Source organism: Erpetoichthys calabaricus, chromosome 3 (assembly GCF_900747795.2).
Source record: "Erpetoichthys calabaricus chromosome 3, fErpCal1.3, whole genome shotgun sequence".
Lineage (NCBI taxonomy): Eukaryota > Metazoa > Chordata > Cladistia > Polypteriformes > Polypteridae > Erpetoichthys > Erpetoichthys calabaricus.
The window spans coordinates 185,833,615-185,977,793 of record NC_041396.2 but is presented as its reverse complement, the minus strand read 5'-3'; the positions used below and the strand labels follow the sequence as shown (position 1 = coordinate 185,977,793).

The 144,179-nt window shown below is 38.3% G+C and overlaps 1 protein-coding gene across 3 annotated transcripts; it reads left to right on the top strand.

Annotated features, from left to right (window-relative positions):
• The first annotated feature begins 84,953 nt into the window (after positions 1-84,953).
• slc22a16 (solute carrier family 22 member 16) lies at positions 84,954-122,880 on the top strand. Of its 3 annotated transcripts, XR_007934528.1 has the most exons (9): positions 84,954-85,206; positions 90,443-90,919; positions 91,236-91,353; positions 95,069-95,621; positions 107,447-107,589; positions 109,935-110,044; positions 111,141-111,240; positions 116,351-121,063; positions 121,164-122,880. XR_007934528.1 is itself a non-coding variant. In XM_051925240.1 (8 exons), the coding sequence occupies exons 1-8, from the start codon at positions 85,160-85,162 to the stop codon at positions 116,537-116,539; spliced, it is 1,737 nt and encodes a 578-aa protein (XP_051781200.1). In that variant the 5' UTR covers positions 84,954-85,159; the 3' UTR covers positions 116,540-122,880. The 3 variants fall into 3 exon arrangements, 2 of the variants coding, with proteins under 2 accessions (XP_051781200.1, XP_028653432.1); XM_051925240.1 differs by having other exon boundaries at positions 116,351-122,880; XM_028797599.2 differs by having other exon boundaries at positions 84,956-85,206; positions 107,462-107,589; positions 116,351-122,880.
• Positions 122,881-144,179: the final 21,299 nt, after the last annotated feature.

The window sequence follows — 144,179 nt, the reverse complement described above, 5'->3', positions numbered from 1 at the left end:
GCTTGGTACAGCACCCTTTCTAAAAGATCTCGGGCCTGTTGTTTTGGTTCACACATGAGTGCGATTGGTGAATAGACTGAACTTTCGGGGAAGTGAAATTGAAAGGACCTCACCAAACGAACTAGGTGTGAAAATGCCTTAAGACAAGGGTCTCTTTAGTCTGACTGGAACTTTTCCATCATTGACTTTGCAGTCTATACGTATTTTTTATTACTTTGGGGGGAATGTGTAGTTTAGTAAACCACCATTCTTGTGCTTCTTTCGTGCCTGTTAATAAAGAATGTTGATTTTGTACTACTGAATGCATGCTTATAATTCTGCATAATAATGTAGCATGCTGCAGAAAGAGGGAAATAACACCAAGGTTTTAGGTAAGTCTAAGGATGGTTCTATACACCATTTATTTTTTTTACCCTGCAGCACTTAACAGTCCATCCCACTCAAGCTGTTAGGGCCACAGGAGATACCATCAAAGCAACAAAATACAATGTATTGTACTTAAAACCTGCATTAGCTCTTCTCTCGCCCTGAGAAGCTGAATAAAGCCAATCACAATATCTCTCTCACATTCCATCAAAATTTCCCAACTAAAACTGACAATGCTGCCCTCATTTATCAGTTTTCTGATGTCATCCGCTGACACTAGCATGAAGAAAAACTCGGCTGTTTAGGGGGATTAGAGCTCCCAGAAAATACTAACACATTTGGCTTTTGGTATAAATATTATGGGAGACATTACAATATAAAGATGAACTTACACACTGATGAGCAGTACACACAAACTGTAGGTAGAATTCATGAAAAGCATGCCACACTGAACTTGAACACTTGCTTGACTGCCTACTGGAGTGGCCTTTGTGATGGTGTCTGCATGTTCTCTTCATTATGAAAAGTCTGATCATCACATTTTCAGGGGGATGCAGGATAGCAGGGAGTCTCTGACCAGAGGTTTCATTTTAAGTCTGTTCTGTCCTCAGCTTGGAAGTGCAGTCATTGTGTAACACTAAGCACTAAACTTTGCACCATCTTAACCCACTGATCCAACCACTGATCCCCAAATGGAACAGTCTGGCCCAGTGGTTCAAAAGTCATCAGGGCCCACATAACAATTAAACCAATTAGACATTTGATATCAATTTATCTAATGCAGTGGTTCTCATCCTTTATTCCCCCAAGGCCCATAGATAGATAGATAGATAGATAGATAGATACTTTATTAATCCCAATGGGAAATACATACAAAGAACCTCAAGAATATGTTAGCACTCCCCTAAACAGGCCATGACTTTTACCCTCTTGTCCTTTTGCTGTAGTCTTGTCAAAGGTGTTTTTATAAGTTACATTTATTAATAAAACATATTTGCTGCTATGCTATTGCACTGCCTGTGTTTTCAAAAGCATAATGCAAAATTAGGAAGCCTTTCCAACAACACCCTGTACATTTTTATTAAATGAAAGTTATTTTAGCTAGTGCCTGAATTTCTTCATTCTAACACAAAATGAGTTGGCATGTTTAAGGATTAATAATAACTGGTAATTACCAAAATACAGAATTTGTCACTGTGTATATTTTTGATAACAAAAGCTATTTACTTGGCATAAGTATTACTTTACTAAATTACTAAATTATACATAAAATGATGACATATTTTTGAAAATAAAAAAAGTTATTTTGTAATGCAGAATTAATTGCTACAGACATTTTTTTTTCATAACCCAATTAGAGAAGCTACTTTGTTATTTTCTGGATTCAGCACAAAGTTGGCAAAAAAGATAACAGAATTGGTAGTGCAGTGGCAGCAGTTAGGTAAGCCATGAAAGGACAGCTTTAAAAAGTAAGCAGAGTGGCGTCAGCAGTGTGTCTAAGGTCAACCTACCATATCCTTTGTGAGACTGTCACATGTTTGGCATCATGCTAAAACACCACATTTGTGTATGACAGTATGGAGTGTCACCATCTTTTCACTTTTTCTGGTTGGATAAATGCGAGCAGGCAGCTTGCATTCTAACTACAGGCTAGTAGTGGCGGAGTGCTGTTCTTTCATAGATTATAGCGAGTGAGACAAGAAATGCATTTTAATGGCAGATTTAAATGTATTCCAGCTCAATTACATATTCATGCACCCTATGAAACAAGTGTTAATCGGGGTCTTGGAAAATCATACAGTCATTTCACACCATATATAACATATTTTGTATAATGATGAAGCAATGTTCTTTAAAAACATAAGTTTGACACCCCTGCTGGAGGTTTATTTTTAAAAATCTGTGTATTTTTCTGCAATATTATAATTTTTTATCAGTCATCTTACAGCTCACCTTCTACTTTCCTGAGGCCTCTTAGTGTGCCATGATCTCCTAATTGAGAGCCACTGTTTTAAATGACCTAGAGAGTGAACTGACTAATAACTTGAATTTCTGGAGAAAAAAGACTGAATCCTCTGTAAGGAAGGAAAAGTGATGTTCTGTTTATTATTTCATATTTCTCTTCTAGTTAAGATTTGTACTGCATTGAGACCTGTTGATAGGTGTTTCCCTGTATTGTCGGTTGAGTTAAGAAATAATGTAATGGCTGTAACGTGATTGTTTGTAGACCTACCAAATCAATCAAACACACCGCAGTACTGACTGCAGTGCTGGGTGTTTAAAGCACATCTTGTTAGTGTCAACAAAATCCAGCCCTGCACTGTTTGCTTGACTAAATTGACTATGATTTTTGCAGCACTCAGACAAATGATTGCATCATTTCCTAAGTCATGTTATTCCATGTTATTGTGGTATTTGTATTTTATTATTGAATGTAAAGCATGCTTATGCTATTGTGTTTTTCCCCACTTTTCAGCTCTTCATGTAGAGTATACTAATCTCAACACAAATAATTGTTGTGTAAATTATGAAGTATGTGCTGTTTCTCCTGCTAGTATAATGAAGATATTGGGTTGTGCTTAATGTTCTATAAATACAATCAGGCATCAGTATTTAGTTGAATAACACATTTTTATTCAAAACAGATAACTTAGCATGCTGTATTATTCTGAGACCTTCATAATCCAGATGAAAGTCCCAGGACTGGATATATGGAAGGAAGCAGGAATGCATGCAATGCTAGTATATCACAAGGACCACTTTTGTACACAGTCACTTACAGAGGACCAACTGGGAATCAATGATTAAGCTGACCTGCACATCTTTGAGAATGTGGGAGGAAAACTGGAGTAGCATGCTGTAATAAGCATAAGTTTAATATGTCACTGTGCACAGTGGTGTAGCTTGAGTTCGCGCCACTTGGGGCGGGGTGGGGTGGGGCTTCAATTTGCCGCCCTCCAACGTATCTGAATATGTTAACCTATTTAAATAGAAAATTAAAATGACGTATGGAGAAAAATTAAGATACATTTTGCATATATTTATTTATATATAGAGAAACAGCAATATTTTTTCACATATAATTATTTATAAGCATCAACTAGACAAGAATATAGTATAGACGCACTGATAAGCCGTGTTCTGATTATTAGTTTTGTAACAGATTACGGGTCCACGTGACCCCTTGAACCCTCAGACCAGACGTCAGACACCAGATAAAAGTCCAATATGACTTTATTTTATAATAATAATGTACACCAAGCACTCTACTCTCCACTATACTCATATAATACACAATAATACAATCAATAATTAATCCTCCATTCCCGACGCATTGCCACCCTTCCACCCAGCTCAGCTCAACGTCTGGGATTTCCCACAATCCTTTTATAGTCCTTGACCCAGAAGTGGTTCTGTCCCTCAGTCCATGTGACTTTCTATCACTTCTGGGTCAGGTAGAAACTTTTCCTTTTCTTCAGCCCAGAAGTATATCATTTCTTCCATTCCCGTGATTTGGAAATACTTCCGGGCTATACGGAAAGCATAAATCCCTGGGCCTCCCTGCAGCGACTCCTGGTGGCCCCCATGGTATCCAGCAGGGCTGTGAAGAAAAACTCCAAGGTCCATGATTCCCTGCTGGCATTCGGGGCACCTCCATGCTGCAAGGAGGGCTCCATCTGGCGGCTTGGAGGTGTTGGCCGGAATATATGGCCGGCAATCCCTCACAGTTTAATATAATTACGCTGCGAAAACCAGAACCGGTGTAGTGTACAAGCGATAGGTGGGGATGAGCAAGAACGCAGTCGGATTGTTAACAAAACGAAATTATACATTGTGAATTAGTTGTTTATCCTCCTTGAAATTATTATCGGTGTAATGTTTCTGTTTATTTTTGTTATTGCCTCATAAATATCAACTGCCGTGTCTGATGCCATCACAGAAGGACCGTCTGAAAATGATTTTTGAAGCATTTGTGGATGAAAATCAGAGAATTTGACTTTTTTCATTCATGAGTGATATTTTTCTGAACCCTGATGCTTACACGTGAAGTGTTCTGAGCCTTTTGGCCAATAATGCCGCCCCCAAAAATGTACCGCCCGGGGCGGACTGCCCGCCCCTAGCTACACCACTGATTGTGCAAATATATCTTATAAATCTGTCTTTTTCTATTCACATTGGATGCAATGTTTTGCAATGATTGGTGCAATGCAGAAGATAAGGAGGGATCACAGAGAAGGACACAGCATGGCACAGTGGAAGACAATCAGGACACTGGAAGTATGAACATGGCTTCAGAAACAGAGCAAGAATAGCTGTGGCTAGTTACAGTAAAATCGTTGTTTTACAAGAAATTTTCTGTGGGCATAACAGCGAGCGGGTGATTCATCTGAAAGTATGGCTGCCTATCCCACCAATCATAGAGCACAAGACAGGAACAATCTCTGGAGCATTCATGTTAAATAAGCATGCCCATTATCAGTCAGTCTTTACTCTCATTTGGTGTATGTCTCGGTTTTTTCATTTCAGTGCTCATTACAGTAAGATCATTTATATTGTTGCAAAATAGCAACAAATATGTGCAGCTTAGAGAAATATCTTATTATGTATTCTAGTTTCCTCTTCCTCTTCATGTTCTGTGACTAATTATTATTATTATTATTATTATTATTATTCTGCGGAGGGCTGGCGCCCTGCAAGGGGTTTGTTTCCTGCCTTGCGCCCTGTGTTGGCTGAGATTGGCTCCAACAAACCCCCGTGACCCTGTAGTTAGGATATACCGGGTTGGATAATGGATGGATTATTATTATTATTATTATTATTATTCTACAGCTTTAGCATTAGTATCATAAAACTGCAAAATATCATCATGAGCTCTGATTTGCGGCTCAGAGTGTTGAGAAGTCATGATGACGCTCATTCTTTAACATGAAATGTTACTCCTATCTGGGAGTAGTTGTAGGACACATCTTAAATACTGCTTATGTCCTACATTGAGGTACGAAAAATTCTTATCCTAGTGTGACTTTTAGTGCTGTTCCTAGGAGTAATTTTGAGTCACTTGATAAATACAGGCACAGGTCTTTTGGGCAATAATCGTTCCAGTTGAAGACCCTGTGCTACCACCTAACAGACTACTCCTGTTTTTCATTACCTTGGATAATGTGCAGCCTACATACATCCAAGTGATGTTCTAACCATCTGCAGGCCCTGTCATCTGTTCAATCCATCTCTCTCACTGTCTGTACTTGCAGAGGTGCCCCCTTTTTATTACCATAGTTATGCACAATGGACATTCAGATGCCTTATAGACTTCTGATGGCCCTATTACTCCCAAAATGTTTTGCAAAACTGTTTTCTTGCTGCAAGTGAGAAAGTCTGCTTCATGGAGGTATAAACTGAAAGGAAGCAATCTCTCATTTGAGGGCTGATAATGGCTCCATGAATTAAGAAAAACAAATCAGGTAGAAACTGAACTAGAAGCACCAGATATGTGACATGTATACAAGTGTAGGGGTATTATGCAGTTTGACAGTGATAAAAGAAGTACCCAGATGGCATGTTAAAGGGAAGTGCTCCACAAAGAGTAGGCCTGATGCAATAGAAAAATACTGTATATTTGGAATCAGTAAAGACTAGTTTACAAACATTATGGTCAAATGAGGGGTGTCCATTCATCTTGTCAAACTCACTTCGGTGTAATGAGGTGCTAAGACTGACCCATTTTACATTGGGAAAAAGGCAAGAACCAATCATGAGTGGAAAAACGTCCAAGGCAGGGTACACTTGTGCACACACCTATGGTCATTCATACAGGGCAAATAAATTCTTAGTCACCAATAAGACTAAACTGCATATCTTGGAGATATGGATGAAACCAAACAAAAAACAATGCGATGTTATGGTGACTATGCAAACTCCACACTGACAGTGACCAGGCCAGGACTCAAATAAAAGGACTTGATCTGTGAGGCAACAGTGCTATCCATTGTGCCAAAAAGCTGCTAAAAATCATTCTAACCAGTACACATGTAAAAATTATACTCATACGTTGTACAACAATTTTGATGAATTCTATTCTAGACCTGGGAACAATCTGTATGGATCTTATGCTTTCTTTCCACATGTCTGTTGGTTTCCTTCCACATCCCAAAGACATGGAGCTTAGATTGAAAGGCATCTCTAAAGTTGTCCACCCTGGATGCATGTTGGATTGTGAATGAATAGTTCCTGCTTTGTGTCCAATGCTATCTGTATGCGATGTAGCTTCATTTGGAGGATATCTATGCAAGATTTTCTACTGAGAGGAAGCACTACTGTGCATAATGAAATGAAATGAAAACCAATCCACACCATGAAAGGAATCATTTCAATAGTAATTCAATAAAGCAAAAAATTAAATTAAAACTTCATTCATAGATCACTTTATGTACTGTAAATATTGCCAGCAGCTATTGTGAAGTGTTTTCTTAAAATCTGCTTACCATCTATAATAACTACATGTAATAAAAACAGGAGAGTAAATTAATGTAAAGACCTGAGCAGAGGACATTACCAAACACAAAGGGAAAATGGGGCCCTGTTTTACTTAAAAGTTAAATAAATAAATACATTTATTTTAGGGTATTGATTCCGCATCTGTCAGGCATTTCTTACTATTGTCCTGAATTAGTTAAGCCTGATGAACTATTACTAATCTTTCCCATCTATTCCTTTAAGCAACAGTTTTACTGGGTAGATAAATAAGTATTCAAGACAATTCCATATCAATTAGATACTGCAAATGTCAGTTGTGGTCTCTAGAGACTGATATTGATCAAAACTTAAATATTGCCTGGGAGGCAAAAATAAAATGAAAAATCTATTTCTTTATACTGAGTTTTGCTGTGTCATTAAGTATAGTATGTCCAGTCCCTCTGTATGAATCAGATTCTACATACATTTCATGGTATAGTTTACTACTGGCTTACTACTGCTTGGAGTCAGGAGTGTTGAAAGCCAGTGCTGGCTCTGAGGAAAAGACCTCAGACCTACTTCGTTGTTTACCAACAATTGTGGGAGTGTGCATGTTCTAGCTGAAGAGAGTTGTGTGTTTACTGTGAAGTTTAGCACCTGTCAAAAAAGGGGGTCCCCCATTGGTATATTAAAATAAAGAACAATATGTTGGGGCCCTGCCTAGACACCTAGAAATTAAGGGCACTGGGAACCTCCTCCACTCATCGAACCTGCTTGGTGTGCATTATTCGTAATGCATTTTGAATAATACCTCAATGTATAAATTCATGTGCAGAATGCTCTGTAGAAGTGAGTATGTTATAGATGTGCGTGCACAAGTTAACATCAGCACAGAAAAATGAATTGTCATAACATCAACTTGGTTGCTGCAGTCAGTCACTATTCAGTAGCAATAACACCAGAACAATATATTCTAAAAGCAGCAATAGTTTTTTCAAAATATTACCTCCTCTATGATAAGTATGCATTGCTCACTCTGGAAATTAGCTAATGCCTGTGCAATAAAGGCTGTATAATCAGCAAGTTTTATGTTTTATGCATGCTAAGGGCTTGACCAGTATTTCATTATCAGGGTTATCTAATTTGAATGAGATGTAGTACTGAATGTCCTACTGGTCTTTAATTTACTTATTGTATTGCAGTCCTTAAAAGCAATAAAACATTAAATTTAATAATGCAAAGGCTTGACAGCCTCACAAGTGCATTCAAGTTCAGTTTATACTGTTTCAGGTCACAGACTTGTGGCTTTCATTTCATTCTGACAATACATTTAGAAATATATAATGACTTCAACCATGTAAATTTGGATGGAACTAATACCAATTTCTATCAGTTTGTATCTTGTTCCACTCAAGGAAATATCAAGCTGTACTCAAATATTAAAAATGCCTTTGTGTAAACTTATGGCACCTCTAACCACAACCTGATTTATCTTATTCCCAGCTACACAGCCTATTATTAGACAGCAACTTGTTTGTGTTGACATTGTGGTACCCTTAAAGAGAATGCATTGCTTTCCCAACAATAAGACCTGGATTACTACGTAGTTAAAAAAATCTGAATGAGAAAAAGACAGCGTTCAAATCCAGTGAGAAAGAGGCCCTGAAGGATGCACAGCGAATGCTAAAGAAAAAGCTGAGTGAAGTAAAGGAAGTTTACAAAGCTAAAACAGAAAACAAACTCATTCAAAATAACATAAAAGATGTCTGGAATTGACTGGGTATAAATACTGGACTCAGGCAATCAAGGGCTAAGGTTCTAGAAGAGAATATGGATAAAGCTAACACCCTGAACCAATTATTTAATTGATTTTTCCTCTCACTGGCACCTCCTTCCCATGACCAGTCTCACCCCGTCATCCCTACTACATCAACAACCAACTCCCTCTGGTCATCAGTATGGGCTGTCCATAACTGAAGAGGAAGTAGACAATTGAAGAAGCTACACACAGGAAAAGCCACGGACCAGAATGAGCCAGTCCTTGAGTTCTTAAGGCCTGTGCTGACCAACTTTGTGGTGTCCTCTGTCACCTGTTCAATTTGTCCTAAAACCTCAGAAAGGGCAAATGCTGTGGAAAACATTCTGCATTTTTCCTGTTCCTAAGAAGGCAGGTGCCTTGACTACAAACCAGTGGCACATATATCTCTCACCTTTGAGAGGCTGGTCCTGGATTATAGGAGTCCTCTTGTGGTAGACCACCTGGACCCACTACAGTTTGCCTATCGGACAAAGATTGGAGTGAAGGGTGCAATTACTGCATCTCTCTGCTCCACAAGGCTTATTCTCACCTGGACAAAGCTGGAAGCACTGTGAGGATTAGGTTTTGATTTCTCAAGTGCCTTCAATACCATCTAGCCATTAAGGGGTAATCTCAGAGATATGCAGTTGGATGAGCCTATGGTGTCCTGGATAATGGAGTATGTGTTGGGTAGACCTCAGCTTATGAGACTCAAGGACTGTGTTTCTGATACAAATGTGAGCCACAGTGGAGCACCACAAAGAAAAGTCCTGTCTCCTTCTCTCTTCACTCTGTACATCTCAGACTATAAACATAACACACCAGATCATGTCACTTGCAGAAATTCTCAGATCATTCTGCACTTATGGAGTGTATTGATAAAGAGAACGAGACAGAGTACAAGAGTCAGGTGGAAAATATTGTTTCATGGTGTAAAGAGAATTATCTGCATTTTAACATCAGCAAATCTAAGGAACTAGTTATTAACTTTTGCCTTTGTGTCCAGTTGCTATTCAGGGAGTAGATGTAGAGGTGGTCCACTTCTACTAGTACTTAGAGGTCCACATTAATAATTGGATGAACTGGTCTCAGAACACAGAGGAACTATATAAAAAAGAGTAAAATAGGCTCTTTTTCCTTAGGAGACTGTGTTCCTATAATGTCCTTTTACCCGGTGTGGGCTGTGCTGTCTTTTAGCCTTGGAAATCCTTCAGATTTACATCATGACACTCTATATAAGGATGCTACTCTTCTAATAGATATTTATCTGTTTTTAAGATTGTTTAGATTCATTTTTTTTCTTTGTTACTTATTCTTTAATATTGTCGCCTAATCTTATTAGTTTCTCTTTTCTTGTTACTTTCTCTTTCACATCTTGTAAAGCACTTTAAGCTACATTGTTTGTATGAAAATGTGCTATATAAATAATACAGCTGTTGTTGTTGTTGGAAATGACATCCTTCATATCTTCTGTAACTCTGTGATGGCCAATGCAATTTTCTATGCTGTGGCATGCTGGACTGATAAAATTACTTCAAGAGAGGCCCACTGAATCAACAAGCTAATTGAAAGGACAGGCTCAGTTATAGGATGCACTCTGGACCCCCTGGAGAATTAAAACAAAACTGAGTACCATTATGAACTATACTGCACATCCTCACTCTGACACACACACAATGAGCACTTTCTGCCAATGAATTGTTCAGCAGAAGTGTGTCAGGAAACACTACTGGGGGCTCCTTTATACCAACAGCAATATGACAGTTTAATGCCTATCTATCTATCTATCTATCTATCTATCTATCTATCTATCTATCTATCTATCTATCTATCTATCTATCTATCTATCTATCTATCTATCTATCTATCTATCTATCTATCTATCTATCTATCTATCTATCTATCTATCTATCTATCTATCTGGCTAAAGTCAACAATTCTTTCAAATCACTGCATAAGGACCTGTAGTATGTCAGTTGTCTACCAAGAAAGTGGCCACATTTAAAAAATAATAGACTTTAGTGTGAGCCTGTGTGGCACAATTTGGCAAACTACTAGCATAAGTACTGTATTAGCTGGTAAGGTAACAATCAACCACTTAGTAAGTAACATTTTAAACTACTTATAGTTATTCAACAAAACACATACACATAAATAATCTGAACAGATATGTAATTATCTATAACAAGAGCACAAGGGTCTCAGACACATTACCTACCTGGAAAGGAGTCTCTTTTTGAACTGCCTTTCCCAAGGTTTCTTCCATTTTTTCACTACAACGGTTTTTTTGGGAGTTTTTCCTTGTCTTCTTAGAGAGTCAAGGCTGGGGGGCTGTCAAGAGACAGGGCCTGTTAAAGTCCATTGTGGCACTTCTTGTGTGATTTTGGTCTATACAAAAATAAATTGTATTGAATTGTATTGTATTGCATTGTCTGCTTCTTACAGATATGTGCCACAGTAGCTACTGATATCATTGCACCTTAATCCATAAATATCAAATAATCACATAATATCATTAAAAATCCTATTTTCTTCAATTGACTGGTGGACTGTGTGGTGCTATTCCTTGCCTTGTGCCCAGTGCTGCCGGAATTGTCTCCAGCTACCCACAACTCTAAAATGGATTAAGTGGGCTTGTAAATCAATGAATGGCCAAGGGGTACTTTATTGGCACAATATGTAGTTCTGCCAACTATTTGTCCACTGGTTTGAAACCAGGTTCCTCTTACTAGGCCAATGTACATTGGCCAATTAAACTAACACAGAAAAAAATGAAACTGGCAGCCTTCCCAGTACTAATAGATAATCAGTACAGAATGAACAACAGGTCCTACAATTCATACAGCATTGCATCAGACCACCGAAGTACATTACTTTCCTGAAAGACCAGATGACATTCAGTCTTCTAGACGAATGTATTTGCTGGTAACCTCAGCGCGCCAGTCCCACAGTTTCCCTGTGAACAGCTGTACCCCATTTCTCTTCAGCTTATCAGCAAGATTGATTAAAGTTTCACATGAGAAGCTAATTGTAAATATTTAAAAGGTTATGATGAATCTGAAGAATTTATTTCAATTAAAATGAGGCATAAATGATTTAAAGCAGGGGAGTTGTAGATAATCTATCAACCAGCTGCTGGGTTAAGCCATGAAGGAACCTCATTCCTAATTCCATTCCCTGTCAACTCATTACTGCATTTAAAAAAAAGTGTAAATTTTGTCTGTCTCCAAAATTTCAGCACAAATGTGTGTTGCTTTTGAGATATCAGAATGGTGTTTGTTCTGCTCACTTATAAGCAGATCACTTATTTGCTAAAAGATTCAACACTTCGGAGAAGCAGCCACTGGCATGAGTGACAGATACAAAGTAATTCACAGCGGTGTCTGCTCATCGGAAATTTGCATCTTATTAGCAAGATTTTCAGAAACTTGTGACCACAAAAATAGCAGACATTTTTTTCATTAGAAAAGTAAACCAAAAAATGAACAAGGATTCCAATTAAGCGAGAAGATTGCATACAGTGGTAATGTGGTTTTGGATTGTTAGGCTGGTGGAAACAAAGCCTTGCAGAGAGCAAAGAGTCCAAAATTTCTTCATTTTAAATAGTGTACACTGCAAGAAACAAATTCTGAAAAAGTTTTATATATAAAGTCATTCAATCTTACTTTTCCCATTGTAGGATTTATTGACTTATCAAGAAATTTGTATTTAAAATTATTTAGCTTATTGTATGAAATCCATCCATCCATCCATCCATTTTCCAACCCGCTGAATCCGAACACAGGGTCACGGGGGTCTGCTGGAGCCAATCCCAGCCAACACAGGGCACAAGGCAGGAACCAATCCCGGGTAGGGTGCCAACCCACCGCAGGACACACACAAACACACCCATACACCAAGCACACACTAGGGCCAATTCAGAATCACCAATCCACCTAACCTGCATGTCTTTGGACTGTGGGAGGAAACCGGAGCACCTGGAGGAAACCCACGCAGACACGGGGAGAACATGCAAACTCCACACAGGACCCGGGAAGCGAACCCGGGTCCCCAGGCCTCCCAACTGCGAGGCAGCAGCGCTACCCACTGCGTCACTGTGCCGCCCTTGTATGAAATCTTGTGAAGTAAATTTTGGTTACATCATTGGCACATTTTTTGTTAAAGAAAAGCTAAACAACTTCTGTTTTTAGTTTTTGCATATTCACTTTTTGCAGTGGAACTTATACCCTTATACTGCCTGTGGGTTCATTTCCTAAGCCTGCTTCTTCCACACAGACATGGGGAAAATATGCAAAAAGCACAACAGCAGTGACCTAGCATGAGGTTAGAACTCATTCTCCTGGAGCTTTGAAGCAGTAGCACTGATCACTAAGTCACCACACTCCGCTATAATTCCTGTTTATGATAATTGTCTGTCCAGTAATAATGATTTCAAACAACTTGGGGCTTTCACATGTACAGTACATCAACTGCCAACTCTATTATATAAGAAAACAAACTGCATAGATTAGATAATGACATATTTGTCTCTTTTTGTAATATTTTCATTGAAATGGTATGATTAAAGTATAATTATAAAGCACAGAAAGAAATGTAAAACAGATCATAAAGATAATAAATGCAGGAGGCAATGCAGAATCCAGCTGACAACTAAATTGGAAGATGTGGGTAGTTTTTTTAAATCTCCCTTGTGCCTCACTCCTCACTCCTCGTGGCCTCACTGACAGCAGCAGCTCAAGTTTGTTCATGCTAAGTGGCTGACAGATAAGTCATCTGGGATTGATTTAGCAATTGTCATCTTGGGCTCATTGTAAAGTGCATCATTAAAAGGTAATAAACATAAAAATAGAAGGGAATGGGAGAGAGGAGGTAGCAAATCAATGGGCCAGTTATACACAATATTTAATGCACATTCTCACATTTCTCAGCTAAAAGACATGTTGGAATATTGAAAACGAAAAGATTTTGGAAGGAGGCTGCTGTTAATGTACACTGCATGGAAACTGAAAGCCAACATAATTATTCCCTGACTGTTTCTTTTATGGAGATATTTTAGTGCAATGAAGAGGAACAGCAAGAGGTTTTTCATTTTTTGGCTTGATAGCAGACCACATAGTTTGATATGCAGAATGATCACAGATTTTAAACTAGAATTGCACATTACCAGTTAATTGCTTAAAAATAAGATAACAAATGACAATTTTACCCAATAGAATATTGAAATGGCATAATACTGTACATGTGATGGTGCCACTGCATTTTGTATCAGAAACTATTTAAAGTCAAGCCCCACTTTTCTCTTTACATTTTCATGCTGCCTTTGCCTGTTGTCCCATACTAAGGCTTGTGTTACATGTTTTCACTTTTTATGTTTATTGCTTTTAAAAGCACTTTATGCACACATCCAACTAGCATCCTTCAAGACCCACTTCGTTCAAGTAACAAAAGTGGTACAGAATTGTTGCATGGTCATGGAGATTAACATTAGCAAGACTAGCAAGACATACAATGAGAAAGATCTAGCTGCAGACCTGAAGAGCTCTGTAATTTAGGAGCTCCATTGAAAAGCCAATCAGATTGCATGTATATGTCACATGATTTGCACAGCGGGCACTCTGAGAAGAGTCTGGTTGCAGCCCACTGCACTACACAACAGTCCTACTACACAAAAAGCCTACTACAAGACAGACATATGCACTCAATACTTGTTATTACTCCTGAATACAGCAACCCACCCACAATCCTAGTCTTAACCACAGTGTAAGGATGTTTTATGTGAATGACACGCAAAGTTTGTCTTGAAATGGGTATGTTGAGAAATACAAATACGACTGGTCATATCACATAACATTATCGTTATGTAATGCAAAGGCTGCTAAATGTCATCAGATTAGTGCAATTTGATTGGCTCATCAATGGAGCAGAGCACTGGATGTCTACAACTTGAGTCTGTTCCATAAAATACAAGCAAGGAAAGACTTTCATGTTTCAGCAACAATGGCAAAAAGCCAGGCACAAAGGATTGGGTCAAACTCATACTAAACAAGAACAAATAAACCTAGAAAAAAATCAGACCTGGAATTTCCTTTAAATAACTCCTGAGATCACCACCACAATGTTTTCAATAGACATCCTGTGTCACAACAGATCTGATAAAGCATCTGACATATATGAACAACCAGGGTTTACAATGGTGAATGCTAATAAATATGGAATTGTCTGAACTTGTAAAGGCTAAGGTAATTTGCTTATCATAGCTGTAAAATGCGTACTTTACATCGATCATAATAAACACAATAGTAAAACCCATCCAACTCCATACATTTTGTACAGATAGAAAGGCACCAAACTATCTGGATAGATCAAAGGTCTTTGGTAAAACATGTTATCTTTGAATAGCAACTTCTTATATATATATAAATATTACAGTCAATGAGAGAGTTATATGGTCTCACCATCTCCATGGTAGATGTGATAGAAGTGACAGGCATCTGAAGTCTTGGTCACACAGAAAAGAACACAATACATTTCTCTTATAACTGAATATTTTTTGGGGACAGACAAAATTTACCTTCTTGTTTTCTAGATATTTACCTTTTTCTTTTTTCTAATATTTTTCTTCTCTGTTTGTTAGAACAGCCTCAAACAGTAAGCCAGTGCTGTCGTTCGTTTTTTATAGTGCAAGTAACAATGACATCTGAAGTCACATGAAAGACAATGTTGCTAAATAGCCAGAAGTTGAGACCATCCAATGATTTTTGAATCTACTATTTCCAGTACAAAGCAAACCAAGATTCTAAGTGTTTCAAGGGAGTAGGCAGGGCCGTCTTAACGTATGGGTACAATGGGCATTGATTGGCGGCCCACATTGTTTCTGATGCCTATGTATGTTTCTATTTTGCTATTAAAACAGGGGCCCAGCGCACTACTTTGCTCGGGGGCCTGTGATCTATGATGCTGTTAAGATGGGCCTGAGTTGCGACGACCACTCTGGGGTTTCTTCCTTGACTTTTGCTTTGTTTTATTTTCTGTGTTTTTCCCAGTGTAAGCAGGAGTTCATGTCAGGAAGTTGTAATAAAGTTAATTGATGGATTATTAAAGGGAGGAGAAATTTCGGGGTGGAGTAGAGAGAAAAAAAGACAAGTGTTCTTGGGTAGCTCAGTGCTGTATCTCCATCGTTGTATTATAAAAGAAATAAAATATAATTAGCAAATAGTCCACAAACTGGGGTGACCATCTCTGTGTGCCTTTCCACACATCAAAGACTCAGTCTGCTATGCTACTGAGGCTGCTCGCAAGCCAATAAGAACCGACACCGAATTCTGGTAAGGAGAGTGGCGGACTCTCAACATCCGCTCTTACACCTGTTTGCATTGCTTTTCATGTTATTATTGTATAATTATTCTTTTTTAGTTCATTATTTCTAATTGCCTTTTCACTATTTAACAAGCTAATTTAATTATTTTTATGTATGTTTATTTTTTTTTTTTGTATAGAGAGGCCAAGCAAGTTAGGGCCACCTAATTATATGGGTTTGCTGTTATTAGGTTATTAGCTACCCTGTTGAAAGGTTTTCATGGCCAAAGTCTTATCACTGGGGTACTGAGTAATTCTCATAGTAGGCTCCCCTTCTCCGTTTAGCTACTGTCATTAATAATGTAAGTTCTGAATTGGCTTTTATATTTATTTCCTTCTATCATTTGTTTATCAATTATGTGATTTTTTTTTTCAGAAACTAGACTTTCCTTTCGTTTTGTTTTTTTTCCTAGATTTAATTTTTGGTAAAACATTTGTGCTAATTTTTAAATAATATTAATACTTCTTCAGGCTTATTGTTTTGAGGTAATTTTGGATAATTTAATAGGCGTTCTATGTAGTACAAGAACTCTGTATATAGAAATGTTCTAAATTTGAACTTAAGTTTAATATTTCTATAATTGTTTAATTCTTATTGTAATTTAGCATTTTGTTCTTTTAGTAATTAGTCTTCTCAATGACAACAACAGTTCAAAGGTATTTTCATCATTTTCAATGGTAATTTTCTTCCTTTAAATGACAAAAAATTAATATAATCAAACCCACACACCCAGACATGTACAAGCGAATTAACCTTACATTTTTTTTAAGATGTGGAAGGAAGTTAGTACAATGAAAACCCACGTATACTCAATGGACATTCCTGAATCTGTGAAGCAGCAGAGCTAACCACAGAACCTTCATAATGTCTCTTTGTCATTTCATTTTTAGATATGCTTAATCCAGTTTATATGGTACAAAATGTAAAAAGGTTAAGTCCATATATTAAAAAAAACACTAGAAACAAGATGTTTGCCTGTTTACAATGTCCCCCACCTCACACTGCTAAACTGTGGATTCAAAGAGATGCCAGAACAACCCTGTCCTCCAGACCGACCCTATGTGACTACCAGCTGTTCCCAAGGCTAAAGGGTTGTCTCCATGGAGCATACTATGCCAATGGTGAAGCCTTTATGTAAGCTGAAAAAGAGTATTTGCATAAGGTAGACAAAATGTTTTTTTGAGTGGTATAGAAAAGCTTTCTGAATGTTATATGAAATGGATTAGTATTCATGGCCTTTCCATAGTGCATTTGCTGAAATTCTTTCCATAGCACATTTGCTAATATTGAGCCTGGTCCATTTATGCAGCTAACATCCTCAGCTGAACATGAGACATAGTTCAGTCTCACCACTCATGACAGATTGTGAATTATGCAAAAACTGCAAATTAGTGCTGATGGCATTTTTTCAAGATGACAAGTTAGAAATTAAATTGGTAGAATGATGAAGTCTGGCTGTCTAACTGTCATGTTTGGGATAAGTGATTTAAAGGTTTAAGTATAACTGGTCAGGGTTGAAGTCTAGGCTGGAGAATTCAAGAAATTCACAACATATTTGAACATTGTGGCAGATTGAATCAGCTACAAAGTGCTCTAATGGAAAAAAAAAGTTGAACAATTTATGTTTTGACATTAGATTTGCGGTAAGATTCAGCAAGATGAACTTGCATTGCTCTACAGTAACGTCATCTTCAAGTGAGAATACATTAAGTTTAGCCAATACATAAGCACGACTATGTATTACCGTACTGAAAGACCATTGTATACTACATGCAAAATGGGAAACATTTAGGAAATATTTGATACAAGACATAGGATCATTGCTTCCCTCGATATATATGAATTACAATACAGATCTTTGCCTTTTCTGCCACTGGTTATAAGTAGACCACACTTTCAAAGAGACATTTAAATCAAATTGTCCAGTCTTCAGTCAGATCAGAAATTATGTCTGTTTGATACCCCTTGCAAACACAAGTACAATGCCAATTTCTAGCTCCATATTATAAGTATTCAGCATAGTTTACCTCTGTAAAAAAGAAGTGTAAAGTACAATCACTATTTTTGAAAGATGTTTCATCACCTATTTGGTCCTGATTAAATAAACAAATTCCAAAATGCATCAGAAGACCTGATTGAATATCTCTTTCTAATTCAGTTCCTTGTTAATATCAAGTTTCAAATGTTCAATGCATCTGGAAGATTGACTTACATTTGTGCGAACCCCGAGTGTTCAGTGTTGGAAGCTTTGTCCTAAAATGTGTTGTTTGTTTTAGTAGTTATTTAAAATATATTTGTATTCCTTTTTAAAATGCTGTTGTTCCAATTCTGCACTAAGCATAACAAAACAGACTTACATGACCAAGCCATTGAACAGGTTACATTTCCCTATACCAACTCTCACTTTTCAATACTTAATAAATCTTGATTAGATTCAGTAAAGTATTCTTTAAACATAACTTGAGTTTTCTAGTGAGAAAAATACCATCTGTAAGCATTTGGTTAGTATACTCAAGAGCCTTGTGAATTGCCAGGTTGCTTCTGTTGTCCATCTGCTGCCTGTTTGCTTTGTGTGTGTTTCTCACCTGTTATTTTTAGATGTATGTACACTGCCTAGCTGCCAAAGGGTTACAAGCAAAACAACAGTATAAGGCAACAGAAGTGCCCAAGTGAGGCTGTGTAAGGAAAGCAACCACACTGGGGATAGAAAAGCCCCTTCAAAAACCATTACAGGCAAACAGGTGCCACCAAGGAGTGAAAAATCAAGGAAAGTAATAATCATTTTTCAGGGCATCAGTGAAATGAAAAATGCTGACAGGATACACTAATTTAATTTGTTGAAGCCACTAGGCGATTAGATTCTCTAGAGAACAAAAACACTATAGAACACTCTACGGTTGTGATATCTAGGAATTTACAAGGAATGTCAGCAAATTTAGAGATGCAAGAGGGTATTATGGTCTAAAACTAGACCTACTGAGGGCTCTGCTGACCCTTAAAAGAGGTTCCAGAATTGAAAATGATGCTGGGGTATAAATAGCCAATGGATTCTAGGAGTGAAGTCATGTAACTGTGGGTTACACATCATACTGGACAGAGAAAGAGAGAGAGAGAGAAAGGGAGAGAATAGTTGTGTTTTTAGGTGGAGTGCTCTAAATTAGTCCAGTAATGACAAACCAGGAGGAAACTACTGGGTCTCCATTAGTTACTAGAATATCCATCGAGTCTCATCCTTTAAAAAGATGTCTGGGATCAAAGATCCTATAATGTCAGTGATACAAGAAAGCTGTTCTGCCAGGAGGTGAAAATGTTGGTAGATCACCAGAGCAATTAATAAGAACCAGAAGATGAACGTAGGCCAGAAAATGTGGCCATGAAAAAAAATTGAGATAAATAACAGTGATGTCTAAAAAAAATTACAAAAAAAAAAGAAAATGTCAAAAATGAGATCTAAATTATTGTTAACCAGAACTGTTTAACAAAGGCAAAAAGGTTATCAAAGTATGTCCACAACCTTGGATTCTGCATAACACATTATGCCAGTTTCTAAAGCATTCTAAACCATTGTTGGGCTGAATGGCCTGTTCTTGAATAGAATGTTCTAATGTTCTAATGTAATCACATGTGACATCATGGTCTACATCCTCAACAACCATTGCCCCAGCAACACAGCATGGCAAAGGCAACCACAGTTTACAAAATGGCATAAGATGTAATAACAAAAATAACATTAATAAAAAGTTACTTTATTCCAGAATGAACAAGAAAATTAGATTCCCTGTAGTCCAAAACTTCTACAATTTCTTTCAGGCAAAATAATTTTTTAAAGTTAACACAGTCCTAACAAAAACACTCTTTACTTTGTACATCCAAATGTGGATCTAACAAGGGAGTAAGAAAAAAATTACAAAATTTACAACAAAAATTGAATTATCTTGTCTGTGTGACTGTCCACTTTTCATGAGAGAACTATCTATCTATCTATCTATCTATCTATCTACTTAACGGATTTAGATCGGGGATTTTTCTATAATTTACTTGAACATTCTGGTTGATTTTGCAAATTCTTTCATCACACTAAGAATCATAGTTCGCTTGAATATATTTGTCCTAATCTGAGACAGAGGCTGCGGGCTGAGAGGAGGGGGAAGCGTGATGTCAGGAGTGTGGAGCTGGGAAGGGTCCTCCTGACTGTCCTGTTTCACTAATATGGAGCCGTGGGGCATGGCTAGTATTAAATACGTAAACAAAAAGTTTTAATTTTATGTTGCACCGTTCAGGAAACTCAAAAGTACAGAGCTGCAATGCCTTGCTACCACTCCACTACTTGGCCATTACACTTCTTATTAGAACTCAGTACTGGACGCACATTCCAGTGTGTTCTCAACTGTACTGTTCTCCCTTATCATTTACATTCAAGAATATCAAGAGAGGCAGCTGTTTGGATTTAATTCAAGTTGTCTTGTCAATATATGAAAATTCATCTCAGGTGTAAGCACAAGACAGATGGTTCTCTACAATTCAAAGATTATACTAACCACTCATTCAGTAAACTAACCTTTTGGTGCAGTAGGTATGATTCCTGACCAGCATTAGTCTGCACATATCCTGGATTATATTTTCAGTTGCCTGACCATCTTTTCTAAAAGCTGTTTACTATTATCATGTTTATAGCCAAGTTGAAATATGTATGTGTAATTTGAAAACCTAAAATATGAATAATGAAAAAGAATGGTAAAATAATATAAATAATGTTTTGGGGTATGGCTGCTAGTCCAAAACCTATAGCAAACTGATGCTATTTTTTCATTAATGTCTTGTTTTTGTGACGTTAAATGTCATTTTTACTCAATATTAACCCATTTCACAAACTGATATTGGCATTGCCTCATTTTCTTTTTGGTTATTCAAAATCCCGAAGGCATTAGTGACATCTAATATCTTCTGTAGGCATATGAATATAAAGTGATGTTTTTACTGCTTTTCAAACATAAGGGGACAGATTTTACTTTATCCAGAGCTTTGTTTGCCTGTGTGATAGTTCTCTGGAGACATCTACTGGTACTACTGTTCAAAATCGTTTACTGAGGTTTATTGCATTCTAAGGTTTTTAATGTGTTACTTGTGTAGCAGAATGCCCTTGTGCATCAGAACTTTGTTAAATTATGTAATAAAAGTGGTGTATTTAAAATCTGAAGAAGAATATTAACATACATTTAGTTTGTTACTAGCAACAGATTTTATACATAAGAACATAGGAAGTTTAGAAGACCTTTTAGTTTACCAAGTTTGTTTGGTTAGCTATCTGTTATGTTGTCCCAATACTGCTGCAATGACGTGATTCAGTAGCTATTTCTAGATTTCAACAACTGAGAGAGGTATACAGTACACATATATGACATCACATTATCAAACCCAGTTATTATTATAGGATTAATGGGTACATAACTGTAATAATTTAAAATATCCTGTGTGAAATCTGGTATATCTTCACGAAAGAGGAATGACATAAAGCAGAAGTTACTTTAAAATTTCAAACTGATTAAATAGGTCATTTTAAATTGTGTTCCTCTTGACTTAAATTCCATAGTGAACTGTTCCTTCCACTGGTTAAGAATCAGATCTTTCATATAGTCTTAAATGTTCTTCCTTTTCAGAAAGCATTAGAGTATTCAGTACTGTTCCTGTCTTTTCAAGGTCCTACAAATTAATTCACACAAAGCAATATTCATTGATATTTAATTATTTGGTTGACTCCTTCATCTAAGACGATGTACAACATTAATGACACAATTGGTTGCATTTTTTTTGTATTTCCAATTGGAGCACAGACAGGTCAAGTGACTTGCTCATGGTCACACAGTGTAAGTAGAGGGATTTGAACTCACAACCCGACGGTTTGGAGCCCATGACTTATCCAGTACACCACACTGCCTATTCAGTCCTACTAACAGATGAGTTTTCCATATTGCCTTGCTAATCAAACAATTACCACCCACGGAAAAAACTTCTGTTTTTTTTTCTGAATTTAAACACACATTATTAACATTCATCTTTTGGATTACCAGACTTAATTAATTATATAACTGAAGAGGCATCATTTGGATTAACTCTGTAACAAAACAGAGAGCTGTCTGTGTACCATATAAATGACAGTTATTATTAACATAACATAACCCACTTATCAAATTCTGTGCCATATTGGGCCACAGCCCATCCTGCAAACAAAATGTCTTGCTGTTTATCCACTTGTTTTATGCATTGATCACTTTGAGATTTCTTTCATTATAGAGGACCCATTTCCATTTAAATATATGCAAATATCACTTCATTCTTTAATTAAAATACCTTAAGGTTGATTGAAAAAAATGAAATAAGTGGTGAAATTTTCCCATCCAAATTTAATAAACCAGCTGTACTTGGTTAGTGAAACTTATAACACCAACTCCAAATGCTGCCCTTCCTTGGAAAATAAAAAAAAATTAAAAAATAACAGAAAACGTCCAAGCACACTTATTTAATTAAGGAGTGCCATGAATGTGCGTGTATGGATCACCCTGCAGGCTCACCTATACCAGGTAATACCACGTCGGGTCGAGAGGGGATGCTTCTTCTAACATTCTCTTCTTTTTTCCTTGACAACACAAAGAAGACACCCAGTGAGGGCAACTGACTCCACCCCTTCTGCTCTCCCACCTTTAAAGCCCACTGTTGCTAGAAGGAGGCAGTCAGGTCTATACCAACTGACCTAACAGCAGTCAGTCAGTCATTCTCCATCCCGCTATATCCTAAAACAGGGTCACGGGGGTTGACCTAACAGCAGAGCTCCCCAAAACCTAACAAAGATGACTGCTAAAGAGAAATGGCTTTCTTGCCTTAGTATTTTTGTTCAGTTGTATAACAATTTCTTTTGTTTTTGTAACTGAATTTAACGGGGACAACCAGGTTGGCATCCCAACATTTTCCTGTGAGAACCTGCAGTGCCTTATTGAACCACAGGAGTTTATCAATCACATTTCTTATCTTTATAAGTCTGCTTTTGCTTTAGTATTCATTAACATATTTTCTCTAATACCTAATGGGAGACATTTTTCTAACTTGTGTTTTTAAACTAATCAATTTCCGCATGTAAATGTATATAGTTAGCCATTTGTATCTTTATATTCTGTACAAACATTATTCATTCACATGCATAAAACATATGCTGAAATGTCACCTATCGGTTTTATAGATGCAGCTGTTATGTTTTTATTCCCTCATGCCAGTAGCCGAATGAATTAATAGATTTCTAATAATTTCTCCATGGTTAATGGAAATAAAAGAGAACTGTCTAGTAATTTCAGAAAATAGATTACATAGATGCATTCAGGCAAACAAAAATGATGATGATTATTATTATTATTTAATTGGAATATGGTGCTTGCTGTCATAGGGCAGAGCAAGAAATGCCAGAATAATTTACAGCAGTGATATTTCTCAGTGTGTCTGCTGATCCGTGTAGAGAGGAGCTGTGAATCAGTGTCCTGGAGATCAATGCAAGAGCCAAATAAGATAAGGAGAAGTGTATTACAAGGGCTGGCTTGAAATGCTAATGCCATTCGGATTTCATTTACTATACGTGCTGAAAAAACATCAAACTAGAAACTTGCAGCCAGCTTTAAACAAGGGCAGAGTGGCTTTTGGAAACATCTATCCACTTGTTTTCTGAGCTCACTTTATCCAAAGTCTATTGTGGTAAGGAGCTTGAAGTCTACCGTAACAACTTCTGAAACATGGTTAAAGCAGGTGCAGAAATATCAACATATATATTACGTAATGGTGCTGGAAATATGAGACAAACCATCTAGTCCTCTGTTTATTATCATGTGCAGATTAGAATCCAATATAAACACTCACATGCTGATCTCCTAAGTAGTCCCTGTCACTGTTTCTATATAGTCTGTCGCTTCAATCTCTCAGGGTCCAGGTCACTAATAGATAGATAGATAGGTAGATATTTAATGGGGATCTCTTTAAAGGTTTTGTCAGGGGTTCATGGCCAAAGCAGACTTTAAGAATACACCTTCAACATTGCAGGGTAGCAGAATCCCCCAGCTTTTCTCCCAACATTTTTTCTTTGCTTTTTATATATCGATCTCACAGATATTTCCATTTCTGCCTGTACAAACATTCAACTTTGCACAGGGTCAGGGTGATTTCTTGCCATGAATTTGTGCGAATTTGTCTATCACTCTGTGCTTTTTATGTTGTATTGTATAGGTGTGAGTAGCAATGCTTCACACAACTGTTCCTCGAAAGAGCTCATGTTTTCTAATCTAGCACATGTGTATTGGCGTACACAGGGTCACTCAGTTACAGACGTTTTGGACCACGCGGCTCGCACACAAGGACTGATGCTGAAAATTATGTCATGTGCTCTGTAGTGAACCCTTGTGGCGATACCAACACACTACGTTTAAATGGGTGATTAGTCTTTCTTTAAAGTCTTTCTTTAAAGGTCATACTCTACAGTCCTATAAAATGTCTAACTGTTCTTCTTTGGACCTTCTATCAGGTTAAAGCATCTAATAGCCACCGGAGGACAGAAAATGCCACTTTCAGCACAATCGCCACAAGTCCTCAACCCTCAACCTCCTGGTAGTGAGCATTCAATATAAAACCGGCTTTAGAAGAGGACCGACAAAGGTTGAGCCTTCAAATTGAGGCTGACGTCGTTATTTCTAACCTTTTTTTCACACTTCAGGATAAGACATTAAATGGGGCCTCCAGACAGAGCCCCAATTCTTTTCTTCATCATTAACAGCACTTTGCCCATTAAACAGAAATAGGAAATTTATACATATTCATTTGCATTTTTGCTATTGGTGCTGAGTATTTGGTGTTGATGCTAAAATATATTTTAAGTAGCCATGCCTCATGTTGTGACCAACGTGCACTTTCTGCACCATTTGTCTGTATTTGTGTGTCTGAACCTCCCTTCAACGGCGTTCCCTATCCCATGTCAGTTATGGTAAAGCCTGCTTCTCAGACTCTGTCATTATCAGGATAAAGAGCTGGTCCACCATTCCACAGCCTGGATGAAATCCACATTGCTCCTCCTGGATCTGAGGTTCTCCTTTCTAGTATCCTGGCCATTGTTCCCCCATCATCTTCTGGCTCTGCCTCCTCCTACCAACAGACATAAAAATCATGCTTTGCACATCAAATCTGTAATGGAATGAACTAAGTTTGTCAGGGAGAGATAGATAGATAGATAGATAGATAGATAGATAGATAGATAGATAGATAGATAGATAGATAGATAGATAGATAGATAGATAGATAGATAGATAGATCGATCGATCGATCGATCGATCGATCGATAGATCGATAGATAGATAGATAGATAGATACTTTATTAATCGCAAGGGGAAATTCACATACTCCAGCAGCAGCATACTGATACAAAAAAACAATATTAAATTAAAGATTGATAATAATGCAGGTAAAAACAGACAATAACTTTGTATGATGTTAACGTTGACCCCCCCGGGTGGAATTGAAGAGTCGCATAGTTTGGGGGAGGAACGATATCCTCAGTCTGTCAGTGGAGCAGGACAGTGACAGCAGTCTGTCGCTGAAGCTGCTCTTCTGTCTGGAGATGACACTGTTTAGTGGATGCAGTGGATTCTCCATAATTGATAAGAGCCTGTTTAGCACCCATTCGCTCTGCCACAGATGTCAAACTGTCCAGCTCCATGCCAACAATAGAGCCTGCCTTCCTCACCAGTTTGTCCAGGCGTGAGGCGTCTTTCTTCTTAATGCAGCCTCCCCAGAACACCACCGCGTAGAAGAGGGCGCTCGCCACAACCGTCTGATAGAACATCTGCAGCATCTTATTGCAGATGTTGAAGGACGCCAGCCTTCTAAGGAAGTATAACCAGCTCTGTCCTTTCTTACACAGAGCATCAGTATTGGCAGTCCAGTCTAATTTATCATCCAGCTGCACTCCCAGGTATTTATAGGTCTGCACCATCTGCACACAGTCACCTCTGATGATCACGGGGTCCATGAGGGGTCTGGGCCTCCTAAAATCCACCACCAGCTCCTTGGTTTTGCTGGTTTTCAGGTGTAGGTGGTTTGAGTCGCACCATTTAACAAAGTCATTGATTAGGTCCCTATACTCCTCCTCCTGCCCACTCCTGATGCACCCCATGATAGCAGTGTTGTCAGCGAACTTTTGCACGTGGCAGGACTCCGAGTTGTATTGGAAGTCCGATGTATATAGGCTGAACAGGACCGGAGAAAGTACAGTCCCCTGTGGCGCTCCTGTGTTGCTGACCACAATGTCAGACGTGCAGTTCCCAAGACGCACATACTGAGGTCTGTCTGTAAGATAGTCCATGATCCATGCCACCAGGTATGAATCTACTCCCATCTCTGTCAGCTTGTCCCTAAGGAGCAGAGGTTGGACTGTGTTGAAGGCACTCAATATTGAACTATTGGCAATCAATATTGAACTTAAGGCCTTCCTAGACATCTCTGCTGTTAGGTGATACTTATTTTATTTCTAAACTGTTCTTATATTCTGGTCTTAACTATCTTTACTGCATGGAATCCACCTTTACTGGCTAAAAATTTAACAAAAGAAGAAGTGTGAAATGAAGTCAAAGAACACATTTCCAGATGCAAACCAGTGCCACAGCGATGTGGCACCTGAGAGTCCTAATTGACTAAAGAAGAAGGGATAAAAAGACAACACAGAGAAAAACATAAACAAATCAAACTTAATGGAGCACGAAAACATGATACTAAACAAATAAAAATGTTATAAAGAATAAATACAGTTGAAATCCTAAGAACTACAAGGGACAGTTTATACTTCACACTCAGAATGCTTATGCACACACATCATGGCTGCCATGCATTCCCAACATTCTTTTGATACATCTTCTGAGCACATCATCAGAAATTAACACAATGTGTGTGCGATTTGTAGTATAAGAAAAAATATGGGTGGTGTGTGTGTTCAGGTTTTGGTATGTGACGTCAGCATTATTGTTTACTATCAACACGTGACAGCAAACCGCATTGCAGATCCTACAGTATCAATGTGCGTGCTTTGATGTTTGATAAATGGCTCGATGTGGTGAAGCAAATCATCAAACATAAATGCTGACATGTGAATGTATTCTCTTTATCCATTTCTCGCATAGGCAATGTAAGTGCCACATATTCCCCATCGTAATGATGCAATGCATTTAAAGGCCTCACATACTATCTTCTGTGTTGCTGTCTTTTTTTTTTTTTGAACCTTTGCAACAGCATCAGAATGCAAAGAATTTACATTGTTAACAGTTTTCTTCAGTTCACAGCACAGCAAAACCAGACACTGATTTCTCACATTGCAACCTCATGGAATCCAATAGATTTACTTATAGTACATGTGCAAGTATAGTCAGTAAACTGCTTGCGTAGCAGCAGCGTCCTCAAGCGTGTGCATCATGTAGTGTTAAGTATATTCCTGGCCTGTTACTCAGCTCATTAACACAGCAAGCAGAACTCTTTAACTATATTTTACATGTTTCAGTTGTTCACTGCCTCACAGTTATCATAAAAGATGTGCACTTTCACCCTCTGCATATACTTTAAGTGGAGAAACACAACATTATGACCCGAGGGGGATTAGGCATTATGACTAGAGGAGGAAAGATATACACCTGATAAACTTCTGCAAAATATAACAGGGATCATCATTCACCATGTTATACTCCAGCCTGAGATATAAATCTTTTAAATCAGCCCTTGGTCTTATTTAATACAGTATCTGTCAAACTTCCCTATACTTTTCTGAATCACAGAGAGGGCCTTATATTTTAATTTCAAAAAATATATAGATGTTAGTTTGTAGATACTGTCTGTATAGCTTTTTCAAGGACATGGAAATAAAATGTTTCTTGTAAAATCCTCAAGAAGCATAGCACAAGCATGAAAATGTTTGAGCATAGAACAGTTGGAAACAGAAATGATTGAACATAGAACAGAAATGAACTAGTCCTTTAAATGATACTGTATTTGACACAGAACCTAGCAATGATTTCAAATTACTTCAATAAGGTGGCACAATATAAATTATATTACATTACAATTACTGATTACATTAGAAGTTTGTTGCTCACATTACACATATGTTTATAAACACAATCAACACAAAACTGAAGACTTCTAGCAGCACTGGATCCCGACATGCATTTTGAATGCTTTCCTTGCATCTCTTTAACATTCCGATGAAAATAAGGGAGAAGTCTGATGAACAACTGAGTTAAATCAATGTTTTCCTTGCTACTGAATGTAAACAAAAGCTCATCACAAAATGTAAATGCTGTCTTTTTTATCACTTTTTGCTTTTTTGACAGTTTACACAAGAGAGACGCAGATACATGAACAGATTTATTGTGTTATACCATAAACACTGCATGCAGCCTGACTCCACCACATCACCCAAGTGCTCTCATCTTCTGGCCACTACACTAGCAATAAATTTACAATTTAGTGACTCCATGTTTCCAAGAAATATTTTTTTATTAAAAATTGTTTTTGTGTACTGAAGGCTGGTTCATATATTTGAAATAGCAAATAGCTAATGTAAGTCACATTGTTTAACTGTTAATTTTATGCTCCCTGTGTGGCCAGTAGGGGGCTCTCCAGCTCCCCAAACCCAACACAGACAGACACAAGTCACAGGTCCAGCACAGCACACAAGTTTTATTTTCTGGGAAATGCTTCCCAATCGTTTCCCACCACAAAAACACAACTCTCTCCATCTCCTCCTTCCTCGAGCAAGCTTGATCTTCTCCCTCCTGATGTTGGCTCCTGTGACGGTGGCAGCAGGCTTCTTTTATGTGACACCTGGGAGTATATTTTGTGGCACATTAGCATGTTCTGGAAGCACTTCTGGGTGGAGCAGGAGCCCGGCAAAGTAGGCCTCCATGGGACCCAACAGGGCTGAGTAGCAAACAGGAATCCATCTCCCATGAAGCCCCGAGGGAACCTGTGGGCCTGCAGCAACCCAGGGAGGTTACTATCTAGATAATGAGATAATGCCCTATGCATGGTCTCTTTCCCAGTGCTTTCAGTATACAGATGTCCCCACCAGGTAAGGGTGCTGGCCTTCTGCCACAACTGTTATTGGTTATGTCCACATTAAATTACTGAAAGGACAATTGGGAGTTATTAGTGAACTTTTCAAGTTGGTACATATTTGCATGGGTTTAGAGAGTAAAGTTAACAGTTAAATAATTAGAAATTTGATTACTTTTTCCAGGAAGTAATGAGCAAACCAATTACAATTTGAGAGAAGTAATTAGTAATCTGTAATGGATTGCTTTCTGTGAGTATCTACTCAAACTATATCTCAGAGAAAAACAAATTGAACATATAATGCCAAAGAATCAAATATTTCCTTATGAAGAGACTAATTTGCTGTCATCTTGCTATAAAGTATAACATAATGTAACACAGGATAAACACATACTGTCACATGTGTGCACATGGGAGAGAAGGGCTCTGGTGAAACCTCGAACCAGGGGTTAGCGCTGTGTTCTAACGCCTTCTCTCTTTCTCCCTCTGCAGAATGGAAGATTGCATTATCTTGCCCTCCTGAACCCACCCCTTCCTGCTTGGAACAAATAAGACTGAAAGTTCGGCCATTTTGAGTTCAGTTCTGAGCTCCTGTCTGAAAGGATGTTATCCACAACTGGTCGTATGTTTTTCAATGTTCCCTTATTTCAGTTATATGGCATCATCATTGTGGTGCCCCCACATTTTGATGATGTTTTGTCTCCATTTACAATAAAAAAAGTGTGTCTAATGTTAAATTTAAGCAAAGTTAACAGAATGTTAAGTAAATGGGTGTAGTGTATGACTATCAAACATTGATTTTTTTGTGGTATTGTGGTTAAATTTTGTAACAAATAGAAAAAAATAACCAACATATACTCAAAGTATACTTGCTCTGCTTTACTCAGTCACAATATATGTGGTGCTCTTAATTTGCTTTGCTTATAATGAATTCAAATACTGAATAATGTGATTATGATTTGGGAAATGGCAGCATGTTGCATTTTGATTCAGCATGCAAGCAAGAATTTCACAGTACTCTGGAAAGTGTGTTAATGAACATAAACTAAACTTAATAATGTGTGCATCACCACAGATGCTATGGTTCATTCTTTATTTTATTCAATACAAAACAGCAAAAAAGAGGTAACCAAACTTTAATTTGTGAATGAAAGTCCTGCAGAGTATGGCAACTGTAAAAACAAGGACCATAGCCAGCAATCACAGGTGAAATAAACACTTTTTTGTTTCACAACTTTTTTATTTTCTTGAGACTCTTTGCCTGTGCCAGTCTTTTGCTTGTTTTTAATCAGTGATATTCTCTGCCATTGTTTTGTGTCAGGTGTAACTGATCCCTCAAAGACATCAAGCCCCACAGGCGACTTGCAAGCATTATACGCTTGGCCCATGAAAAGATATCTCCATTAGATTTGAGAAACAGCCTGTCAATTTGTCTTTACTTAATAAAAAGTTGACCTAAAAAAAAAAAAATTCTGTTGTAGTGCTATGTTTAGTATTAAATTAAACTGTCAAACTAAATATGGAAAAATGTTATTAATGATCCTTGTAGCCACTGTTATCTAATGGTTATCTCACTAAAAATGGGAAATTTTCACTGCCTGTCGGCTGTGTCAATATACCCTTCTTTGCTGCATTTCTGCATTGCTTTGCTGCTACACTACAAAAAATGCTGCTCACATTTTAGAGTTGGAATAGAGAGAAAATCTCGTAGGAAATAAAGGGTGTCAGAATAATGTCTGTAGCCATAAACAACATGCTTTTTTCACACTGGTTAAGGGTCTAATATTTTGAATATCCATCCATCCATCCATCCATCCTCTTTTGCTTATCCGAGATCGGGTCGCGGGGGCAGCAGCTTGAGCAGAGATGCCCAGACTTCCCTCTCCCCGGCCACTTCTTCTAGCTCTTCCGGGAGAATCCTAAGGCGTTCCCAGAGACATAGTCCCTCCAGCGTGTCCTGGGTCTTCCCCGGGGCCTCCTCCCAGTTAGACGTGCCCCGAACACCTCACCAGGGAGGCGTCCTGGAGTCATCCTGATTAGATGCCCGAGCCACCTCATCTGACTCCTCCACTCTGAGTCCCTTCCGGATGACTGAGCTTCTCACCCTATCTTTAAGGGAAAGCCCAGACACCCTGCGGAGGAAACTCATTTCAGCCACTTGTATTCGTGATCTCGTTCTTTCGGTCAATACCCATAGCTCATGACCATAGGTGAGGGTAGGAATGTCGATCGACTGGTAAATTGGGAGCTTTGCCTTGCGGCTCAGCTCCTTTTTCACCACAACAGACTGATGCAGAGCCCGCATCACTGCGGATGCCACACCGATCCGCCTGTCGATCTCCCGCTCTATTCTTCCCTCACTATAGAGCTGAAGATCACGGCCTGATGAAGCAAACAGGACAACATCATCTGCAAAAAGCAGTGACCCAATCCTGAGTCCACCAAACCAGACCCCCTCAACGCCATGGCTGCGCCTAGAAATTCTGTCCATAAAAGTCATGAACAGAATCAGTGACAAAGGGCAGCCCTGGTGGAGTCCAACTCTCACTGGAAATGGGTTCGACTTACTGCTGGGAATGCGGACCAAGCTCTGACACCGGTTTTTATAGGGACCAATCAGCCCTTATCAGGGGGTCCGGTACCCCATACTCTCAGAGTACCCCCCACAGGATTCCCCAAGGGACACGTTCGAACGCCTTTTCCAAGTCCACAAAACACATGTAGACTGGTTGGGCAAACTCCCATGCACCCTCCAAGACCCTGCTAAGGGTATAGAGCTGGTCCCACTGTTCCACGACCAGGACGAAAACCACACTGTTCCTCCTGAATCCGAGGTTTAACTATCTGACGGACCCTCCTCTCCAGGACCCCCGAATAGACTTTTCCAGGGAGGCTGAGGAGTGTGATCCCTCTGTAGTTGGAACACACCCTCCGGTCCCCCTTCTTAAAGAGTGGGACCACCACCCCAGTCTGCCAATCCAGAGGCACTGTCCCTGATGTCCATGCAATGTTGCAGAGGCGTGTCAACCAGGACAGTCCTACAACATCCAGAGCTTTGAGGAATTCTGGGTGTATCTCATCCACCCCCGGGGCCCTGCCACCAAGGAGTTTTTTGACCACCTCGGTGACCTCAGTCTCAGAGATGGGGGAGCCCACCTCTGAGTCCCCAGGCTCTGCTTCCTCATTGGAAGGCATGTTAGTGGGATTGAGGAGGTCTTCGAAGTACTCCCCCCACCGACCCACAACATCCAGAGTCAAGGTCATCCCCACCATATACAGTGTTGACACTGCATTGCTTCCCCCTCCTGAGACGCCGGACGGTGGACCAGAATCTCCTCGAAGCCGTCCGAAAGTCGTTCTCCATGGCCTCCCCAAACTCCTCCCATGCCTGAGTTTTTGCCTCAGCAACCATCAAAGCCGCATTCCACTTGGCCTGCCGGTACCTATCAGTTGCCTCCAGAGTCCCACAGGACAAAAAGGTCCTGTAGGACTCCTTCTTCAGCTTGACGGCATCCCTCACCACCGGTGTCCACCAACAGGTTCGGGAATTGCCACCACGACAGGCACCGACCACCTTACGGCCACAGCTCAAGTCAGCCACCTCAACAATAGAGGCACAGAACATGGCCCATTCGGACTCAATGTCCCCCACCTCCCTCGGGATGTGGTCGAAGTTCTGCAGGAGGTGGGAGTTGAAGCTACTTCTGACAGGGGACTCTGCCAGACATTCTCAGCAGACCCTCACAACACGTTTGGGCCTACCAGGCCTGACCGGCATCCTCCCCCACCATTGAAGCCCACTCACCACCAGGTGGTGATCAGTTGACAGCTCCGCCCCTCTCTTCACCCGAGTGTCCAAGACATGTGGCCGCAGGTCCGATGACACGACCACAAAGTCGATCATCGAACTGAGGCCTAGGGTGTCCTGGTGCCAAGTGCACATATGAACACCCCTATGCTTGAACATGGTGTTCGTTATGGACAATCCGTGACAAGCACAGAAGTCCAATAACAAAACACCACTCAGGTTCAGATCGGGGGGGGGGGGGGTCATTCCTCCCAATCATGCCCTTCCAGGTCTCACTGTCATTGCCCACGTGAGCATTGAAGTCTCCCAGCAGAACGAGGGAGTCCCCAGAAGGTATGCCCTCTAGCACCTCCTCCAGGGACTCCAAAAAGGGTGGGTACTCCAAATTGCTGTTCAGCACATACGCATAAACAACAGTTAGGACCTGTCCCCCAACCCGAAGGTGGAGGGAGGCTACCCTCTCGTTCACCGGGGTAAACCACAATGAACAGGCTCCAAGTCGGGGGGCAATAAGAATGCCTACACCCACTCGGCGCCTCTCACCGGGGGCAACTCCAGAGTGGTAGAGAGTCCAGCCCCTCTCAAGGAGATTGGTTCCAGAGTCCAAGCTGTGCGTCGAGGTGAGCCCGACTATATCTAGCCGGAACCTCGACCTCACGCACTAGCTCAGGCTCCTTACCCTTCAGAGAGGTGACATTCCACATCCCAAGAGCCAGTTTCTGTAGCTGAGGATCAGACCACCAAGGTCCCCGCTTTCGGCCACCACCCAACTCACACTGCACCTGACCTCCTTGGCCCCTCTCATAGGTGGTGAGCCCATGGGAAGGGGGGCCCACGTTACCTCTTCGGGCTGTGCCCGGCTGAGCCCCATGGGTGCAGGCGCGGCCACCAGGCGCTCACCATCGAGCCCCACCTCCAGGCCTGGCTCCAGAGGGGGCCCCCGGTGACCCGCGTCCAGGCAAGGGAAAATGTTGTCCAAATGTTCGATTCATCATTGGAGGTTTGTTGAATTTTGAATATTATTCTGCAAATAAGGTCTGACTCAACTGGAGGCCACTGGGACCTACTAGGCGTGGAAGCCACTAATAAGATATTTCATAGCTCATTTCCAAATTAGAACTTGCCAACTGTACACTGCCTGTAACTGCCTGAAATTCCAATGTAATAGATATGCTATGTCTCCATTCATCCACCCCATATCATTGCTTTCTCCCCCTCTATTTTCAGACATTAAAAGCTTCCAATGTTCCAAACTGTGGACTTTAAAAGTATGGGACTTTAATTTTTTCAGTTAATTGTTATGATTTTGGTGTTTTGTTGTGTTCTTTGATCATATTTGTGTGTGTTTTTTTTCTTTCATTTAGGCTTTAGGCTTCAACCTTACTTATTAAGTTTTTGTTGCTGCCATTTTGTTTCCTATTCTGTTAATAGGCATTGTCATTTTGCATAGTGTTGTTATTGGCAAAGATTCCTTTGTCATCCCATGAAAACTGGAAGGGGCGACACATGACTTTTCTAACACAATGGTATTTAAGCCAGCATTGCATTGTATTCTCTAACCAAAGTTTCTGAGTGTTTTAGTTAGCTACTTGATCTCAGGTTTACAGAATTTTATTAAGTTCTGTTTCGATCCTCGTCCATCTTTGGCTATATGTTTTGCCCAGCCCTGTGCCCTGGCCGGAAGTTTTCCACTGTCAATCCATTATATTGGCTGGCAGGTTAAACCATACTTTCCTTTGCAGTATACATTTCTTTTGGCTATTTAACCAGGACATGTCAGGCACTGAAGTAATGGCTTAATTTTGCTTCTATTGTGTTTTGTGTTATTTCATTTCCTCTAATTATTTGATCATTATTTTTGAAATATTAACTGTTAAAATGGAAGAACACTGATGCTTGAAGTATTAAGTTGATTCTTTATATTTTTATTGTCTGTATCAATACATCCCTTCATGTCTAATTGTTCTAAAATTTAGTTGGCTTTCAATAGTCACTAAAGCACCCCTTTCAACCATGCTGCCTGGTAATTTATTTCCTTATGTCTATGGTTCTCTGTGAAGGAAAACGTTCTAATGTTTGTGCAAATCTACCCTTAACAAGTTTCTATTGAGAATGAATTTGCTTATGTAAATAGAAAGCATTTCCACTCTATTAATGTGCTACTCTATAGTTCACAGAAAGTGAGTCTCATTATGCAAGCATGTAGTGTGCTTCATAGTGTGGCACACAATTGGGGCTTGTCTATACTTGAAGAGATGTGGTATGATGAACCTGACCCTGACCCACCAAACGATCAGGCAAATCGGACATCGTTACAACTTCATTTGAATGTAATTAGCAGAATTTAGAAACAAGTAATCAGATGCAGCATTTAGTTTTTAACCAATTCATTTAAATTGTGGTCAATATCACAGAGTACAGCCCTTATATACCTTAGTTCATTGGCCACATCTCTTACAGCATCCACAATTGTATTTTGTGACTCCAGAACAGTGCATTAGCACACAGCCAGTTGGTCTCCCAGCAATTTGCAAGGCATAGATGTGTTCACAGCCAACATCTAAAGATGTACTGGGCACAGCAGCACCATCACCATATGCAGTTGCGTAATCAGCACGGGGTCAGCGTTTGTAATATTGTCTGAAACAGAATGAACAGATGGTGTGCTGTGACTCATAATTTCACGTCCACTTTGATGTCTGATCGCTTTTTTTTATTTCAGGAACTGTGTGATTTTCGAGGATCTTGAAAATCACTCCATATCTTCCTTTTCTTGCTTATACCACTGCTTAAGCCAACAAATAGTACATTTTCCTTGCCTACACTTCGCACTCGCTGAAATTCTTCTTTTTTCCATGTGATTTTACCATTGTCTTTTAACAAAACATTGAATGGAAGGTGATATTTATATTGATTTGCATATTAAAATATGTGAAATTCTGGGAGGAGTCGGGGTGAGGTTGAAGGTGCATGCACATGTGTTAAATTTCACGTTCATTGAGATTTATAAAGGGGAAGTGTGTGGAGTTTGGCGTACGCACACTTTTTTGCATCTGTATTTTTTTGTGCGTACGCGCATTTCTGTTTTTGTCCGTACAACAGGTTTTATTGTGAATTCTACAGGGGATGTTATACTTGAGGCCCCAGGTCATTACAGTGTCTAGTTTAGGATCATCAACAAACTTGATCAGTTTAATGTTTACTTTTGTATTCAGATAATTTATTTAAGGTATATTAAAAAGAGCAGTGGCCTCAACAATGAACCCTGAGGGCCGTTGCTTTGGCACGCTGCAGCCCTGAAATAAAATATAATAGGTGGATGGATGGATTAATGCTGTGCACAGCTGAGGAATAAGTAGAGAGTACTGTATGAAAACATCTGTCTAGAAAGAGAGCCAATGATAGACACTAAAGAAAAAGAGTTTGTTTTACCGAAATTGGAATGGTATATGGGTCTTTCCGTCTAAGACAGATATTGCCAACTGCATACAAAAGGCATTGTACTTTCTGCAGGGTACAGCTAGATTTGTGGGTTTGCAAGAAAAGGCATGTGTTCATCTACTGGGAAAATGGCATAACCATGCTTGGTGTTGGCTTGACAGTAAGGATTACATAAGCTGAGAGGACTTTGCATTTCACAAGCACACAAAGAAAATAAATATATTTTTGTTTCTACAAAATGACATTTTTATTTCAATACTTGCTCACAACTTTTGAATTAGTTTGATAAATATGCATTAATATTTTTGACATGATGGCAAAGTAGTGCCAAGTGTAAATGGAGTACTAGGGGTCGCAGAAAACAGACAGAACAATGTATTTCTTGTATAGTCTAAAAGCACACAAGGACTGACTCAATGGGCTTTAACAGGTGCTGTTTTTGACAACCACCCCATCTCAGCCTTGACTATTTGAAAAGACAAGATAAAACTCCCAAGAGAAAGAAAATGACCTGATGGGTACATTCACTGAAAGAAAATGACACCTTGGTGAACAGAGAGCATGTCTTCTTGCCAGTCTAGCAAAACAGAGACATAACCCATGTATATGTAGACAGTGGTCCTGAAGTGGCAGTCTGAGTGTCTCTGCTGAGGACCTCACTCAGGGTAACACTGCCACTGACAGCTGGCATCGTCCCTGGGACAATAGAAGTGAGACACAAACTCAGAACATTCAGATTACAAGGAGTCTTTCCAGAAGGCATAGTTAAAGGAGAAACCCCATTTAGGCAGCAGACATCAAAGCTGCTGACTTGTGAAGGGGCATCTTGTGCCATAATTGGCTTCTGTGTCTCAGTCAAGAAATACGCAACCCTCCACTTACAGCAAAGGCTTTTTCAACCTAGTATGTACAGCAGAAAATTTCTCCTTGGAAGTGGAATTACCCCAACATCCATTACGGTTACAGCTGACATTCTCTTTAAGTAAACCAATGGTCTTAGAAGTACCCCATACCCTAATAAGGTATCATTAAATGCCACCCCTAGTAGTAACACATTGATTGGGAAGGCAGGTTGGTGTTAAGGGTCAGCTGGCAGTGAGTTTTATGAGTCAAAAACTCAAAGAAGAGACAGAGGTAGAGACATTTATACTTCTTGCTGTGATTTTAAGAGACAGCAAGTTAGCAAGTCAATCAGTGTCTAGTCTTGTCTTTCTTCATGTGAACAAGCATTATTGTTTTGAATTAGTGAATTGTATTTTACCCAGTTGGCACATTCCATTGTCAGTGAATATTTAAATTGGAATAATAAGTGCAATATGAAATCATGGTTTAATAATATATATTTCGATGTCAGGTGACATTGCACATGTTGTATATCATACTTTCTTAACATTTTATTGAATTTATTAAATTCAAAACAAATTCCATACAAGCAAGTCAAATTTTACAAAACTATATCATACTTTAATTTAAAAAAACTGGTTTAACTGTTGCCTGGATTACCTGTCTGTTTTAAGAGTATTTTCAGCAGGAAATAGTGTTGAGTACACATGAGCATAAGGGTGACACATGTTGTTAATGGTAATTAAAAGTGTAAATAACATAATAAAAATACTGAGTAAAAGAGATTACATAATATATAACCAATGTCATCGACTAATCAGCAGAATTTGACTCAAAAGAAGAACATGGTATTGAAAGACACTAGGAGGGTTCCTGGAAATGATCTGACCATCACAAATCAAGAATAATGCAGAGAAATAATTGAAGGGATTAAATAAAATAAGTAAAGAGAGAAGCTGCAGGACAGTGAAGTGCAGAAGAATTAACTTAAGAAGGTTAACAACTGAAGAACAATTGTAGAAATCGGGAATGAAGAATATCATTAAAAAATAAACATGACTTTGGTGTAGAGAATATAAGGGAGTGGGAGGAACACTCACCAAGAGATGAATAGTGAGGCTTTGAGACAGTGAAAAAACACAGCATCAGAAATTCTCAGTTGTCTTATGGTTTAAATTGGGCAAGAAAGTTATTCTGGGGTGTTGGTGTTGACGAGCATTGTAATTTAATAGCTGAGGCTTATAAAGGATTCTTTAGCTGTCATGGAGCCAGTGGACTTGAGACAGCTGAGGTGTAAGGTGATCACTGAGTTTGCTCAAAAGGAGAACCTTAGCAGCTGCATTTTGAAATTGCAGTCTGTTGAACATGTAGTCATTCTTGACAGAGAAAATGACTGAGATTGAGAAGGGAGGCAATAATAATAATAATAATAATTTGTTTTACTTATATATGCCTTTCCCATGCTCAAGATGCTTTGCAGAGTCTGAGAAAGAAGAGCAGGGTACATATAACATTGGATACAAATGATATTCAAATAGGACATTAATAGGACATACATGATACTCAAAGCATTAAATAGAATAAAAGACAATAAACCACAGCAAAATACTAAATACAATACTAAAAGGAAACACTGAAAAAATAACCTAATTTGTGATATAACATACACAAATTATTCTGAGCATTTGGACAGAGAAGTAAACTGAAAGAAGGGGCAGAGGTGATGAAGCACACCTCTGCTTAAAAAGAGAAGGACAGTCATAGACTTGAGAAATTTTACAATGGTAGTGCAACAAAGTTTTGACAGCTGCCAAATTCAGGCTACAAGTTGGGTCAGAAAGAATGATAGCATAGTTTGGCAGGATTTCATATTCATGAACAAAATAAAGCTGTGAAAATCACCCAGTGCTTACTAAGTATCTACAGCAGGGCAACTAACAAACGATCAGTTAATGTGATTCTATTTGCATCAGTGTGTCCATCATACAATACCCATTTCAATAAACTATTTTAAAAGAGAAATATTGTTCTGTTCAGGTCTCCTAAACATTCAGATGGTGCTTGCAATGAAATGAAAATGAACATTTCTGGAAACGTCTAGTGTGGCAGAATGAGTGCCCTAACAAGCAACAAAGTGAATTAAAGTGTTTCATTAAGAGCAATAATTGACTACTAATTAAGAAATTTGTTATATCCCCTGATCTCATTACCATTTGGCTGCTGGTTAATCAAAAATAATAAAACAATTAAGCGTTCTGAATCTTAAAAAGTAAGTCGACTATAATTAAGGCAAAATATATATGTTCCATTATCAGAATTGATTGGTAACTAATTAATAGAGTAGTTGGGACAAAAGCCAGTGGTCACTGCAGCCCTTACCATACATGTTCTGCTCAGTATATGATCTTAATATTGTAAAATTAGAAGAACTGAGATGCATCATTATCTAAGAATGTACAAAATGTACAGGTAAGCACAAATTGCTCAACATGTACATATTTGTCCAACTGAAAGATCATGGCAGTTTACTTGTTCTGTTCTGTGTCAGAATTTGTTAATGTTTGTCACTACCAAAACATCTACACCCTATCTAGGACTTTAAAACACCCACACCCTATCTGGGACCTGTGGTTTTCCAAGGGAATAACAGGCTTGAAAGAAACAAAATTTTGGGGGTGCCAACCCAGCTGTCCCCGTTTAAGTCCAAACAAAAAAAAATACATGAAGACATAAGAAAAATAAAACTATCACAATGAGAATAAAGTGGCTGGAGTCAATCAGGCTTTTTTGTCTGCCTTCAGCAAGTCATGGAGCTCCTTAGCAGTGATGCCTCCTTCTGGGCGGTTGAGTTCTTATGGCCCAGGAACCAGAAGGGTGAAGTTAGTTGCTCTCACTGGCTGGTTTCACTGTATTGTGGAAGAAGAAAAGGACAAAAAAGTTAGCAGCAGAGCCTATTTTGGCCTGCAGTGGTATTGCATTCCTGGGAAGAACCTGAAGGGTGATCCTCTGATTCACATGCGTGACAAACCTTAACTACAAATACACTACTAACCAAATCTGTATATATAAAGCTACATGTCTTGGGCTGAATCACTAACAAACGCACAAGAAATGGTCAACTATTTGCAGGCAATCTCAGCAGAAATAGTTTTCACGAATTGATCAATCTTGTGGCCAGTTTCTCAGCCTTACCAAAAAGTTAATTTGATTGTGGAAAAAATCGAGAAAACCACAATGATGTTTTGCATTTAATAGTCAGAAAATGAAAACTTAGCACTGGTTTGGAATAGCTGCACAATACCATAGATGGTAATAAGTTTTACTGCAATTCAGCAGCATCATGGTTCAAGTCCTAGTTATGTTATTTTTTGTTTTTTTTATCTTTATCTTGTTTCATATGCAAAAAATATATGCAGAAGAATAATTATCAACATGATGTAAATGGTATCCAGAATATACAATTAATTGCTGAATTCAATAAAAGTATCCTTTATCATAGAATAAATATTGTCCTACAATGTTAGAAAAATATAAGAAGTATAATACCATCCAGTTTTTACTTCTGCTTCTTATTTATTAAAATATTAGTCCTTTAGCCCGTTACAATAACGGGCGCTAGAACAGTAGTGCATAAACATTAGTAGGAACAGTCTATATTAAATGGCAAGGGACTTTGACCTCATTCTTTTTGTTGGTCGTATTTTTCTTTGTCTTTCAGCCTTTCTTTTGTTGATGTTTACTTGCTGAGCCGACCGTTCTTCGTGGGCTGCTGCCATGTATTGTGTGTCTTTAATTTTCTGTGACAGTAATACTGTCTTGTACGGCTCTATTGAATAAGGGCGCGCACAAAAAGGCGAGCTTCAAAAGGGCGACCTCAATTGAACGCGGCGAATAAAGGTGTTCGTAGATAATTTAGTTCAAATGGCTCTGGAATATGTGAAGAGCAACAAAGGTGCAGATCTTTATTTACGCGTGCCTTTATTCACTGCGCCCAATTGAGGTCGCCCTTTTGAGGCTCACCTTTTTGTGCGCGCCCTTATTGAAGGATACTGTCTTATATGTCCGCTGGCTTGTACTTCCGCAGGCTTGTACGTCCGTAATATACTTTTAATTTTCTCTGGCGGTAATACAGGCGTGCACGTCGGTAATATGCCTTTAATCCTCTGATAGTAATACTGGCTTGTATGTGGCTGTAATATGCGTCACTGTATATTGTGAACCTTTAATTTCCTCTCGCAGTAATACTGGTTTGTATTTTCGTAAAACGCCTGTAACTTTCTCTGACAGTAATATCGTGCATCGCACCGTGCCCCGCGCATGCGCACTTCACCAGAAGACACCCACACACGGACACCTGGACGCACATAGGGATTTTATATATATAGATGCATTTATTTTACATTATTTTCTTGTCTAGCAGAATAATAACATCTTTGATTTCCTTTGAATTTTTCATTGCTGCCTTCAGTATTCTGTAACTTAACCTGATTACATTACCAATCTGTCTTAAGAAATCAGATCTGTCACTATCTCTGTTCTGTAATTCTTTGGTAGTTCACAAGTCTGACTCCTAAACAATTATTTACTTAAGAATTTAAAATTATCGTTCCAATTCATAGTTACATCATTGGTATTCTGTAAGTTTCTCTGTTTCTGTTTATTTTCTGTCCAGGCCAGGTTTCTGTTCATGCCACTGAGCCCAGAAAGCTCATTAAACATATATACTTGGATCATTGTACAGTCACGGTCCTGGAGGGCTGTAGTGGAGGCAGGGTTTTTGCTTCAACCAATTTCTTAGTTAGAATCAATTTATTTGCTGCGAAAACAGTATGGTTTTTTTTTTTTTTCTGCTTAATTTTAGATAATTCACTCATTGCAGTTCAGAACCTTTAATTGCTTATTTCAGTTTTAAAGAAATGAATTTTGATTTTAATAGTTTCTTATTTTCTTAATAAGCCTCTGATAATAATCCTAATAATGAGATGCAAATGACAAAGGAACCACCAGTTCTCCAGCTTAATTGGATGTATTTAACAATGTTTATATACAACATGAAGTTTCTGTGTTAATTAAATGTGAGAAATAAATGAGAGGAAAAATGGAAGAGCTAAGAAATACAAATCTGTTCTGTTCCAAAAAATAGGCATATTGTTCTCAGAAAAAGAAAATCTGCAATGTGGAATAATTAAAGTACTAACAGGCCATATAATTAAATACCAAGTTTCATTCTCACCCAGGAATTGCTTCTAATTAGAAAACTGGTTGGAATAAAGACCTGCAGACAATGCTGCTCTTTAGACCAGGGGGTCCTCAATCACGGTCCTGGAGGGCCGCAGTAGCTACGGGTTTTCATTCCAGCCAGTATCCTAATTAGAACTCAGTCCTTGCTGATAATGAAAGGTGGTTTTAATTATACGCCTTGTTAGTGCCTTTATTTTCATCAAAGACAAATTTTAGTTACTTTGTAGATCAGAGGTCCTCAATTACAGTCCTGGAGGTCTGCTATGGCTGCAGATTTTCACTCTAACCAATTTCTTAATTAGAACCATTTTATTTACTACTAAAGCAATACATTTTGGGGGCTTAATTTTAGATCTCTTGCCTGTTACCATTCAGAACCCTTAACTGCCTATTTTAGATTGTAGCAGCTGCATTTAAGTTTTAATTGTTGCTTGTTTTCTTAATCAGACCTTAGTTAATAATGAGATGCAGATAACCAATAAACCAGCAGCTCTCCAGCTAATGTGCTTACCATGAAGTATCTGTGGTAAAAAAATGTTTAGAAATGAATGAGAGGGGAATTGGAAGGACCATTAAGTTTAAATCTATTCTGGTCCACAAAACACATGGATAATGTTCTCACAGAAGGAAACTCTACAGTGCAATTAAAATTGCTCTTGGATGAATGCAAGCATTAACAAGCTAAATAGTTCAATACCAAGTTTCATTATCAGCACGGACTGCTTTCTAATTAGGAAACTAGTTGGAATAAAAACCTGCACCCAATCCGGCCCTCCAGGTCCATAATTGAGGACCCATGCTTTAGACGTATTATTGAGGATCATGAACTAGATTCTCCTAAATAATACCAAGTCAGAATTTGAAGATCCCTAAAGTTGTGCCTCCACCACACTACATAGTAACATGCTCTATGTATTTATGGTTTTTGTGCAAAAAAAAAAATCTAATATTTGTGTGAAATCTGCCATTAAGTTTCCAACCATGTCATTGTGTCCTTGTTAAAGAATGAATTTCAAAGTAACAGCTTGGATTCACTGTACTAATACTCTGCATAATTTTAAACACTTTGATTAACTTACCTCTTAATCTCTATTTGCTTGAACTGAAAAAGTTCAGCTACTCTCATCTCTTAATCTCTGATAACTGGGTTTTCATTCCACGAGAAAAAAACCAAAGTGGTTTCCATAATGCAAGGTTTCATTTTTATTAGTATATAACACCAAAGTGTTTTTGTTCACAGAAAATGTAGATACAAGTCATAGGTGCCCTGCATACAGCCTGTAAGCAGCACAAATGTGTTGTCCCTTTTATAATTAAAACTAATTTTTACCTACAACTACTGTACATTACATCTCTGTCTAGGTTTCTAGGTGGTCCCAAGTGTGCACAAGAAAATTCTGATCTGCTTTTAAAGGAAGCTGTGTGCAGAGAAATATACAATAAAATGACAAATACTGCCTCTGTCTTCTGCTATCAATTGCTCTAACATCCACTCTCTGATCTGGGACTCTAGAAGAAACTGTCATTTGAAACTGTCTACTATCATGTTTTAGGTCGCTGACAAGTTGTACTCATTTGTATCACAGCTGTAGCAAATTTCTTTGGCCAGCAGGGAATCCTAGTTTGTGGAGGGCCTCATGACATTAAAAACGATTCCCAAATGCTCTTAAAGTTCTGAATCCACTGTGCATACGTAGCCCAGGTCAGTATTACATATATAGCACTACCACCATCCACCAATGCCACACTCGGGTTACATATGAGGGAACAACAGATTTTTCTGAGGAATGTCCTTACTCCCTAAGTGTGTTTCTATTTCTGCCTGTAAAAGCACTCTCTGAGTTTCAGCCATGTACTTTTTGGCAGGACGACTTGTGATGTAATAATATTTGCTCATTTTTGTTTGACTATTATGTTAAATTGAGTACAGGCATGGTAGGGGGTTTGACCTGCAATACACTGGTGTTAGTTCCCACTTTACTTCTGTATATACTTTTATATTAACTGTTCCAAAAAATGGAAGTTATATAAAAAAAGAAAGAAATATTGGAAAAGCACTAAAAGTGGAAAATACTGCATGGACAAGGTCAGATTTAAGTTCAAATAAATGTAGAAAAGAAAGAGTAAGGATAAGTAATTTTATGTTTTTGTAGATAATGAGAATGAGGTCCTTATGAAGCAGACACAAGCAGAATGCAACATGCTGATTTAGAGATCAGCTGTAAAGATCTATATGAGGTTAACTGCACAGACAGCCCTTGCAATTACTCAGTTTCAGGGCTTTATACAACAGTTGAGAAAAGGCATAGTAAAGAATACACTGAAGCAGGCAAGAAGTGAATGTGATGTCTCTGCTGAAGCCATGCTCAAATTACAGAATCAGCATGTCTACAAATTAAATGCAGAATCTAACTTGATTCCATGAAGTCTGCTTTTATACAGTTACAGATTTGCTTTATCATAGAATATGTTTATGTAGTCCACAGCTCCAAAATTTAAACTTGCCTACCATCTTCTTTTCTCAGTCTTCTGTTGAAAGAGTACTGAAAAAATAAACGGCTTGGAATATCAATGAAACAATTTCTTGATACATACTATAAAACCTCCCATGCCTCTGCTCAGGATAGTGTTTGGAAAATGGATAACTGGATGGAAATCAAAAAACAATCCTCACAATGTTGTCAGCATTGTCCAGGAGAGTCTAAGCCTTGAGGAGCTGATAGATAATTGTATCCTCCATTCCAATCTTTGTCCAATAGGGAAACTGCAGTGGGTCCAGGTGGTATACCACAAGAGGTTACTGTTATTTGTTATTTCTGAACTTTAAAAACCTATTCTCAGTATGGGCCCTGGACAGACCTGAAGCCTCCCTTTGCCTAGGGTCTGGCATGCTAGGGTGAGGCCTATACTTAGGCAAGTCTATGTGGATTCTGGCCTGTTTCGGTTGGTCTTTTTTAAGGTCTCATCCATTTCATTATTTTGTGGTGCCAGAATCATAATAGTAGTGTTCTAAAAGGTTTAAGCTACAGACAGACAGAAGGTCATTTACCCCCATTACTCTCCATCCTATTCCTGCTAGTCCAACAGACTGAAGAGCAGTTTACACTGGTAGACAGATAAAGAGCTGTGTTAACTTTCATTAAGCAAGACAGTGACATGCACAAACCTTTTTCGTGGGAAGAAGCTCGCAAAGAAGAGAAAGGGCACTTTATAAGACAGAATTTGTTACATTTTCCTCCTGGACACAAATTATTACCTACTTTTATTTGTGCTTTTAATTTCACTGGAAAACTGGGTGTAACAACATAAACACTAGAATATTCACAACCTTGGCAAAAACATGTGTCTGTGATTTCTAGTTATGTTAGATTATCAATTTCCCCTTGAAGATAAATAAAGCTACCCTGCGGTGGGCTGGTGCTCTGCCCAGGGTTTGTTTCCTGCCTTGCACCCTGTGCTGGCTGGGATTGGCTCCAGCAGACCCCCGTGACCATGCAGTTAGGATATAGCGGGTTGAAAAATGGATGGATGGATGGATAAATAAGCGTACCAAATACCAAATTATCAGGTTATCTACGGCAAATATACTTTATATTCTTAATATCATAAGAAAAAGAAAGCAACAAATGTCCTTTAACCACAGGAGTGCACAGGATTATAACTTAAATTACATGCATAAATATTTTCATTTTATGTTGCATGATTTTTAACTTAAAGGGATAATGAACAATATGTTATGAAACACCATCAGTGTATAATTCAACTGAATGATTTTCTGTTGTCACACTTGCCCTGTACTGCACTTCATTTCAGGATTTCAGAACTGCATTATGTCAGGAAATTATATGTTGTACAGCTCAACCCGACAGGGACACCCTGAGGATGGCAGGATGGGGGGAGGCAGCTACTGTTGGACACTGCCTTCCCCAAAATACTAGATGGCAGCTCCCCTGGAGTGTAGCGGTGCCCCGGATTCCCGCAGGGCATCCTGTGACTTGGTGTTCGGGTTCTCAGCCCTGTTGGGTGCCATGGGTGCCAGCAGGGGGAGCTGTGATAGGACCTGGGGACTCATTCTTTCCCTATGGCTCAGAAGTATGAGGAAGTCATGAGGACGGAAGCCCCGAAGTACTTCTGGGCTGAAGAAAAAGCCAGTTCTTCATTAGACCCGGAAGTGCTAGCCAGTCACGTGGTTGGAAGGACAGAAGCACTTCTGGGTCAAGGGCTATTTAAAGGACTGCTGGGAACCCAGCAGGTGAGCCATAGTCAGGAGGTGGTGGACAACGCTTGCTGGGAGGTTTGGAGGAGAGAATTGTATTGTGTTTGTGCTTGATTTGTGATTATTTACCTGTGCTATTGTGGCTGTGGTGCTTAAGGCACTGTCTTCTAGGAATAAAAGTAATTAAAATACTTCTTGGAACTTTTACTCTGTGTCCAGAGCATTTTTCTGTTGGGGTTAATGGGGTGACAGCAACCCCCAGCATTTACAATAATATAATATAATAATACCAAGATGATTCTTCTGTTATTATGAACTTTTAGTAGGTAAGGTTACATTTTGCCCATGTCCAAGCTCTGTACGTGTGTGTTTGTGCCTTTATTATTCATTAATGGAAAGAAAATACACCATAAAAAAAGCAAATCTCCATCTGCACTTTAATGCTTAATTTTTATAATCCTGTCAGTTTACCAGATTTTTTCATTAGAGTTTTTGCTTTCCACCCTACCGATATATCAAAGAAATCAATAAAACACTCTTGATATAAGTCAGCAATATCCATATAACTCATTATAATGGATAGCTGCGTTTGATGTGAAATGCCTGTTGTCTCATCTACTTCCTACTTGCAGTCAAATGACCTTTAATTTCCTACAGAAGTGTGGTTTTAGTAGCAATAATGAAAACAATTTGTGTGTACTACAATTTTTACGATTTCTCGATAACACATTGACAATCTGAGCTATCAAGAACATAAATACACTGTACTTTGCAAACAGTTCTCTAAATTCTCTGAAGTTGCCCTTATTCACAGACTCTCCACTCTCATAAGTCCCATGGAAGCAGACTCCTGGCAGCAAAGTAGTGATATCATATCTGTTAGACACCAAAGAATAGCCCCATTCTTTTCAAACTGGTGCTGCTCAGGTCTGCAACATTGCCCTTCTTGTTCTTTTTCTCCATTTTGTTGTTGTTCTCTTCCAGTTGACATTGTGCACCGTCAATATGTTCCATGCTCAGCCTGAGTATTCTCAGTAGTGTATCTGCACTTAAATCAGGGGTTCTTAACTTCTTTAAGAACTGCTTTAAATTTTTTTTGTGGCACACACTCCAAAAAAATGATCACTCTCTTTTAAATGAAGCTAAAAGAAACAATCTCTTTTAATGTTAGTTTCATACTACATTTGGCTACTTAGCTTCGTATTCCTCTCAGCGAGTACCCTATGACACCCACCCTGCCCCCACTTTACAACTATGATGCTCTACCCTCAGTTATGAACCCCTGACTGACTTAAATCTTGTTTTTTTTAATTTAGGTGTCTCTAATCTAATTGACTTCAGTAAAGTTAAACTTTGTCAAGCGATGCTGCCAACACATCGGCTTTATCAACAGGCATACTCATGCAGACAGTTTGTCACAGCATTAACAACATATCAAGTGTAAAGAAATACAAAGACAATTATGAAAGTTTGGGGTTTTTAGGCCCTGTATACTGCAAATCAAAGGGTTTTCTGTCAGTAAATCCAGTACAGTCAAACAACAACAAAAAATGGCTGGCGAACAATTAATAGTGACGGACAGGAATTGATGAAAATGATGGGGCAGTCGTGATGGTAGATGGGAAACTGACGTCATCAGGAGGGGACCAGAGGTAAGAAAGGACCCCGGAAGTGAGTGGGATCAATGACCAACGCCTTCCGGGTATGGTCATGGCGGCGGTGCTTCGTTCTTTCTGGAGAGATAGAATAAGAGAGGTTAGTACCCTGCCATTGTCCCCTGGCACGACTTGTCGCGGCGCCCATTGGGTCCTTAAGCCACTCCCCATGCGCTCGTGCGTGACATGACCCCCCCTTCAGCCCAGACCCATTGTGTCGGGCGGTCCAAACCGAGAGGTTGTAAACGCGAGAGAGAGAGCATCAGCATTGGCCTGAAGGTTACCTCAGCGATAAGTGACGGTGAACTTATAAGGCTGTAAATCCAAAACCACCTGGTGACCCGAGGATTCAAATCCCGGTGGAGGGCGGCATAGTCCGTCACCAGGGTGAATTCCCGTCAGCAGCAGGTAGTACCGCAGATGAATTACCGCCCACTTGATGGCCAAGGCTTCCCGTTACACTTCTGCATACCTGGTCTCCCTGTCCAACAGTTTCTGGCTCAGGTACAGCACAGGGTGTTCAACACTGTCGATGCTTTGGCTCAGCATGTCACCTAGACCTGTGTCCGAAGAATCGGTCTGGAGAATGAAAGGAAGAGAAAAATCAAGAGTTCTCAATACAGGTGGCAGTTATTAGGGTCATTTTTAAGTCACAGAATGCCCATTCCATCACATCGTTCCACATCACATGTAAAGGGGCCCGTTTCTTTGTTAAATCCGTCAAAGGCGCGGCTCTCTCAGAAAAACATGGTACAAACCAGCGGTAGTAGCTCGCCAATCCCAAGAAGGCTTGCACCTGTTTTTTGGCTATCGGACGGAGCCATTCGAGGATATCCTTTATTTTAGAACTCTGTGGTTTCACCAATCCTCCTCCCACCAGGTAGCCTAAATATTTGGCCTCTTTTAACCCAAAATAGCATTTTTGTGGATTAATCCGAAGCCTGGCCTTCGCTAGCGTCAGGAGGACATCATCAGGATGGGACCAGAGGTAAGAAAGGACCCCGGAAGTGGGTATGGTCATGGTGGTGGTGCTCCGTTCTTTCTGGAGAGATAGAATAAGAGAGGTTAGTACCCTGCCATTGTCCCCTGGCACGAATTGTCGCGACGCCCATTGGGTCCTTAAGCTGCTCCCCATATGCTCGTGCGTGACACAAGCCACGCAATCTAAGTATACCACAAATTAAGGACCTGCTTTTGGTACTCAGCTTTCCAGCCAAATGTTTGGTATTTGTCTACTTGTCTGTTCAGGCAAATCTAGAAGGCTCCCTGCAAAAACTTGACAGTGTGACAGGATGAACAGACCACAGGGGGCCAGAGAAAATATAGGGGTGCCAGCCGGGAAACCTCATTTGATTGGCACAGAAAATAACAAAATGGTGATCATGGCACAAAACAAAGTCAACTTTAATTGGCCTGGTAATCTGCACAAAAGTTTCTGTCAGCTTTGTCCTCATTGAGGGTACAGTTGAATTGAGTCGCAACCCTCCAGGGACCTCCCTTTTTTATAGCATCTGGCACAAAAATGCCAGAGCCTGCTGTTTATGCTTCAGGTGGGGCTAGACATCTTCCTTGGGCACTTTCTTAGCACTGCAGGGGAAAGAGAAGATGGTTAGTGACAGAGCCCCTTCTCATCCAAGAGTGGTGTCACTTACCTGAGCAGAGCCAGGAAGGTGATCCCCAGGCACACATGCATGACACCAGCTTCTGGTGATCACCAATGTGCCATGACAGGCACCAACACTAACAGATCTGTTTCAGTCCATTTGAGACAGTTCACTAAGATGTGGTTAACAGCTCAGCACCCCTCTTTACCTGTGTATCCAATAACATATGGCACCAGATCAGATGACAAAACTACAAAGTTGGTCATTCATCTTGGGTGCCAACCTATACTAATACTACTACTCCTTTTGAGCAACCTTGTGTTTAAACTCTTTTGTCTGTATTTCAATTCCATTAATTTAATGGGCATATTTCTCCTAAGAAATAATTAAATCTATTCAAATGCAGTACCAGTAACACTACTACTACTTATGAACAACCTTGTATTTGAACATTGTATTAATTTTGAACATGACTAGCACACAAAATCAGTAACAATTCATTGCTCATATTTAGATCAGGTAGGTTATGTGCCACCAGGTATCTCTGTCATTCTCTATGTGAGTGCTGAAGTCTCTCAGGAGGTCTACAGATTTCAGTATCCTTTCCATTCAGAGTGAGACCAGGCAAATAATGTGGGGTAGGACTTTTTAAATGCAATGTTCCTTCTCAGCTTCATTTATTCAAGGAAGGTGAGGAGTTACTGTATAAAATTAACCCAGTCACTAATTGGTCAACTGAGAGTGAGAAAGGGTAGTTGTGAAGAATCTGTGGACTCAGGTGACCACTTGGTAAAAAATGTAATAAAGAGGGTCATTACAATGATTAATTTGGTTACTATCAATTAATGATTAGTGAACATTTGTTTCGCTGTGATTTGGGTGAAATCTCGGAAATGTTTGGAAACTTCATTGAACCCCGCAAAATGCATTGAAGTCAGTGGGGAAGGAGGAACTGAACTAGTTTTGAGTGAATTATAATTTACAGTGGTCTTTTAAGTGTCCCTGAGCACTATACAAAAGTCTGACAACTATGTCAGACCAATTATTGTGGCCAAAAATATTATCTGAGCTGTGAAGCAGCAGTGCTAATCACTGCAAAACTCTGCCTCAAACAATTAAAACACAAGTGAGGAGTAAGCTGGCCTTACAGTACGAACGCCTAAAAATTCTGTGTATGGCTGCTACAGAAAAAAAAAAAAAAAAATCTAAACAATCTTAAAAACAGTTAAATATCAAGTAGAAGAGTACCGTACCTATATACTCATTTATATGAGTTTGATGATAAGGTCAGATGGTTGGGAGGACAGATAAAACAAAGAAATCCACTTAGGCTGATAGATAGATATACTGACAATAACTTGAATAATGTTCAACGTTTACCCCCTCTGGTGGAATTGAAGAGTCGCATAGTTTGGGGGAGGAATGATCTTCTCAGTCTGTCAGTGGAGCAGGACAGTGACAGCAGTCTGTCGCTGAAACTGCTCCTCTGTCTGGAGATGACATTGTTTAATGGATGTAGTGGATTCTCCATAATTGATAGGAGCCTCTTGAGTGCCCGTTGCTCTGCTACGGATGTCAAACCGTCCAGCTCCATGCCAACAATAGAGCCTGCCTTCCTCACCAGTTTGTCCAGACGTGAGGCGTCCTTCTTCTTAATGCTGCCTCCCCAGCACACCACTGCGTAGAAGAGGGCACTCGCCACAACCATCTGATAGAACATCTGCAGCATCTTACTGCAGATGTTGAAGGATGCCAGTCTTCTAAGGAAGTACAGGCGGCTCTGTCCTTTCTTGCACAGAGAATCAGTATTGGCAGTCCAGTCCAATTTATCGTCCAGCTGCACTCCCAGGTATTTATAGGTCTGCAATATGGTCTACACCCTCAACATCACAAATAAATGTGCACATAATCTTGCTGCTACTGGTTTGAATCTTGAATTCCTTTGGTGATGGAGAATTGCCAAGTTTCTGTTTTTTCAAATGTGGATTGGACTCTGTATCACAGTTTTGTAATGAAGAGATTTCTTAAATCTCTTCAAATCTGAATTTATTAGCTCAAATTTTTCCTTGGAACAATTTCTGGAGTAAACATTTTGCTCACCCAGCATGCTCAGACATTACTCTTGTTTAATTATCAGTTAAGAATGGATTCAAATGACCTATAACTCAGCCCAATAGTGTTTGTTATCTCATACACCATCCCTCTTTGGTTCTCCATTACCATAAACTCAACTGTGATAACCTCTTCTTCTGTTGTCATCATCCAAACTTGGCTTAGACTTGGACCAAATCTGAGAGACGTCCTGCCACAAAGGAATTTTGCAGTCCAACTCTTGAATGATGCAATGAAGGGTCTGTTCTATATGAATGAATCTCTGAAAGTGTATTGTTCTCTAGCAAAAACTTACTGATAGCACACCAGTTGATTCAATGAGTTTATTTATTTTCTTGTACAGTATGTAATTTCTATTGTCTTGTTAATGTATGTATTGAATTTTATAGTATCCTTGAGTGTATGAAAGGCGCTACATAAATAAAACATCCATCCATCCATCCATTGTCCAACCCGCTGAATCCAAACACAGGGACGCAGGGGTCTGCTGGAGCCAATCCCAGCCAACACAGGGCACAAGGCAGGAACCAATCCTGGGCAGGGTGCCAACCCACCGCAGGACACACACAAACACACCCACACACCAAGCACACACTAGGGCCAATTTAGAATCGCCAATCCACCTAACCAGCATGTCTTTGGGTTGTGGGAGGAAACCCACGCAGACACGGGGAGAACATGCAAACTCCACGCAGGGAGGGCCCGGGAAGCGAACCCGGGTCCCCAGGTCTCCCAACTGCGAGGCAGCAGCGCTACCCACTGCGCCACCGTGCCGCCTAAATAAAACATTATCATTGTTATTATTAGAACACTAATTGCATCGACACAATGCTCCATGTGTGAGTAAGCCGTGTTGAAATAAACAAAAAATCTTTTTCAGAAATAGCTTCTTCAGTCATGCATGTCATAACTTGTTTCTGTTTCTAACCAGGCAAGTTAAATAGACACACGGGTGGCTACTGCCACTCAAACATCATATCAATGGATGAAGTGATGTGTCTGAAGAACATTGTGTTGTGGTCTTAAAATACACGTACAGTACAATGTTTTAAATGTATGACAAGAATTCAAACAATGTCTTAATGGTAAGTTATACTGAACTGTAAATCTGCAAAGTGACAGTGTTTTTAGTTTACACCTGTAACTGCTATTTATTTGTATATACATTATACTTAATATAGAGTATATACTATACTACATGAAAACTAAGACTTAAATAAAATTTATGAACCATACTTAAACATTATATAGATTTAATATAACATTTATTGTAATGTGGACATGACATAAAAAATCCAATATATGAAATGTAAAGACACTTTACAATTGCAAATGGGGTAAAATCAAACCTAATAATTTAATTAAGTCATGTTAGTTACAGTAAGCTGAAACTAAAAGAGAGCTGTTCAGAAGGTACAGAACATGTAACAGGATAAGCTTCCCTTGAGACAGCAGATCGGAAATATGCAGTAATATAATGCAGTCTTGGTCCGCCAAAATGATTTAAAGTACCATGAGGACATGGGAAATTTAGGACATGCAAGCATCACTTTGGGATTTCTGAGAATATCTATTTAAAGCTAAACCCTTTTTCAGTGTGACAAATTAATTTTCTATGAATCCTGTTGGTGGCACGGTGGCGCAGTGGGTAGCGCTGCTGCCTCGCAGTTGGGAGACCTGGGGACCCAGGTTCGCTTCCCGGGTCCTCCCTGCGTGGAGTTTGCATGTTCTCCCCGTGTCTGCGTGGGTTTCCTCCCACACTCCAAAGACATGCAGGTTAGGTGGATTGGCGATTCTAAATTGGCCCTAGTGTGTGGGTGTGTTTGTGTGTGTCCTGCGGTGGGTTGGCACCCTGCCCAGGATTGTTTCCTGCCTTGTGCCCTGTGTTGGCTGGGATTGGCTCCAGCAGACCCCCGTGACCCTGTGTTCGGATTCAGCGGGTTGGAAAATGGATGGATGAATCCTGTTTTTTTTCTTTCAGAAGCTTTTACATTTATATTGTACACTTGTAATTTAGATCTACTAACTAAAGTAAGAATGCTTCAATAGATGTTTGATATGTTCACCTAGAGTGTTACTGGACACCTAACAAGTCAGTTTAGGTGCCACTTGAGATGTTAATCTGGGATTTGTAATGAGTTGTGATTTTCAGTGAGCTGTTATATTTCGGTGATGACTGACTGACTCACTTTACCCAATTTAGTAAACTTACTCACAGGCTATATCAATTTTAAAGGTATTCATGATTTCTGTAGTTTCTTTCATACTCGCACTATCCCAGGCTATGATGTAAGTTAAAGAAATGAACTGCTGTTTATCTACTAAAAACTAAGAGAGCACACCTAGAGCTATTAATTAACAAATACAGATATTTATATATACTGTTAGAACATATATAGACTATGGCATGATTTATTACTGAATTTGTGTTCAAATTGTATAGAACGGGCGGCACGGTGGCGCAGTGGGTAGCGCTGCTGCCTCGCAGTTGGGTGACCTGGGGACCCGGGTTCACTTCCCGGGTCCTCCCTGCGTGGAGTTTGCATGTTCTCCCCGTGTCTGCGTGGGTTTCCTCCGGGCGCTCCGGTTTCCTCCCACAGTCCAAAAACATGCAGGTTAGGTGGATTGGAACTTCTAAATTGGCCCTAGTGTGTGCTTGGTGTGTGGGTGTGTTTGTGTGTGTCCTGCGGTGGGTTGGCACCCTACCCAGGATTGTTTCCTGCCTTGTGCCCTGTGTTGGCTGGGATTGGCTCCAGCAGACCCTCGTGACCCTGTGTTCGGATTCAGCGGGTTGGACAATGGATGGATGGATGGATTGTATAGAACAGTATATTTCTGCAAATAGTGAATACTAATCAATCAATCGGTTATTTAATTAATTATAGACTACATATGTGAAAATCTTGTGTCAGTTTTAAAATTATAATTCTATTATTTGATATGAGTTTTATGTGTAATAATTATTTGTTCATAGCATTTTCATTTAACCATTTTCCTATCTTTTGTCATGGCAGAAGTTATAGTTTTGGAGCAACGATACCTGCTGTCAGACATATGGGCATGGCTTATAATGCAATCATACCATGACGTTTTAAGGCGGCTGCATTCATCATGCCTCCAAATCTGTGGATTCATTCAAAAAATCTCAAATAAATGTTCACATAGTTAGGGAAAGGATTACAGGCCATGCTTCTATTGTGGCCCCCTATTCTCTTCCATCTCTACCTTTCAGTGCACTGAAGGTAAAATCATTGGGTCTTTTAATCTAATATACCCTTAATATTTAGCACAAAGTTGGAAAATTCTTCGGTGGTACTCCATCAAGGCACCCAATCTTGGGTCTCAGGGATATTTTTAAAGATGTGCAGTTCCATACATTACACATTCTAAGGTCTACTTTTGCTATTTTTGTCATCTAAAATTAGATTAAATCTTTTTTAAGGCTTGTAATCCCATTTTTTCCCATCCTCTCTGTAAACTTGCATATTCACTATCCTTGTCCTCAAGGCTGGTGGCAATGAATACACTTTTGAGGAAGGCATCCTGCAGAGCCTTGTTCATTCAATCTGTTTAGCTTTGTGATCTTCTTCCTGCAACCCCTCTTTAATGGGGGTTGATTTTCAAGAACATTTGTGCCACCTCAAGAAACCCCTACCTTCAAACATTTAATTCAAGTTTATATCTTTCTCCCCTCAAGCACTCTGTAACACAAACATCCCTGGTAATGTTGCATTGATGTCCACTGATTTCTGCCGTTTGGTCTTCTACCTCCAATTTTGTCTCAGTTGCCCTTTGTTAAAACACTCTTTTTCTTCCTCATATCTACCTTCTACTGGACCTCTCCTCTCTATCTCTTTCAAAGCTCTGCTGGTGGTTATTCTCTCTGTACACAATTGCCACTAAGTCCATTACTGCACATCTCGCTAGGTATGAGTAGATTGTCCATCTTTTCTTCTACGGAAAGCTTCCCTATTCAATTTCAGTTTTCTGAAAGTTCTTGTCTCCGGGGCTGACTGTTTGGGTCACTGTCCTCTCTCCTCAGTATATTGAGTCATTGCCAGCTTACATATTTTCTACTCCAGCTGTTCAGGGCTGTCATATTAGTGGGTGTTATAGGTGGGCACTAAGGGGGTGGGGTCCTGCTCTTAATTTTATTGTTTCTTTTTATTTTTATGTCTTTGGTAGTTTCTGCTTTATTATTTATTATTTTTATTACTGTGAAATGTACATCTTTTCTTGCTAAATTTCAATGTAACTTTTGTCACAAAAATTAGCCTTAGGACCAAGATTATTATTGTTAACTATAACTTTAACTAAAATGACTAAACAAGCACTTCATTGAATTAAATAAAATCTAGACTAAAAGCTGATTGTAAAATAAAAAGTAAACTGAAAATCAAATTGGAACAAAATTAAAATGAGTAGAAAGAAAAATCTGTTTTGTTCATTTCTTAAATAAACCAATTTCCAGTAGCCTTCTATAGACTAAAGATCTCTCTGAGGTATGAGCTTAAGCAGGCATGTACAATGAAATGAAGTGGAAAAACCCCACTCCAATACTTTGGAAAGGCTCCTTGTGGTAATCAGCTATTAAAACTTCGCACTTAAGGTCAATAGGGGAATCCTTTGAAACCTGACGTTAAAGTGACCCAACCAGTTTGTCTTAAGGCTACCCATTGTGAACATTATTCATGTTCACTTGTGGCATTTATTCACTTTGAGGTAACTAGGTTGTGAAACATGGCAAAGCAAACCGCAGAGCTCAGTGACCAAATATTTCAACAAATTACCATGACATAAAGAGGCCCTAAGGTCTGATCTGAGTTTAAGCCATTGGATCAGACAGGAGCCTTAGGGACTACAGTGCAAGAAGAATTATGTTCATCATCAAGTTGTCAAAATTTGTAACAATTACCATATTTTGAAAAATAATGCTTTTTTATTCACAATGACATTTGAAGTATATGTGGTTTGTAGACAGCACAGCAGGAAATGCTGCTTTCTAGAAAATTCACAAACACAAATACACACTAGCATACAATATAAAGTACGATGACTGACATGAATTGTGCGGCCTGTTTGATTCTGCTATGAAGACAAAAGCAAACTTTAATTCTAAAACTAGGTTCAAAACAAATCAAGCCCCAAACATTAGAAAGAGAGCTAGGTCAACAGAATAAAACTTTAAACAAGTAAAAATAAGTAAATAGATAAATTAGTAAATTAATAAAAATAAATAGAATAAAAAAAGAGGGCAGATAATCTGCTTCCTCAATTTAAATGTTTATTCTAAAATGTTATTAATTAGATCCTGCCAGGTTTTGAAAAAGAGTTGCACAGATCCTCTAAGTGAGATTTTGATGTTTTCCAATTTCAGATAGTATATAACATCGAATACCCACTGACTTAAAATAAGTGAGTTAGGATTTTTCCAGTTGAGCAAAATAAGTCTACGTGCCAATAGTGTAGTAAAGGCAATCACAGTTTGTATGTCCTTCTCCACTTTAAGCCCATCTAGAAGTACACCAAACACAGCTGTTAGTGGATTAGGAGGGATTGTGACACCGAGGCTGTCTGAAAGGCATTTAAAGATTTTGCTCCAGAATGATGTTAATTTGGTGCAGGCCCAAAACATGTGACCCAGTGAGGCCGGAACTTGATTGCAACTTTCACAGGTTGGATCTTGTCCTAGAAACATTCTTAACAATTTTAAGCAAGACAGATGTGCTCGATATATAATTTTGAGTTGAAAAATTGTATGCTTTGTGCATATGGAGCTCGAGTGAATTCTCTGCATTGCTACCTTCCACTCCTTTTCTGATATGTTGAGGGAGAGATCCTTTTCCCATTGTACTCTTGGATCTTTGAAAGGGAGGGACTGTAAAATGTTTTTATATATTATGGAGATGCTGTTTTAGTCCTCAAGACTGATCATTATTTTTTACAGCATAGAGGTAGGTGGGAGGTGAGGAAAATTTGGCAGGTTTTGTTTAATAAAGTTTCTAATTTGAAGGTAGCGAAAGGAATATGTTGCTGGTAAGTTAAATTTGGAGTGTAATTGTTCATAGGATACAAAGACGTTGTCTATGTACAGATCTCTAAGTGATTTAATCCTGAATGTTTTCCAAACATTAAAAACTGTGTACATTTGAGAGATTGGAAAAAGTTGGTTCTCGGCAGAGATGCCACAGATAAAAACTTCTCTATCTTAAAATACTTCCTACATTGGTTCCATATTCTGAGTGAGTGAAGCACAATTGGGTTGTTAGTATACTGGTGATGACTTCTACTCATTAGGGTACAAATCAAGGAATATACAGTAAAGAAGTACTGCAGAATTCTATTTCTATTGTGGACCAAGCCCATGTATGTTCATCTATTTGTGTCAATGTCAGGTTTTTATAGCTTGTATATTTGCCGCCTAGTAATAAAATTGAAAGTTAGGTAGAGCCATACTACCTTCCGCCTTAGGTCTTTGTGGGGTCACCCTTTAGATACGTGGATGTTTTGAATTCCAAATAAATGAGGTTATGGTTGAATCTAATTTCTTAAAAAATGATTTATTGATGTATATTGGAATGTCTTGAAATAGAAAAAGAAGCTTAGAAAGGATATTCATCCTGACGGTGTTAATTCTTCCAGCTAAAGTGAGATGAAGGGTAGACAATCTATGCAAGTCTTGCTTAATTTTTTCCATACAAACGGCAAAATTTTGTTGATAAACAGCTTTATGTTTACTTGTGATGTTTACTCCTTGATATTAAATCTGATCTGCGATGATAAAAGGGAAGGTGTCCAATCTAATATTGTGTGCTTGAGAATTCACTGGAAAGAGCACACTTTTATTCAAATTAATTCTGAGCCCAGAATCTTTTGAAATTCTGTTAGTGCTGTTTAAATATTTAATTTTTTTTTATAAAATTCAGCAGGGTAGCCATCAGGGCCTGCTTCTTTCCCACTCTGAAGTGAGTTTATAGCATCTAGTAATTCTGATAGTGCCAGAGGTTTATCCAATCCTCTGCACTGACAGTATCTATTTGTGGCATCTGTAATGCATTCAGAAATGCATTAGGTTGTGTCTTGTCTTCTTTAAATTCAGTAGAATATAAGGGCTTATAGTAGTCTCTAAATGTGTGCATTATATTTTTATGGTCAATGATTTTGTCTCCGTCTGTGTTGGTGATTGCCGGGATTGCATTGTGAACCTCCTGCTTGTGGATTTGTTGAGCTAAGATCTTACTGTGTAGTGCCTCATTTGGACACCTGGCATGTTCTTGGCCTGTTCTAGTAATTTCACAGATTAGCTCTGATACCTTCTTGGTTTCCAATTTACTTCTTTGGGAAAGATGTGAGGTAATCTGTCCTCTGAAGAAAGTTTTCAGAGTTTCCCAGATTATTCCTGCAGAGACCTCTGAGGATGTATTTGGCTCTAAAAAAGTTGATTTGCTTGGATATAAATTCTGTACAGTTCTCATCTGCTAGATGAGTATGTGGAGCATAGTGATTTAAGCTCCATGATCAAAGGGGCATGGTTGGAGATAACAACAGCGTTGTATTTGCAAGATTTAATCGTAGGCAAGAAATTGTTATCTACAAAGAAATAATCAATTCTTGAGTAGCAGTGACGCACTGGTGAGTAGAAGGAATATGCTCTTGAGTTTGGGTTTAGTTATCTCTACGGGTCTGATAAGTAGTGATCAGTTACAAACTGTGTAATTGTCTTTGCAGTGTTAGATGTCATTGCCCCTTTGGCAGGAGACCTATCTAGGTCTGGATTTAAAACACAATTAAAGTCCCCAGCCATTATAATTTTATGAGTGTTCACATTAGCAATAGATGCAAATACATTTTGGATGAAGTCCCTATCATCCACATTGTGTGCCTAGATATTTATCAAAATCACTTTACAGTTAAATAAATTACACATGATGATCACATATCTCCCTTCAGGATCAGATACTACATCTGATACTACAAATGAGATTGAGATTGTTCTATGTATAAGAATTCCCACACCTCTAGTTTTCTTTGTAAAGCTGGAATGGAATATTTGACCAGTCCAGTCTCTGTGCAGCCGAAACTGATCCTTGCTTAATAAGTGGGACTCCTGTAAAAATACTATTTTAGCATTTAGACCTGTTAGGTGAGAGAATACTTTCTTTCTCTTTAATTTGTGATTCAGGCTTTTAACATTCCAGCTCACAACATTTTAACTGTCTGGTCTCGGAGACACTGCTTCTAAACTTTTGTTGTCATTTTGTTGTCTTAAGATAAGACAGCTTTGACCTTAATTTGCAATTTTTCCAGGAGTTATTGCCATGAAGCCTATTGTTACGTTGGCACTTATAATTATAAGGTTTTAAAGGATAGATTAGAGATAACTTGCTCTCTTTCTCTCACCCCCTAGTTCCCCACACCCACCCCCTATTTTGCCTCCGCACATGACCACACTTCACAAAGTCTCAGTCCTCTGACATACCTAGAGACAGAGCATGCCCAAAACAAGCCCCCCAGCAGCAGCGTATAAGGATTAAAACAGAGATATCTATTGACAATGCTGTCCAAATACTATAAGCACAAAATATAATCTTAAACAGTATTGAGAGAGTAAACTCTGGGAATGATGTTAAACAGTAGCCCTGGATAAGCATAGTAATCTATCTATCTATCTATCTATCTATCTATCTATCTATCTATCTATCTATCTATCTATCTATCTATCTATCTATCTATCTATCTATCTATCTATCTATCTATCTATCTATCTATCTATCTATCTATCTATCTATCTATCTATCTATCTATCTATCTATCTTTTCTTGTGTCTAGTTTTGATTTCTACCTTGCTCCTGATGATTTTTAATAATTTACTTGTATGTAGTATGCTACTTAAAAAGGTACACGGTTAACTTGGCAGGACAGTTTTTTTAACTTCTAGTCATGAGTAATATACAGTAAATCCATTCAGTTTCACGAATGAATGAATAAGTAAATTATTTGTGCTTGAATAGTTTAAATAAACATGGCATTTTAATAAATACATCAAGAGTGTGGTGTCATGCATACAAATTTCAAATTATTACATGTAAATAGATAATTATATTGCACAACTTTTTTGCTCATGCCAACCATGAAGCTTTTACTGTTGCCTATTACTCCTTTTTCACTATATATCCAGGCAATATTTGGCTATATAGTCTATTAAGCTTGGCAAGGTTCTGTCTCAGTGTACTTCAGGTCTGACACTGGCACTAACAATAGTAAGTATATAAAAGATGATGCAGACTTCAGGTTTGCGGAACTCAATTAAAGGGAAAGAACCAAATTAATCTAAAACACACTTAAATTGCTTTCATAAAGAAGTCCAGAAAGAGCTTGAGGACTGTGATGTGTTGGAAAAACACAAACCTACCGAACAGGGTAAAATAACAGACTACACTGGTCAACGTTAACCCCTTACTCTCTAAGGGGTTTTTAGCACTGTTGAGCCTAAATTACATATCTATACTAATAAAAGGCAAAGCCCTCACTGACTCACTGACTGACTGACTGACTGACTGACTCACTCACTCACTCATCACTAATTCTCCAACGTCCCGTATAGGTAGAAGGCTGAAATTTGGCAGACTCATTCCTTACAGCTTACTTACAAAAATTAGGCAGGTTTCATTTCGAGATTCTACGCGTAATGGTCATAACTGGAACCTGTTTTTTGTCCATATACTCTAATGGAGGAGGCGGAGTCACGTATTGCGTCATCACGTATTACGCCTCCTACGTAATCACGTGAACTGAAAACGAGGAAGAGATTTACAGCACAAGTCAAACGCGGGAACGAAGGTAAATGACGTTAATTGTTGACTGTCTTTTAATACTGTGTAATTGTTGAGTGTCTTTTAATACTGTGTAAGCATACATATTAACACATGTGCAATTAAACGTGTGCATTTACGGGGTGATTTCTCAGGCTTAAAAGCTCGCCTTTTATTAAAAAGGTAAATGCAAACTGTTTTCATTCTGAAGGGCACAAACCACGTTAGATTTCAGCCGTTAAACGCGCAAAAATGTCAGTACACCAGATAAATAAGCGCAAAATATTATCAGTTGTATTGTATGCTTACAATACATATAGAAATGTGTTAATCGTTAACTAATATTATGGGATGGTGTTTTTCGACTCGCGCCTTGATTTAAACGATTGCATGTCTTGGTGGGTTTGCGTAGCTTATTGTCAATATCTTTACACCTCTTTTTAAGACTTAATTTAAAAAGGTTTTCTTTTCTTCTTAATTAAAATTTAAAAGCAATACTTCACCGCTGCGAAGCCCCTCTAGTGCTGACGTCCGAGGTTCGATTACCATAAGCGAGTGCAGTGAGTGTGTACGCCTGATGAGCCAAGAATAAGGGGGAAAGACGTGTCGCGTACTCTTTGCATTATTTGACAGTAAACTATTTTCATCCATTCTATGATCTGCTTCTCACAACTGAAGGCACTGTGGCTGATGTTACCTGACTTGCTGGCCAACCATAAGCGTTACCTGGTAGGTAACCACCCACTCACTTCACTCCCTTATGGGAATCGAACCTCGGACGTCAGCGCTAGAGGCGAAGCCCCTAAAATTGCGCCACGGCATGTGGTTCGTTTATTTGACAGCATGTAGATCGGGGTAATTACATTCACGGCATTCGTAGTCTGATTCACAATCTGATTGTATGGGTGGTTACCTACCAGGTAATGCTTATGGTTAGCCAGCAACTCAGCTCGAAGTGATCACTCGAGTGAAGGCAGCTTCACAAAAAAACAGATCCTTAACAAACTGTTATTGGTATATTTTCCCTCAATTTTAAAAGGTTTTCTTTTCTTCTTAATAAAAATTTAAAAGCAGTACTTCGCCGGTGCGAAGCGCGGGGATTTGAGCGACTGACGCATACAGACATATTCATGAGTGCAGGTACTTCAGAAAGAAAGCACCGTGTAAACCTAAACTTTAAATTAAGTTCATAGACCTACAAAAGGTTGCCATTGATTTGAGGCAAGATTGCTTTTCTCATGTACAACTATACGTTGCATTCTTAACAGTAAGCTTGCACAACTTGGTCATATTACAACCTGAGTGCTGAACTGACAACGTCGTATACAAACAGAACTATAACAATTGTAATAAACAAACAAAAAAAAAAGCGAAGAACCCTTGGATTTAATAAAAAGGCTTCTTCCTTGGCGAAGCAAGGAAAAAGGAAGACCTTATATGGCGTTCGTTTATAAAACAGCAGAAAAGCTGTGTTAAGACTGCTTCACAAAAAAGCAGATCCTTAACAAATTGCTATTGGGATATTTTCCCTCAATTTAAAAAGCTTTTCTTCTTAATAAAAATTTAAAAGCAGTACTTGGCGGGGATTTATATATATATATATATATATATATATATATATATATATATATATATATATATATATATATATATATATATTTATGTATATATTTATGTATATATAGATATAGATATATATATATATATATATATATATATATATATATATATATATATATATATATATATATATATATATATATATATATATATATGTAAGCTTATAAGTACTGCCTTACTTCTCTTTAAGAAAGGAAGATGTAATGATACTTGATTTAAACGATTCCATGTCTTGGTGGGTTTGCGTAGCTTATTGTCAATATCTTTACACCTGTTTTTAAGACTTATTGACTGAAACGGGCTTTCACAAAAAAAGTTAGGGCTTTGCTACAGGATACACCCTCCACAAGTTAAGCAAGTAAAAATAAAAGTGTATATTTCTGTTTTATTTAAACCTTTTAAGTTTGTATGCATAGCCCCATTTGGCTGTTTTAGTTTTTTTTTTCTTTCTTCAGTAATATTAAATCTCCTTAAAGAAAAAGAACATATGCATTTAACTTTTTTTGTATCTCTTTAGTAATATTTTAGTGTAAAAGGATAACCAGTATTTAAACCTTTTATGTTACTTTATAAAGTTATTTTACACAATGTTGAAAAATTAATAAGACAGCTACATATTTTGGCAGCTGCTGCTTTAATTATCAATGAAATGAAAAAAGCTCTCCAAGAGAAAACCTCAATGAAGAAGAAACAGTTTGCACTATCTAAAAAGGAGAAACCCTCATTTATAAAGGTTTGCTGCAGATGACTTGACTGAAAATAAATTAATACTTCCTATGTGTATAATACATATTTATCTATTTTACTTATGCCTTTATTCCAGCAACTTGCAACATCTGAGGTACAATTTGTTACATTACTTTTGTTTTTTGCAGCACAGGCAGGTGAAGTGACTTCCTCAGGGTCACACAGTGGTGTCAGTACCAGGATTTGAACTGACAAGCTCCAGGTTTGCTGAAATATTACTGAAGAAAGAAAAAAAACGAAAATGGGCAAATAGGGCTATTCATACAAATGTCCATCCATCCATTATTCAACCCGCTATATCCTAAATACAGGAGCCAATAAGTAGATATGTATATATACAGTATATATATATATATATATATATATATATATATATATATATATATATATATTTATATATATATATATATATATATATATATGTGAATGTATGTATGTATATATGTATGTCTATATTTATATCTATATATATATATATGTAGATATGTAAATTTGTATATGTATATATATATGTATATGTGGATGTGTATATGTATATACAGTAATCCCTCCTCCATCGCGGGGGTTGCGTTCCAGAGCCACCCGCGAAATAAGAAAATCCACGAAGTAGAAACCATATGTTTATATGGTTATTTTTATATTGTCATGCTTGGGTCACAGATTTGCGCAGAAACACAGGAGGTTGTAGAGAGACAGGAACGTTATTCAAACACTGCAAACAAACATTTGTCTCTTTTTCAAAAGTTTAAACTGTGCTCCATGACAAGACAGAGATGACAGTTCCATCTCACAATTAAAAGAATGCAAACATATCTTCCTCTTCAAAGGAGTGCGCGTCAGGAGCAAAGCCTGTCAGAAAGAGATAGGAAAGCAAACAAATCAATAGGGTTGTTTGGCTTTTAAGTATGCGAAGCACCGCGGCACAAAGCTGTTGAAGGCGGCAGCTCACACCCCCTCCGTCAGGAGCAGAGAGAGAGAGAGAGAGACAGAGTTTGTTTTTCAATCAAAAATCAATACGTGCCCTTTGAGCTTTTAAGTATGTGAAGCACCGTGCAGCATGTTGCTTCAGGAAGCAGCTGCACAGAAGGTAGCAACGTGAAGATAATCTTTCAGCATTTTTAGACGAGCGTCCGTATAGTCTAGCTGTGCGAACAGCCCCCCTGCTCAATCCCCCTACGTCAGGATCAGAGAAAGTCAGCGCAATAGAGAGAGAGAGAAAAGTAAGTTGGGTAGCTTCTCAGCCATCTGCCAATAGCGTCCCTTGTATGAAATCAACTGGGCAAACCAACTGAGGAAGCATGTACCAGAAATTAAAAGACCCATTGTCCGCAGAAATCCGCGAACCAGCAAAAAATCTGCGATATATATTTAAATATGCTTACATATAAAATCCGCGATGGAGTGAAGCCGCGAAAGGCGAAGCGCGATATAGCGAGGGATTACTGTATATGTATATGTAGATATGTGTATATGTAGATATGTATATATATATGTATATATGTTTATGTATATATATATGTTTACATAACCTCTTTAACACACTACTTCTCCGCTGCGAAGCGTGGGTATTTTGCTAGTCCAAAAATAAAAGGCTATTTTTCTACTTATGTAATAAAGGGGCTGCAAGTGGCTGAACAGTATTAAGTATAAAACTTCAAGTTTTTAACATAAAGTATTTATTTGATTAAAAACATTTATACCAATATCAACAAAATAAAGCACAAAAAAAACATGTCACTTTAGAGATTTCTGACCAAAAAATGAATTTTACAGTACATAGCCAAACATTTTATGATGCACAACCCTGGAATTGGTTGTCTTTTGTGCCCTAATCTTTTAGCTACAATTGTATCAAGTTTAGACGTCAAATCTCATAGAATTGCAAAGTTAATACTGTTTCATACAAAGTGTATGCCTATTTGAAACATTGCGTGTCTTTTTAGAAACATTTAGTGTCTTGCACATAAATAACCTCTTAGTTGCAGATGCATACAAGATGTTTTCATGTACATACAGGATACCCAAAGCACACTTTTGTAATTTTTTTAAAAATATCTTTATCTCATATGTACATGAAAGTATCTTGTACGTATGTGAAAACTTGTAAGTATCTTGTACATATATGCAAAGTTATATTAAAAGCAGTACTTACAAATTAAGCGTAGCAGTGAGTCCTTCGCATTGTCAAAACTGTGATCAGAGTCTAAATCAAGCTTTGTATGTAATGGTGCATAAGGATGAGCTGTGGCAAAACCAATTTATTTCCTACCTTTTATGCACAGCTGTAACATGTAATATGAATGACCAATCACAGACAACTATGCCTTTCACTTTATGCAGCTTTGGCTCTGCTGAAAGCAGCTATCTGGACACCATGGTCAATTGAACACAAAAAGAATTAAAGCATTCTGGCACAGTTATTTATTAAATTTTTATCAGGTTGTGTGAATCACCTGCCTTCATAAGGTATTGTGGAGTGTTTCACCTGAAGTTTAAAATGTCTAGTGCTGCCAAAATTAAAATCCTGCTCTTTGAACAGATGAACATGGCTACAGCAGGAGTGTGACGTACTTAGGAGACATTTAGAAGATAACTCTCTGTGTAGAAAGCTAGGGCATAAAGAGACTCACTTCATTTTTTATGTTCTTGTATAGATGTTTCTACAATCTCTTTGCTACGTTGGCTATGCTGTAAGCTCAAAGTAACAACTAACTGAGTTAAGTCACCAAAAATAAAAACTACAATAGAAGTAATGAAAGGTTCATAAAGCTAAATGAAAACTAAACTGAAAAAAATAAAACTAATTTTAAAAAACTGAACAAAAATAACTTCACTTAGAACTTTGTTTTGTTACTTAAACACCAAATCTTTGGCTCCTCATTTTGAACTACTATATTCATATCACTTATTGATTTTATACTGTTAGATCTTTAGCCAGATGTTGTTTGTGGTTAGCCCTTTTGAAACACTTTTATCTCTCAAAAATCTCTAGTTTGCTCTTGTGATCTGCCAAATTCCTCCACTGGAAAAATAACATGAAATACATTTAATGGTAATAAACTATTATAACAAACATGGGAAGACAGAGAGGTACAATGGTCACTACTACTGTTATAAAGCCCAAAAGGCTGAGTTTGATTTCCGACCTGGTCACAAACTGTATGAAGATTGCCTCATTCTCTGCTCTGGGTTTTTCTCCAGATATTCCTACACTCATTGCATTCCTCCATGCTTCAGAAATAGGATCTAGTTTTCTACAAACCTATGTAGGACACTGGGGGCTGAATGCACAGCTCAGCTGACATCATCAGGAAGTGCTCCTTTCACAGTGTTCAGAAGCAGTATCTCCCCTCCTTTAACCGTCACCTTATCGTGGTGGAGGGGTTTGCGTGTCCCAATGATCCTAGGAGCTCTGTTGTCTGGGGCTTTATGCCCCTGGTAGGGCCACCCAAGGCAAACTGGTCCTAGGTGAGGGATGAGACAAAGAGCGGTTAAACAAACCTCCTATGAAGAAAAACCATTTTGGACGGCGTTTTCCCTTGCCCGGACGCGGGTCACCGGGGCCCCACTCTGGAGCCAGGCCTGGAGGTGGGGCTCGATGGCGAGCGCCTGGTGGCCGGGCCTGCACCCATGGGGCTCGGCCGGGCACAGCCCGAAGAGGCAACGTGGGTCCCCCTTCCCATGGGCTCACCACCTATGGGAGGGGCCAAGGAGGTCGGGTGCAGTGTGAGTTGGGTGGTGGCCGAAGGCGGGGACCTTGGCGGTCCGATCCTCGGCTACAGAAACTGGCTCTTGGGACGTGGAATGTCACCTCTCTGAAGGGGAAGGAGCCTGAGCTAGTGCGCGAAGTTGAGAGGTTCCGGCTAGATATAGTCGGGCTCACCTCGACGCACAGCTTGGACTCTGGAACCAATCTCCTTGAGAGGGGCTGGACTCTCTACCACTCTGGAGTTGCCCCCGGTGAGAGGCGCCAAGCAGGTGTGGGTATACTTATTGCCCCCCAACTTGGAGCCTGTACATTGGGGTTTACCCCGGTGGACGAGAGGGTAGCCTCCCTTCGCCTTCGGGTGGGGGGACGGGTCCTAACTGTTGTTTGTGCGTATGCACCGAACAGCAGTTCGGAGTACCCACCCTTTTTGGAGTCCCTGGAGGGGGTGCTAGAGGGCATACCTTCTGGGGACTCCCTCGTTCTGCTGGGAGACTTCAATGCTCACGTGGGCAATGACAGTGAGACCTGGAAGGGCGTGATTGGGAGGAATGGCCCCCCTGATCTGAACCCGAGCGGTGTTTTGTTATTGGACTTCTATGCTCGTCACGGATTGTCCATAACGAACACCATGTTCAAGCATAGGGGTGTTCATATGTGCACTTGGCACCAGGACACCCTAGGCCTCAGTTCGATGATCGACTTTGTGGTCGTGTCGTCGGACTTGCGGCCACATGTCTTGGACACTCGGGTGAAGAGAGGGGCGGAGCTGTCAACTGATCACCACCTGGTGGTGAGTTGGCTTCGATGGTGGGGGAGGATGCCGGTCAGGCGTGGTAGGCCCAAACGTGTTGTGAGGGTCTGCTGGGAACGTCTGGCAGAGCCCCCTGTCAGAAGTAGCTTCAACTCCCACCTCCGGCAGAACTTCGACCACATCCCGAGGGAGGTGGGGGACATTGAGTCCGAATGGGCCATGTTCCGTGCCTCTGTTGTTGAGGCAGCCGACCGGAGCTGTGGCCGTAAGGTGGTCGGTGCCTGTCGTGGCGGCAATCCCCGAACCCGCTGGTGGACACCGGCGGTGAAGGATGCCGTCAAGCTGAAGAAGGAGTCCTACAGGACCCTTTTGTCCTGTGGGACCCCGGAGGCAGCTGATAGGTACCAGCAGGCCAAGCGGAATGCGGCTTTGGTGGTTGCTGAGGCAAAAACTCGGGCGTGGGAGGAGTTTGGGGAGGCCATGGAGAATGACTTTCGGACGGCTTCGAGGAGATTCTGGTCCACCATCCGGCGTCTCAGGAAGGGGAAGCAGTGCAGTGTCAACACTGTATATGGTGGGGATGGTGCGCTGCTGACCTCGACTCGGGACGTTGTGGGTCGGTGGGGGGAATACTTTGAAGACCTCCTCAATCCCATTAACATGCCTTCCAATGAGGAAGCAGAGCCTGGGGACTCAGAGGTGGGCTCCCCCATCTCTGGGACTGAGGTCACCGAGGTGGTCAAAAAACTCCTTGGTGGCAGGGCCCCGGGGGTGGATGAGATATGCCCGGAGTTCCTCAAGGCTCTGGATGTTGTAGGACTGTCTTGGCTGACACGCCTCTGCAACATCGCATGGACATCAGGGACAGTGCCTCTGGATTGGCAGACCGGGGTGGTGGTCCCCCTCTTTAAGAAGGGGGATCGGAGGGTGTGTTCCAACTACAGAGGGATCACACTCCTCAGCCTCCCTGGAAAAGTCTATTCAGGGGTCCTGGAGAGGAGGGTCCGTCGGATAGTCGAGCCTCGGATTCAGGAGGAACAGTGTGGTTTTCGTCCTGGTCGCGGAACAGTGGACCAGCTCTATACCCTTAGCAGGGTCCTGGAGGGTGCATGGGAGTTTGCCCAACCAGTCTACATGTGTTTTGTGGACTTAGAAAAGGCATTCGACCGTGTCCCTCGGGGAATCCTGTGGGGGGTACTCCGAGAGTATGGGGTACCGGCCCCCCTGATAAGGGCTGTTCAGTCCCTGTACGATCAGTGCCAGAGCTTGGTCCGCATTGCCGGCAGTAAGTCGAACCCGTTTCCAGTGAGAGTTGGACTCCGCCAGGGCTGCCCTTTGTCACCGATTCTGTTCATAACTTTTATGGACAGAATTTCTAGGCGCAGCCAGGGTGTTGAGGGGGTCCGGTTTGGTGGGCTCAGGATTGGGTCACTGCTTTTTGCAGATGATGTTGTCCTGTTTGCTTCATCAGGCCGTGATCTTCAGCTCTCTCTGGATCGGTTCGCAGCCGAGTGTGAAGCGGCTGGGATGAGAATCAGCACCTCCAAATCCGAGACCATGGTCCTCAACCGGAAAAGGGTGGAGTGCCCTCTCAGGGTTGGTAGCGAGATCCTGCCCCAAGTGGAGGAGTTCAAGTATCTCGGGGTCTTGTTCACGAGTGAGGGAAGAATGGAGCGTGAGATCGACAGGCGGATCGGTGCGGCATCCGCAGTAATGCGGGCGTTGCATCGGTCTGTCGTGGTGAAAAAAATTTACCAGTCGATCTATGTTCCTACCCTCACCTATGGTCATGAGCTATGGGTAGTGACCGAAAGAACGAGATCGCGAATACAAGCGGCTGAAATGAGTTTCCTCCGCAGGGTGTCTGGGCTTTCCCTTAAAGATAGGGTGAGAAGCTCAGTCATCCGGGAGGGGCTCAGAGTAGAGCCGCTGCTCCTCCGCATCGAGAGGAGTCAGATGAGGTGGCTCGGGCATCTGATCAGGATGCCTCCTGGACGCCTCCCTGGTGAGGTGTTCCAGGCACGTCCAACCGGGAGGAGGCCCCGGGGAAGACCCAGGACACGCTGGAGGGACTATGTCTCTCGACTGGCCTGGGAACGCCTTGGGATTCTCCCGGAAGAGCTAGAAGAAGTGGCCGGGGAGAGGGAAGTCTGGGCATCTCTGCTCAAGCTGCTGCCCCCGCGACCCGACCTCGGATAAGCGGGAGACAATGGATGGATGGATGGACAGAAGCAGTATCTGCTCAACCAAGTCCAGCTCAGGTTGATCAGAGATTGCTTCTGAGGTCTGCTGTTATCCAGGCATTGCAAGCTCATGACTGGCCACTGGCAGTTACCACAGTGCAGTCCTGTGAATTGCAAAAGCCTATGTGAGATGGTGTGAGTCCAGGCCAATACAAACACAAAAACTGAATTAATGTAGGCATAGTAGTTGGATGACTGGATGTATCTATACCAGGCACAAGACTAATTGTACACATACTTTCATCAGATCTCTTTTCCATAATATATTGGGCATATTAAATGTAAAACTGCCATTCAACATCAATTAAAAGAGTTATTTTTTTTCTTGTCAACTCTGTTTTTATAAATTTTATTATGAGATGTGTCCTGGATAAAGCATATTCAGAAGATTAGTGAACTAATTAATGCATTTGGCAAAAGAAAAAAATAGGATATATGCAGTCTCTACAGAGTATAGCACCATTGTGCAAATATAATAGTAAATAAATTAGTTTTTGTGCATCATCTTGATAAAAAAATTGAAGCATGGTAGGATAATGTCCATGTCTCCCTTATTTTTAAAACTCCTCCCTTCTGCAGGACTGCAAAGGTAGGAGTCAAAATATAAAGAAAAATGTAACCCACATTCATTCTATCTGGGGAAAAAAAATAGAGAACACACTGTCTCTGATAACGGCTTGTATTCTGCTATTTGCTTTTTGGACGACACAGCAGGCAGCACTGAACCCAAGTTCACTTCCAATGTTTGTGGGAATTCTTCCAGGACATGCTGTTAATTTATTAGCAAAGCTAAAGCTGGCATAGTATGAATGTCTCTGTGTAAATGGAGCCTAGCCTAATGCCTTTCAGAATTAGTACTTGCATTGCTCTAATTGCTGTTAGAATCAGCTCCTTATAGCCCATACTAAATAAAAACTACTTCAAAAAAATGAATGGATGCATATAACCTTTGCTGTTCAATCTTGTTAACATGATCTGTTACAAAGATCAAGGATATAATGTGCAAATTCCTCCTTTATGTATGTTAGTGTCCCTTATAATGCAGTTGTGTTGCTCAGATTTGTCAGTCCCAATACTGTTGGGGTAGACTTCAAATCTATACAACCCCATACTGAATAAAAACGATCAAAACATAATAAAAACACGAAAAGCTGAATCTGCTGAAAACAAGGCAGAGCGTAGCCAAAACTTAATTAATGTTATGAGAGCTGACCCAAAAATTCCTGCAATTGTTAAAAACAAAAACTTTATTATCAAACTTACTGAAATTCCCTTTTACTCACCTACAAAATACTCTCCTTAAGAGACAATACAGTTGCCCCAGCTCTTCTCCCTCTTCTATAAACATTTCCAGTACTAATCCTTTGTTACCATGTCTAGAGCCTCTAATATTTTCTTCTGGATTTCGATTTATGATAGTTAATGTATCTTTCCTTCAGTCTCATTTTTAATTTTAGTAACAAAAAGAAATCAAAGGGATCTACATCTGGTAAATACGATGAGTATGAAGCAGCAATCACGTTGTTTTTGGTCAATTACTCTTTGACTGATGATGCAGCGTTTGCAGGTGTGCTGTCATTCTGCAGCAGTGTGTGCAGGTCTGTTGTTGTGGTGCAAAATCTAGTTTTGGGTGCATCACTTCTCCAGTCGATTTTTCCTGATGCTTTCCCATAGACACCTTAGAACATAAATGTACAGGTATTGCACCACAAGGTGAGTATTATGAAGGTGAACCAATATTTTTATAATTAAGGATCATTTTTAACAATTCTGAGAATATTTTATTCCCCCTTGTATGTTATGTTGTTGAGGTATTAATTTAAAAAATTCAATTTTTACTATTAGCAGAAGAAAAGTCACAGCTGGAGGGGGCCCACTGCGCCCTCGGTATCAGTTTGCTTCGGGCCCGAAATTTTCTAGGGCTGGCTCTAATTGTAAATAGGGTCCATTAACAAGTTAGTAACATAACAGGCCAAACTAGATTTTAGGATAAACTAGTTTACCGAAGCCAAACTACTTGACCGCAGTGGGATAGGATGAGTCTTACACTTAGGAGAAGCTGGTTTGGCCTAAGCTAAATTAATTTATTCTAAAATCCAGTTTGGCCTGTAACAGCACCACCATTAGCTAAAAATGCATACCTTTGTGATGTGGGAAGATTACCAGAATACTCAGAGGAAAACCCACACATAAAAAAAGGTTGAGTTCTTGCAAACTCTCGACTGGTAGGCAGGGAGGGACTCAACCCCATGGCCTTGGAACTCAGAGGCAGCATGATAATTTTCAGTATATGAAATTAGTGCAAAAGTGCCAGGAATATCCTCAAACCAGGATATCAGTTTCTATGTCTTGTTGATACAGCTGCTAACCAAACTGTTTTGCAGCCATTTCTTCCATCAAAAAGCAAATATTAGTATGAAAGAGTTTTATATCGATACGAGTGCAAATATACAATGGTACATCTTCTTTTATGACATGCTAATGGAGTGCTGAGTATTTTCTTCTGACAGTGCAGCTTGAGTGAACCATGTGACCCTTAGCCTAGTATTTAGATTGCATAAGAGAATAACTAACTGTAATATGGACTTGTAACTTGTAATTTTGCTTGCATAAAAGTGTCAACCACAATAAATAAATGTATAGAATCCAAATACATGTTTTACTAAGATAAAAGTACTTTATGGCTGGATTTTTCCACTCACTAACTTACTAAAACATAACAATTACTTGACATGAAAAGTCTGATTGTGAGGATTTGTTTATATTTTATTTAGCAGAAAAACTGCCCGGAACACATTCAAGGGCATTGATGTATGAAGATATATCAGACTCACAGTATACAAGTCTTATCTTAAGGCAGAAGGACTACAGTGACACTGCAAAAATGCTAAGGCAAAAGAAAAAAAAGGAAAATACCCGGCATAGCATCATGACATTTCTTTGTTTTTATGTTAAATGCATGAAATCTTTATGTACTGTGCTTACAATTATAACTTCAAAATTATAATTAACAGAGCAATGGAAAAGTACTGCCTTAGAAAAGTAATTCAGCCCACACATGAACAAGTATAGTATATGGGCTTGGGTACACAAAATACAGGAAGACCATCTAAATAGGCCATTGAAATAGAGTGTAATTTCAAAGGATTGTGACGAATAGCCTAGGATGAATGTATTAATTTTTTTAGATAATTTTGTTAATTTAGTAGCAGTACCTTGTACATAATAAAAATCAAATTGGAATTTTTGTAATAAGAAACATTTACTCATGCTTTCTGCAATTTCAAAAAAATGTAATCACCAAGTCAAACAAGACTTTACAAAGTCCATTTTGTAGTTCTGTTAATTTCTTTAGAGAGTCACACTGAGCTGGAGCCTGTCCTGACAGCTTCAGGTACACGGAGAGATACTTAGTAGTTAAATATTAGTCTTTATTAAAGAATTACATATCAGTGTAGAACAAGTAACACGGAGCTTTTTTATTGTTTCATAGGGAACCAGACACACAGAACTGTATTGTTTTGTTTTATATATTTTCATTTTTTAACATTTTGGTCAATTACATTTTATCATGATTTACTTCGGCAGGCAAAAGAGAAAAACAGACATATTTTTATTATTCCAGATAGACAACTGAAGTAATTTTTTAAGGACAATATCAGTTACCTAAGCTCAAAGGCAAAATCTGACTTTGCAACTAGTACTCTGGGTGAGAGAAAACAGTGGAGAATGCCCTAATGCACAAACGTCTGAGTATTTAAATCACTGAAACATACAGGGTAATCATTTATAAGGGAATTGTACAATAAGAGTTCACCTTGACTGTCATGGATTTATTATTACTTTACTTAAAACTGACATACAGCATGGCATTTTATAGGTTTATAGAGTCATAATTGTCACATGTACAAAGTACAGTGAAAATTCTTCCTTGCATGTGTTATTCAACATCTTACCATTTACTGACACGATGGCTATTTAGTATAATTGTCTTTCCTTGAAACTTCTTTATCTGGAAAATCTCATTTTAAAACCTGAAATTAACATGAAAATGTTCTTCACAGGCAAACTCAAAAGGATGCATACAAATAGAAATTCATGCACCAGTAGACTACTGCTCACACACTTTTTTCCCATAAGAGAGATTTAATCATGACAGTGCAAAATATATACTAAATCAATAACAAGCACATTCAAAAATAAAAAATTATCTATTTTTAATTTATTTATAATATAGTTTATTTTAGTTTTAGCTAACAACTAAAATGAGAATGATATTAACATATAGATACAGGCCAGCAGAATAGCAATTGCAAAGAATAAGCAAGAACAAGCAATAGAAAGGCTGAATATTTTCATTTAAGCAAAAAAATTCATTATGTTGATTTTGTTTTGGACTAAAATGAAACATCCACTATTTTGTCTCATTATTTTCAACATTAGTTACAATATGACATTCACCTCACTGGTTTTAGCATTATTAATCGCTAATTAAGGTGGAGGGTTCACCATATACAATATAGACTTTTTCAACAATATATTACCCAGAGTGTGTATTTCAGAGATTAATTAGACTTTTCTTTCTTATACTGATGAATGCCAATTGCCAACTTTATGCTGCTTAGCTACATGCAGTTACACTATTCCAGAAAAGGAGCAAGCTCCCTTAAATAAAAAACATAGATTTTATTGCACTAAGTGAAACGTGGCTTAGCTCAGATGGCGCAGCTGTTTTAATCGAATCTGCGCCTCCGGATTACAGTTTTACTCGTGTTGATCGCCAAGGAAAGAGAGGTGGTGGGCTAGCAAACATTTACTCAAGCAGGTTAAAATGTAAAAATATCAGTTTTGGTAAATTCAAGTCTTTTGAGTATCTCGCCATTATTATTCAGGGAGATTCTCACGTTCTAGTATTATCCGTGTATAGACCTCCAAAATTCAACGCGTCTTTCTTTGAGGAATTCTCTGACTTGATGTCAATCTTAATTACTAACTATGACACACTCTTAATAGTCGGCGACTTTAATTTTCATATAGATAATCAATGTGACCAAAAAGTAAAAGAATTTATGAACCTCCTGGACTCTTTTGATTTGAGACAGCTCGTTAATCAGCCTACACATAAAGCAGGTCATTGATATTGGTCTATCAGACCATTTTCTTCTACTCTTTAATATAGAAATAATGATAGAAAACACTCATGAGAAGCATATTGTTAAGAAATGCTTCTTTGACTCCTCAGCACCTTTAAAACTTTCAAACATTCTAAGCAATCAGTCCGTTTATATTGCCAACTATAATAGCGAGGAGAATGTAAATAGTAAGGTGGAAAGATTTAATACTAAAGTGAGGGCTGCTGTTGACTTAGTTGCACCTGAAAAGACAGTTAAAAAATCTTCTAGCATTGTTATACCATGGAAGACCCAAAGAGTGTCTGATTTAAAGAGAACATGCCGTAGAGCTGAGTGTAAATGGAGGAAAACTAAACTAACTATTGACTATGAAATATTAAAAGTTAAAATAACAGAATACAATAACACAGTCCGTCTTGAGAGGCGCTGCTATTTCTCTAAGATTATAAATAACAATGCTAGTAATCCCAGAGTCTTATTTTCAACAATTGATCATCTGTTAAACCCAGGTAACTCAAAGGAATGCCTCCTAAGTACTTCCAGTAAAACCTGTGAGGCTATCGCTGTATTTTTCAATCAAAAAATTAATGATATTAGAAATAACATAGTATATCTCCCCATCACTAAGGATCCTCCTAAACCCCAGTACCCCATAATAAACAAATTAAAGTCTTTCACTAGGATAGATTTACCTGATTTACATAAAATAATTTCTCAAATGAAACCCTCCACCTGTGCCCTTGACCCAATACCAACAAATTTTTTCAAAGAAGTATCGGGCGTGCTTATTGATAATGTTCTTGACATAGTAAATTCGTCATTAGATACGGGGGTCTTCCCAGACTGTCTTAAGACTGCGGTAGTTAAACCCCTACTTAAGAAAAATAATCTTGATCCCTCTGCTCTTGAAAATTATAGACCCATCTCTAACCTGCCTTTCTTAAGTAAAATTCTAGAGAAGGCAGTCATTATACAGTTAAATGAGCACCTCAATAAACATGCTATTCTTGATAAATTTCAGTCAGGTTTTAGAACAAATCACAGCACAGAAACTGCACTCGTTAAAGTAGTAAATGACTTGCGGGTAAATGCAGACAGAGGCCATTTATCTGTTCTCATCCTCTTAGATCTGAGTGCCGCATTTGACACCATTGATCATAATATTCTTAAGAATCGCCTTAGTCAATGGGTGGGCCTCTCTGGCAGTGTCTTAAATTGGTTTGAATCCTACCTGGCAGGGAGAAAATTCTTTGTTAGTTGTGGTAATTATAACTCAAAGACACATGATATTCTATATGGTGTTCCACAAGGCTCTATCCTGGGTCCACTGCTCTTCTCAATCTACATGCTTCCATTAGGTCAGATTATCTCAGGGCACAACGTGAGCTACCACAGCTATGCTGATGACACACAGCTGTATTTATCAATAGCACCTGATGACCCCAAATCTCTTGATTCGCTAACACAATGTCTAACTTGTATCTCAGAATGGATGAATAGTAACTTTCTCAAATTAAATAAAGAAAAAACCGAAATCTTAGTGATTGGCAATAATGGATACAATGAGGCTATTAGAAATAAACTGGATGCATTAGGATTAAAAGTCAAATCGGAGGTAAAAAGCTTAGGGGTAACCGTTGATTGTAATCTGAATTTTAAATCGCATATTAATCAGATCACTAGGACAGCATTTTTTCACCTAAGAAACATAGAAAAAGTTAGACCTCTTATATCATCGAAAGATGCAGAAAAATTAGTTCATGCGTTTGTTTTCAGTCGGCTAGATTACTGTAACGCACTCCTCTCAGGTCTACCCAAAAAAGACATCAATCGTTTGCAACTAGTGCAGAATGCAGCTCCTAGAATCCTTACCAGGAAAAGAAAATCCGAACACATTTCTCCAGTTTTGATGTCACTACACTGGTTACCTGTGTCATTCAGAATTGACTTTAAAATTATGGTTTATAAAGCTTTAAATAATCTCGCCCCAGCTTATATATCGGAATGTCTGACACCTTATATTCCAAATCGTAACCTCAGATCCTCAACTGAGTGTCTCCTTAGAATTCCAAGAGCAAAACTTAAAAGAAGTGGTGAGGCGGCCTTCTGCTGTTATGCACCTAAAATCTGGAATAGCCTGCCAGTAGGAATTCGCCAGGCTAATACAGTGGAGCACTTTAAAAAACTACTGAAAACACATTATTTTAACATGGCCTTCTCATAACTTCACTGTAATTTATTCCTGATACTCTGTATATCCAATTCATTATAATAACTATTCATTCAAAATCTGTACTAACCCCTACTCTCTCTTCTGTTTCCTTTTCCGGTGTCCTGTTGGTGGTGGCGTGCGCCACCACCATCTACCCAAAGCACCATGATGTTCCAACAATGATGGATGGATTAAAAGCCAGAAGTCTGTGTGACCATCGGCATCAAGTGACTCCGTGAAAAACCCGAACTACAAAGAGGACTATTTCATTTATGTTAGGTAGAATGCCCAGAGGGGACTGGGCGGTCTCGTGGCCTGGAACCCCTACAGATTTTATTTTTTTCTCCAGCCTTCTCGAGTTTTTTTTTGTTTTTTCTGTCCACCCTGGCCATCGGACCTTACTCCTTTCTATGTTAACTAATGTTGTCTTATTTTAATTTCTTATTTTGTCTTTTATTTTTCTTCTCTTCATTATGTAAAGCACTTTGAGCTACTTTTTGTATGAAAATGTGCTATATAAATAAATGTTGTTGTTGTTGTTGTAGATAGATAATAGGATTTTTACAGAAGCTCGATAGATAGATAGATAGATAGATAGATAGATAGATAGATAGATAGATAGATAGATAGATAGATAGATAGATAGATAGATAGATAGATAGATAGATAGATAGATAGATAGAAACATAAACACTATAGAACACACACCAGAATGACTAAAAACAAAGAAAACTAAAAAGAAAGATAAACTTCTGACTTAGCAGTGATAGTCACAGTTTGGCATTATTCAAGCGTTTTGTTATTAGAGCCCAAGGAGTTTTACAGCTGAATAATTTGTTGGCTGGAAGTTCTCAGTGTTACTGTGTCAGAGACAGGATGTGCAGCATTGTTTATAATGGTACTCAGTTTTATTTTCATTCTCCACTACTACCTCCAGGGGATCCACAGTGTGTCCCATAACTAAGTCTGCCCTTTTTATTAATTTGTTGATTCAGTGAGCTTCTCTTGAAGTCATATTATCAGCTATGAGACCAGTCCAACCTATCATTGATGTAGACCCCCAAGTACTTGTAGGAGTGCACCACCTCAACATCCACTCCCTGAATAGTGACCACACATAAAGGCTGTTTGGTGCGGTTCCTTGGCTTTGCTGATAATAAGTTGTAGACAACTCTTTCTTCACCAAGATGTCATTTTGCTTGACTTCTCACTGCACCAAGAAAAAAAGTGTTCCACGTGACTCCTATACTCTGTCTCATTCCCCTTATCAATACACTCCATAAGTGCAGAGTCATCCGAGAATTTCTGCAAGTGACATGACTTGGTGTTATATTTGTAGCTGGAGGTGTACAGAGTAAAGAGAAAAGGAAATAGGACTGTCCCTTGGTGCTCTTATGTTGCTCACATCCGTATAAGAGACATAGTCCTTCAGCTTCACAAACCAAGGTCTGCTGGACAGACAGTCCATTATCCAGCACACCATAGATTCATCCACCTGCATATCTCTGAGCTTACCCTTTAACAGGAATGGTTGGATGGTATTGAAGGCACTGGAGAATTCAAAATACATAATTCTCACTGTACTGCCAGCTTTGTCCAGGCAAGAGTAATCCTTGTGGAGCAGACAGATCAATGCATACTTCACTCCAATCTTTGTTCAGTAGGCAAACTGCAGTGGAAGTCTACCATAAAAGGCTCATGAAGCCCAGGACCAGACTCTCAAAGGCTTTCATGGTGTGAAACATAAGGGCAACTGGTCTCTAGTAAAGGTAAAGAACTGCCTGCCTTCTTTGGAACAGGAACAATGCAGGATGATTTTGCACAGCAGCAACACTTTCTGGAGCCTTAGAGTCAGACTGAACAGGTGATAGAGGATACCATAAAGTTGGCCAGCACAGGTCTTAAATACTCAAAGACTGACTCCGTCTGGTGCCAGGGCTTTTCCTGTATGTAGCTTCTTTATTTGTCTCCTCTCTTGGTCTTCAGTTAGACAGCTCATACAGATGATCAGAGATGGACTCATCACTGACCATTCTAGATGATGTAGAAACAGTTGTCAAGTAGCAGGAATGGAGTGGGAGGATTGGTAATTGGAAGAAGGGGGTAGTGAGATGGAAAATCTATTAAAAAATTGGTTCAGGTCATTAGCTTTGTCCACATTCTCTTCTACAACCTGAGCCATGGATTGATTAAATTCAGTAATTGTGCCCAGTCCATTTCAGACATCTTTCATGTTATTATGAGTGAGCCTTTTTTCTACTTTAGCTTTGTAAGATTCCTTTTCTTCATTTGGCATTTTGTCAGGACTTGCTGGGCATCCCCAGAGTCTCTTTGTCGTAGAATTTGAATGCTCTCTTCTCTCATTCAGAGGACCTTTTAACTCCTTAGTAATTCAGGGCTTGTTGGTTAAAAAGCAATGCAGTATCTTAGAGGGTACCACACTGTCGACACAAAAGTTAATATAGTCTATGATGCAGTGACAGAGTCTCTTGATATTGTCCCCATGTGAATTGCGCATCATTTCACAGTCTGTCATTTGGAAGTAGTCATGCAGAATCACTTTAGCCTGCAGGCTCTACCTCCTCATTATTGTGGTGGTAACAGGTTGTCATCTAATAATAGGCTTGTAGCTTGTAGCATCCAGACAGTTTGAAGAAACTCATCTTATCCTCAGTCAAGTCTTGCTTGCTTGATTTTGGTCACCTACTACAGTAACCAATATTATTAAAACCTGACAAACAATATATTTAGATTTTCAAGTAGCTCCAATGCTCAGTGTACAAATAAAATAATATTATCTTTGTCATCAGGACCCTTATCTGATCTGTAAAGATTTTTTTTCTGAACTTGGCATTGATTTTGCCATTTTAACGGGAGTGATTGTTTGCAGTTTATATGGTATTATATCCATACAGGGATATCTGAAGGTGTTCTTTGGTTGGAAATGATACGCTCATCCAGGTACGTACAATTTTAAAATAACTTGTGATTTATAAACAGGTCACAGGTAGGAAGGATTTAGAAATTGTTAAAAACTCTTCATAGAAGTTTTTAGGAAATATTTGTACATTCATTTTACGCATGTTTTCATAAGTTAAGCTGCAGGATCACACATAGGACAGCAGAGGTCAAAACCAAAAATATATAACTATTTATTTGTTGTGCACCTGATTTAAAGGTTATGCAGGCAAATAGCCGCAAGCCACAAAGAAACCAGACAGACAGGAATGAGGTAGTTGGTGAGAGGAGGTATTCAGCGATGTATTCAAGAACAAAGAATGCAGTCTTCTAAGATGGGAATTGGCCAGTTGTGCAGAAAAAGCAAGATATTGAGAGGTTGTTTACCATTACTTTTGGAGTAATGTGTGGTCACCATAATTCAGTGAAATGTGCTGCTAAAATTGGTTGCTATTTGCTGAATGTATACCTGATTTCTGAAATCTTACTAAGACATCTGTGAAACTGTCCCACAAAACATCAGCCAGCATAGCTGACCTCATCAACGTCCAAGTATCATCCAACTTTTAAGATCAACAATGACTAATTTTAAGATATGCTAAATATCTAAGGAAAAGAAACCCAGAAAGGTATTTCAACATAAACCCAAACAATTCTGGAATGTTAATTACTGAATTAATGGGGTGCTAAGGAGCACATCTGGATCCTTGCTTTTCAAGTTTCTGCTGCTGCAGGCATCTAAATTTCTTGCTGTTTGGAAAATAAGACTACAATATAAAGTAATTCTGCAAAAATAAAATGTATATTTAAGAAAATACTATATACACATATACATTACATGCAGCATACATATTATACATTAATAGTTTTACTTACCTGACAAAGACAGGTAAATGAGCAATATTGAATTTTAATGTATTTGATATCTCTTGTCCTGTGTGTACCCACATCATTTCTTTTATGCCTTGGTATCCTTGTGTGTCTTAGTTTCTCTTGCCTGGTGATTCCTCTAGATTCCTCTATCAATCGTGTTCCCAAAGTCCTGCCTTTCAGAATGTGTCATTTCAAGGAATCTTGTTCAGCTCCTGTCCTCTTTTTGACTACCACCAATGAAAGAAGGACCCCCAATATCCCCTGTAAAAACATCATTCATATTCTTGAAAATACTTATCATCTTTGAAGGCAAATTGAGTTGTGCCTTATTAGAATATAGTCACCCTACATTGGTCGGTAAGTTGTATTCTTCCTATGTTCTTCCTCTGTATCCTTGTGTGTCTTAACCTCTCTTTCCCAGCGCTGACCTCTCTTAATCCCACTCCCATAAAACCCACATCTCAGACCCTGTCATTTGAGGCACTTTGCTCACCTCCTGTCTGATTTTTGACTACCACCAATGGTAGATGCACTCCCATTACCCACTGTGAAAACATTTGTATTATGGCAAGTGCTTCCTGTCTTTGTAGGCAACCTTGGTTGTGCCTCATTAGTGTTTACTGACCCAGTGTTGCTCAGTAATTTATTTACTTTGCTGTCATTAAAATGCTCAATTTTAACTTCTTTTTTAACTTTGCACCACAAAAGTATTGTGTTATCATCTGTAACACTGAGCTATCACATCCATAACTGACCAATCAGACCAAACTAAAATTGACCAATTACATTGATTAGAGGGACCAAATATACACACATGCACACATATAGTAGTATTTTATTATATAGTAGATAGATTAAATTCAAGAAGTATTCAGATCCCATTACTTTTTTTTACATTTTGTTATATGTTAAAATCATTTAAATTCATATATGTACTGTATGTTATATAGTACCTGCCAAATAATACAAAGAGTACACGACACATGTGTCTCCCTATTTGGGGCTCATCAGGTGTACCCAATTTTGCTTCCATTTACGGGGATCAAATGTCGGCAAAGCCCGAGACATTGCACCATGGGGGCTGGTTCACTTACTTGACAGGGTATATACAGTGGGGAAGGTGTCACACAAGAAGCATCTCATGATGGGTAAAACCAAAGAGCTCTCTTAAGACCTTTGCAACCATATTGTTGCAAAACATACTGATGGCATTGGTTACAGATGTATTTCTAAAATTCTCAATGTTCTAGTGAGCACCACTGGGTCCATAATCCGGAAGTGGAAAGAACATCATTTCACCATAAACGACCAGGTGCTCCTCGCAAGATTTATCGGGACATTCTTGATAAGAATCTGCTGCCATCTACCAGGATTATGCCCCCAATGGTGCTCACTGAAACATTCAGAAGTTTAGAAATACGTCTGTAACCAATGGCATCACTATGTTTTGTAATAATAGGGCTGTGAAGGTCTTGAGAGAGCTCTTTGCTTTTACCCATCATGAGATGCTTCTTGTGTGACACCTTGGTAATGAGAAACCTTTTTTATAGGCCATCAAAAAGGACTAAACCAGCTGATATTAGTTTGAACTGATAGGGTGCAGGATTAACTTTCAAAATACTGACAGATTTCAACTGGTTTCTAGGCTTTCCATGTCTTTTTGCACCTCCTTTTCTTCATGTGTTCAGTACGTTTTCCCTGTGTCATTCCACTTTATTACACATAACTTAATTCATGGACTTATTTGTTTTGATTTCTTTGTATGTGTGTATTATTTGGGCTGTTACCGACATGTGGTGAAAATTTCATATCATGTCAAAATATATTTACTGAGAAAAATATTGACGCATTCAATACTTATTTTCCCTGGTGTATATATATATATATATATATAAATATATATATATATATATATATTCATGGCATTTGTAGTCTCAATCACAATCTGATTGTATGGGTGGTTACCTACCAGGTAAAGCTTGTGGTTGGTCAGCAAGTCATGGTGGATGTTAGCCGACTTGCTGACCCGATTATCTGTAAAACCTTCTGAAAAAGTAAAAACATAACAAAGGCCTATCCATCAGTTTTCTTAACTGCCATCTTCTAGTACATGATTTTTATAAACTGCCATTTTCTAGCTCATGATTGCCAGAAGCAAAAGTTTAAATGGACGAAGTCACTCATACTGTAATCCAAACGAACGAATCAGTGGTTCCAGCAAACCTAACAACATTTATTTGGCTTATGGAAGGAGACGCGAAGCAGGTGATGTGAGCCTGGACATATAGCAAATAAACTAAACACAGAAAGTACCTCAGAAGAGAACTTCCAAGTTCTGTAAGTGAAAGTGCCACCCGTTCTGTCACGATTGCCGTACATAAATTTCAGGCCCGTCTTAAAACATTATGAATTTATGATCGTACTTCACAAAAATCACATTTACAGAGATTTCAAAACACCTCGTGTGCTATTTACTGCGGCACAAAGAACCTTTTGGTATATGAACTGTGAACCTTTCAAAAAAAAAATCCCCATAATAAAGCCAGCATTACATAAAGATTGTTTACTTCATGCAGCGCCTATAGAGTTTAATGAGCAGCATGTCAACGAATTCACCATAGTACAACTTTTGTTGGTAAAATAAAGTACTGTTTTATGAAAGACCTCTATATAATAGGAAGCACAGAACCCGATGTTATTATTAGTTTCATATCTTACTCGAGGCTTCTGTCATGAAGAACAGGGAGCGACACCGGGGTGAAGAGAGGACAGACTAACTGGGGACTTTAAGTATCAGCGGCGACCAGCTGTGGAAACCTGACTCTCCCGCGCGAGTGTAGCCACATAACACCAGGAAGCAGCTGCTGCCCAAGTAGACGGGACGTGGTATGGTACGGGGGCAAATGTGACAAATAACGTCCAACAAACGCATGGCAGGGGGCGGACTCAATTCGTCAACTGGTGAGTGGGCATCTGTCTGAAGGCGGAGCGGCGAAGGTACCGTATCGTAAGCAATCAATTACCTGTACATTTGAAGTTCTCGCAACTTGACGGACGGCGGAGCACGCGGATGTTCCAGGCACTCAGCCATGCAGTCTGTGGAGCGGATTTTCGACGAGCTCGGGCATTTCAGCAGGTACCTCTGGATGGGGATGCAGCAAACGAATGAAAATTGACGTTTGTTTTACTTTTTGGTAGATTCGGCTGTGTGTCTGTAATGGTCACTTCAACAGGTGCAAGTAGAGAACGGACTTAATGCGAGCAGAACGTTTAATCTAACTGAAGTGTGTCGTGCCTCCCTTAACTTGGCATACCGTATAAATGTGGTAACTGCTTAAATATTTCAAGCGGTGGTGTTATGTATGTCCTCATGTAGGGTTCGGTCGATGTGCTGTGCAGCTACCAGGCGCACAGCTTGATCACATAAGCCTATGCAGAACGTCAGATTTGGCTTATATCACAAACCAGGCTAAAAAGATTTAACAGTATAAAATAGGTTTTGCCACAATCGGAGGTTTAAGGACCTGCTAACGTACTGTACAGCGTGGTCAGCTACAGTTCATTTTTCACCACATTAAACAAAAGTCAATACTCCAGAATGACAAAGCATAGACAGGATTTTAAAAATGTTTGCAAATTTATTAAAAAAAAAACATACAAAAAAACTACACTACACTGGCTCCTTAACATCCCCAGGTTTAAATCCCATAGAAAATCTGTGGGACCAATTAGAGCAATGACTGAAACGCTGGCGCAGCTATCTGATCAATCGTGTGAAACTGCGGGATTTGGTGCTGCAACACTGGTGGTGTTCATGCCAGACAGAATTAAGTTGTTCTTCAGTCTCATGGAGGAGTTACTTGCTATTAGACAAGACTTAAACAGGGGTGATTAATTTTTGTGCTTATAAGTGACTTTTTGTTTATTTTAGAGTTTTCTTATACAATAAGTCATATTATTTGTTCCTTTTTTGTTATGTTTTCCTTGGGGGCCATTACCTGCACAAATTGTATAAGTATTTTCTATTCCACTGATGTTTATGGGGCATTTGAATGCATCCATGATTTCTTACAATAAAAAAAACATGTACACAGTGAATTCACAAAGTATTCAGACTCTTTCACTTTCTGCACACTGTATTGTGTTGCAAATTTAAATTTAAATAGATACATTTGCAATTTTTCACAAATTCACATTTCTCAATTCTACACTCAATAACCTATAGTGACAAAATGAAAGCATATTTTCAGAAAGGTTTGCAAAATGTTAAAAATCAAACTTTGAACTCTCTCATTAACTTAAGTATTCAGACCTTTTGGTGTGGCATGTGCATCTTGTTTGCTTTAGATATCCTTGAGATATATCTAGAACTTGACTGGAGTCCACCTGTGGTATTTTAAATTGATTGGACAGTATTTAGAAAGGCACACACCTATGTATATGAGGTCACACAATTCAAACTGTATTGTCAAGATAAAAGCAATGCCATGAAGTCCAAGGAAATCTCGTAGACCTCTGTGATAAAATTGTGGTGGGGCATAGATAAGGTCAAGGGTATGCAACACAGTGAGTACAGGAGCACAGTGGCCTCAATAACTGAGAAATGGAAGAGGTTTGGAAGCCCAGCACTCTTCTTAGAGTTGGTCATCTGGCCAGACTGATTAACTGAACAAGATGGGTCTTGGTCAGGGAGGTGACTAAGAACCTAATAGACACTGTAACCGAGCTTTAGAAGTGCTCTGCTGAGACGGGAGAACCTGTCAGAAAGATAGCCATCGCAGCAGCACTTCATCAACAAGTCATTTATATTAGAGTAGCAAGATTAAAGACACTCCTGAGTAAAAGGCATATGACAGCCCAATACAATCCCTGCAGTAAAGCATGGTGGTGGCAAAATCAGTCTACGGCAGTGCTTCTCAGTGACACTGGTCTGAACTGAGGGGAGGATGAATGCAGCCAAATACAGGGAGGTCCTTGAAGAAAACCTGCTCCAGAGTGCACATAACCTTAAACTGGAGCGATGGTTCACATTTCAGTACAGTAATAACCCAAAGCATACAGCTAAGACAATGCTGCAGTGACTTCTTGACAAGTCCCTAAATGTTCTTGAGTGGTCTAGCCAAAACCCTGACTTAAATCTCATAGAACATCTGTGGAGAGATCTGCAGATGTCAATTTACAGACACTTTCCACCCAGTGTAATGGAGCCTGAGAGGATCTGTCAGGAAGAATGGGGTAAACAGCCCAAATACAGGTTGCAAAGGTTGTACAAACTTACCCAAGAAAAAATGAACCATTATTACTGCCAAAGGGTCTTCTACAAATTACAGAGTTAATGGTCTGAATATTTTTATGAATTAGAGATTTAAGTTCTGGATTTTAATAAATTGTCATTATGGGTTATTGAGTGTTGACTGATTGGTAGAAATGGCAAATCGTTCATTTAAAATAAAATTTATAATGTAATAAATTGTTCAGAAAATGAGGAGTTCTGAATATTTTCTGAATCAACTGTATATTTTATACATTTTCATGCAGAAGTGTAGCTCAAAAAATAGTTTCAAATGAGACAAAAATAAATGAATCCTTAATGTGTTTGAATGTGTATTTAGTTACAAATGAAATTATATTGTTTGTAAGGCTGTAATGGCTAAAAGTAAATATCCAGTTTGATAACATGCACTCCAGCTTGTGTCCATGCCAGAAAGAAAACCTTCTAGGGATTCCACGGCCAAAAGACCACTCGGCCCCACCTTAGTGTGACAACGATTTTCACAGTTACCCTGTGTGAATGTCAGGCAGCATGAAAAAAGGAGATGAAAGGGGCATATTACAAACCAGCACCTCTGACAATGTAAGAGTGTTTGGTGGTGCATGAAATAGGTACAAGTGTTTAAAGGATTCCAACTTAGTAAGCCTTTTTATGTGTGAGACAAAACCAAATACTTTTGATTTTTCACCTCTTTAGTATATTACTTTGGCTTGCAGTATCCCCATAATTTGTCTCTGTTGAAAAACTGTAATTTCCAAGTTGTGTACATATAATAATGAAGCAATTAGGCATGATCTACATATCATTCCACACATCTACTACCTCTTTAAGACATTAGTCAGGCAAAAATTAAATCTGCAGATGTCCAGTGTTGAATTTTAGCTATCAGCGACACTGATTTTTTTGTACACTGCGCTTGATAATTACACTTTTCAAACTGTATACTGTACAATGTTGCCTGTATTTTAAAAGACCAGTTGCTGTTACTTCTTAGTGGTGTCAAATGCAGTGGCATCAAATGGACAAGGTTAGCTATTTAATTGACAGTGTAGAGAGGCCTGCACAGGCTGCAACTGGAATTAATTTTAAATGCCCACATTGTTGTCTTCAATGTTTGCACATGAATGCTCATAACTAAGAGAAAATCTGTTAAGGTGGTTATATTTGTATACAGTAAGTAGGGTTACCCTATTTTGCCAGAACACTTTAAATTTGTTTTAGTAATCTGTTAATACAAGGTGCTTCCTCACATTGATATCAAAAATTACAGGATTTAGAAGCCATGTCTCTAATGTAGGGTTGATTGAGCTCTGATTCCAAAAGGTGCGCTTTTTTGTCATAATGTCTTAGATGCCTCAAATAATTTATATGAGATATGCAAATGTTGTGGGATATTTAAGCTCTGAGCTTTGTAGCAGAAGAGTATTAGGAGTAATATGATTGTATTATTTGAGATTTATTAACTAGGTACAATATTCTAATCCTTTACAGTTGGAATACTAATTTTGCTTCATGTTTCAAAATTATTCAACTAGTAAAAAAAATGAGTAGGAAGGAAGTAAATTATGCATTTTAAAACAATGCTCTCAGTTTAGTACACACCCTAATCAAGTCAAAATGCCTATTTGTTTGCAGCATCTTTACACACACCCACATTGGTATATACATGACTGCATACATTATAATTTTCTGTATTTATGGAAGGACACAAATTATATTCCAGGGTGTAGCTAATGTGAAATACTGTTGTGCAACTGAAATATATGTAAAAGCAGGAGTTACCAAATTTTCTGTTGGCTTGCCAACCCCAGGATTTGAAAGGTTTTGATGTACCACCTGTTTTTGGGGAAGGGTCATAAATTGTTAAGTACTGAACTCTAATTAGTTAAACTAAATGTGATATTTCTTTATTTGATAAGTAGTATTGTTTAGGGGGTGTGGGTTGTTTAACAAGGTATTACCAAGGACCTGTGTCCTTTAAATTTTCTTATGTACTAAATTCAGGATATTTCCATTTACACATACTTTTTAAAGCTGCTTTTATAACAGCTCACTTTTAAAATCAGGTTGGTTATTAAATCAGGTCAGGTTTGTGACATTTGCTATTGTGGGATTGCATCAGTTTATGTAGGGGGCATGAGATGATTAATAATGCTTAAGGAAAAGTAATATTTAATGGACAAGTCAAATAAAGTCATATTTAAAATGCCACAAAACTCCAGATGCTTTAATTTTCCAGATCTTTCCTCCTTTTTTTCAATTTGTCACAACTTTAAGGCTACTGTTAATAAAAAGTAGTATTATTAGTATAATAATTGTGAATTTCCCATTGGGATTAATAAAGTATCTATCTATCTATCTATCTATCTATCTATCTATCTATCTATCTATCTATCTATCTATCTATCTATCTATCTAATATTGAATTTGTTAATTTAATCATTTTATTATTTCAGAATTCCTGTAAAACAGCCTTTCGTCTGTTGTTTTCAAGCTGCCTCATATAACTGATCAGGGCAGCATTTCCTGACAGCATTGTAATGCTAAAAATGCCATACAATTGATCTTAAGGTCAATCATTAATTTACTGCTGTTTGTCTATCATAAGTAAAGTAAAGTAGCGTGTTAAATCCTTCATAATCTAGACCCTCACGGATCCAAACGTTAATTGGCAAATGGTTCTTAAACAGCCTGACTCTCGCACAAATTGTAGTGACAGACAGCAATTGCCTCACAGAGAACGCTAATGTCACATCATGGCAGCGTTATGCACATAATGTTAATAATAACAATTATAAATACTGTAATTTTCATGACAAAATGCATTAATGCACTTTGTAACATCACATTTTATAGATAATATAATAATATAGCAAGGAAGCTAGCTGTATTTATAAGACTGTTTACATTTTTCTATGTATAAAAAAACTACATAGTTTGTGCGAAAACATTATTTCAAAAGAGGTATTAAATCACATTTTTGAACATCTTATTAGCATTTCAGTCCTCAGAGTAGAATTTAAAAAATGGACAGGCAATTCTTATATAAGATATCCATATTTCATAAGCCTAACATTAATATTTTTCTTTTCTTTTCCAGGTTCCAGGCTTGTGTATATTTTGCAGCTGTCTTCCAATCAGTATCTTGTGGCATTCATTATTTAGCCTCAGTATTTTTATCTGAGACTCCCAATTTTATATGCTATGTTGCTGAGAACATTACGAGTTTTACGCTGGCAAATTACAGTGGTAATGGATTGGACCACATGTGGAATGTATGGATTCCAGAGAAAGGATATGTTCTTGTGAACACAAAGGAGGGTCATCAGTGGGAGCTTAGCAAATGCTCACGGTCTTTAAGAATAAACAGTTCCCATTCTGATTATGAGTTTAGTGGAAATAAATCTGACTTCTTGTGTTCAGATGGGTACATTTATGATAATACTGATATACATAAAAGTATTGTAATGGACTGGGACCTTGTCTGTGATAATGAATGGCTTGCCAAGCTAACACAACCAACCTTCATGCTCGGAGTCCTTATAGGAGCACTGATATTTGGAGATGTAGCTGATAGGTATAGTATGTTATCATAATTATTTTTGTATATTCTAAGACTTATTTACACCTCAATTATACTCTACTTTCTTTCAGTCACTGTATAGAATTGTGTTTTTTGTGACACTATGACAAATTTGTAACTAAGAGTGTAAAAGGAATGACCCATTTTTTTCTTGATTGTTTAGACACACAGTATGATATTGAAATACAACTTTTTTTTTTGGACATTTTTAATGTCAGTTCTACCCTACGGTCATTCTATACATACTGTACTTTTGTTTACTTGGCATGGCTTAACTGAGCTATTAAGTGTTATTGTTATTGTTCCTTAGAGTGGGGAGAAGACCAATGCTGATTTTCACAAGTGTGTGCCAATATGTGCTTGGAATCTGCGTTGCCTTTTCTTTTAATTACTACATTTTCATTGTCTTGCGTTTTCTTCTTGCTATGGTAAGTAACCATTAAGTTATGTACTTGTTGTAGGTGAAGTTATGTTCATAAATGTAAGATTAACTATACTTATGTCTGTATGCCTGATCTGTAGCCTACCTATTGCTTTATTAATTATTTTGGCCTGCATGGGGGCGCTCCAACTTCCCGAACCTGACACAGACACAACACCAGGCACAAGTCCAGCACAACACAGGCTTTTTATTGTTTTATGGGAAACTCTTCCTTAAGTGTTTCCCACAATTCAGCCACAGTTACATACACAATAAGTACAAATGAAGCACACAGCTCTTTATCTTCCTCTTTGTGTCTTCCTTCTCTCTCTCTCCATCTCCTCCTTCTTTCAGCAAGCTTCTTCCTTCTCCCTTCTGTCTCTGGCTCCTGGAGCATTGGGAGCAGGCTCCTTTTATGTGATACCTGGAAGTACTTCCAGTGTCCCATAGGCTTGGTCCGGAAACACTTCCGGTTAAGGTGGGAGTCTGATGAAGCAGGGCTCTGCTGTCCCTGCAGCAGCCCCTGGTGGCACCCCTAGAACCCTACAGGGCAACCCAGGTGGACTGCCATCTGGCGATACAGAGGAGATAATACCCTAAGCATGCTTTCTTCTCCAGTCTTTCCATCACAAAGGCATCCCGACTGGGTAAGAGCCGTCTGTCACACAATATAGTAAATACAGGGAGATTCACTTTAAAGAGGGCATGTAATATTCTGTAATAACTCTCACTAGGACAAAGCAATCTGAACGAAACAATGTGCAGTGTTCTCCTTAGTATATGGAGCTTCAAACAAGCCGGGATGCCCCTGCATCAGAGCGATGAGGTAGGCGCCAGACAACTGTCATGATGTTTAACGTCTGTTTGCAACTTCTGGGTGCATACTATCCATACCCCTTTACTCAATCACTCGACTTCTCATCAGGATGGTGGTGTACAGTATTGAGCAGCGCGTCTTCATGGTGCAAATGAATTGGGTCACCAAATCATTTAAGTGATGTCAGAATCAACTGGATGATCATGAGTTAATGGAAGATTACTTCCAGCAAGATGGAGCAACATGTCACACATCGGCAAGGAGCATGGCAGAAATCGAGTCTTTCTTTGGCAACAGGGTAATTTCAAGTGGGCTTTGGCCACCATGGTTGCCAGATATGACACCACCAGGCTTTTTCCTTTGGGGCATGCTCAAAGGAAAAGACTTATCGCAACAAGCCTTGCACTGTGGAAGATGTAAAGGAAAACATCCAACGTGAAATTGCTACTATTCTTCCCGAGACGCTTGCCGGAATATGGAGTGCCGTGTCGAAATGTGTCCGGCAGAAAACGGAAACCACTTCCAGCATTGCATTTAATGCAATTGATTACACACATGTCAAGGTATATAGCAGATTTTTTTGGTTCAGATTGCTTCATCCTATCGGGAGTTACAACAGAATATTCAGGGCCTCTTTCGAATGATCTTCCTGTACTTTGCCTGTCATTCTCTCACCTCTAGTTGGTGGACTATAGTGACATAAAATACAAAATCCTGAAATGTAAGAAAAATAATTTTAAATAGATTTGTATGATGTTTGTTTGTGATCTAGCACATGGAAAGTCTTTACTTTGAAATTATTATAAAAAATTCAGTTATGCTGAGGTATAGTTATAAAACAATATAGAAACCTTTTTCTAGTTATTTTTTCAGATATTGATTTATGATTTTTATATATTTTGTAATTGTTATTGCTATAGATTTATTTGTTGTACATTATTTTGTGTTTGCTGAGTGCAATTATGTAAATGCTATATAATCTCATTGAGTCCAAGATTAATTTTTGTACTGATTTAAAGCAGACACTGTATTAATGGGTATCATTTATTGTGTTTTCCTTCTACCCTGTAAATGTAGCATTTATTTGAAATACTGTATATTCATCTATCCATTCTTATTTAATTTTTTATAAGATGAAAATAGTAACAATATTAGAAATTCATTTATCTAGAGTAATGAAGCAGAAATATCAGAGTTAAATGTGAAAGTAAGCAAAAACATATTCATTTTTAAAAATTAATCACATGTCAGATAGACTGTTGTTCAGTGGAAGTTTGTTGCAAATTCTGTCTTTAAGTTCTCCCATCATTTTTTTCATTAGAATTACTCGATGTTGCCAATAATCCATTAGAATTCAATGATCTGCTTTGTATATGTTTTCATTCCAGTAACATATTACTCTTAAAACACACACTGAAATGAAACCAAAATGCTAGGGTGGTATTTTTTTCTAAAAACAACCGTTTCTGAGTTGTTATTTCTTAGAGGAATACTTAGGAAAATGATTAGACTTACGTGAATCCAAGGCAATATATAGCAAATAAGGAGGTTAGGGTAGGTGGATGTGGGGGGTTGCATTGATGGGGTGGGGTTCGAAGGGTGTTGGTCATAAAGTCTTATTTATTATGTGCGTGTTCTTCTTTTTAAGCCTGCACGTGCTGGATTCATGTCCAAATGTATATGGGAACATTACAATGCTGTCAGAAGAAAAGACCCCGGTCTCTGATTTACACACATATGAGTTTGACTGGACATACATTTAAATGAGACACGGTGCAAGTAAAATTCAAGGCTAATAATAAAAGTGCCAGAGAACTGACTGAAACATGGCTTTCCAATGAAAATGCCATTAACAGACATTTGGACATGAACCCAGCATATGCAGGGTCCAGAATCCAGATATCTTTTGAAATTCTGCTAGTGTAGTTAGGGCTGCAGGCACAGAATTTGTGGGTCTGATATATATAGTACCATATCATTCTGTTCAAGTCTTTCTCTGAAAATTGATCTCTGATGTATTTTGAAAGTGAACAGCCATGCCAATGGCTCAATGGCATTCGCAAATAGTAGTGGTGACAAGGGGCATCCTTGTTTAGTAGTTATTGTAGTCTGAAGTAGTCTGAAATAATGTTGTTAATACAAACTGAAGCTTCTGGACTGGTATAGTTGTAGTCTGATCCATGCACATATGTTTGGGCCAAACCCAAATTTATGTAGTGTGGTGAATAGGTAGTCCCATTGAATCATATCAAATACCTTTTCTGCATCCAAAGATAATACGATCTCCAGAGTGTTTGACTTTATGGATGAATATATAACATTAAATAGGCACTGAAAACTGGAAGCTAAGTGTCTACCTTTAATAAATCTAGTTTGGTCTGTGATATTACTGAACATCATTATTCAGAAGTGAGATTGGTCTGTATGATGCACATTGTAATAAGTCCTTAATTTTCTTAGGAAAAACAGTAATTAATGCTTGCCGAAAAGTGAGAGGTAGAATTTTATTGTCTCTGGCTTATATAAATGTTGCTAAAATATTATATAAATGTTTCTTAAATTTCTTCAATTAGAATGCTCATATTGTCAGCATCATCTGTTTTTTTTTCAAAAAATATTCTTATTAGTTGTTTTTCAACTCTGACTATAACCTTCCTGCAATTTTTAATAGAAACTGTTTTTAAGAAAACAACTGATGAATGTTGTTCTGATATAGGGTTAATATGAATTAAAAATAATTATAAAAATGAGAATACTGTTAGAGAAGGAACAATATTAAATAAAAAGTAGAGCAAATAGGCTATACATATTTATATCTACATATACATATATTTATATCTATTTTATTGATAATTGGCGTTTCTGAAATTCATTTTTAATGGGTGATTTTCATTTTCCTATCCAGGTATGTAGCGGTTACCTTGTTGTGGTTTTCGTGTATGTGACAGAATTTACTGGAATTAAAGTTCGAACTTGGACTTCAATGCATGTTCATGCTGCTTTTGCTGTGGGAGTCATGATTGTTGCACTAATTGGATATTTGGTGCGAACTTGGTGGATTTATCAGATTATTCTGACAGTCACCACTCTCCCCTTTCTTTTGGTGTGCTGGAAACTTCCAGAGACACCATTTTATCTTCTGGCGAAGGGAAAATATAAATCAGCCCAGGACCTTGTAAAATGGATTGAAAAGACCAATGGCATGAAGAAGAATTTTGATGTGCTTGAGTTGATACAGCCACATAAAGAATGTCTTTTGGAGAAAAATCTGAAAAATGATATAGATTCAAAGATATATAGAAAACTAAGCATCCTTGATCTATTTTCTTCATGGGAAATAGCAACAAAGACTATTACTGTATGGCTTGTGTGGTTCATAGGAAGCCTGGGATATTACGTGATCTCACTTGGATCTGTCAATCTTGGAGGAAGCAAATATATAAATTTATTTATAGCAGGTAAGAAAGCTTGTGTTATGATTTTGTTATAAATAACAGTTACTGATTAATTACAATCTTTTCAGATAGAGTAATTCTATAATTTGTTACAACAATGTATTAGAAAGAAAAGTGATGTCTGTCAGAGAGCCAGACATCTGCAAGTAATGATTTGGTAACACTGAACTACTAATGAGGAGTTAAACAGCTTCAACTCTTCTGGGAAGGGTTTCCACAAGGTTTAGGAGTGTGTTTATGGGAATATTTGACCATTCTTTCAGGGGAGCATTTGTGAGGTTAGGCACTGATGTTGGACGAGAAGGCCCGGCTTGCAGTCTCCACTCTAATTCATCCCAAAGGTGTTCTGTCGGGTTGAGGTCAGGGCTCAGTGCAGGCCAGTCAAGTTCCTCCACACCAAACTCATCCATTTCTTTATAGACCTTGCTTTGTGCACTGGTGCGCAGTCATGTTGGAACAGGAAGGGGCTATCCCTAAACAGTTCCCACAAAGTTGGGAGCATGAAATTGTCCAAAATGGCTTTGTATGCTGAAGCATAAGAGTTCCTTTCACTGGAACTAAGGGGCCAAGCCCAACCCCTAAGAAACAACCCCACACCATAATCCCCTCTCCACTAATCTTTACACTTGGCACAATGCAGTCAGGCAAGTACTGTTCTCCTGGCAACCGCCAAACCCGCACTAGTCCATCAGATTGCCAGACAGAGAAGCATGATTCTTCATTCCAGAGGACATGTCGCCACTGCTCTGTACTCCAGTGGTGGTGTTCTTTACACCACTGCATCTGATGATTTGCATTGCACTTGTTGATGTAAGACATGGATGCAGCTGCTTGGCCATGGAAATCCATTCAATGAAGCTCTCTACACACTGTTCTTGAGCTAATCTGAAGGCCACACAAAGTTTGGAGATCTGTAGCTATTTACTCTGCAGAAAGTTGGCCTCAGCATGCGCTGTCCTCGCTCTGTGATTTTACATGGCCTACCACTTCGTGGCTGAGTTGCTGTTGTTCCCAATTGCTTCCACTTTGTTATAATATCACTAACAGTTGACGGTGGAATATTTAGTAGCAAGGAAATTTCACGAATGGACTTATTACACAGGTGGCATCCAGTCACAGTACGGCACTGAGCTCCTGAGAGCGAACCATTAATTTCACAAATATTTGTAGAAGCAGTCTGCATGCCTAGGTGCTTGATTTTATACACCTGTGGTCATGGAAGTAATTGGAACACCTGAATTCAATGATTTGGAGGGGTGTCTCAATACTTTTGGCAATATAGTGGATCTTTAAAAACATATTGTAAACTTAGTAATAAATTATTTTAGTGTCAGGTAAACAGTTACATATGCTAAAGCTCAGGGCATATGAAAGGTCTCCGTTTTCTGTTCTGACAAGATGGGATGTATGACATGGATGAGACCATATATAAAGAATTATTGGTTTTAAGGGAGAATTAATATATTAAAATGTATGCAAGCATTTATATTAAATTGTAGTAAAAGTTTGTGGCCCAGTGACAACGGCATTGAAGCATAAAGCACAAAATACAAGTGGTATTAGTACCTTGCAAAGTATAGGGTAAAATACTTACCTACGTTTCTGACCAACGTAATCACTCTCTGGTGCAATATTCAACAAGGGAAAAATAGTTGTTATGTGCTGGATCATAAACATGATGAAGGATGGGGTTGAGGCCTTAAAAAATCATACCAGCAGGACAGGAACTTCACTGGCCAGCCATGAATTGGCTCACCCAGTCCAACTTACTCCCAACTACTATTAGTAGACTTCATCCTAATGTGACAGAAGATGGGGAAACTCGCTTTCAGTGTTCAAAATACTCCTTATTTTCCAATATAAATCAAAATACCTTGGGAGGAGGCAAAACAGTGATGATCCAAGATGAGGATCTTTATAAATGAATATTTATTTATCAAACAGAAAAGCAATAAATTCTTTTGAGCAAAAGAAGTTGCCTAAAGGGCAATCCAAAGCATACAAATACCAATTCATAATTCAAAATTACAGAACTAGAAACACAGAAAAATAATAAAAATAACTAGAATATCCAACTACAAACAATAATACTACAGACTCCCACAAACTTCAATGAACTGCTCTTGATGCCCCTTTTCTGGCAGAATGTATAGCCAGGGGGAGGTCTCAGCATCAGCAACATCTGGGTGGCCCCACCTCTTAGGGAAACACCCACAAAAAACAGGGGGCATAAAAGAACATTATGGCGTGCTTAAATACACAATTATGGAAAGCATAAATAAACCAAACAGTAATAATATACAAAGATGAAAAATAATGGTACAGATTGAACAAAATCCACAATGAAATGCAAAATAAACATAAGCCAGCAAATAAACCCTGGCCTAAATTTAATAAAAGTAATGATTAAAGATTTAATATTTAAAATAAAAAAACTGCTTGTAGTAGCTTTTAAAAAATAAATTTCATGCAGCTACCACTGTTGTTTGATAAGAAAACTATGCACCTTTTGCATTACAGTATAAGGGCATTTTCCATAGTTAACGATTCATTCCTAATCCTAACCCTAAGCAAATAACTTTACCCATCAGCATAATATGAACTACTGGCAAATATAGATAAACTCCAATTGATATAATAAAAATAATTGGAGCCTTAATTAGGAAGAGGAAATGAGAACATCTGAATCCCTATTGTTCAAGCTATAAAGGAATTATTTAGCATTTTAGCAAATTATTTTCAAACTGGAATCACAGCAGTCCTGGTGAGGTTGATGCTCTTAAAAAAATCAATTCCAATTCAATTCCACTACTCCGTCTCATAGTGCTTCTGCTGTCTCTGCCATCTGACTCTGTTCTTCTCTTCTGTGTTCACCACACTTGCAAACTGGAAGTCTCCCACTTCTCCGACGTGTCCCCTCTCACTCCCCCTGCAAATTGCGCCGATCCATGCCAGAATCAAGAGTCCCCAGGAACGATGGATTTTTGCAAAAGAGAGCCTCTTAACAGGTAAGTGCTCTCTTTTGTACTATGCTTAATATAATTAAAAATTCTTGACATAAAGACCCTTTGTACCATGAAGCCAGCTTAGCCTTCACATTGTTTTGGAATCTTTTGTCAGTTATTTTTCTCTTTTTCTGGCCTGAGGTTGCATGTAACTTATGAGTTGTTTTTCTCCTTCTCTTGAACTGAATTCATGTGTACCTGTATAGTTTTGTATATTAAAAGTATTGAAACTTTAGGTTTTCTCATTTTAATTCCATATCAAACCAAACTACTGTTCTTATATTTTAAAAAAATTATTATTTAGAAAAGAATTTGGCATGCATAACACAAATTAAAAGACACATAACCACACAAATAGCTATCTGTAATTCTTTGTTATAATCCCCAAATGCAGTATTGGTTGAGGGATAAAGAAATATCACCTTTGGTTGTGCCTGCTCAGTACTTAACAATTTTAAACCAAACCAATGATGGCACTTCAAAACATTTCAATTTCTGGAGGTAGTACACTAAGAAAAAAGGTTGAGAACACTGGCATAGAGGTGTCATGTGACATTTCATCACATATGTGTTAATAGCCATCTGTAATTAAGCATTTGTTTTAAGTAATAGGTCTACTATTATTCAAACTCATGCTGTGTGACTACTGTTAATAGTAACCAAGGTCATGATCCACTTCATCTCGTTGAGTTTAGTTGGGGGTTCAAAAAGATAATTTTAGCGGACTTTGGCCTAAAAAAGTTTGGGAACCCCTTAAATAGATTGTGCCAGCAAAATCACATATATAATAATTTATTGGCATCATGACAGGCTGCTATAGACAAACAGTGATATGAGTTATATAGTAGAAGCTATTTATAACAAAGAAGATGGGTGATCATAAATTCCATTTTGCAGACTAGGGTAACTATGCTAGAAGAAGAAAAATGCAAGTGTACACATCTGTGAAAAGCAGTTAAATCTCACCTTCTAAGACATTCATAAGTTTCTATACCAATTTCAGATACTGCCTTGCATAGATAGTCTTTGTAACTCACGCCATTATCAAAATATAAACTTGAACCTCTCTAGAGAAATTTCAAGCTTTAAATCAAGGAAAAAAATTTCTATATACCATAAAAATGTAATGATGTAATAACACAAACAGTCAAAACAGTAAAATCAGAGTATATTTACCTTGAGTTAAACTGCAGGTAAACCTTTAGTAAATTAAACAGCTGTTAAAATAAACCAGTTTTAACTTTTTAAAACATAATTACAGCCATAATTATTGCCATAATTACAGTGACAATATGGAAAAGAAATACATGTAATGATTATTTTAAGACAATGTCTCAATAATGATTATTAGATGACATTACGTAAGAAGAAAATCACTCTCATTAATCAATATTGAATGTTTTCTGAATCATATTATGTTAAAAGAGGTACTATAATTATAAATGTAGATGTGAAAATATGTTCTGCAGACACAAACACAAAAATCCAGACATTTGTTTTTTCAAGTAATTTCAATTAATTTTCATTTTTTACTTACAAACTAGTTTTGACATGGATGAATACGGAGGAAAGGAACTCATTCATGACATGTGATTCACTTGTAACAAGTGATGAAGTGTTTCAGGTGTTATTTTGTCCCATTCTTCCTGCAAACACATTTTAAGTTGTGCAACAGTATGGGGTCATCATTGTTGCATTTTTTGCTACAACATTCTCCACATAGAATGTGGCTTTGAATTGTCTTGTTGAAAAATGCATGGACATCCCTGAAAAGATGTCACCTTGAAGGCAGCATCTATTCCTCTAAAATCTCAATGTACTTTTCTTCATTAATGTTGCCATCACATAAATGATATTTGCCAAGGGCACTGAGAAAACACCATACCATGACAGAGCCTGGCTTTTGGACTTGTTGCTGATAATAATCTGGATAGTCCTTTTCCTCAATAGTCTAGAGCACATGGCATCTAATTCTTTCAGAGAAGATCTGGAATACTGATTCATCTGACCAGAATACACATTTCCACTTTGTGATGGTCCATCCCAGATGCCTCTGAGCCCAGAGAAGTTGGCGCCATTTCTGGACATGTTTGCTTAAAGCTTCTTTTTTGAACAAAGTGACAATTGTGAATGTAACTCCGTATTGTAGTGCTTGACAAAGGTTTGCCAAAGTAATCCCTTGCCCATGTGATTATATCAGCTATCAATAAATGATGTATCTTGATGCAGTGCCTCACAAGGGATCGGAGATCATGTGTTTTCAGCTTATGGTTGGGCCCTTGCCCTTTATGCACTGATATTCTTCCAATCTCCTTGAATCATTTAATTATATTATCTACTGCAGAGGGAGAAATATGCAGATCCCTTGCAATATTTCTTTGAGCAACACTGACTTTAAACATTGTTTTTTGAAACACAATAATTTTCTCACGCATTTGTTGTCAAACTGGAGATCCTCTGCCCAACTTTGTTCCTCAAAAACTCCAGCCTTTTGTGGATATTGCTTATGTATTAAATTATGATTACAATAACTAATTGACATCACCTGTTTGAAATCACATCATTATTTAATTATTTTACCCTGTTACTACCCATAATTTGCCCCTGCTCCAACTTATTTTGGAATGTGTTGCATGCCAGAAATACAGGAATGGATGTATATTAACAAATGAAATGAACTCGACCAGACAAAACATGAAATATCTTGGTTTCATGCTGTCTGCAATTAAATAAAACTGCATTTTTAATTGGTATTTTCCATACTGTCAATGACCTTTTTTGATTTGGGGTTGTACATGTAGGAAGAAAAATGTGAGATTTGAATACAAAATTTGGGTCTGAAAGCTGAAAGTACATCTTATGAGAAAGACCTTGGAGTCATAGCTTACTAGTCACCATCTACACTGTGTACAAATGCAATTAAGAGTCTAATACTAAATTAAGTTACATAGTAGGCGTAAAATAGAAGTCAAGTATGGTTATGCTTAAGCCAGATAATGCATATGTGAAGCCTCATCTGGAATATACTGTGTGCAGTTTAGATCTCTGTGGACATTAATATATTGGATCCCAGTGGTTTCTTTACAATATGTTGAAAAGGTCATTCAGTTCTTCCTGCATATCTTTCCTCTTTGTATCCATGAACTGTCAAAATGCCCTGACTGTCAGACATACATTCATAATGCTAATGCTCATGACTTCACTTTGGTTTCACCATACAGTTTACTGAATCATCAAACCAGTACCATTTGTGAAGTACTTTCTATTCCTAAATCACTTTGTCATATCCTTCATTATCTCATTCCTATGAGAACAGGTGACAAATTTCTGGATACATTCCAAAACTAGATCATGCTTGGAGAGCTTTGTGTTGCCATACTTTCCTGTGAGAAATGATATCCCCTTAAATATGATTACTTCAGCTGCCCTTGGTTTAGCTGTGTGATTCTGCTCAGTTGCTCCATAATTGCCTGGAACACTCACTTATATTTCAGTTGTTCAGTTGCAGAATAGATACCGTATATATTCATGTATAAGTTGGGTCTTGAAACCCAAAAAATCGAACATAAAATCAGACCCTGTTCAAAAATGCAACACTTAATTTTAAAATTTTTTTACATCTTCTTGCCTCCTCCAATCTCACATCAGTTTCTCAGACGTGTCGAATTTTGTTGCAGCAGCGCAGTTACTAATTTCTTTCGCACTTCAGCGACGTTTAATTTAAAACCAGCTTCATATTTTCTTCTGATCGAACGTTCCATCGTATATAAGGGATGCTCTTACGATAAAGGTGTATGAGGGTGTGAGATACAAAAAACACAAATCAGTGCAAACGTTGCTTCGGAATAGTTTGGAAATTACCGCGTCGTCACATTGGCACAATAGAAAGAGAGAGAGAGAGAGGTTAGGAGCATGTGCTGATACAGCGTATTGCAGCACCCACATAGAAAAAAAAGGCAGTGTGCTCTGTGGTTACTCTCTCAGGTGGACGTTAGCATATCATAATCCCAATTATGTACCAATAGCTTGAGTTTTCTGCATTCGATTTATACGACCGACATTATAAAATACCAGAAATTATACTGTAAAATCAAGTAAGACTTATCTGTGGGAGAACTTATCCGCGAGTACCGTATATACGGTAGAATATTTAGACAGACAGACAGTGCTTTATTTGTCCAAAAGGGAAATTCCGCTTTTATAGAAGCTCAAGAAATATAGTAATAGTAGAACAAACAACAATCCCCTGAATCACATAAACACAAATTACAAAAAAGATTAAAACATCTCTCCTGGATTATGGCAAGAGAGTACAGTAATCATAGTGAGGCACAATAAAAGTGTATTATTGTTGTGTATTGTCTTCATTCTCTCCTCCAGTACTACCTTCAGTGGGTTGAGAGTGTGTCCCATATCTGTTCATGCTTTCTTTAAGAGCATGTTGATATAATGAACAGAAAACGAGATAGAGCTGTTCCTTGTGGTACTCCAGTGTTGCTCACATCCACATTAGAGACACAGTCCTTGAGTCATTCCTTGACATCAATCATTCTATCAGCTTTTCTGGGACCTAAAACCTTTTGTCTATTACAAGCCAACTAAATCAAACAGTTACCTTCTTTACAGCTTCTTTCATCCCCAGCACACTAAACACTCTACCTCTCTACCTCTGATGGTTCCTTAAATTCTACAGACTCTGTAGCAATGATGATGACTTCTGTAATGAAGCACTCAGAATGGAGAGTTTCTTCATGAATAGAGGATGCCTTGCTTATGTTGTGGACAGGGCCCTCAATCTATCAACCCAGCAGACCTCACTGGTAATCTCTTTTCTACCTAACACTCTTTGGGCTCATTCACACTGTAATTGTAAATTTCCAGTGTTTTTTTGGCATATTTTAAGTATTTTAATTGAGTTTTGCAGAGTTTTTCAAGCATTTTTCATGTTTTTGGGCATTTTTCAGCAAGTTTTCAAAAAAGTGTTTTGCAGGGAAATACAAATGACATAATTTCCGTTTTGTAGGCTGTGAGGTGTTGTCATGTTATATGAGGTGATTATTGTGTCTCCAGAATGTCTTATACGATTTTAGTGCTTTAATCCTGGTTATCACAGTACAGCAAAGAGAGTGTCGTCAGCATCATGAGCACAGATATGTGTCACATATTAAGTTTAGAGTTGCACAAATAAATCTTAGAATAATCATTTTAATCACACTTTACCATTGGACTTGTAGAACCTATATTGTAGAATTTTAATAAATGTCAAAAGATGTGTGGCTCCCTTTACATCTTCCTGGAAAAAAAAAATCAAAGGTGTTGTCTTCAGAGCTGACAGGCTTCAGAGGGCAGGGCCACAACCTCCATGAGTGGTTTGCATGACACAAGATTTTTATTTATGTAAGATACAAACTTTTTGTATGACCACAGTTAATCCAGCATTTCCCTGACTTCAGAAAAAGTGCATTTTCTCCATAACTGAACTGGATGTATAAAGTGACAGATATGTCACACCCTCTCCCTCAAAAATAGAAATCAAGTTCCTATCAGCCCCTGTGCACTAGTATGCTCAGTGAGAAACTCCAGCGTGGCTTCTAATGTGGTCAATGAAAAGAGAAACAGAATTTCAACAATAAGGTAGGCATGCTCTTGTTTGTTAAATAAACCTCACCCTCATACTAAAAAAGGAAAAAGATAAAATATCAGAAAAAATATTGTTATTTATTTCTTTATCATTGTATCATTTACATTTATTAATGTTCAGTGGAGCATAGGGTCTGCACACAATCTCCAGGAAGGCAAAGCCACATTGAACATAAGCAGAAAAATGTAAACTGTTAATCTATACACATGTTGTGCATTGAATGGCCCATTAAAACCATTTTTTAAAATATATATCTCCTAAAAGAAGCAAAATAAATTACAATTAATTATATAAAAAAATTCAGAGAGAGCAGCTTACTTAATTAAAAAAATCTTCAGTTCTCATGACATAGAAAAATAAAAAATCAAAGAATTATACAATGTGGCAAAATATTATTTTATGTATGTATTTTATGTGTTTTTATGGTTTACTGCTGATGAAGACAGAAGAGTTTCTGGTTGGCTTTGTTGTTAACAAGTCTTCTATAAATATAACATGGATTCATTGTCTATTAAAATAGTTATTCACCAATGGAGAAATCTGTCATTAAAATTTGTTTATTAACTTTCTATTCATATTATTGAATCTGCCAAGGACAGATAAGGGTATAAATTTGTCTTATGCTTTAGTGGTATGTATTATTGTAAATCTAAATCCAAAAAGAGCAAACACTGAATCTAATTATGTTAATAACTACATATGTGTATTTTTTAATTTTAATCCATTGTAGGTCAAATTCTGTGTATTCATGTACTGATATATGTTTGAAGGAATATTTTTTATGTTAAAAGGCATATGCAGTTCGAAAAGATGACTCTCTAATCATCCAACAGCCACTATTTTGTTTTGTTTTTGATGTCACTGTTTTAACCATTTTTAAGTTATATAGCCTCAAAGGCTAACTTGTGCACATGCCCTCTAAGGTTTATAATTCATTTACACTTCTGGATTTATAATATGGCTTACAGCACAACTACTCAAAATGCCTTTACAGAGTGTTGTCCTTAGCTGAAGCCTTAAAATAAAGAGAAATCCTGGGCAAATAGAACTACAGTCTACTAAAAGTGAAATAAATTAATCATAGTTGTAAGAGACTAGATTGCATTATTTACAAAAACACTGATAGATAACTGAAATGGGATTACTAAAGGAACATTCTGTCTTAACAAATCCATTCAATAGTTTTGAACCTTTCAATTCAATTATGGTCTGGACAGAACATGCTCATGTAAACAAACACATTCAGTTATTCTAGTGCAGACAATTAGCACATTTAACGTGCTTCAATAACCCAATTATTCACAGAAACCAGTAGTCTGTGCATGTATTGGCTTTGCACATGCTTTCAGCAGGCATGGGTAGAAGAGTCCACAAAACACATTTCCAGAGGCAAATGTTCAGATGATCGCATTATTCTTTCTCCTGGCTAAAATAATCTATCTCAATATTTCAGAAATCACAAAGTTTATGTCATTGAGCTGAATGTACAGGGCTAAACTCAGCAACACAATCTCGAAAGCAGTAACATGGCAAAAGTTACATACATTGCCAAGTCCGATTACTTTTTAAAATAATGAGTAACCTAATGTAATTATTATTTTCCTGAAGAAAAAATACCTGCGTTGTTATTATTCTAGCAGCACTAGATGTAAGTCAGTAAACACATGTAGCGGGTTCTTAGCATGGCTCAGTCGCACAGCCAAGCAGAAAAGAGTTTGCTGCTATCAACCCATTAACAGAAATCTGTAAAGAGGCAATTTCACTAAATATATTTATAAAACACAAGAAAATTATCACAGGCGTAATGCATATTTTCAAATTCACATTGGCCTATGATGTAATTTAAATTATTTTTTGTACAGTATAAATGATGTTGGTGGAACTGCAGAAGATTTCTTACACATGTAAACACGGATTATTAAGAAACCAGGTTTCTGCCTTAATCTGGTTATTCGCATAAACCTAATATTGTGTGTGCATGTAGACACACTGACTGATCCTAAGCTGCACATCTTTGGAATGTCAAAAGAAACAGGTTGACCCAGGGAATACTACAAAAAGCTCTGGGAGATGTGCTGTCTCCACATAGACAATGACAGGAAGAATGAGAGGAAGACGTTCTAGAAGAATTGTTTACACACTGTACAAAAGTCATTCATTATGGTTTATTATAGTGATTCTAAAAATTAGTCCTGGGGACCCCATGCAGCTACACATTTTTGTTCCAGACAGTTTCACAATCAGTGAGTCTTTTTCCCTCAAACTGATCTCATTCAATTTGATTGTCTTTTTTCTTTTCTTTTACTCTGCCTTTAGAAAAGCACAGCAGTGTAATCTATACATTTATAAGACGTCTGAAGATATTTGTAATTCAGCTGTAGCTTTAAATGCTTCACTTTGTTCTGTTGTTTTCCAGTTAGTTTTCCTTTTTTATGTAGTCTGCTCTTTTAATTATATCAAAAAAGATCATTAACAATGAGCAGCACAGACACACGGACAAAAGACACCAAATGCTGAAAGACTGCAGCTACTTCAGCATCAGACTTACAAATATGCTCATTAATAAATGATGGATTAAATAACTAGAACACCTGGAAAAGCAGGATCAAATATATGATGCTAATGATGAAAATCTTAAAAACAAACCTATAAAACAACAAAACTAAAACAACACTAAATTAATCCCCTGTAACATACGTATATACTTGCTACATACTAATAAAAATTATCAAACTTAGTTTTGTAATTAATAAATTAATCCCAAAACAAAGAAACTGGGATGTAAAAGCTTGTGTAATTAGACTAGGAGCCCAAATAAACAGTGAAATTGGTTGGAACACAAATGTATAGCCAGATGGGGTTCCAAAAAGTGAGTTTGAGAGTGCTAGTTTATTAGATTGCAACTTATGCAACAAAAAACATGAATATAGAAGTTACATTACATATACAATTACCATTTAATTTGCCTTTGATGGTTAAAAAGTTATTTTTGCAAAGCAAACATTTATAAAGAAACTGCCAAAATATTGTGATTTGTTCATGTTTGGTCTAATTATTATTCAATTTTGTCTTTTTTCCTTTTGTTTCCTATTGACTACAAGTAATTTAGGAAAACTACAATGTTGTTCTGGTTGTTTGCCAATTAGGTATGGCATGACCATCACCACCCTAAGAATGTTCAGTTTTTCAATTGACAGGGGCTGTGGAGCTTCCTTCCTATATTGTTGCCTGTTTAGCGATGGACAAACTAGGAAGAAGAAACACACTGGCACCATCACTTATACTCAGTGGAGTAGCATGTGGACTAATTACTGTAGTGCCCCAGGTACAGATAATTCACTGATTCTGTTTATAGAATTTGTCAAATGTTCATAGCTTCCAAAACAAACTTATTTCAAATTCTTTTTTACTAACATAATTCAGACACAAACCACTTATGCATCCATCATGATACTAAGTATTAAAACAAAGTCACATATTTGTGTATTTTTTAAGGTGGTTTGGTTTAAATTTGTGATTTTTGCTTGACTCAAACACTCATTTTATTCCATTATGGGGTAATGGGTTACTTAAGCCTAATTAAGTATTATTGAGCACAAGAGTAAGAGACAGCCTTAGACAGTGCATTGTGATGCATGTGCCCTGGCACTCCGAAGGAGACAATTTACAGCTACACACTTTTGGAAATGGTTAAATAGAAAAAAAAAGACACAGAGAAAGAGAAAATGTTTTCCCAAGTAAAAAAGGGAAGTCTAAAAAGGTCTAATTTAATTTTGCTATTCAACCAGAACAGTGTGGGTCAATTATTTTTATTAGTTCTATAAGTCTTAATTTTGTAATACTTCAGGTATATGTAATTCAAGTCCTTCTACAGTCTCATTCTGAGTGGGATTATTCATGATTTCCAATTAAGAAGCAATGGGGTAAATTGAGGTAATTTCAAACAACCTTTAACATATATTTCAGTATAATACAAAATATTTAATACATCTTGGTGAACCATGCATATGTAAACAGCAAACATTATGTGTACACTGAAAAAGAGATGTTTCCTTCTATATAGTTGCATTATTTTCATTAGTTAAAAAAATTTCCATTATTTATGTATTTATTTAGATTAAAATGCAAACCTTTGTTTTGATTTTGAAAAGTTGTTATGACCTAGAACTTTTATAATGCTGTTTTAACAATTCAGCTCTAAAATAAATTGTTACATTACTAATCATCATAAAATTGTAAATTTTTTATTGCAATACTGTATGTACAATATTGTGTTAGTATATATATAGTTAAAATTCATGTTTATAATTATTCTGCCTGTAATGGTTATTTGCTGTATACGTATTTGTTGTATTAATGGACGTATAATTTTATTTGAAAATTTTGGTCTAGTTTAGTTTTTATACATATTTTGTAAGGTTTTGAAGTAAACAGTTATCTTCTTAAGTTTTGTTAGTGTTACTACGCTTTAATTTCTTACTTGCACAGTGTTGCGGTTTGGGGGCTATTATACTTTTTTGTGGAGAATGGGCATGGTGGTTAGCACTGATGCCTCACTGCTCTCTGATTTCTACCAAGCGACTGAATAGACTCTGGTCCCTCAAAGCTATACTAGTTTAGCCAAGTTAAGAAATGAATGGGTGGATGGGTTCAGTTTTTGGCTCTGTAAAACAGTATAGGCAGCTTGTACTATATTTGCAACCATGAAGCCTTCCAAAAGATGTAGATTTTATAATGGACATCTTCTCTGTAAATCCATGTTTGAATAATTTTCAGTTGAAAGAATCATGTGACTCTTTTCTGTGCACATGACTCACACTTTATAGCTTTTTTAGTGGCATAACTCACTAAAATGATCTGTAATTTAATATAACAAATCAAAACAATTTACTGTAAACTAAATCAAAAGCATCAGTTCACCACAAGAAACACCACAAGAAACAAACTTCTTATCAGTAGAGTAGAAGGGTAGAACATGCCATGGTTTATTGCGTATTCCTGTTAAATGGCTTCTAGTAACATTCAAAAAAATAAAGTAATGTTAACATTTAAAGAAACATTCCCTATTGTTGTGAAAACATTGTTCACAATGCCCTGTGTTCCAGTGATTCAAGGGACATTACTATTTCTTGCTCTTTGATATAATTATTGCATTGTCACTTAAGCCATAGCATTCCTTTCAGTTTATTGCTGTCAGTATGTGTCATTAGATTTGAATCTGTTTGGTAGATGTCCTTGCATTTTCCATATACTGGAAAACATATTTATCATTCTTCCCTTGAAAGCCTGCTTACATAGGCATAAGGATGTTTTTGAACAGTGACTTCTTTATTATGTGACATTTTAAAATAAGTAAAGAAATTAGTTTGCTCACAGTATTTTTTCTGGTATTATACTGTTATTTAGAAAAGCAAAAAATAAAGAGAAAAAAAGCAAGAAATAGTCTTAAGAATGTATTTAACAGTGGAAGATTCTTTTTTTTACACTGTGCAGTATTCAGTACTAAGAGAAGGGCTGTGAAGATAAACAGGCAGGATATCTAAGTGAAATCACATGTGCAATTCTGAATTTAGGAATCAGTTAATGATTATTATAATTTATGATATTATTAAATAATAGAGCCACTGTAATAGCAAAAAAGGTAAATGTGTTTTTGTGCTCTTTTTACAGACAAGTGAAACATTGGTGATTGTATTAAGCATGACTGGAAAGTTTGCTATTGCAATAGCATTTGGCCTCATTTACTTGTACACGTGTGAGCTGTATCCCACTGTTATACGGTAAGAGACTGAATAAATTTTTTTTTATAATTTTCTAGAGGAAGGTAAAATTAACTGAGAGAAGTGGTCATGATTAGATATTTTTTCTTGAAATTATAGCAAATTTGTTTTACACAGAGATTAAATTACTTTGGTTTTTGAGATGGCCTTTTATAGATTCTATAATATATTGCAAGGATTGACAGTTCACTCAAGGCTATACTGTAAGTGGAGCTTTCTATTTATTTACCAGTTTGGTCTCTTACTTAGCCTGGGTGAGATAGGCCTGGCATACAAAGGATAATTAACAAATTCAGAAACACCATGCTTGAAAGACCCCAATAAAAAAAAAGTCTAAATCTTGATTAATGTTTAAGAAAACACATCCAAACGAGATTAAAATAAGAAGTGATGAACTTAGTTGATAGCATAAGTAATAGTTAAAGGGGAGTTTGATCTGTCTGTCAGCAATATAATGATTGCTCTATAAAATTTAAACTTTCCATAAACATAAAATAAAAAGACAAAAACTCTTAAACCACATAATGCCTTTTGACCTATTACCAAAGGTATTTGGGATAGCTGTGTCAATTATTAATTGAATGTGGGTGTTATTGAAGACAATATATGACACAAATTACAACTTGTATTTTTTAAGGAAACTATAGGGAAATATATTTATGGTCTGGCATGAACAATGTCATGATTATTATTACGGTATGATTTGAAATGTGCAGAGTTCTTTCTAAGTTAATTGGGTTTTTCACAGAACCGAGATAGGTATCCGGAAAATTAAAATAATTAGAAAAAATGTTATCTTGCACATTTAGATGCCTATTGTTTGCCCTGTACAATTATTAATGTAAACCCTAATGAAACAACTTGTAAAGAGAGCACCATGTGCACATCATTAATAACATATATACTGTATGTGGCACTGGATAATATGGCATTGGGGAGCTGTATCAATGTTTTCGTACTTGTGGCAGGTATTTAAAGTGCAATTTACACTGCATTGCTAGTAATACTGGAATTTTGTACGTTTATGTTGTATGAAAATAAATATTTTCATTTAGAACTATTAAGTACCTGTTTTGAGTTTAAATCTTTTTTATAGCTCTCTTGCCGTTGGAAGTGGAAGCATGATGTGTCGCATCGGAAGTGTTGTTGCCCCATTCTGTGTCTATCTATCATCTGTATGGACCTTTTTACCCCAGGCAAGTTAATTATTATGTATTAATTTATAATAGCATAGTATGTAGAAGTTACAGGTTAGGACACCATAATAATCTTACTATTTGTCCATTAAGTTATTAAGTTCTGGGTAACTTTGGGCAATCAGAAGTGCAACAGGTTTGGTTTATATCTTATTTTTTTGGATTCACACTTCATTTTTTTCCTAATTGACAAACAGAAAAGAACCAATATGTGAATACCATGTTGAGAAAAAAATACTTGTTTTTACTTTGAATTTAACACTAAAAAAGTTTACAAGAATTTGAAAAAATTACAATAAACTTGCATTTACAGCTTTCTTAAAACAGGAAAAATACTCCTTTTGTCAATATATACAGTAACAGACCAGAAATATTTTTCTGGATTAAAAATCTAAGTTGAATGTAATGTAAGCACAACATCTGAAAGTGCAACTCAGTGGAAACAACTCAAACCCACTGCAAAGCATAAACTTTGAAAACTAAGAAAAATGTTTAAGGGTCGAGGTAAACATTACTATCCCTGAAAGGGGGATTCACTGTAATACATACTTTACAAATTATTAATAAAAATACTCAGTTAAAGTAAAGATGTACTGTAAAATATAAAAGAATGCACACAATCTATTGTCTAGCAAATCAGAATATTTCAAATGTAGTACTCAAAAGATTATATCAGGATTGGCATATTCCACTTTCATTACATATTGGATTGTGGCTATATGTGATAATATGTAGTCCAAATGGGCTACTTAAAAAACAGTAAACCCTCCCATAATTGTGAGATATTATTGTCTTGATGGATTTAGTATTCTTTAAATAACATTGTCATTTAATTCAATTTATAGTTAGAAGCACAGAGAATAAATGTGTAACTAAATAAAAATAACATTCAGTATTAACTAAGTACCAACATATAGTAAAGAATTAAAACACTGGGATAAAAACAAAATAATCCCAAGTAGTTCAATAAGTCTGTTAATAATAGTGTCATAAGAAAATGTCTAATAGTCAGGATTTTAAATTCATACGACCAAGGTGTGATGCTGGGTATGTCATTGATGATTCCGATATATCCCAGGCATTTTGAGCTCCCATTTCAAAGTCATTTAAGGATTTGTATATAATTAATGTCTTTGCATCCCGTGAACAATTACACTCCAAATTTAGTCCCCTATCAACACAATTTTTCCACTATTTCCAAATTAGATACTTTACTAAACAAAATCTGCCCAATTTCCCTCAGTCCCTCCTATTTCTGTTCCAGAAGAGATATTGATCAGTTTTGAAGACTCAAACAGCATTTCTATAATATATAAAAAACATTTTATAGTCCCTTCCTTTTAAAGATTCCATAGTACAGTGGGAAAAGGATCTCTTACTCAACATTTCAGAAACAGAGTGGAAGGTAGCCATGCACAGAATTTATTCTAGCAACATATGTGCAAAGCATTCAGTTATTTCACTTAAAATTTTTTATCAAGCACATCTATCTCGTTTAAAATTGTCACAAAATGTTTCCAGGGCAAGAACCAACCTGTGAACGTTGCAATCGAGCTCCAGCTTCACTAGACCACATGTTTTGGCCATCTAACAAATTAACATCATTCTGGACAAAATTCTTTAAATGCCTATCAGACAGCTTCGGTGTCACAGTCCCTCCTAATCCACTAACAGCTGTTTTTGGTGTCCTCCCAGATGGACTTAAAGTGGAGAAGGACAAACAAACTAATTGCCTTTACTTCACTATTGGCACTTAGACTTATCTTGCTCAACTGGATGAATCTTAATCCAAATCTTTTAAGAGAGTCGGTAACTGATGTTATATATTATTTGAAATTGGAAAAAATCTAATTCTTACTTAGGATCTGTTCAAATTTTTTTAAAAGCTGGCAGGATCTAATCAATAACATTTTAGAATAAGCATTTATATTTGGGGAAAAGACCCCTTTCTCTCTTTACTTCTCTGAAAAGTTTTATTCTGGCTGTTGGCTTTTCTCTCTTTCCCATGGGTGGGGGTTGAATTGATTTTAGTTTTGTTAAGTTTGACTTGATTGTATGGAATGTTATATGCTTTTAATAAATTTAATAAATGATTCAAGAAAAAAATTCAAGAGAGCTATCTTGAACAAAGTGGCAGTAAATTCAAAGTGACATTTGGTGTCAACAAGGATAGCGTAACAGCTAATTACAACAGTTGCCACAATTAATCAAAATGTAATGTGAATAGCCTCACCAGGAAGGTGCAACAATAGTAAGCTCTGCAAAAATAATGGATCTTCTGTTTCTGTGTCTTGCTGTAGCTGACAGAAACTTTTCTCATATACAGTAATCCCTCCTCCATCGCGGGGGTTGCGTTCCAGAGCCACCCGCGAAATAAGAAAATCCGCGAAGTAGAAACCATATGTTTATATGGTTATTTTTATATTGTCATGCTTGGGTCACAGATTTGCGCAGAAACACAGGAGGTTGTAGAGAGACAGGAACGTTATTCAAACACTGCAAACAAACATTTGTCTCTTTTTCAAAAGTTTAAACTGTGCTCCATGACAAGACAGAGATGACAGTTCAGTCTCACAATTAAAAGAATGCAAACATATCTTCCTCTTCAAAGGAGCAAACAAATCAATAGGGCTGTTTGGCTTTTAAGTATGCGAAGCACCGCGGCACAAAGCTGTTGAAGGTGGCAGCTCACACCCCCTCCGTCAGGAGCAGAGAGAGAGAGAGAAAGACAGATAAAAAAAATCAATACGTGCCCTTCGAGCTTTTAAGTATGCGAAGCACCGTGCAGCATGTCGCTACACGAAGCAGCTGCACAGAAGGTAGCCAACGTGAAGATAATCTTTCAGCATTTTTAGACGAGCGTCCGTATCGTCTAGGTGTGCGAACAGCCCCCCTGCTCACACCCCCTACGTCAGGATCAGAGAAAGTCAGCGCAAGAGAGACAGAGAAAAGTAAGTTGGGTAGCTTCTCAGCCATCTGCCAATAGCGTCCCTTGTATGAAATCAACTGGGCAAACCAACTGAGGAAGCATGTACCAGAAATTAAAAGACCCATTGTCCGCAGAAATCCGCAAACCAGCAAAAAATCCGCGATATATATTTAAATATGCTTACATATAAAATCCACGATAGAGTGAAGCCGCGAAAGGCGAAGCGCGATATAGCGAGGGATCACTGTACAATATTTGCAGACACCTCATTCCACAGTTTCGGACATTATATCTAAGTAGTTCTAGTCACCCTGAAAATCTTGACCTTGACATTATAGTGTGCACTCTAAAGCATAGACATTAATACGTTCTGTTTACTGAAGGGACCAAGTACACGTATAGATCTATATGTCAAATGAAAGTTTTAAAAATGTCTCCAAATTTAAGTGGAAGTTTCCCTAAATGTTTATGAACTGAAGTTACACAGTTGTTATTACTTAGTTTAGTTATGAGTCAAGGTACCGTATTCTGAATTAAGTGTAGTACTAGATAGAGGATTAAAGCAAATACCCTGAAATGAAGAGGTGTTTTTGTACATACAGTAGGTTTTATCATATGTTGCCTGAATGGAAGATAATTTTGCCGTGTTGCAATGATTTGGTTGAAAACCAGCTTTCATATCTTCGTAAGTCCACCCTATATACTGTGTTAAATCCACCATAATGTAGTAGCTAATTTAGTTGTAGCTAAATTAAAATATGAAACAAATTAGGAGTGAAAATGAGCATATTCAGTAAGTAACACCTTATCATTTTACGGTTTGCAGTTGTTCACTGGCATTTGAAACATTTTCTAAACTTCAAGATAATTTATAATTATATTTGACAAATGCCAAATGTTCAAACCAGTATAAAAATAGATGTAAAACAGTTGTGTTTTCAGTTCTTATCAAAAGAAAGTAATATTTTTAAAACAATGGTATTCTAAAAGACATGACTGTATAAACTGACTTCAAAACAAATACTCAGTTGATTAATTTAGAAGTACAGCAGCTCCTTGCTTTGTGTTGGGTAATGCACAGTAAAGTTTTGCCACTCTGCTCTGCTTTTTGTTTTGCCACCATTTTCTATTTCAGCTTGTATATCCTTTTTATTCAACATTGTAAATGTAAGTAGAAATGCGACACAGAGCAAGTAAAACTAAAAGTAAAATGTTTTCTGGGCTTAAATAGTTAGCCTATGCTGCTGTCACTTTAAACTAAATTTGTCTGACTTAAATAAGGGTCTTTATTGGAATTTTAGCTTTGCCAAACATCATCATTTTCTTATGTCTTCCTATGAATGACTATGGTGCCAACACCTCAGTATGACCATTTTGAGATACATGAATTATCATATAACCAATAATAAAATTAAATTCATTGTTAGGCCTTTCAAATGAAGTCACTGCTGATTACTTCTACATTTTATGTATTGTATGTATAGACTGTGCCTCTGATATTGATGTAAGCACCACAAAGAACAGTATTGCCACCTGTTTCATTCACCCTGTACACTTCGGAGTTTAAATATAACACTAGATAATATCACTTGCAGAAATTCACATCTGATGCACTGACAGACTAGCATGACAAATCATCTAGCAGAAGTGTGTGAAGAAACACTATAGGGACTCCATTATACCAACAGTAATACGCCTTTATAACTGCTCTTGTTAGCGTTGGCTAAATCAGAAGTTTTCTTTTCTTTTTAGTAATTCTGGTGTGTATGTGAGAGTGATTGTTGTTGTTTGCTATTTTATTTATTTATTTATTGAGCTTCTGTAAAATGATACATTTCCTCCTTGGGGCAACTAGAGTGCTGCTTATCTATCTATCTATCTATCTATCTATCTATCTATCTATCTATCTATCTATCTATCTATCTATCTATCTGTCTGTCTGTCTGTCTGTCTGTCTGTCTGTCTGTCTGTCTGTCTGTCTGTCTGTCTATGCTAGAAAGAAAATACATAGTACTACAGCATATGAATGGAGGAAGTGAAGTACTTAATTGTAGCATTTGTTGGGTTACTTATATACAATTACAAATTACAAATATAATTACAAATATAAAATTACTTTATATCTGCACGTGATGTCACAGCATTGATACTCAACACTGATATATATATATTTTTCCATAGGTGATTGTTGGAGTTTTGGCCTTTGTAATTGGTGTGTTGACTCTATTTCTACCAGAAACTCTGGGAAAGCCAATGACTAATACCATTGAAGAGGCAACAGAACAGTGGTCGAAAAAAACTGACAGAAAAAAGGAAACAACACAAAATTCTTTGGTAGAGAAAATAGAAATTGTTCCTTTAGAATCCTAAAATAGAGTGAGACCAATGATATGTCTGTATACTATGGAATTTTTACATCTTGAAAAAAAAGTCAGTGCCTTTATGAAATTAATTTTTACATCTGAAAGTATAATACATGTCTGCTAGAATTACAATATGGAAAAAAATGAATACATGAATAACTTTAAACTGTGAAATCCTACAATATTAAGACTGGTTCTTCAGTGATATTTTGATATGTGATATTACACTTCATATTGATGATCATCAATTACTGTATGTCACTCTTAACACTAGCCAAACATATTTTTAAATGTAGAATATATTAAAAGCTGTTTGTGTAAAGAAAAAAAATTTTAAACAGAAATAAATTATTTTCAAAGGTAAAAAGCATAGTCATCCTGCATCCAAATGGTGCAGAGTTTGTATGTTCTCATGACTCCATGAGCTTTTCTCCCATATCCACTAAGACATGTGTGTGTGTCCTTTGATGGGCTGGTACCCTGTCCATTGCCATTTCCATCTTTGCACCCAGTTTTGCCAGGAAAGACTCCAGCCCCATGACACTGAATTGAATTAAGATGGTTTGAGAAGGTGTGTGTATTTCTAGTGTGCCCATTTTTTTGTTCTTTTATAACATACCACACATCTATCCATGGTACACTACAATTCCTGTAACAAAGTGTTCATATTTCTGTATTGTAGTACGCTTTGTGCTGGACCTTAACTTGAAAAATACCTAGTTTATTTTTTTACAAGGGACAAAATAAAATAATTATTATCAATACAAAGTTAAGATGTTTAAGGGTATTATTTTACTCAAGGGGAATAAGTCTAGAATTTTATGCTGAAATGATTTTGTAGTTAACTGCTTATGCATCTCCTCATAGAGAAGCATAAATGATTTATGTTAATTAGCCTGATGATGTTTAATGAAACTGAATAATATAATGGATATTTACAACAAATAATTACTTTGTAAGTAATGGAATCTGTGTGTTCAAACACATAAAATGCCTATTTTATTGTCTCACTTGGTGAGTCTTGAATTAGATGGTAATAGCTTAGATTGAGACATAAACATAAACTGCATAACACTGTTAAAATAATTATAAAATAAAGAGATCCTAAGGCAAGTTACAGTATAATTAAAGTGGATTATGCATCAGCAGCTGTTGCACATTAACATGGTTCATTTTAAAGGTAGTATCTAACCAGATAATTGGATTGTGTCACAAAGCATGGCAGTGACTTGGGTAGGATTTGAATAGCAAAACTCTCAAATAAAAAAAGACTTTTCTTAAAGATGCATTAGAAGTATTCTGTTTCCTTGAGTAAATTGTTTAGCAGCATATAACAGAAAAATATATCCAATTTGCTCCCTTGTTTCATTAACAAGTGCATATTAAAATCTGCCTCATGACCTCAAGTTTGCTTTTCCATTACTTATAACCCATTAAAAATAGGAGATTTCAATATTTCAGTGATCATCTCATCCTGCCGCAGGTTCATAACTCTTATCTACAGACACTTTAAATGGGTAGGATGAGAAACAAAACAGTAGTTTTCCTTTGTCGTTTCATTTGTCTGCATTGTGGCAGCATGAAGCTTTTACAGCTCTTTCTGACACAGAAATAATACTAGAACATGGACATAATGTTCCACTCAGTCTCACTGTATTGTATGAGTAAACATGTCTGTTAACCGGTGGAACATAACCTAAACTTGCAAGGATGTTTTGCGTCGTTGTATGTATATACTTGCATATATACAGTATATACAATGACACATACATATATATTTATGTATAGATAGATAGATAGATAGATAGATTTTACAGTATGTACAGAGGTGGGTAGAGTAGCCAAAAATTTTATTAAAGTAAGAGTAGTGTTACTTCAAAATAATATTACTCAAGTAAGAGTAAAAAAGTATTTGGTGAAAAGACTACTCAAGTTCTGAGTAACTGTTAGATCATAATAAATTATATATTTTTTAGAAATGTTGTAATAAGACAGACAAAAATATAAAATAATGTGCAAATTATCTGCTATTTCCAAATAATAAAATAAAAAATGAGTAAAAATAAATAGCATCTTTACAAAATAAAGATGCACAAATAACACAAAGTTCCAAATCTCAGTTTTTCACAACAAAGCTTTTGAAGCCAATACCTACAGTAGGTAACATGTATGTTTGAACAGTGCAAACTATTTACAGTGACAAGATATACTGTACACTGACAGTATAATACTTCATATTCACTTGCCCTCCAAATAGAGCAGCTGATAGAAAATAACATTAGAACAAGGCAGCTTGTGCGCGTACAAGACGTCTCACTTTACCGTGACTGTCTGTTTCTGTGCATATTTGGTTAAAATGTGCTTGTTCTTCACTCAGTGAAGTGATGGTTAAGTTTCAGCAGGGGTCGGCTCTCATTTTTCATGTATTCTTTCTTTCCCTGTCTGCTGTCTGTGAGGAGTTTGTGCCGCTATGCTGCCACAGTTTGTGTGTGGTCATGTGACTGCATGGCTACGTCTGATTTGTGAAACGGAGCCATGTGATTATTGTTGCTATGTCTGATTGTTGAAACGGAGTCTTGTGATTATTGTTGCTACGTCTGATTGGTGAAACAGTCATGCAGTAGATCCACTGGCGGCTTCTCTCAGGCAAAAATATAGCGTATATAATGGAAAAAAAGTAACAATTCGATTGTTGCCCAATGTAGCGGAGTAAGAGTAGCGTTTCTTCTTCACAAATGTACTCAAGCAAAAGTAAAAAGTATGGTGCAGTAAAACAAACAAAAATTTACTCAAGTAAATGTAATGGAGTAAATGTAACTCGTTACTACCCACCTTGTGAATTTCCTCTTGGGATTAATAAAGTATCTATCTATCTATCTATCTATCTATCTATCTATCTATCTATCTATCTATCTATCTATCTATCTATCTATCTATCTATCTATCTATCTATCTATCTATCTATCTATCTATCTATCTATCTATCTCTGATTATATATAATATATATATGTTATGTATTTATGTGGTTACGTTTTAAAAATCTTCTACATGATTCTTCTTCTACGGTCATTACCCTTTCTGATTGATGTTAAATCAATGATATACATTCTGTTATAGTGAATATAGTGAATAAATTTGTGAAATTACAAATAGACAGGTAAATGTTATATTGTTAAAATTGTTGAGCTGTTGCCACTTTCTCCAAAGCCTGAAAGCAGGTGTTTTTTTCTATTTATGGATGGTTCGAGGTGGGTACAGGTGATATCTGTTATCCAGCTTTCTATAACAAACACAAACAGTTTAGCTAAAAATACTTAAAACCAGTTACTTTTTTCCTGTGCTATCCAGGTCATTTGTGTCCAACCATGGGATAAGTGTCTTAGAAAGGCAAAACAAAACAACCTGAAGAGATCTGGGTGCTCTTGGAAGTGAAGTTGTTCAACCAAACTAATATTAATAAAATCATAAATATTAATAATGAATACATTTGCATTACTTAAACTAGTATTAGTGTAGTCTTACTGATGACCTATCTCAACCTCAGACTAACAATTGATTTTGGTTTCCTACATACAGAATAACTTAAAGCATTGCTAAAGAAAGTACTCCATAACTCCTCTGTGTCTGGGGTTCCATTAAATTTATAAAAGGTCAAGCAGTACACACACTCATTGACCATTACATAATTGCATATCAATAGTCAATAGTTCTTACGCAGAGCATCATTACCCCATAGTGATTACATGTGCCTTTTTTTTGACAAATTTAATTTGAAATTTGCACTGTACAAAGTATAGTACCTAAAAGGAGGACCTTGAAAAGGGATATTTGTTCATGTTACTCTTATTCCTGTCTTTCTGAAGCATTACAATATAAAACACTGGACCATCACTGTCAACCTGTCCTTAAAGTTTTATAAATTGGCTTTTTATTTTTTAATGTCTGGCATTCTGGTCCTTAGAACTGTTTATTAGGAAGGAAAGCTGTTTCTTCTAAATAGTATGTTGCTGTTCAGGATAATTTCAACATGTACCTAAGATAAACTGACCACTGTGCTATAAAGTTTAAATCATTCCAGAACAAATAGATTATTTGGTAAAAATGTGTCACTATCAGTGAAGGGACTGATGTAGAAAAATTGAAAAAATAAACATAATATGGTCTACCAGTTATTAAAACATGATGAAAATTGTGCCACCCTTTTTCTGTCTTTATGTAAAATAGGATTAAAGACCAATAGAAACATTCTGAATGTTATAAGATTAAGATATCTGATGAATGGCACCTACCACATGAAACTTGGACTCCTGATCAACCTCCATCACTGCATACACTGTTCATCCACTTAAACAACTGATAATGAATGTCAGTTTAAATATACTTGTTCAGTAATAAATGTTATATACTAATCACTTCTAATTTAGTTTTATGATTTTGTGAAGCATTCATCCACTCACTTATAATTTGAGGCCTCAGGGGCTGGAGCCTACATGGGCAGGATTGAGCACAAGATTGGAGAAACGCAGGAAGGTAAACCAGCCCTTGTCAAGGTCCACTCACACCTTCACTCACACAGAGCCAATTTAGAATGACTAGTGATCCTGACACACACATCTTTAGAATATGGGAGAAAACCAAAACAGAAAAATGCATCCAAACACCCATGCAAATGCTGAACCAGCAGTACATCAGTTGGGATTTGAAGTCAATCCCCTGGAGCCAGGAGACAGCAGTTCTGTTCCACTGTGTGACCCCAGATGTTTATTATGCTAACTGAATTTCATTTGAATATCCTGTAGATTTTGAAAGTCTAGGGTCCAAATGAGTACGTCTCGTTATGAAAAAAGCTGATACATTGCACTGGGTATTGAGCAAAGCCACACAATAGCACATAACACAAGTAGCAAGGGAAATAAAGAATCAGAATATTAAGAGCCACTGATAAAACAGAAAAATATCACTGGATACTGTAAAATGACAGAGATTAAAAGTTACTCTAAAAGGTGACAGGAAAAGGAAAGAGAAAGCATTCAGATATTAAGTCCTACTAATTATAATTAAATATCTTTTAAAACTGCAGTTTCTCCTAAAAGCTATACACAGAGGATACACTCACACTTGTACCTTCTACCTCACCCTAGGCCCATCTAGGGTCTTCAGTCAACCTAACAACATGTTTTTGGACTGGGGGAAGAAACTGAAATTGCACTTCAAAGCCAATGCCAGACAAAGAGCACCTCAGTTGGGATGAGAAGTACAACCGTGCCACTGTGTCTCTCCAGACATATGTTATAATAGCCAAAATTTTATATATAAAGGTACAAGTTTACACACACACACATCATGGCCAGGCAGCTAAATGCATGTAGGATGTACAGCAAAAAAAATGTACAGACCCAAATCCTTGGTTTTCCATCGCAAAAGGTTCTGGTGACCTTGTTATGTTGTAGGGTACATTTTTCTGCCATGGTTTAAGTCCACATATTCTTGAAGAGACTTAATTAAATGCCAGTAAGTACTTAACAATCGTGAATGCTATTGATGAAATCTTTATATCCTAATATTAATAGAATGTTAAAGGAGCACATTAATCATTATCTATTACAATACTTTCTGTACTAATATTCACCGCCTTCATTTTTGCATTATACAACCTGAATTGCTTTGTATCAGTCCCTGTTTTAAACTGCTACTTTCATCTAACGTTTAAGTGATCATGCTTAGTTTTTTGTATGATGTATTTTGTATTACTAACATGAGGTTCTTGCTTTGCTCTGATCTTTACATAATCCCTTGAGAAATGAAAAGTGCTTGGTGAGTGACAAGTAAGTAGATTGCAAGTAAATCTCAATCTGTCATTGAAAAATTGACCATGGTCCTCTTTGTCCTGGTCTAGAACTGTGTGCCTCGTAGTAGTTTTGAGCGAAAAGTACCTAGTCATCCGTTAACACTTCTCAGGCATGTTATACAGCTTTTTTTTAAGCAGTTGGAATACAGGCATGTTAAAGCAACTTGCTCAACCTCATAGAGTGAACAAGTCGTTGGGAACAAGGTAGCAATGTTTCTGTTGTGGAGTCCACTTTCGTAGTCACTACACTTTCAAGACAACTGTTTATGACTGTGGCAGTTATATGTGAAATTATAGGAGAGGCCCATGTCTGAGACAAAATTATAATGCTGATGCTAAGTCCATCTACTCTTAGGAATATTGTAGATATTTAATTATTCAATTCTGTGTATTTTATTATTTCTGATAAACAGTAACATCAAGATGCTAATTTTACTACATATTGTAATATGTGTATAATTGTATATGACAAATAAAATTGTATAAACTTTGTCTTTCACCTGGTAGTCAACTTTGTTATGCGAGCGAGGTTGGGAGCATGCACTGATGCAGCGTGTTGCTGAACCCACCACTTGACGAACCAACTCAGGATCCGAATTTCAGGGCCTGAGTGCAACTGGACAACGGATGACACCTCAGCACCACAATAGTTAGAATGGAATGGAACAGTGTGAAGTTTTTTACAGTGTCTAGAGTGCCAATCCTGCCACCAACCCCAAGTTCTCCCTGCAAGTTGGAGGACCTCCTTTGAGAGTTGGATGCAGGTTAACATCACACCCAGGACGGAACAGTTACTGGTTAAGGGCCATGCTCAAGGGCTCAATGAAGTGGAACCACTTCCGGTATTTATGGGATTCAATCGTCAGCAGAGATCCCTAGCCTCAGAACCACCACTCTGCCCATTGTTGTGCATTATGGAAAAATTGTAAGAAATAGCTCTGCATAGTTCACATATGTGTAAAGGCATATAAAGTCTATTTAGATAGATAGATAGATAGATAGATAGATAGATAGATAGATAGATAGATAGATAGATAGATACAGTGGTGTGAAAAACTATTTGCCCCCTTCCTGATTTCTTATTCTTTTGCATGTTTGTCACACAAAATGTTTCTGATCATCAAACACATTTAACCATTAGTCAAATATAACACAAGTAAACACAAAATGCAGTTTTTAAATGATGGTTTTTATTATTTAGGGAGAAAAAAAATCCAAACCTACATGGCCCTGTGTGAAAAAGTAATTGCCCCCTTGTTAAAAAATAACCTAACTGTGGTGTATCACACCTGAGTTCAATTTCCGTAGCCACCCCCAGGCCTGATTACTGCCACACCTGTTTCAATCAAGAAATCACTTAAATAGGAGCTGCCTGACACAGAGAAGTAGACCAAAAGCACCTCAAAAGCTAGACATCATGCCAAGATCCAAAGAAATTCAGGAAAAAATGAGAACAGAAGTAATTGAGATTATCAGTCTGGTAAAGGTTATAAAGCCATTTCTAAAGCTTTGGGACTCCAGCGAACCACAGTGAGAGCCATTATCCACAAATGGCAAAAACATGGAACAGTGGTGAACCTTCCCAGGAGTGGCCGGCCGACCAAAATTACCCCAAGAGCGCAGAGACGACTCATCCGAGAGGTCACAAAAGACCCCAGGACAACGTCTAAAGAACTGCAGGCCTCACTTGCCTCAATTAAGGTCAGTGTTCACGACTCCACCATAAGAAAGAGACTGGGGAAAAACGGCCTGCATGGCAGATTTCCAAGACGCAAACCACTGTTAAGCAAAAAGAACATTAGGGCTCGTCTCAATTTTGCTAAGAAACATTTCAATGATTGCCAAGACTTTTGGGAAAATACCTTGTGGACTGATGAGACAAAAGTTGAACTTTTTGGAAGGCAAATGTCCCGTTACATCTGGCGTAAAAGGAACACAGCATTTCAGAAAAAGAACATCATACCAACAGTAAAATATGGTGGTGGTAGTGTGATGGTCTGGGGTTGTTTTGCTGCTTCAGGACCTGGAAGGCTTGCTGTGATAGATGGAACCATGAATTCTACTGTCTACCAAAAAATCCTGAAGGAGAATGTCCGGCCATCTGTTCGTCAACTCAAGCTGAAGCGATCTTGGGTGCTGCAACAGGACAATGACCCAAAACACACCAGCAAATCCACCTCTGAATGGCTGAAGAAAAACAAAATGAAGACTTTGGAGTGGCCTAGTCAAAGTCCTGACCTGAATCCAATTGAGATGCTATGGCATGACCTTAAAAAGGCGGTTCATGCTAGAAAACCCTCAAATAAAGCTGAATTACAACAATTTTGCAAAGATGAGTGGGCCAAAATTCCTCCAGAGAGCTGTAAAAGACTCATTGCAAGTTATCGCAAACGCTTGATTGCAGTTATTGCTGCTAAGGGTGGCCCAACCAGTTATTAGGTTCAGGGGGCAATTACTTTTTCACACAGGGCCATGTAGGTTTGGATTTTTTTTTCTCCCTAAATAATAAAAAACACCATTTACAAGCTGCATTTTGTGTTTACTTGTGTTATATTTGACTAATGGTTAAATGTGTTTGATGATCAGAAACATTTTGTGTGACAAACATGCAAAAGAATAAGAAATCAGGAAGGGGGCAAATAGTTTTTCACACCACTGTAGATAGATAGATTCTGATAGTGTGATGGATGGCCAGCCAGCTCAACCCGGCCGGGACACCCAAAGAATGGAAGGATGGGGGAAGGCAGCTGCCTCCACCAAGACACTAGATGACGGCTTCCCTGCAGCATAGCGGTGCCCCAGATTCCCACAGGGCACTATGGGACCTGGAGTTCGGCTTCACAACCCTGCTGGGTACTGTGGGTGCCACCAGGAGACGCTGCAGGGAGACCCAGGGAATTTCTACTTTCTGTATAGCCTGGAGCTGAAGAAAATGCAGGTTTTCCATTTGACCCAGAAGTTCTGGCAAGTCACGGGGACAGAAGGACAGAAGCACTTCTAGCTCAAGGACTATATAAAGGACTTCTGTAAACCAGCAAGCGAGCTGGAGTTGGGAGGCAGAAGACAGAGCTTGCTGGGAGGTGTGGAGGAGAGAATTGCATGTGATTATTATATGGTTATTGAGCTTATTTACTTACCTGTATATGGTGGTTGTGGTGCTTAGAGGCACTATTTATAAAAGAAAGGAATTAAAACACCTTTTAGTACTTTTACCTGGTGTCCTGCACATTTGCTGTCAGTTTAGAGGAGCGACAGTGCTCTCTAGTGTCACGATGGATGGACAGATAGATAGATAGATAGATAGATAGATAGATAGATAGATAGATAGATAGATAGATAGATAGATAGATAGATAGATAGATAGATAGATAGATAGATAGATAGATAGAACTGTATTTGTCCCCAGGGGGAAATTTGGCTTTTTATACAGTAGAAATTCAGGAATGCACTGTCATTTTTTACTTTTTATCAAATTAAATTTCTTTCTTTATTTATTTATTTGCCTGATCAGGAAAAGTGACAGAACAAAGTAGTCTTACATGTCAAAGTAAGCTGTGTACTCACATGTGTTAAGTGCAGTACTGTATACCTGTACATTGATTTTAAATGCAAATAACTTGACACCAGTATAAACTGGTATGATCATATCTGTTTGATGGTTGTCTAGTCAAGTGACAGAGCGCAGTTGAGTGTCCACTTGAGTGGTAGATTATGGATCACAACAACACAGCTCCTTGTTGGTTTTGATGCTCTCAAAAAAAGAGGCAGTAAGATGTATGTTGAAGCCTTTAGGTGAATTTCTGTGTTCATAAGATTTACCTGTGAACGTTTTAAAAAATTTTTTTGTCTGGCACCTTCTGACTGACTGGTACAAGAAAAACCCCATATATTATGTGCCATACGACTTGTGTTAATGTCACATTATGCAAGATATTGTGCTTTTTGGAGTTCTCCCCTATTCTTTGTCCTCTAGACCAGAAAATCCCTCATTTATAGGCCATTTTTGGACCTTGTGTAGGAAATTATGCCCTTATGATAATGAGTAAACCAATGGGTGTCTTCAGCAAAAATGATCTGAAGGACTTGTTTCTGTGAATGCCAATCAACCGACCCCAGGGATTGACCCCCTATTGGATTATGAGGGATCAAAGTATAGGCATGTATTTGGCATGTTTTGTATTATGCTATTCTGAGGTTGCTGGGCACAAATATGATAATATTTTAAATATTTGATTGTGGTCCTATCCCTCTAAGACCCACTCCCAGAAGGATAAAAATGACAAATTTCAAACATAATAACAACACATTTTATTTGTATAGTGCATTTTCCATGCTCAAGGCACTTCAGAGTCTCAGACAACAGCAAGGTATATGTAACATTGGTTATAAATATTTTCTGCATAGAACACTAAAACAGATGAATACATTATATAACAAAACATTAAACCGAATAAAAGACAATAAACCAGAATAAAATACTAAATTCAATAGAAGAAGAAAAGCCTGAACAAATAGTATAATTTGTGATATAGCACACACACACAAATTATACTGATGATCTGGACAGAGAGGTAAACTGAAAGAGGAGGCAGAATGTCAGGTTAAGTTAAAAGCCTTCCTGAACAGATGAGTTTTAAGTTGTTTTTTAAAAGAATGAATTGAGTCAGCTGATCTCATTCATTTTGGAAGGTCATTCCAAAGTCTGGGCATTATACAGCTGAAAGCCCCGTCACCCAGAGAGTGCAGGTTGGTGTGGGGCACAACAAGATTGCCAGTATCAGACAACCTTAGTGGGCAAACAGGAGCACAGCGATGGAGAAGGTCATTTAAAGCTTTGTAGGTTATTAATAGAATTTTACATCCAATCCTGTAAGATACAGGGAGCCAGTGAAGGCAACGCAGGATGAGTTTTATGTGTTCTCTGTTGCTGGTCCATGGCAGCAGAGTTTTGAATCAACTGGAGATGTGATATAAGATTTGATGGGGCACTTACCAGTAGGGAGTTACAATAATTGATACAGGATGTGATAAAAGCATGGACAACTTTCTCAGCATTAGAAAAGGAGAGAAAGGAGCAAACACAGGATAAGTTACAGAGGTGAAAGTAAGAAGGTTTATGTGGGTGGAATAAGAAAATGGGGAATCAAAAATGACACCAAGATTCCTTGCATCAGAAGGAGGTCTGATGAGATCCCTGTCAAGTGTGACTGGAAAGGAGCTCATTTTCTTAAACCGCACTTTAGTGACAATTTGCAGGAGTTCAGTTTTGTTGCAATTAAATTTTGTCTAATCTTGCCTATCGGTAACATAAGAATTAAGCCACTGAGGGGCAGTACCAGAGATACCCAGAATGTCCTCCATTCTGGACAGTAAAATGTCATGTTTGATGGTGTCAAATGCTGCACTGAGGTCTAACAGAATTAATATGTTGGTTTGTCCGGAGTCTGCTGCCATAAGCAAATCATTAGCTACTTGAAGCAGAGTAGTTTCACAGTTGTGCTGCGCTCTAAAACGAGACTGAAAGGATTACATCAATTTATTAGAAGTATAGTAGTCTAGTGTAGATGGAATAGGGGAAGACAGAAAAAGATCAGAAACTGACCCAGCAAGGATAAAGGAAACATTTTTTAAGGTTTCTGAAAGAAATGTGATGTTTAAAGGTAAGAGGAGGGAGAAGTAAAGAGAGACCCAAATCACTGCTTTAAGTGCTGCCAACAGATAAGCCAGATGTGCAGAGTGGGTAGGAAAATCAACATGTTGCACCAAGTCAAAACAATCTAGCAAGGACAGGAATTCATTCTACAGTTTACATGTAGAAATGTCAATATGGTTGTTGAAATCGCCAAGAAGAATGACTCTCTAGGAAAGGCAACTAACGTGGGTTAATAATTCAGTCAGATCAGTTTAGAAAGACCCATTGTATTTTGGGGAATGATAGAGAACAAGTAAGACAGGATCAGATTTTGTTATTAGTTTAAGAGCAAGACAATGAACCATCAGTTAGGATTCTTTTGATATTTAACTGAGATCGAACCATTACTGCGACCCCTCCACCTTATCTTGAGCTGCAAGCCTCTGTGAAGTAAACATATCCGGATGGTGTCGCCTCCATAAGATGTAAATTTGTATGGTTTTTGCCAAGTTTCTGTTAAGCATATCTGGCCACCAGGGGGCTCTCCAGCTTCTCAAACACCTTTCACAAAGGATCGGACACAGGTATAAAAGCACAAAGAGTTTTTATTGGTGTGAAACGCTTCCAATAAGTGCTTCCAATAGCACCAATGCACAAGTACAGTTACAATGAGCATATAGCAATGCTTTGCAACTCTCTCTATCTTCTCTTTTATCTCCATCATTGCCTCCTCCACTCCTCTCAGCAAACATTGTCCTCCTTCCTCCTGACCCTGGCTCCTCAAGCTATGGCAGACAGTACTTCCAGTGTCCCCAAAGCTTGGCCGAGGAACACTTCTGGGTAAGACTGGAGCCCCACAAAGTAGGGCTGCCCAGTATCTGCAGCACCCCCTGGTGGCACCCACAGAAACCATCAACGGTGCCACGACCAAAGGGGGCTGCCATCTAGTGCCTTGAGACAAAGCCCTGTGCAAATTGTCTCCGCATGTCTTTCCAGGCTGTGGGCATCCTGGCCAGCACCCTTTTACACATAGCATAACAAGGTGGGAGTTCTGTAATGAATTCTGCTAGTACCAATGCATTGCCATTAAGAGATCTTGTGTTAAACAATGCAACATTAGCTAATGAGGGTTCATTGTGCACAGATCCATAAGAGAAGGGCACCTAACAAAGTTTATTTTAGCATATTGCAAATTTTGGCACATTGACACTCTTATTTCCAAAGCCACGAGTAGGACAGTGTGTACATGAACAAACCTAACCTCCGATGTAAATATTTTGGGTACTGCACAATACCAGTGTCTTTTCGGACATTCCAGTCTTGATTATTTGCTCTGTTCAATGTGCAGGAGTTTACCACAGGAGTAGTTCAGCATAGCAGAAAGCCAATACTTATCTGACAGTAGTAGAAGACACTTTTGCAGAGCAGTACAGTGGAGAAGGTGAGACGGGCAGGGTGGGGTGGCACAAATGAGTGGAAATAGCAACATAGCAAGAATCCAACAGAAGAATAGACTGATGTCACTGGACGATTGATCTATTAAAAAAAGAGGAGATATTATAACATATAAAACAACATTTATTACAATTATTTATATAACATATTTTCATGCAAACAATGTAGCTCAAAGTGCTTTACAAGATTAAATAAAAAGGAAGGTAATATAAAACACAAACAAACAAGATTAGGCAATAATATTATGCAGTATGTAACAAAGAATAAGCTAAGGTTGGATGGACAGGAGGACAGAAAAAACAAAAAAAACTCAAGTTAGGCTGGAAAAAAAAAAAACAAAATCTGCAGGGATTCAAAGCAAGAAGATAATCACCAGAATCTGAAGTTTCCAGCGTATAACCATATACATATTACTCTGGGTATTACAGGTGTGATTGCCTTAGCGTCACAAGCCCGGTGGGTGGAAACATCAGATTATTTCTCCGGTTGCAGCTCTTATAGAAGGCATCAACAGCAATCCATATATCCATTTTAATTAGGAAGACAGAACCTTCCCAGTTCCTAGATCTCCATGATGCAAAAAAAAAATGTTCACAAATCAGGCATCAGGCAGGATCAGGGAATCAAAAGAAGATTTTGTGCAGTGAACCACAAAAAGATTCAAATCAGTTGTTCCTGAGGCTGCAAACTCAGTCAAGGCAAAGGCCAAAAAAGTAAATCCAAATTCAATATGAAAGGTAATCAATTGCATCCATGAACTATGCCAGGGATGATCTGGCCACATTAGAAAACTGTTTATTGATTTAATTTGGGTCGTTCAGGATGCCCTTGATTCAGTCTTAATGAAGACGTGGAAGTAAATACTTCATTACGATCAACAGCTAAGAGGCTGATGGGTTTTGCTCAGGTCCTACTGTGGTTGATGTGAAACTGTGCCCATTGTAATGGAGTTAATTGAGTTTAGCCGTAAGCCTTGAAATTTTAAATTCATGGTTCTCATCATCTATACAGTTGTGCATCTGCAATTTGGAGATTTGAGACTCAGGCCCAACTCTCTCTTTTAGAAGAGATACAAAAGAGACAGAAAATTCTTAGACAATCCCCAGATCCTCCACAGAGTCAATAAGTGATTGCAAAGTAATTTATTATTCAGTAACAATATATTGAGTTTCCTTCTGCAGGTACAGAATTACATATTTTTAGGTGAGGGCTTTTAAGAGTTAAAAGTGTGTGTGTGTGTGGGGTGGGGGGGTCAGTGGAAGAGATGCATTTACAATAAGTTTTTTTTTTGCCAAATCTTAAAATGCTTTTCATTTGCGACTTTTTTTTGAGGAGTTTGCCCTCTTGTAGTGCTGCTGCTTTGCAGTAAAGAGACTGTGGAAGATTGTCGGTTCGCTTCCCGGTTCCTCCCTGTGTGGATAGCGCTTTGAGTACTGAGAAAAGCGCTATATAAATGTAATGAATTATTATTATTATTATTAATTATATCACAATACTGACAATTAAGGTGAGCAGTGCAAACAACAGTAAATACAATAATACCCTAATACAGTGCTAAAGAATAGCTATTTCAGTGTTTATGTTTATTAGTAAATATCGACTTAAATTACCAAAACATTTGAAAAGAACATAATATTAAAAAACAAAAAAGAGTCCTTACCTATCTAACACACAAAAAGCTTTGTGTTCTTCAGTAAAAATTTAGCATAACCAGTTTGTGATTTCTGGGTTGATACAAAATGAAATAAAATCTCAGCTTGTCTCACTGCATGATCATCACAAAAATAAGGATGAAGACAATGGTGTTCAAGCAGTTTGAATGGAAGGTCTGAATGAGTGGAATTAACATTGACAGTCTCAAAGAGGATGTGTGGTGCAAGAAAGATAAATTAGAAGGACACCCAACAAAACCTGATAAAAGGAATGAATCATATCAAGTTCAAGTCAGTCTTCAAAGGAAGAAAATAACAAGTTGGTATCCATTTATTCTACACAGTAATGAAATCGGAATCATAATTGTATTGTTACTCCATATTTTATTGTACAGTGGCAGCAATCTGGCTTTTTGAAATTATAATCATAGACTAGCACGTTTTCCAGGCCAAGCTGTTTTCTTGAAAATGAACGGAAAAGAGCTCAAAAACTATAAAAATGTTTCTTAGCAATCCTGAAATAGACTTATTTATAGATATCTGAGTGTAAACTTCAGTTGCTATATAATTAATTATCTGAACCATTTTATAAAACTGTACAATAGACTGAAACTACGTAAGTGGTGGCTCTGAGGCTAAGGATCTGTGCTGGTATCCAGAAGGTTGCCATTTCAAATCCCCGTCACTGCCAAAAGAGATCCTACTCTGCTGGGCCCGTGAGCAAGACCTTTAACCTGTAATTGCTCCAGGGGCGCTGTACAATGGCTGACCCTGCGCTCTGACCCCAAGGTGTATGCAAAAACTAACAAATTCCTAATAAATGAAATTATATAAGGCAAAATAAAGAACAAAAAAAAGTACATAAGTTGGTTACCGCTATGGAACAAGGCTTTAACAAAGATTTCTTGGGCCTTAATAAAACTTAACAAAGCACCAATGATACTATTTAGAATAAGGGCTACCAATATTTGCATGTCACCAGTCACTTACTATAAGTAAACAGCAAGTTCTGAACAAAGACTTTGTGTTACATAGCAATAAGTGTCTAATAGGTGCACTAAAGCAAGACCTTGAAGCTTGTATTCCAAAATGTTAGGGCACTTCCTTGGAAAAGAAGTGCTTAGAAGGTGGAGTGGTGGTTCTGAGGCTAAGGATCTGTGCTGGTTATCTGGAAGGTTGTTGGTTCAAGTCCCCATTACTGCCAGAAGGGATCCTACTTCATTAGGCCCTTGAGAAAGGCCCATCCATCCATTTACCATCCCACTGAATCCGAACACAGGGTCACGTGAGAAAGGCCCTTAACCTAAATATTCCTCCAGGTAATTGTGCAAAGGCTGACCACGCGCTGTGACCCCCAAAGGTCATGCGAAAAGACAATTTCCCCTGGGATGGATTAATACAGTATACCAAAATACCCAAGTATTAATAGTAAAATTAAAAAGCAAAGGACAAAACTGTGTATTACTGATTGTGACCACAAGAGGTCAGCACACACCCGCTCATGAGACCTCTCTTCTTGAACACATTAAGGAACAAACTTTCTTAAACTGCATGGTCCTCAAGCAGAGCATTTTGCACCTTATTTGTTACTCCTGTAAATTATGATATAATATTTTTCTGCAGTACATATAATAAATAAAAATTATTTAATAATTTTATATATGCCTAAAAAAGTATTTATCTCTTTTGGATGTTATCACATCTGATTATAACACAACATTGAATCACGGTGGATGTAATATGGCTTTTTTGACAATGATCAATAGAAAAAGACTTATTAATGTCAAAATGAAAACAGATTTATGAAAAGTGATCTAAATTAATTATAAATATAAAACACAAAATAATTGATCACATATGTATTCACCTCTTCAAGTTAATATTTTGTAGAATCATCTTCGTCAGTCATGACAGCCTTGTGTACAGGTCTCTATCTGCTTTGCACATCTGGATGCTGCAAATTTTTCCCCATTCTTCTTTTTGGAAGTTCTCAAGCTCTGTCAGGTTGCATGGGGATTGTGAGTGAACAATCGCTTTCAAGTAGAGCCACAAATTCTCAGATTGAGACCCGGACCCTAAATCAGCCTCTGCAAGACATTAATGTTGTTGTTTTTAAGCTATTCATGTGCAGCTTTGGCTTTATGCCTGGTGTCACATTTGATCCTGACTTCATGATTTTATTCTTAATCTTTGATTAACTTTGTTTTGAGCACATTACACTTTTTTGAGCATATTGTTTGTGCATGTTTTTATTATTGTTTTACCTAATTCTAATCACAGTTTGTCTTTGACATTATCAGCTACATTGTATTTCAAGATTCCTTGAAGCAAGTTAGTTATTTCATTTGCTCTTGCTTTGAGGGACTATAATATTTGTATAGCACAGATGCATTGCGCATGACACTTCAGATGAAGTCTCCCTTTGACTGATACTTAACATCTAATCCCCATCTCCACCATAGTTTGAAATTTTGCGTGGAACTGCTGGAGCAGCCTCTCTTTGGTATACAGCTTCTTGACCTTTATCTGATAAGGCTGCTTCAATTACAATTGAACATGCTGGTATATGTAAGCTCAAAGATGTCTTGGCCTTGAGATGTTTATCATCTTGATTAAAGAAAAAAATAACCATATCTTAACCTTCCCCAGCCGTGATAGATAAATCATTTCACAAATTATTAACCAATAAATTGGGTTTATGAGTAATCAAGTGAAAAAAGCCAAGTGTTTACTCCTTCCTTTATTGCCCAATATCAGCACTAGCTGACAGCTTACTGTATTAGCAAAGACCAAGTTTAACTTTTGTTCCATAGCAGAAACTCTGTTAACTAGAGTATGGTCCACAACTAAAAGGATGGAGCAACACTTCATTGCCAAAGAGTAATTTGCTGCCAGAATTTAACAGCAGGAGATGCCCCTTAATGGCAGTGAAATTTGCTGCATTGAATGGACTCGCTTAAGGACAACAGAAGTGCACAAGTAGGACAGACCATACCTGGGTCATTGCAAAAACAAATTCAGCAGAGAGGCAATGGGTTTTCACAGCGGGGCATTGAATAATTGTAAAATGCATGAACCCTACTGTATTTTTGTCCCTAAGAGTGCATATGCAACAGAATAGAACAATGAGAATCTTATAAAATGCAACGCCACAAGCTATGACTGTTGCTTAAAAAAGCCCAACCCCAAGCAGAAGGTTGTATGTATCAAACAAGCAAAAGGTGTCAATCCTAAGAACACAAACTCACACATACAGAAAAAACCAACACAGCACTGAGTATAACATAAAACAAAATGTAAAATAAAAAATAAACGTAGGCAAAACATTCAAGACTGGCTCTCCTGTAGAGTAGCTTACCACTGCATGCAGCTAATAAAAGTAATAACAATAAAAAAATAATACATTTTATTTATATAGCGCCTTTCCCATGCTCAAGGCACTTACAGAATATAATAAAGAACGGCAGTGTATACAGTATATAGCATTGTACAAACCAGATAAATAAATAAAGAAGATTAAGACAGTGAATTCTGAAAAAAAAACAGACAACATCATTGGTGGTCTCGCACACACACACATACAGGTTACATGAGCATCTTGACAGAGAAGTAAACTGAGAGAAGGGTAATAAAGTCAAGTAGAGCTAAAAGCCTTCCTGAACAGATGAGTTTTTTTTTTTTTTTTATTATTTTTATTTTATTGATTTTTATTGTAATCATTCCATACAAACAGATCAATTTATAACCCAACAAAATTGAAGACAAATCAAACCCCACCCCTGAGAAGGAGAGCTTAGCTAAAGGAAAATTACTTAAGGCTTTTTAATGAGGCAACATTAAACAAAGGAAAGGGAGAAGTAAATATCTATGTAAATAAGAGATGGAGAAGGGAGTTAAATGCGGTAATAGTTATTTCTCTTATTCTAAAATAATATTGATTAAATCCTACCAGGTTTTGAAAAAATTTTGTACAGATCCTCTAACTGAGAATTTGATTTTTTCCAATTTCAAATAATATAAAACATCGGTTTCCCACTGACTTATCAGAGGAGAGTTAGGATTCTTCCAATTTAACAAAATAAGTCTGCGTGCCAAAAGTGTAGTAAATGCAATCACCGTTTGCTTGTCCTTCTCCAATTCAAGTCCATCTGGAAGAACACCGAACACAGCTGTTAGTGGGTTAGGAGGGATTGTGATACTAAGGCTGTCTGAGAGGCACTGAAAAATTTTGGTCCAAAATGATGTTAGTTTGGTGCAGGCCCAGTGAGGCAGGAGCTTGGTTGCAGCGTTCGCAGGTTGGATCCTGCCCTGGAAACATTTTGGACAGTTTTAAGCGAGACAGATGAGCTCGATATATAATTTTTAGTTGAATAATTCTATGCTTTGCACATATAGAACTCGAGTGAATTCTCTGCTTTGCTACCTTCCACTCCTTTTCTGATATATTGATTAAGAGATCTTCTTCCCAATGTCCTCTTGGATCTTTGAAAGGTAGGGACTCTAATAAGATTTTATATACTGCGGAAATAGTGTTTATTTCCTCGAAATTGAGCAGTATTTTTTCCAGCATTGTGGAGGGTGCAAGGTGGGGGAAATCGGGCAATTTCTGTTTAACAAAATTTCTAATTTGAAGATAGTGAAAGAGATGTGTAGCTGGGAGGTTGAATTTTGAACGTAATTGTTCAAAAGATGTAAATATGTTGTCTATATAAAGATCTCTGAGCATTTTAATCCCAAAACTTTTCCAGGTATTGAACAGATGAGTTTTGAGTTGTTTTTTAAAACAATTAATGGAGTCAGCTGACCTGATTAATTTCGGTAGGTCATTCCAGAGTCTGGGCGCTATACAGCTGAAGGCCCTGTCACCCATGGAGTGTAGATTAGTGTGGGGTACAACAAGATTGCCAGAATCAGAGGATCTTAGTGGGCGGGTAGGCACATAGTGATGGAGAAGGTCACTGATGTAGTTTGGCGCGAGGTTATTTAAGGCTTTGTAGGTTATTAGTAGGATTTTATATTCGATTCTGTAAGACACAGGGAGCCAGTGAAGACGGAGCAGGATGGGTGTGATGTGCTCACGGCTGCTGGTTCGAGTAAGGATTCTTGCAGCTGAGTTTTGAATAAACTGGAGCTGTGATATAAGATTAGAAGGGGCATCTGCCAGTAGGGAATTACAATAATCGATGCGGGATTTGATAAAAACATGGACAAGTTTCTCAGCATTAGAGAAGGAGAGGAAGGAGCGAACACGGGATATGTTACGGAGATGAAAGTAAGAAAGTTTCTTAATGTGATTTATGTGGGTGGAATAAGAGAGGGTGGAATCAAAAATGACACCAAGATTTTTTACAGTAGAGGCAGGTCTGATGAGATCACCGCCAAGATAGACTGGGAAGGAGCTCATTTTATTAAGTTGCATTTTAGTCCCAGTTTGCAGGAGTTCAGTTTTATTGCAATTTAATTTTAAAGAGTTCTGCTCCATCCAGGTTTTAATTTCACTAAGTGCAGGTTGTGAGCTGAGAAAGCTCTGATGAAGTTCCACTTTTAACATTGAAGTAGAGTTGAGTATCATCTGCATAAAAATGATAACCCAGTCTATAGCTACGTATAATATGGCCAAGGGGAAGCATGTAAATACAGAAAAGCAGAGCACCGAGGACAGAGCCCTGAGGGACTCCTTGTGTGACTGGCGCTGAGCTAGATCTGCTGTTGCCAAGACTAACAAACTCTTGCCTATCAGTCAGATAGGACTGATAGTCAGAAAGGTACAAAAATAAAGTTGTAGAATGCACTGTAAAACTGCACCAAGGCTGACAACTGATAATGCAAACTTAAAACGCACACATTTGCTTTGGCAGATGTTAAACCACTGAACACACCATTAGAAGAGTTGAACTCAACAAGTATGAAAACAGAAGCTCTACAAAAGCTACGGAATCAAAATCACGATGGACCGACAAAACGATGAGCAGAATTTTCCCACAGAGAACTGAGCACATGGTGAGAAATAATGTGCAATAATGTTTACACATTTAAGGTAGGGTAAAATCTTTGATAATAATTTCTCAATTACACATACAGTACGGTCTAAATATAATTTCAATTATGATACAAAAGCCTACTGTGAATTGCAATTTTACCACTGAATTATTTACTCTTACTTTTATACAAATAATAAAAATGAAAAAAGAAGAAATGGCAAAATAAAACTGACAAAGCAAAACATACTGTGTAATAAAGGGATAAACACCATATGCAAAAGGAGAGAAAGTTTAAAATAATGTAAATAAAAGGGTCACTGTATACTGTGCAATTTATAGCACCGCATTATGTGTAATCCCTCACAAAAAGTCTAATAGCAGAACCCATCCATATGTTACCATTAATTGTTGTAGGCAGTCAACACCAAACTGCCCCACATTCTCATTACTAAGCTCCATGGCCTGGGATTCAACACTTTTCTCTGCTGCTGGATCCTGGACTTTCTCATCAGGAGACCACAGGTGGTGAGGGTGGGCAGCATCATTTCAAACATCCTCTTTCTCAACATGGAGGCACCTGAGGGATGTGTTCTTTGTCATTTTCTGTACATACAGCTTTAACTCCATTGTGAAGTTTGTGGACAACACAATGGTGATGGGCTGCCTATCAACGGAGGATGACAGCTACTACCTGGATGAAGTGGTCAGCCTCATGCAGTGATGTCGGGCCAGGTATTTAAACCTGTCAGCAAAACCAAGGAGTTTGTTGTGGACTTTAGAAGGGCTCAACAGAGAAATTACACTCCCCTCAACATCACCTGTAGAGAGGATAAGCAGTATTGAGTACCTCAGGGTTCATATTTCTGAAGACTTGACACAGATCACACAAACCAAAAGATACTTTACCACCTTAGTTAATTGAGGAAGTTTAGGCCCCACCTGCCACCCACATTCAAAAGACTTTTTACCGTGAAGCCATTGAGAACATCCTCAGTAGGCGCATTACTGCCTGGTATGGGATCTACACTATCCAGGTGCAGAAATCTCTGTAGAGGATTGTGCGCCTAGCTGAGCACACCATTGGGACTCGACCTCCTGCTCTACAGATTATCTTCACTGGGGGTGTTTGGCCAGGGCTCTCAGGACATCCAGGAATGTCAGTCATCTTTCACATAAACTGTTTAAGCTGTTGAAGACAGGAAGATGACTCTGCAGCCTAAATACTTGGACTGAAACATTTTGTAGGAGCTTTTACCCACATGCCATCAGACTGTTAAACAGAGACACCATTATTAGATTTTTCTTTTTTCTTTTATTGATTTACTCTATTTTTGTATGGGTTAGTATTAGCTTTTTCTTTTAGGCACGGTCTGGGATTGACTAGAAAAATCATTTCATTGCATCTTACACTATTGTATGATTTTGTATGTGAATACATTTTGAATTTAACTGAATTGAATTGCATTGAAATTAAGCTGGATATTTCTGGATTTGTAAACTTCTAGCTCTGGAGGGGATGTATCCCCAAGCTCTTCAAAACCAGCAAGCAGATCATCATAATGCACAAATCATAAAGCTAATAACATTTTAACATGAACTTAAACATTTTTGCCATTTTTTGAAATGTAGACCAAAGTAAATTCTTGTTTTTCCTTCCACAGTAACTATTTGAGACACAAAAAGCAGCCCCCTAATTGTGCCACTGGGAAGGTGGTTGGTTTTGCATTCTGGAAAGCCTGTATTGTTAATAAATGGCATAAAAGTCAAGGTGGCACGTTGAATGTGAGTGAATTTGTTGTAGCTTCTTTTCCCTGTGTGCATTTGTTACTGTGTGCTTCTTTAGCGTCCTTAGTCACGTCACCCAAAATCTCAGTCCACTGCTGTCCAGGAAAGCTGACATATTTTGCATTTTTCACCTAACCATAATTTGTAAATTACGTAAAGCTTGTGCATAAACAATGCATATACATTGTAGATGCCACACAGGCTGGACGGACATCCCGACCAGGAGAGGGAACAGACCTGGAAGGAAGGACCGGAAAGGGTGGACGGACAGCCTATTAAAAAAAGAAGTTGCTGGAGGTTTATTATTTCCCCAACACACTAGATGGCAGCAGCGCTAGAGGTCGGTGCACAGTAAGAAGCCAGCAGGGCATGCCGTGATATGTAATCCAGCAGAGCAGCCCTGCTGGGGTCACTGGTTACAACGAGAGGGTGCTATAGGGAGACAAGCTCCCTATTATGGACTTCCATGCGACCCAGAAGTACTGTCATCGGCAGTCGCCCAGGCATCGGAAGTACTCCTGGGTCTGTGATAAAAGAGACTGCACTCCCTTATTCAAGCGAGTCGGAGCTGGAAGGTAGTGGAGCAACGCTTGAGTGGAGGAGGTTAGTGCGGTAGGGAGAAAAAGAGAGATTTAGTGAGAAGAATCTGTATTTGCTTGTGTCACATTTGGAGGGGGTTAAAAATAAAAAAAATCTTTGACTTTTTGAACCTGGGACTGGACAAGAGACTTTGTGTTAGGGTTTGGGTTTATCACAACATATAATAAAGGTGTTTTATAGAGGGATAACCACGTCAGGATTGAGAGACGTAGGTGTCGATTGTGGACCGTAAGTAAAAGCATATTTGTTTTACTCAAGACAAGAATTGACTTTTTAAAAAACGCTTAGCAGACATATTTTATTCAAGCAAAACAGCACCCCATGAGAAACCGCAAAGATTGTAACTGCAGGAGACAATAGTCCACCACACAGTGCGACCGAAGACAAGACACAGAGTAAATCATCTTGATCAAGAAACAGAAAATGCACTCATCTTTTTTTCCATGTGTGCCAGTGAAATCTCCATGGGACCTGAAGATTGAAAATTTCAGAACAAGACATCACAACAGCCTGGGATTTGACAGGAATTGGAGAAAACTGTGTATCATTGCTGTTTATATTTTTGATTTTGAGATTAATATTGCTTGTAACCTCATAGCTAGCGTAAAGGCAGTTAATGATTATGATTTCTGGTTGTTTGTATTACTTGAACTGAAAGAGTAACCCATGTGAGGGGTAAGCCTTTGGCTTTTATAAGTTTCTCCTCCTAAATGTAATAGGAAAACTAAACTTGTTAAAGCACCTTCCATTAATTCACAGCAGTTTCCAGCACACGCTTATGAGACACATACACCTGCTCACATAGTGGAGCTTTGTGCAAATAAGCTGCAAAGACAACCATGACACTCTGCCAAAGTACACAGACACTGAGAGAGTTTTTTCCATGTAACTGACTAAAAGACCAAAACTCTTACAAAAGCATTTAAAAGTCGATCCTGAATGAACAGTTTCTCCTTGGACAATTCTATAGACAACAATTAAGAAGAGAAAATATGTTAATTCCCCCCTTTTACAGGAAGTGGAGAAAGGAAGATAACTTAGAGTTATGTTTTGTGTTATATGTTTATTGTCCTGCTTCTGGATATTCATTCATACATCCCATCTTCTGTTATCCTTATGTTATGGATAAACTATAGCATTCATTTATGTGCTGTAAATGCAAGGAACTAATCTCTGACTGTGTGGGTTTTCAAATGAATTCCATCCATCCATCCATCCATTATCCACCGCTTATCCGAGGTCGGGTTGCGGGGGCAGCAGCCTAAGCAGGGAAGCCCAGACCTCCCTCTCCCCGGCCACCTCCTCCAGCTCCTCTGGGAGGACCCCGAGGTGTTCCAAGGCCAGCCGGGAGATATAATCCATCCAGCGTGTCCTGGGTCTGCCCCATGGCCTTCTCCCAGTGGAGTATGCCCGGAACACCCCCCAGGGAGGCGTCCAAGGGGCATCCTAACCAGATGCCCGAACCACCTCAACTGACTCCTACACCAAACCTCTCCCGGATAACTGAATTCCTCACCCTATCTCTAAGGGAAAGTCCAGCCACCCTGCGGAGAAAACTCATTTCGGCCACTTGTATCCGCGATCTTGCTCTTTCAGTCACTACCCAAAGCTCGTGGCCATAGGTGAGGGTAGGAACGTAGATCAACTGGTAAATCGAAAGCCTCGCCTTTTGGCTCAGCTCACTCTTCACCACGACGGACCGTTGCAGAGCCCGTATTACTGCGGATGCCGCACTGATCCGTCTGTCAACCTCCCGCTCCATTCTTCCCTCACTCGTGAACAAGACCCCGAGATACTTGAACTCCTCCACTTGAGGCAGTAATGTGTTCCTAACCCGGAGAGATCATTCCACCCTTTTCCGGCTGAGAACCATGGCCTCGGATTGAGAGGTGCTGACTCTCATCCCTGCTGCTTCACACTCGGCTGTGAACCACTCCAGTGAGAGCTGAAGCCAACAGAACCACGTCATCCGCAAATAGCAGAGACAAGATTCTGAGGTCACCGAACAAGACCCTCTCCGCTCCTTGGCTGTGCCTAGGAATTCTGTCCATATAACTTATGAACAGAATCGGTGACAAAGGGCAGCCCTGGTGGAGTCCAACCTCAACAGGAAACGAGTTTGACTTATTACTGGCAATGCGGACCAAGCTCCTGCTCCTCCTGTACAGGGACTGAATGGGTCGTAACAACGAGCCTTGTACCCCGTACTCTCGGAGCACACCCCACAGGATGCTTCGAGGGACATGATCGAATACCTTCTCCAAATCCACAAAACACATGTAGACTGATTGGGCAAACTCCCATGCCCCCTCCAGGATCCTGGCCAGGGTGTAGAGCTGGTCCAGTGTTCCACGGCCGGGATGGAATCCGCATTGTTCCTCTTGAATCCGAGATTCGACTATTGACTGAACTCTCTTCTCCAGCACCCCTGAATAGACCTTACCTGGGAGGCTGAGGAGTATGATCCCCCTATAGTTGGAGCGCATCCTCCGGTCACCCTTCTTAAAAAGGGGGACCACCACCCCGGTTTTCCAATCCAGAGGTACTGCCCCCGATGTCCATGCGATGTTGCAGAGACGTGTCATCCAGGACAGCCCCACAACATCCAGAGCCTTGAGGAGCCCAGGGTGAACCTCGTCCTCATCCACCCCAGGGGCCCTGCCACCTTGGAGCATTTTAAATACCTCAGCGACCTCGGTCCCTGTTATGGACGGCACTACAATAAACCCCCAAACCCCCCCGGAGTCCTCCAGCTCTGCTTCCTTTAAGGGAGACATGCTGGTGAGATTGAGAAGATCCTTGAAGTATTCCTTTCACCGGTCAATAACGTCTGCAGTTGAAATCAGCAGGGCCCCATCTCCACTATACACAGTGTTGGTGGAGCAACGATTTCCCCTCCTGAGGCGCCTGATGGTTTGCCAGAACCTTTTCGGTGCCGACCGAAAGTCATTTTCCATGGCTTCCCCAAACTCCTCCCATGCCCAAGTTTTTACCTCTGCAACAGCCGATGCCGCCACACACTTGGCCCGCCAGTACCCCTCAGCTGTCTCTGGAGTCCCACTGGTCAACCAGACCCGAAAGGACTCTTTCTTCAGCTTGACGGCCTTTTGAACCTTAGGTGTCCACCACCGGGTTTGAGAATTGCCGCCACGAGAGGCACCAACAACCTTGCGGCCACAGCTCCGTTCTGCTGGTTCAACAATGGAGGCTCGGAACATGGCCCATTCAGACTCGATGTCCTTCGCCTCCCTTGGAATGAGGTTGAAGTTCTGCCGGAGGTGGCAGTTAAAGATCTTTTTGACCGGTTCCTCCGCCAGACATTCCCAGCAGACCCTCATTATACATTTGGGTCTGCCTGGTCTGTCCGGCAGCCTCTCCTGCCATCTGATCCAACTTACCACCAGGTGGTGATCAGTTGACAGCTCAGCCCCTCTCTTCACCTGAGTGTCCAAGACATAAGGTCGCAGATCCGATGACACGATTACAAAGTCAATCATTGAGCTGTGTCCTTGTGCATCCTGGTGCCAAATGCACTTATAGACACCCTTATGCGCGAACATGGTGTTCGTTATGGACAATCCATGGCCAGCACAGAAGTCCAACAACTGAACACCACTTGAGTTTAGATCAGAGAGGCCGTTCCTCCCAATCACACCTCTCCAGGTTTCACTGTCATTGCCGACGTGAGCATTTAAGTTTCCCAGCAGGACGATAGAGTCCCCAGGAGCTACACCTCACAGCGCCTCTTCCAGGGACTCCAAGAAGGCTGGGTACTCTGAACTGCTGTTAGGCGCATAAGTGCAAACAACAGTCAGAGTCCTTCCCCCAACTCGAAGGCATAGGGAAACAACCTTTTCATCCAACGGGGAGAACCCCAACGTGCAGGCCTCGAGCCGGGCGACCATAAGCAAGCCCACCCCTGCCCGACGCCTCTCCCCCACAGCAACTCCAGAGTGGAACAAAGTCCAGCCTCTCTCAAGAGGAATGATTCCAGAGCCCACACCATGCGTAGAGGTGAGCCTGACTATATCTAGCCGGTACCCCTCAACCTCTTGCACCAGTTCAGGCTCCTTCCCCGCCAGAGAGGTAACATTCCATGTCCCAGGAGCCAGTTTTGGTACCGAGGGTCGGAACGCCAGAGTTCCCGCCTTTGGCTACCACCCGTATCGCATTGCACCCGAGCCCTATGGCCTCTCTTGCAGGTGGTGGGCCCACAAGAGAGCGGAACCACGTTGCTCCTTTGGGCTGAGCCCGGCTGGGCCCCGAGGTCGAAGGTTCAGCCACCAGGCGCTTGTCAGCGAGCCCCTCCCCCAGGCCTGGCTCCAGGGTGGGGCCCCGGGTACCTTTTCCTGGGCAAGGGAAATGCCGATCCTTGGTTTAACTCTATATGGAGTCTCAGGATCGACTTAGTCTGGATCTTCACCTCAGACCTGTTTGCCTTGGGAAGCCCAACAAGGAGCATGTAGCTCCCGACAACATAGCTCAGAGGATCACTAGACCACGCAAGCCCTTCTGCCACGGCAAGGCTTCGATCCAAGAAGGGGATTTATTTTCAAATAAATTGGTTCTCATATTCTGTCTGTACACATGATTAACATAGGGCCAGATCAAGGTAATAGGGACCTGTCTTTTTCCATATCTCCCATTTCATTTCTACCAGAATCCCAAAATATGCTTCATGACTAAAATCTAG

Bases quoted from the DNA above. Each gene is read 5' to 3' on its own strand.
- slc22a16 (XM_051925240.1), top strand. From the start codon at position 85,160: ATGCAGTCTGTGGAGCGGATTTTCGACGAGCTCGGGCATTTCAGCAG. The intron at 107,590-109,934 runs GTACAGATAATT...CTCTTTTTACAG, and splicing joins TAATTACTGTAGTGCCCCAG to ACAAGTGAAACATTGGTGAT. The intron at 110,045-111,140 runs GTAAGAGACTGA...TCTTTTTTATAG, and splicing joins CTGTATCCCACTGTTATACG to CTCTCTTGCCGTTGGAAGTG.